The sequence below is a fragment of the Lissotriton vulgaris genome, chromosome 11 (genome assembly GCF_964263255.1).
Source record: "Lissotriton vulgaris chromosome 11, aLisVul1.2, whole genome shotgun sequence".
Lineage (NCBI taxonomy): Eukaryota > Metazoa > Chordata > Amphibia > Caudata > Salamandridae > Lissotriton > Lissotriton vulgaris.
Genome location: NC_141699.1, coordinates 573,779,662 through 573,923,840, shown reverse-complemented (window position 1 = coordinate 573,923,840; position 144,179 = coordinate 573,779,662).

Here is a 144,179-nt window from a genome sequence, read left to right as displayed (position 1 = left end):
ACCTAGAAATAGTTCTGTGTAATCTCGGCCCGTCTTTGTCTTCCATCTGGTGCTGGTGCCGTTCCTGCTGCGCTGGGCTCAGGCTGTGGACAGTCATTGTCATCGTCCTCAGAGTCAGTCAAATCGACTGCTGTCCTTTTCTTAGTTGCCAGGTTATGCAGCACAGCACATGTAGCGATGATCTTGCAGCAGATGATGGGTCAGTACTGACGGGCGCCTCTGCTTTTGTGGAGGCAGCGGAACCTGCTCTTCAACAGTCCAAACATCCACTCCACCATGTTGCATGTTGATTTGTGCGCAGCATTATATCGTCTCTCACTTGGGGTTGATGGGTTCAGGCAAGGAGTGAGGATGAATGCCTGCACGGCATATGCGCTATCACCTAGGTGAGAAAGAAAGTGCCATTAATAACAAACATCAACACATTCATCAGCAGTATACATCAGGGTGTGTCACAGTGATTTACCTAGCAGGTATCCTTCTCCAAATTCTCCCCCAGCCAGACGTGTGTATATTCCACTGTTGCAGAATATGTAGGAGTCATGGGTGCTCCCAGGAAATTTTGCCAAGATGTCGGTGATGATGCAGCTCTGTGACACACCACCTGCGGCAGCTATCACCCCCTGGTAACTTCCTGATGCTAATAGGTGGAGGCTACAGAGCACCTGGACATATGGTGGTATAGCGTGTGCTCTTGGTGTAGGATGCTCCAGGAGTGGGTGCAGGTCATGTATCAGGTCCAGGATAGTTTCGGGGTGTAGCCTGTACCTTTCATGAATTTCTGCGTCAGTGAGTTGAAATAGTGTGATGCGCTGTCTGTATATGTGCTCCTCCCTTCTCCAGATCCTCATTCTGGCTGCCTGTAGTCGTAGCCGCTTTACAATAACGTAGAGGGCCGCCATTGTGTTGAGACTGTTGCATTTTGGGGCTTTTTAAATGCTCTGCACATGATTACCACCTGCTTTGAGTTAGTGGTAAGTACCGACTCTTAAATACCGAATTTCTTGAATTTCGGTATTACCCATTTTTGGTACATCTCTTTTATCGATTCTTATTTACTGAAGCGGTATTTGGGGTTTTTGGTATCTCCGATTCGGTAATAAGGAATTGGTAACTGGTTTCCCTTATTTTACCTATTCCTTATTACCGAATCCATTTGATATTACGAAAATTGCAATTGGCTAAATACCAGTCGGTAACAGTGAAATTTACCGATTTACTGACACATTGTGCATTCTATTCAAGAAGTACGCATCATGCTTGAATGGAATTAGATTTATAAAGCGCACTAAAGCTGAAGGTGTCAAAGTGCTAGTGCATGTATGGAAACAAAGGAAAGAGGCCAAGGAATAGCACTCACAGAAGTGAAAAGAACCAGTTTTTAAGTTACGTGTAGAATATGGAGAAGGAACAGCCACCCCCACCTTCTGAGAGAGGAAGATCTGAGCAGTCTTTTAGGGGTATACCACTGAAAAACTGTACTAAAAAGTGCAGTCCTTGATGTTGCAGACCCGATAGACCATGCAAAGAGCTTTATATATCACCTGCTTTCTAACTGGCAGCCAATGGAGGGAGGGAATGCCATCCCTCACCGAGGGATGTTTAGCCACATTCAGAAAAAGGCGGGCTGCAGCATCCTGAATAACCTGCAGTTTGCTCAGCGAGGTCTTGTTGATGTTCACATATAAAGCATTGCAATAGTCTAAGTGGGATGTTATTAAGGTGGTGACAACTGCAACTCAAAGTTCAGGATCAGTAAGAGAAAAAGATTTTCTTCAAGGTGCTGATGATGAAGAAACAGGAGATGGCAATCCTATCGACCAAGAGAGTCAAAATTCAGAGAGTTTTTGAAAATAACCCCCAAGTTGTTTTGGAAGAATTAACTGGAAATGTGATGTAAAGGTGTTACCAGTTTATTGTTTTCTATATAAATCAGAATACCTAGAAAGGGGATCTTTTCGTGGCTTATATTGTACGTGAACTGTAGGGCACAATCGTTGTTCAATCTGTGACAGCATTCTTTAAATTCTCTCCCGCAACTCTTTTTTTTTCATATCATGGCATGCCATGCTCATACAGTGGTGGCTGTGTCTTTAGTTTATTGACGGACTCAAACTCGGCTGCATGTTTTTTTTTATTTATTTGCCATTTATTAACTTTTATTTAACAAACTGTCCCATACTGCACTTTCACTTTCATGGAGGCTGCTCCCTTTTCTTTAGACACAGCTTGTTTGGAGAAGCGTGGCTCAGTGGTTAGAGGCGGCAGACCCAGAAGCTGAGATCGGCCGTGGACCAGGGTTCGATTCCCCGTCTCGGCGGGTCTCGGGCTCAAAAATTCCACAGAGTTGACAATTCTCGCTCTGGTGCCTACTCGACTCATGGGGTCACACTCTGCGACTCTGGGCAATAGCTTGCTTAATCTCCACTACGGCCCCTCGCGGTGGGATGCCTGGCTTTCACCTTGTGGATACCCGGCCAGGGTATGTCACAGGGGAATACCAGGACGGGTTCCCTAAGCAAGCGCCTTGAGGCCCCTGGGTTAAAGTGCGCTATATAAATCGAAACACATTTACATTTAAGGAAAGGGGTGCGGCCAACAATAAAGTAAAAGCGATGCATAGGCGCTTTTACAGAAAAGCATTTGCAATGCAATAGGTCTCGCATTTACAAGGGCTTAGTAAATGCGAGATCTTTTGCATTGCAAATGCTTGTTCTATTTCTCCCTCTTGCAGGTTCTTTTCATAAAGGCTTTCTCCAATAATTAAATCTTTTCCAATATCATTTTCTGTCTTCTTTTTTTCCTTTACTACTTTTATCTCTCTTTCATTGGGTGAAATTTGGATTATGACAAATTAGTCTTGATCCCCAAAGTTTGAGGGTCGATTCCCACCACCTGAAACCACTGGCACAAATTAAGCACTGGAAGTGAGAACCATAGCAAAATGAAATGGAAAAGGTAGTGGAATAGGTTACGAGGCATGCAGACAAGCAACCACCACCAAACAACATCTCTATTTCTATATAATTACCAGCATTTCTATCTAAAGAATTGTATAGATCAATAATGCGTTCGTACCTAGGAAAACAAACAAATTTGGATTGTGGTATTTGGGTAAGTGGTTGTATGACTGATGATGTGCACAGCAGCAGAAGTGTCAATACAATACATATCAGACAATAAGCATCATACGTGTTACACATATTTCCATTTCTGCATTGGAGAGCAGATGGAATTGGTTGAAATTAGAACCATGGGTCGGCATAACTTGTGTATTTTCAGCATAGTGTAATCATATGGAATTATCTTTGAATTACGGGGGGTTACGTATAATTATTCAAGAAGAGGCATTCTGTATTTAGCGCTATTTCTTAGTGCAAAAATGTCCCCTCAGGTCCCAAATGGGCACAAAAATGATGATGTGCTAGTGAATAGCGCAAAATACAACAAAACGTGAAAATGAAATGTGAGCACTTGCTCGCGCTAGCTAAATGGGCTCATCGGATAGGATTGTCCCTCGATTTACTCCCAGCATTTAGCGATATTTTCTTCTTGCAAAATAGAGCCTCGCATTCAAAATGGACACAACAATGCATTTTGCTCTTACAAATAGTGCTAAATTCAGCAGAACATGAATAATAAGGTAAATGTGCCCTCACAGTACGATATTTACCCTCAAATTACTCTTAATTACGCAGTGAGGAGTAATCATATTATCGGTATTCCTGCATCAAGAGTAACATGGAATTATCAAAATTACACTGATTACTACGACAAAATTGAAATTCCTCCCAGTCCTTATCAGAGTGAGAAGCTCTATGCAAAGGATGTAAGGGACCAAGGTATTTACCAGGAGGTCACTGCAGCTTCATCTTCCACGGTCCCTGCCAGTGCTATAAAATGTCAGTACTGTTGTCCATCATACTACTACAAATGTGACAATTTGGGTTATTTCAAGTCTCATAAATCTATAAGATTATCCTGGACATTTGGGTATTATCATTCGTTTTTTAAATATATCTATTGAATATTTAATCACTCTGTGAAAGTGCTCTATTTAAAAATAAACTGTGCCGACATATAGAGGACTATCGTCAATATGAAATAAGTGCACTTACACACAGCGGTACCTGCTCCATTAGAGCGGAAGAGCGCCGTCCCCCCTACCAACACCAAAAATAAGACGATAATAAAATGGGTTTAAACCCGTTTTATTATCATTTATTTTGAATCCCCTGGACCCGCCCAGTCTTGACACTGCTGGTGGGGGAGTGGTGGGCACTCCCTTCACTGCGCATGAGGTGTTTGGCCAGCCGTCTCAGGCCGACCAAACTCCTCATGTGCAGTGAAGCTCTCTCCTGCCTGAGCTGCATTGCTGGGGCTAGAGAGAGCAGCCACAGGCTTGCAGTCTAACTGGGAGCGTAAGTGCCAGCGCTCAGGCCAATCCTGAAGCTGCTCTCATGTGAGAGTAACTTCAGGACTTACCGCAGGGCAGGCTGGGAGCCTGTGCCCCACAGCTGGAAGCAAGAATAGACGATGCACGAGAGACTGCAGCAGTATTAATGTAAGATTATTTTATTTTATATGCTTATTTTTTTTGTCCCCAAACCCTCCCCACCTCCATTCTCCCTCATCCCCACCTCCATCCTACCTCATTCCCACCTCTCTCCTCCCTCCACCTGCCCACCCTGCCCCCCCCCCACTTTGACAGAGGACGGGCCGCTACTGCTTGCACAGTCTATCAGCAGCATATATTGAGCTCTCTCTGTCAAGAGGCAGGGGACGTAAGTTGGAGAATGGACAGGATTCCTATTTTTTTCAGAGTGACCTGCTGTGATGGCTTTCAGAACACGAGGTCCGTGCAGGGATGTAAGCAGAAATGAGCTCAGATAGGCACACTTGGAAGGTGTGGTGTTTCACCACAAAAAAACGATTTTAAAAATAGCTTGTTGGCAGCAATGTTTTTGGCAGGCAGTTATTGGACCTGGTGTCTGTAAGCAGTGGCAGGTGTGTGCCTGTGGAGGCTGTTAAGAGTTTGCGTGGTGAGGTTTATGTATAGCAGCAGCCGGCACTGATCGGAGGTAAGGGGACTGGGGCGGGGAATATGGGGGGGAGCTGGTATAAAAAAATAAAAAGCACAAAGAAAATGTACCTTCATGCTGCTTCCTCTCCGTGTTTCTCCTCCACAGTACTCCCTCGATGGGCCTCAACAGGAAGCACACCCAGGCTCCCAGTCAACCAATCACAATGCTGCCTTAGCAGCGTTCTGATTGGTCTGAGCACCATGATTCAGCGCACAGACACTGACTGGGAGCCTGGGCATTTTCTCCACTCAGGCTGTAATGCAACCTGCATGGAGAACATGCAAAGTCTGCAAGACTGTTTTAGGTGGCAAAAGAGTGCCAGTCAAGCAGTCATTGCACATTAGGAGGGTGCTTCCACTCCTCCCCTGCCCCCGCCACCTCACAAAGAGCTGCCAAAGTAGGAACAAATAAAATGATAATAATGTGAGTTATTATCATTTTATTTTCCCTTTATTTCACTGCAAAAAAGCAATGGGGCGCCTTAGCGGAGGAGCCAGTACTGTTTATTCCTTTGTGAAGTGTTGGTAATGAGTACTGCACTCACTACAGCACTGTGCAGGAGATGATGGAAAACATCCGAACAATGCCTCTGGAAAGAGGCAGGCAGATATGGGTTGCAATCTCTAGTACAGGACATGACAGCATGTAGTAAATGTGAAAAGGAGGTGGAATGTGAAAAGGAGTAAGATACGTACTTCCTCTGGCCTCTCCTGGCTTCCCGATTAAGTAACATGTAACCCTGCGACCCCACTGCATGAAGGCACATGAACCAAGAGAGTGTTCCTCCAAGCACCAGGAAGCAAGTGCAGGACCTGCACCAGACATCATAGCCCCTTGGGTGCTTGCATCAGAACGGGAAGTCACTATATGAGATACAGACAAGAGAAGAGCGTGCTACATGAAGGAGAAAGAAAACTGCCACCCAGAAGACCAATTAAGGCCCTGAAGTGTTGTTTTACCATAATATAATAAACAAAATATCAAGGATAAAAATATAGCCAGGTAAGTATTATAGATTTTCTGTACCTCACTCCATGTATATGTACCTTGACGATATATCAGCGATGGCTCACCGAGGGAGTGCTGCAGGGCGGTAGGGCAGGATGGGGGAGGGGCAGGGTGGGGGGTAGTGGAATCCAAAATACGATGGACATGAGTACGGTAAGTAATTAAAGAAATAAAAGTTGGCGATGCAGTGCATAGGGTAGATTGTTTTATTTATTTAATTACTTACCTTACTCCTATCCATCGTATGTTGGTCTCCACTACCCGTCCCCCCCTGCCCCTCCCCCGCCTCACCGCCCAGCAGCACTCCCTTGGCGAGCCGCCACTGCGATATATGTATCTCCCAGGTATGCAGATCTCGGAGTTAACAATAGTAAATGTATGCTTTCCTATATGCGCTTACTTTTCTATATTTTGATCCTCTATCTTCTGGCTATGATATTAAGGCATCCTGATGTTCCCAACTCAATATTCCAGGCTAGAGCTATCCTGATTCTTTTCCTAAATACCTAATTGGCTAACCCCAGCGGTGTCCCTTCAAGGCTGTGCATGCAAAGATGTAAAGTGTCTGCAGGCACAATGGAGGGTTATCTGATCAAATGCAGATATCACATTACCTGGAATGACGCCTTTGAATATGGATTGTAAGTCCCAATCGTGGATGCAGAATGTAGTTAATGTTTGTGGTAGTGATGATGTAAGGCTTGATAAGATGATAAATGAATATGTTTCTGCTCTTTTCCGCCCGTTTGCCTTGCCAGCTACCTTCAATTTCCTGAGGCCTCCGATGTCCTCTGGCAGATGTTGAATACCTGCAGACTTAGCCTTTTCTCAGTATCTTATCCATGTACATAATAATAGGCAAACTGCGGTCCTCCATTTACTCCGAAAGTAGAGGATGGCCTACATGTGAGATGACCGGTAGCCAACATCTCAAAGCCAATACAATGTCCAAACAGGCGGGAGCTTTAAAGCAGGAGAGTTTGCCACTGTGGGCAGATTACGCCTAGAGGACACCCTGCCATCTCTAGCCACTAGGTCATAACTCAATGACTTCCACCATGCAATGTCTCCATAGCTGTAATTTAATCAACATGAAGGACCAAAAATATTTTAAAATCATGACTTTTCGGTTTTTATATCATGTCTGAAAGAAACATGGTAAACCGTGTATTGCTGAGAAAAATGTGGTGAGGGACTTATATTATCACGCCTTGATTATGGTAACTCTCTGTTTCTAGGCAGCCCTATTTCAGTGACTAATATGATTCAAATCATACAGAACACGGCAGCCTTACTGCTATTGAATGTACCTAGATTCCAGTCAGTTTGCCAGGCACTGACCACACTGCACTGGCTGCTAATAAGCAGAAGAGTACAATTCAAGGCACTATGTGAAATATGGATCTGGTCCACAGATTTGTCCTCATCTTATCAAACACTACAAGTCAAATAGAGATGTTAGGTCTAGGAGGCTAGGTCTTCTCGCCATTCCAAGAGTTAAGAGAGCCAGAAGTGGCAGCCCTTCCTTTGCCTACCTAGCTCCCATGCTGTTGAACTCTGTGGCTGTCAGTCTTAGACTGGACGGGCCCGATTCACAGAACTAACTTAAGACAAAATCCTAAACTTACTACCATGTTGGTATTCACAGAAGGCACTTACTCATTTTGGTATTCACAGAAGGCACTTACTCATTTCGGTATTCAAAAAAGTTAGGAGTCCTAACTTTAGGACTCCTAAATGCCTTCTGTAAATCCCGAAAGTCTTAAAGTTAGGATTTTTCTCAGTTTAGAAGTAGTAAAGTTAGGAGTCCTACCTTTAGGACTCCTAAATGCCTTCTGTAAATCCCGAAAGTCTTAAAGTTAGGATTTTTCTCAGTTTAGAAGTAGTAAAGTTAGGAGTCCTACCTTTAGGACTCCTAAATGCCTTCTGTGAATACCGAAAGTCTTAAAGTTAGGATTTTTCTCAGTTTAGGAGTAGTAAAGTTAGGACTCCTAACTTTAGGACTCTTAAATGCCTTCTGTGAATACCGAAAGTCTTAAAGGTAGGATTTTTTCTAAGTCTAGGAGTAGTAAAGTTAGGAACTTTACTACTCCTAAACTGAGAAAAATCCTAACTAATGGTGTTGAAGATGTTAAATGATTCTCCTCTTGATCCTGGGTTTGTAGATTTTTAGAGGAATAAAAAGATTTTTGTTTATCATCAGAAACCATATTGCTCAGATTTAAGTTTAGATTTGATCCAGATTTAATTTGAATGCATACTTCTGACCCTGTATGTAATACTGAATTGGCTATCATTTCTGTCTCCAAAATTTTCTTGTCGATTTTATCTTTAGATGTTAGGGCAGAGAAATATTCAGTGATAGCCGGAGTCTGTGTGATGCGACCTTGTTTTATTGATTTATCAGAAGTTTTCCGTACAGCGTCCTCTGTACCCATACGTTTCATGAAGATAGTCCTAGATCGTAATTTTATAAGCCCCATTCCTTTTTCCACAGTATCTGTTGTTACTAGCTAGCTTCTATTCCCTCGTGCTTGGGGAACAGAAATTGGCACGAGCTGTGAGTACAATTACAATGGGGCTTCACTTATCAGGAGCAGATGTTTAGTGGGAGCAGATGTTTAGTGATCTTTGTCACATTTTCACCACAGACCTTGCATGGTCACCAGCTTTGTCCATAGCAAGCTCGATTGCTGCCATGTGTCTGTCTGAAACCAGTGTCAATCCAGTTACTACTGTCCACGAGTTTCTGCTGAGAGCTCTGATTTTCCCCATGTAAACCCACTGCTTTGTGAATACAATTTGGGTTTTTGTACCGGTATAGTCTCATATTTAAACATGCAGTTGCAGAGGAGACTAGATGTGTTGAGTCTATATTGCGGGTACTTCTTTGTGTATTTTTGCATATCATTGAGTATTATTTTTGAGGTACAACCTATAGAAATGTTTGTTGGTCCCTGGCTTCCAGTTGTGACTGAAGGGGGTCTCTAAGAGTCAAAAGGTTAAGAACCTCTGTGAGGATTTTAATGGTTTGTTTACTGTAATGCAGTGATTTTAAGTAACTCTGCTGAAATTTGACTTGATTTAAAAAGTTATGAACCACTGCTCTACTGGCTAAATGGTAGTGCTGCCCTCTAAGGCAGTGCTGTGCACTGTGAGACTGGGGATTGACAATTGGCAATGCGTGTTGATGCTCCCAAGGACCACCTTTGTGTACAGACACCTAAAGCTGTGAGTTGATGGTTCTGGGCTTCCTGCTGGGTAGATGTAGACATTACAGAATCCTGCTTCTCGGCTCTTTGAATAGACGAGGGTTTGGAATACATTTTGAACCGGTCCTTACTTGATAACTCACATGGACAGTGATTAAATCATAAACCGTCTTTCACTTTCACTTTTAATTTTAATTCGGAAAACTCTATTAAAATACGTACTACATAATTGGATACATTAGATACAGTAGGACTGTATCCTATTTTACTTCACATTTTTCACTTTGTGCACTGCATCTTTATACCATTGTAGGAAGAGAAGGTTGTTCTTTCTTTGCCATTTTTCTTGTGAATAAACACAAGAGGATACAACAACTGTTTTTGTCTCTCCCTAAGAAAAGAAAGGGGGAGCTGGACATAGTTGTCTGGTTAAACCCAGATGATGTCACTGGGCACACATTTATGTGCAATGATGGGATACCACTAAATCCTCAAGTGGATCTGATTTACCTCTTTTTCTTCACTTCTTTCAACTATAGCCATCTACATTAGAGTGCCTTGTTTTGTACATTCTGTTTTTACTGATCTGATGAGAGCTAGACAGTGAATCCAGCTGCATACAGACCATATTTCTGATATGCATATTGTGACACCACCATTTTTTTCATTGGAATTGTGATAATTAGGAATAAGGGAACCTAAATTTGGTAGGTCTATAAATATTTTTCCCTTAAGCCCCCTTTTGGTAGTATTTGTTTTTAACTCACCATGGAGTCAGGAATTTATCACAAAGTGAAATCATTTACCTAAGATACTTTCGACTGCCCCGAAACCAATAGAAATATTGGCCTTCAAACATTGCCCAGAAATTGACACCCTGCAAAATTCTTAGAAGAGGCTTTTGAGCACTATTCCTGTCTAAATAAAAAACATTATTGAAAACTGAGATTTATATTACAGAGCATCGATAAAACCTGCTCTTATCCCTCAGTAGGATTCCTTCCTGCAGTGGAATTCATAATGAGGAGTAACACGCTGCAATGAGCCAATTCTAAGAGTCAGATGAATCACATTAAAGAACAAAGCATTTAAAAATAATCATCTAGATCGAAGTTTTATCCTTCAACATTCAATATGATGCCCTCGAGATCACCCAAAGAACGGTTACTTACTGTTTCTGAAAACAGAAAGTAGACAGGGAGTGGCGAGGAAATCATATGTATGAAAGATTGTGGAACTTCCAAGGCATTTAGGAGGGCAGTAACAATAAGTAAAGTTTAGATAATCCTTGATAACTTCACCCAAGAAAATGTACTTAACCTACATTCATAGACCAATTGTAACCCCCAGGATTAATATCATACACATGCAATAGCCCTCATCACCACCCCTCAACCCCGGTCCCAAAGAACATCACAGCCGACACTGTCTCTCCTGTGATGGTGTGGTCCATGAGTTCTTACCTGTAGGTGTGTGCTTCTGAGCAGCTCTTGATCAATTCCATTCAGGATTTATCTTCTATATTGCGCTTTCACTACTTTCGCAACTGCTACCAGGCTCAATTACAAGAGGTTAGCTTAGAACAGAGTACCAGTATATCATTTGTCATCCATACCACACCCACTTCCATCCCATATTAGAGGTGAGAGAGCCACTGAAAGCTTGAGCCTGGTTTGAGCCATTTCTACGGCTCTAGCTTAGCTCAAGGTTTTCTGGGATCCAAATGCAAGCTGAGCTGAGAACCAATAGAAAGTGCAAGGGGGGTGATGACTGGGTTTGTAGGAGAGATAGAGAGGAAGTGAGAGTGAGAAAGACTGTAGAAGAAAAGAGAAAGAGGGGAGAAATGCACAGAGGATAAGAGATTGGTAGCGACCCATTCGGAACAAGAGCAAAGGAAAGTGAGAGAGGGGGAGAAAGAAAGGGATAGACAGAAAGATGGACCTGTAGGGGGCAGGGGCTTCCTCTGCAACTCTGGGTGCAGCTACTTAATGAGACCCTGATATGTCTTCAAAGGCGCAGGGTGGTTTGGCATGAAATTTTGTGTTGGGCAGGTGCTGATAGCACTGTCTCTACTGTGAGAGCAGCTCTACTTAAAGTTTCAGCTTTCACTCATGTTGGCACTCTTACAAAAGAGGTGTCACCATTGTTGAGCTTGTTTTCCTTATTGATTTTGAGGCATGGTCCTGAAAGCAATGACCTCTCTGTATCTATCCCTGGAAGCCTCTGGAAGCTTCCAGGGGATAGTTGCATATGCAGGGGGGATCTCCCAGAGCACACTGTCACACTGCCTACGGTGTTTCCTGGACGCCATGCTGACCCGGATACACCACTACATAACCTTCCCAACCACCCAACAGGACTTAAATCAAACAAAGCTTGCCTTCTACAACATTGCGCATTTTCCCCATGTGATTGGATGCATTGACTGTACCTACATCCACATTTGGCCACCCAATGAGACAGAGTACATGTACCGGAACTGCAAGTCCTACAACTCACTGAACATCCAGATGGTCTGCAATGCAAAGACAATCATCACTGACACAGTGGCCCAATACCCGGGGAGCACGCATGATTCCGTCATCATGGAACAGGAACACCATACTCCAAAACATTACAACTAGAAGAACTTTTTCCAACGGATACGGTACCTCTCAATAGAAGAAGGGTCATCAATCTCCTTCACTATATAAAGCCATTGGAATCCTTGAACAGCAATGAGATAGATTTAGTAATCTTCCCGCAACAGAAAAACAATAAAATAGTTACAGTAACCTTCTGGTCATATGTTATTCCTGGGATCATACTCAGTGAAAAGGAGACATTACACAAACATGGATACGATGTCTACGTAAGAAGTGATCCAAAAGAAAACAGAATTCCCCCAGGGTATGATGAACAAATACGACTAATCTCTAACTCTCAATATAAAAATCCTCTGAGAGACACTGACGTGTCTAGAGCAATGAACTCAGGAACTAAACACTCAGGGAAAGACACTCTAAAAGTAAAAGTGGAAAATGGAGAAAGGTCAGTATGGCAACAAGATTTAAAGGAAAAGGAATACAGAGAAAGTATTAGGTCATGGTCATGGGTATCTGAGAACTTGAATAGCAATACATTTTCTTCATGTCTAGGACAATCTGTTTAGCAATGGTCTAAAAATAATATCATGGAATATGGCAGGAAAAACTAAGACCAAATTGACGGAAGCCATAAGTAACCATCCAGATATCTTGATGCTACAAGAAACCTGGGCAACTGAATCATTTTCTCAGAAAAGCTATTATGTTTACGACATCCTAGCCAAAGCCACCAATCGGGGCCACGCAAAAGGTGGTTTGGCTATTCTACTGAGGGAGGATTACATGTGGGCCCAGGAAGTTATCCAGACTAAATCATACTATCTGCAATGCCTAAAGGTCTTTTTAAAAACCCATAATGCCGCACTAAAAAAGTCAATCTTGCTATTTAATGTATATGCCCCTCCCGGCAAGAATCATGATATCACTTTTTTGGAGATCATGGAATCCATTACACAGATAGTAGAAGACCAATCATATATTTCATACATAATAACAGGTGATTTAAATGGCAAAATTTCCAATTTGGAAATTAGTAAATGGGTTCAACTCTATGATGAGGAATCTGTCGAACTCTCAGCCCCACAATTCCCTAAGGGTTCAAAATGTGATAAAAAAGGGAAATTAATATTATCGACATTACCTACTCTAAGTGGGGTAATTCTAAATGGTAATATAGAAGGTGACATCCCGGCATCATACACCAGACGGGGCAACGGAAGTTTATCCATCATTGACTACATCATTTGTAGCATGAATCTATCTGAGACTGCTACACACCTACAAGTACAGCCAAGCCAAGAGAGCGACCATGCACTGATGATTCTAACTACTGAATGGAGGCCTCAAACAGCAACTGACAGGCAGTTAATATTCCATAGAAGTTCTGTCCTGATAAATAGTGAACAGAGAAGAATTTTCTGGAGCTCCAAAGTATTGGACAGAATATCGTCATTGATTGAACATAATGAACTCCTAGCAAAAACAATCTCGGATGACACAATAGAAAATTTTGAACACATAACTAAAGAGCTCAAAAATTTTCTAATGGATAAATTACATCGTGCTTCTCCAGGTGCTAACAATGGGAATAATAATACCCGCAACAAAAATAATACACAAAATATCCAAAATTCTAACACGAAGAAAACATTGAACAAACTGGTACGTGCACAATACCTGAATCCTTCTATGTCAACTAAGAAAGAAATCAATAAATTAAAAAAATAAACTCAGGAGAGAAAAGCAAAGAAACAAAAAAGAAATCCAAGACCGCAATTGGGTTGACATTCAAGTAGCTGCAAAAGACTTAAATCCACGTAAATATTGGTCCCTCATAGCCAAACTAACAGGGACGAAAAAGAAACTCCAAACAATACCTGTTCCACCAAAGGATTGGGAAACTTATCTTACAGACTTATACAAAGCAAACCCGATAAGCTTTGATGGGAAAAGCTCAGAAAAAACCGAAGGAGATGTTGACTTACAAATATTTAGTGTCACAGCTATCTCAGTGGAATGGAACATCAGAAAAGCGAGAAAAACAGGTGCCTCTGGCCCAGACCAGATTCCTATAAAGATCTATCAGGCAAACCCAAGGGAATGGAGTAAGTTGTTATCGCATCTATTCAACTATATCCTTAAAACTGGACAAATTCCAAAATCCTGGCAGGGGAGTACCATCATCCCAATACATAAAAATGGTAGCAAGACAATTGCAGGAAATTACCGGCAAATTGCATTAATGGACGCTGCAGGAAAAATCTTTGCAGCAGAGGTTCTACAAAGATTAAAGGACTGGGCTTTTTCACAGGATAAAATTCCAATGTTTCAAGCTGGTTTCAGGCCAAAACATTCAGTTACGGATAATATTGCTATCATCCAAACAATATTAGATAAATATGTAACAGGAAAATCCCAGGCAGTATACGCAGTGTTTATAGATTACTCGACTGCGTTCGATCGTGTTGATCGACCTACTCTACGGCATAAACTCAGGGAACTTGGAATCCCAGAACAACTGCTCCAAACTATAGTGAATCTTCACACTAGCACTTGGTGCCAGGTACAAATTGGGGGAGAAAAGGGCTTAACAAAAAGGATAAAAACAGCCAATGGCTTAAAGCAAGGGTGTCTTTTGGCCCCACTATTATTCTCCCTATACCTCAGCGACTTACCCAAACAATTACAACAGGGCTCAAGTTTATCCCCAAAAATTGCTAAACGTAACATACAAGTACTACTCTATGCTGATGATATCGTGATGCTCGATCTCACTCCCTTCGGTCTGCAAAAATCTTTGGACATTCTTTATAATTATTCAAAAGCAAACTTTCTAATTCCGAACTTAAAATCCTAAAAAGGATAATGAAGGTCTCCGACTCCATATCTGTTCAAGCATTACGTTTGGAATTCTCGATCACAAGTTCCTACGCCACGGCGGTAGCCAATGTAATCAGGTGGAGCTATAATCTTCTCCATGCAAAGGAGGGCACATTAAGACACTTACTGAAACAAGAAATCTTCGATGGTGAAACAAAAAATCAGACTTTTTTAAAAAATATGACAACTATTTTTCAAATGGCTGAAATTAACCCGGAAATGTTAAGTGGCTGGACAGCAGCCCAAATGAAACTCTTTTTAAAATGCTTCACCCCGAAGTTAAGTTATGAATTAGACTACGAACATTGTAAAAAACTGTCAACATATAAATCCTTTGTAGACTCTTTGGAATATAAGCATAACCAACCATATATCGGGTTCTACTTGACTCATGGTGCAAGGAGGTCAATCACCATGTTAAGATTGGGCATCTTACCCGTACTAACTTATACAGCAAGATGGTTGCCAGGAGGATCTTTGTTATGCCCCCTGTGTGAAGGGGGAGACCAAAACATAGAGCACTTGCTGTTCGTGTGTCCTAATTCAAAAGTATCTATCGCACGGACAAGATTCCTTGCCCCTATCTATCGCACTTGCAGAATCACCCGATTGAGTGAACTAATAGAATTATGTAAACAGCCACCAAATGAATTTGTTTGTTACAATTTTTATAAATTTCTTAAATCTTTCTTAACATTGTTTTGATTAAAATGTGTAATTACCTCTTTTCATTTTCTGTAAAGTGTATATTTGTGGTCCTCTGTTGAGTACCTATACAAATAAAAAATTTTGACTTTGACTTTGACTTGTGACAAAGATAATGACTGCATAAAAGCTAGAGAACCTGGTGTTCATTAAGCTGCAGCACATGCTGCCTACTGGGAAGGCGTACTCTGGCTTTGGAATTATTTCAGCTTTGATGAAAAGTGCAGGCAGGCTCCCATTCCAATAAAAGTTGTTTTGGTTCTTGAAGACTGTAAGTGCCTTTCCTATAAAGCAATGAATAATAAGGGTATACAGTCATAAAATATCGAATGGGCAAAATATCGAGTAAAAAATATAGAATGGGCAAAATATCGAATGGACAGACTATAGACTACAAAAATATCTAACAGCATAGCAGTAATATCGAATCCGAAATATAGAATGGACACAATATCGAATGGACAGAATATAGACATCAAAAATATGGAATTTGAGGTAAGTTAATATCGATTTTTTAATAATATCGAATTTTTTAAAGTGTGTTTTTATGTTAGTATATGTGTGAAAAGTTTTTATTAATTTTATCATTTTTTTAAGTAATTAAGTTTATGGTATTTAATTTTTGCGTAGTATAATTCTGTAGTGGGTTGTGGGTTTATAGGAGAATAGGGTGGGAAGTAAATTAATTATAATTAATTAAATATTTTAATTTATTTATTCGTATTCATTTTGAATTCTCTTTCTTTAGCTTTATTCGATTTTAGTTTCAAATCATAAAAGCGTACAATTAAAAACAATCACGATAAAACTTACATACAAAAGCACAAAATGTCATGAAGATAAAAACATTTGTCCAAGCTGCAGGAGTAAGTTACTTGGTTTCATATGAGAATTCATATTTTTCCATACTTATGGCCAATGTGCACTGTTACGGGGTGATTGAAGGCAGAAAAGCCACGGCCACTCAATGCACAGGTGCTTCTACCCCTCGAGTAAGCTGTCTCTGCCTTTAGTTTTAGTCGAGGGATGTATGCCATGCTTGGATAAAAATCATGTAGGTCCCAGATGGACATAGGGCCGTCACCTTCTCGGGGATACAAAGTTTGCAGGTAGGGAACGATTAGACTACTTCTAAATTTTATTAGAACTAGGTCGCCGTCAATGTCTTTTTGTAGGGGACATAGCCAGCCCACCCTTCTAATAGACATGATTGTACCATCAAGATCTAGAGACAGGGGTCTATTTTTAGTTAGCCAATACGTGACTTTATTTAGTAGGTCCTGTTCCCACTCAGTTTTTCCATGTTTGAGTGCTGGGACTCCCGCAAAAACACACATGAAGGGTGCAGCCTCTGGAGATAGCTGTATATGAGTTGTATTATAAGGCTCTACTCTTGTAGCAATGTATTGTAAAGGACCAGGTTTGGAGTGGACTTTAGGGGCAGTAGGGGATGGTAGGTTAGAGACTAGAGGATGAGTTTGATTATTACTGTTTGTACCAGGTGGATTAGAACACATTGGTGTTACAGATTTTTCAATGGGAGTTAAGTTGGCCTTAATACTTTTCTCTATTCCCAGCACCCTATCCTCTAGAGTAGTAATTTTGTCAATCCGTGGAGAAATGAGGGATCTAACCAATTGTTCGATCTGGGACAACAAATTCGAATTGAAGGAAGTTACCAGTTGGTCTAATTTTTCTTCCAAATTTAGAGGGGGGTTAGTTACAGTCGCTGGGGGGCTAAAACACAATTTTTGTAGTTCGAGTTTATTCCCTGTGGGATTGACCCCATCCCACTTCCTTTTACTGGATAAGAACTGGGGAAGTACTATGTCTGGCTTCCGGGCCAACCGCAGTACCGAGACCGCCCTCATCGCAGCCACTGACGACATCCGGGCCCTGCTTGACAACGGTGAAACAGCGGCCCTCATCCTCCTGGACCTCTCTGCGGCGTTCAACACTGTCTGCCACCGCACCCTAGTGCAGCGCCTCAGCAATATCGGAATCCAAGAGAAGGCACTAGAATGGATCACCTCCTTCCTCGCCGGAAGGACACAGAGAGTCCGACTCCCCCCGTTCAGATCAGAGGCCACCGAAGTCATCTGCGGCGTTCCTCAAGTCTCCTTGCTCCGCCCCACCCTCTTCAATGTCTACATGAGCCCCGTTGCGGCCATCGCACGCCAACACAACCTCAACATCATCTCCTACGCCGACGACACCCAGCTGATCCTCTCCCTCACCAACGACCCCGCCACCGCAAGAGCCAACCTACACGAAGGGATGAAAGACTTAGCCGAGTCGATGATGAACAGCCGCCTGAAACTGAACTCAGATAAGTCCGAAGTACTCATCCTTGGATCATCGCCCTCTGCCTGGGACGACTCCTGGTGGCCCCCTGCCCTGGGCAACGCACCCAAACCAACGGTCCACGCACGCAACCTGGGCTTCATCCTGGACTCCTCCCTCTTCATGACCAGACAAGTCAACGCCGTCTCCTCGTCATGCTTCAACATCCTGCGCATGCTACGTAAGATCTTCCGGTGGATCCCCACCAAAACCAGGAAGACGGTCACCCAGGCCCTCGACACCAGCCGACTGGACTACGGCAACTCCCTCTACGCTGGAACCACCGCAAAACTCCAGAAAAGACTCCAGCGGATCCAGAACGCCTCAGCACGACTCATCCTGAACATCTCCCGACACAGCCACATCTCCGGACACCTGAGAGACCTGCACTGGCTCCCGGTCAACAAGAGAATCACGTTCCGACTCCTCACCCACGCACACAAAGCTCTACACAACCAAGGTCCAAGATACCTCAACGACCGCCTCAACTTCTACACTCCCACCCGCCAGCTTCGATCGACCAGCCACGCCCTCGCCGCCATCCCCCACATCTGAAGAGCCACCACGGGAGGAAGATCCTTCTCCTACCTGGCCGCCAAGATGTGGAACTCCCTCCCCACCCACCTCCGCCTGACCCAAGACCACCTCGCCTTCAGGAAGCAACTCAAGACCTGTTCGAGCAGTAGCGGACCCCCCCTCCTCAAGCGCCTTGAGACCCTCCGGGTGAGTAGCGCGCTATACAAATACCTTGATTGATTGATTGATTTGTGTATTTGTGTTTTCGGGTAATGGGGGGTGTTCCAGTGGGCTGACGATTGGAGTTGATATACTGGTTCGTTTGGCGGGGCAAGGCGGGGGACTTTTGATTTCATTTCTAACTTCCACTGTGGCATACCTAGTTGTGCAAAGGGAATTTCACTCATCCAGCAGCGAGAGGTTTTGCGCTATACCATTCTTTGGGTCGGGAGATTGGTTGGTGGATATGCTATCTGTTATCTTGCAAGGTTCATTCGTATTAGCGGTGGGCGGAGATGACCTACAACGATCTTGTGACCTAGAACGTAAGCCTCTCTGGCTGATAGGTTTATTGGTGACCCCCTTGCGAGTCATCATGGAGTGTGCTAATGAGTATAGCAAGGCCAAAAGACAATCTGGGGACATTTGGGAATTTTCGACTAATGTCCAGTGGGGTAATTCCTTGCCAGTATGTCGGGAGGGGTCAAAAAGTTGTTACCTTAGCGATGTGATGAAGTCAAGGGGGGTGGCCCGTCCCGTCCTCCTCTGGCCTCTGAGGGCCACAGAGGGTCCGCCCTTTGCCCGGGCTTAGCCCGGTGTCCCGCGAGGGAGGGCTGTCGGATGTTTTCAGCGCCTCCTGGCACTACAATTCGATCACGTGGTTCCCTGGGCTGCTGGGGATTGTATTTCCCTGACCTGCACTCCATGCCGGGGCCAGCACTTCCCCAGATGGAAGTGGGAGCGGGCAGCGGTAGGCAGGCAGGCAGCAACCCCAGCAAGACGAAAAGGTCAGCAGTCCTCCACCCGGGCTCCCCAGCAGCAACAGGCAAAACCCAAGGCGCTCCCCCTGCTCAGCAGGGCTGTCGGAAGTTTTATGCGCCTACTGGCACTACAATTCGGTCACGTGGTTCCCTGGGCTGCTGGGGATTGTAGTTCCCTGACTTGCACTCCACGCGTCGGCCAGCGCTTCCCCAGATGGAAGTAGGAGCGGGCAGCGGGAGGCAGGCAGGTGGCAACCCCAGCAAGACGAAAAGGTCAGCAGTCCTCCACCCGGGTTCCCCAGCGGCAACAGGCAAGTCCCAAGGCGCTCCCTATTTTGAATTAGTTGTTAATTAATTTTTAATTGGTAATTAAAATATAATTGGTAATTTATTTTTATTTATTGATTCATTGATAATTATGGTAATTTTATTAATTTATTTTCTGTAGCAGGTTGTGGGTTTATAGGAGATTAGGGTGGGAAGTAGTTTAATTGTATTTAATTAAATATTATAATTTATTTATTGGTATTTAATTTGAATTATTTGTTAAATAATTTTTATTGGTATTTAATTAAAATATATTTAGTAATTTATTTTTATTAATTTTCAATTGATAATCATGGTAATTTTATTAATTTATTTTCGGTAGAGGCTTGTGGATTCATAGGGGAATTGGGTGGGAAGTAATTTAATTGTAATTAATAAAAAAAATATTGGTATTTATTTTGAATTAATTATTAATTATTTTTCAATTGTTAAATAATTAATTGTTAATTGGTAATTAATTTGTATTAATAGGTAATTATTTTTAAGTAATTAATTTTTATTTTTATTTTTAATTGTTTAATTTTTATATTATACTTAATTGGTAATTACTTTTAATTAATTTGTAATTGGTATTTATATTTAATTGATTTTTATTTATATATGATGTTTTTACTTTCCCTACTGTTGCATTCTTTGGAGTAGGAATAGTAATTTTTACCCCTACGCTATCCAACGCTTTCCCTACTGTTGCACTCTCTGGAGTGGGAATAGTAATTATTACCCTCCCGCTATCCAACGCTTTCCCTACTGTTGCACTCTCTGGAGTGGGAATTGTAATTTTTAGCCCTACGCTATCCAACGCTTTCCCTACTGTTGCACTCTCTGGAGAGGGAATAGTATTTTTTACCCCTACGCTATCCAACGCTTTCCCTACTGCTGCACTCTCTGGCGTGGTAATAGTAATTTTAACCCTCCCACTATCCAACGCTTTCCCTACTGTTGCACTCACTGTAGTGGGAATAGTAATTTATACCCCTACGCTATCCAACGCTTTCCCTAAAGTTGCACTCTCTGGAGTGGGAATAGTATTTTTTCCCCTACGCTATCCAACGCTTTCCCTACTGTTGCACTTTTTGGATTGAGAATAGTAATTTTTACCTTCCTGCTATCCAACGCTTTCCCTACTGTTGCACTCTCTGGAGTGGGAATAGCAATTTTTACCCCTACGCTATCCAACGCTTTCCCTACTGTTGCACTCTCTGGAGTGGGAATAGTAATTGTTACCCTCCTGCTATCCAACACTTTCCCTACTGTTGCACTCTCTGGAGTGGGAATAGAAATTTTTACCCAGCCACTATCCAATGCTTTCCCTACTGTTGCACTCTCTGGAGTGGGAACAGTCATTTTTACCCCTACGCTATCCAACGCTTTCCCTACTGTTGCACTCTCTGGAATGGGAACAGAAATGTTTACCCCTACGCTACCCAATGCTTTCCCTACTGTTGCACTCCCTGGCATGGGAATAGTAATTTTAACCCACCCGCTATCCAACGCTTTCCCTGCTGTTGCACTCACTGGAGTGGGAATAGTAATTTTTACCCCTACGCTATCCAACGCTTTCCCTACTGTTGCACTCTCTGGAGTGGGAATAGTAAATTTAACACTCCCGCTATCCAACGCTTTCCCTACTGTTGCACTCTCTGGAGTGGGAATAGTAATTTTTACCCCTACGCTATTCAACGCTTTCCCTGCAGTTGCACTCTCTGGAGTGAGAATAGTAGTTTTTACCCTCCCGCTATCCAACGCTTTCCCTACTCTTCAACTCTCTGGATTGGGAATAGTAATTTTAACCCACCCGCTATCCAATGCTTTCCCTACTGTTGCACTCTCCGGAGTGGGAATAGTAATTTTTACCCCTACGCTATCCAACGCTTTCCCTACTGTTGCACTCTCTGGAGTGGGGATAGTAATTTTTACCCTCCTGCTATCCAACGCTTTCCCTACTGTTGCATTCACTTGAGTGGGAATAGTAATTTTCACCCCTACGCTATCCAACGCTTTCTCTACTGTTGCACTCACTGGAGTGGTAATAGTAAATGTTACCCTCCTGCTATCCTACGGTAAAAATATTGTATATTTTTTATTGATATTATGTTTATATATATATATATATATATATATTAAAAAATTCAATTGTATGTTTATTTATTTTTAACTTACATTAATTATTTATTAATTGTAATGTTATTTAAGTATGTTTAAATTAATTATATTTATTATTTCATTACTTTTACTTTACTTTTAAGATATTATAAACATTCAATATTTTGACTAACTATAGTTTTTTACAACGATTTTTTTGATTCAATATTTTTGTACTTACCTGTTTGGAGCTAGGAAGTCGATATTTTGGTATTCTATATTTTTTACTCGATATTTTGCTACGTCGATATTTATGTCATCGATAATATGTCAGTGATCCAATAAAAAGACATGCAGAAAGGTAGGGCTTTTTGGGCATTCAAACTTTTTTTACATGTGTAGATCACTAAGGGGCCTATTCACAAGCCCATTGTGCCACCTTTGCATCACTATTGACGCTCAGGCTGCTCAATGGGCTTCCCCACATCTACAAGGCCACGTAAAGTCACCCTGCGTGACTTTTTATAACTTGTAAATATGTTTCCCTTTCATACATATCTCTGTGTGAAAGGGGCATTCCATGTGTGTTGCTGTGGGTGTTCCCATGCAACATCCATCTAGCTTGATGCATTCCCACATTTACAAAAATTTGCAAACCTGGGAATTCGTCAGAATCCTACGCCTCCCCAGGGGAGGCATAAGGAGGTGCAACAAGAAAAAATACTTCTATTTCTCCTCTTTTTTTCTAATTTTTTTCCTGAATCTGCAGCACGCATAGAATGCCTTTAATGATTGTTTTGTGCAGGAAGGTGTCCCTTCCTGCACAAACATAATCATCCCCTCATTGCAGGCACCCTTGCAAAATGACGCAAGAGTGTTTGTGCTGGCGCATGGCTTCTATGTGTGCGCCGACACAAGGGAGAAGGCAGGTATGCACCATACCTCATAGATACAGCACATTCCTGCACATTATTTGGACGCACAGCAGTAAAGCAAGAAGGCTTGCTGCCCTGCTGTGTGTCAAAATATTGTAAATAAGGCCCTAAGTGTTTTTATAGACAATCATATGCAATTCAGAATTGCTTTTAGCCTGAAGCTGATTACATGTTCAGTTTCAACAGCGTTTTGGATGTGAACTGTGGCTTTTCGCATTCACATATGTAATGTTATTCTCTGCCCTGAACCAGCAATCATCTTCTGACTAAAAAACTGTTTTAAATGGCTTATGACCTTTTTTAAAAACATACCTTTGTTCATTGTTACTGCCTATGCCAAATACATTGGGGAGGCAATACAGTAGCCATCAAGTAAGTAGTTTTTGTAACTTGCTGAAACTATTATCCTCGTAGAAGGAAACACCTTTATAAAATGATTCAGCTCAGAGTGCTTATGCTAGAAAACATTGATTACAGCTCGTATGGGTCTGGGGACCCCTAAATAGTTGCTGCAGACCACCAGAGGCCCACGGACCACTACTTAAGAACTACTGCAATAATGTTCAATCCTAGAATCTATAGCCAATAAAGCATACCATTTTATAGTGGGCGCTAGGAAAAATACATAAGTCCTAAAGGCATGGCTATGTCATCATAACACAGTTTTGCCAGCAGGCCACATGGACAGCTTTGCACATCCCATCAATACTTGTCTGGGCTCACAGCCTAGCTTCCTACTATCTAATGTACATGGAGCAGTAACCCCATTAAGTGCCTGAAATGGCAGTCACCAGACAGCAATCGGACCTCTAGGGGATCATAGTACAGCACTGGGACGAGTGCTGTTCAGCATTTCCTTCTGCTTCAGCATAGCACAAGCTTCAGCTCGCTAAGATGGCAAACTCTGGAACCTGTCTCCAGATCACATGGTGTGGCTCACTGGTTAGAGGCGGCAGACCCAGAAGCAGAGAACGGCCCGGGACCAGGGTTCAATTCCCGACGCGGCAGGGTCGTGGACCAGGGTCAGCGGACTTGATAATTCTCGCCTCGGTGCTTACTCTAACCAGGGATCACACTCAGCAACTCTGGGCATTAGCTTGCCTCATCTCTACAATGGCCCCCCACATTCGCCAGGGATGCCTGGTTTCACCTTGGAGATACCCAGTAGGGACCATCTCACAGGGATAGCCAGGACGGGTTCCCCAGCGGTCCACAGCGCCACGACGCCTCAGGGCAGCAGTGCGCTTTATAAGACCACATACATTACATTTAAGACCACATACATTGCTTCAGCATAGCACAAGCTTCAGCTTGCTAAGATGGCAAACTCTGGAACCTGTCTCCAGATCACATGCAAGCTAGGAACCTGTGCTAACTGACCATACAGCTTACCCAGCAATGCTGCTTCAAATGGAAAATGCAAGGAGGATGGTAATTGGTCCTCTAGGGTCCCAAAATCTGAACTCCGACCTAAGGGAAGGGTCTAAACACTTCCGGTCAGAGAATGCTTGACTCTTCAGATAGACATTCGCCACACTACGTGCATTGACAAGAGATGCGATAGAGTAATACCAAATGGGGGTGCCTCTCCTCTCATTTGGTTTGGCTTTGCTGCCTCCCAATGTTGTCTTTTTGGAAGTAGCATCTGGCAGGGAATGAGGGTGGAGGGCTGGGGTGGCGAGGCGCGAACAAATTAAAAAAAATACCATTTACCTTTTCGACTGGTCGCATATCTCTTCCGCATTTCCTGCGAGTCCCAGACCAGGAAGCACCCAGGCTCCCCATAGTGAATCACAATGCTGCAATGCAGCGTTGTGATTGGTCTGAGCGTCGCGGATCGGTGTTCAGATGTGAACTGGGGGCCTGGGCATGTTCCCCACCATCCTGTGTAATGCAGCCTGGTGGGGAAAATGCAAAGTGCGCATGACTGTTTGACCGGTCCAAGATGGCCGGCCAAGCAGTCATGGGCACTTGGAATGCAAACCACTCCCCCCCTGTGCCTCCAGCCCCGCCAGTCAAGTCAAGTCAGAGAATTTATATAGCGCACTACATACCCAGAGGGTCTCAAGGCGCTTAGGGAGGGGTGGGGGATTACTTGTCAAATATCCACGTTTTAAGTTGCTTTCTGAATGCTAGGTGGTTCTGGGTAAGGCGAAGGTAAGTGGGAAGTGAGTTCCAGGTTTTAGCTGCCAGGTAGGAGAAGGATCTACCTCCCATGGTGGTTTTGTTGATGCGAGGTACAGTGGCAAGGGCTTGGTTGGAAGATCGTAGTTGGCGGGAGGGGGTGTAGAAGGACAGTCGTGTGTTGAGGCATTCTGGTCCGATTTCGTAGAGTGCTTTGTGTGCGTGGGTTAGGAGCCGGAAAGTGATCCTCTTATTGACGGGAAGCCAGTGGAGGTTTTTCAGGTGACCAGAGATGTGTTCTTTACGCGGGATGTCTAATATGATCCTGGCTGAGGCGTTTTGGATTCGTTGGAGTTTTTTCTGGAGTTTAGCGGTAGTACCGGCGTAGAGGGTGTTTCCGTAGTCCAGTCGGCTCGTGACAAGAGCGTGGGTGACCGTTTTCCTAGTTTCGGTGGGGATCCAACGAAATGTTTTTTTGAGCATGCGAAGAATGTTGAAGCAGGATGAGGAGACGGCGTTGACTTGTCTGTTCATTGAAAGTGAGGAATCCAGGATGACGCCTAGGTTCCGTGCGTGGTCTGTCGGGATGGGTGCTTTTCCAAGGGCTTCTGGCCACCAAGAGTCGTCCCATGCGGAGGGGGAGGTACCTAAGATGAGGACTTCTGTTTTATCTGAGTTCAGTTTCAGACGGCTGTGTTTCATCCATTCGGCAACTTCTTTCATTCCTTCGTGTAGGTTAGTTTTGGCGGTGCTAGGGTCATTGGTGAGTGATAGGATCAGTTGAGTGTCATCTGCGTAGGAGATGATGTTGAGGTTGTGTTGGCGGGCGATGGCCGCGAGGGGGCTCATGTATACGTTGAAAAGGGTGGGGCTGAGTGAAGATCCTTGTGGTACGCCGCAGATGACTTCAGTGGCCTCTGACTTGAATGGTGGAAGGCGGACTCTCTGTGTTCTTCCGGTGAGGAACGAGGTGATCCATTCTAGTGCTTTTCCTTGAATTCCGATGTTTCTGAGGCGCTGTAGAAGGGTGCTATGGCAGACTGTGTCGAAGGCTGCGGAGAGGTCGAGGAGGATGAGGGCGACTGTGTCTCCATTGTCCAGTAGAGTTCGAATGTCGTCTGTTGCTGCGATGAGGGCTGTCTCAGTGCTGTGTTTTGCTCGGAAGCCGGACTGTGAGGAGTCGAGGGATTTGTTGGCTTCGAGGAAGGCGGCGAGCTGGTTGTTGACAGCTTTCTTGATGACTTTGGCCGGGAATGGAAGGAGCGAGATGGGACAGTAATTTTTGAGTTCGGTGGGGTCCGCTGTGGGTTTTTTCAGAAGGGCACTGAGTTCAGCGTGTTTCCAGCTTTCCGGGAAGGTGGCGGAGTTGAAGGAGCAGTTGATGACGTCTCGGAGGTGCATTGCTATGATGGAGTCTGCTTTGTTGAAGATGTGGTGAGGGCATGGGTCTGTGGGGGATCCTGAGTGGATGGAGTTCATCAAGCGGATGGTGTCCTCAGTGGAGATTGGGTTCCAGTCATTAAGGATGTTCAAGGGGGGTGAAGGTTCAGCAGATGGTTGGGTGGGTTGGTCTCCGGGTTGGTTGTCGAAGCTGTTGTGGATGTCTGCAATTTTGTTGTGGAAGAATGAAGCTAGGGAGTCGCAGAGGGCTTGAGAGGGGGTGATGTCGTTGGAGTTGGCCGAGGGATTGGTAAATTCCTTGACGATGTTGAAAAGTTCCTTGCTGTTGTGGGCGTTGTTATCTAGTCGATCCTTGAAGGCGGTTTTCTTGGCCTTTCGGATCAGTTGGTGGTGTCTGCGGGTGGCGTTTTTGAAGGCGTCCTTGGTGCTGGTGGTTGGGTCTTTTTTCCAGGCCTTCTCAAGGGAGCGGCAGAGTTTCTTGGACTTCTTAAGATCATCGTTGAACCATGAGGCCTTCTTGCTGCCAAATTTGCTTTGTCGTTTTTTCAGTGGTGCTAGGATGTCGGCGCTGTTGGATAACCATAGGGTGAGGTTGGTGGCGGCTTGGTCGGGGTTTGAGGAGTGGGCTGGGGGGTTTAGAAGAAGCGATGAGGAGATCTGGTCGATGGTGATTTTGTTCCAGTTTCTTTGCAGAGTTGGTTGGGGGTGGTTGTTGGGTTTGGGCTTGTTGTAGGTAAAGTGAACGCAGCTGTGGTCAGTCCAGAGGAGAGCCGTAGTGTGGCTGAAGGAGACATGATTGCTGGAGGTGAAGATAGGGTCGAGAGTGTGACCTGCGATGTGGGTGGGGGAAGTGACCAGTTGTTTAAGTCCGAGGTTGGCGAGGTTGTCCAAAAGGGTGGTGGAGTTGCGGTCGTTGTTCTTTTCAAGGTGAAAATTGAGGTCTCCCAGAAGGATGTAATCTTTGGAGGGGAGCGCGTGTGGAGTGATGAAGTCCGTGATGTCCTCACTAAATTGTGCGCTGGGTCCTGGTGGCCTGTAAAGGAGGGTGCCTCTGAGTGTGGTCTTGGGGTCGATGTGGATCTGGAAGTGAAGGTGTTCGGAGTTGGCGAGATTGACGTCAGAGCTGGTTGAGATGTGGATGGATTTTTTATGGACGATAGCGATTCCTCCTCCTGTGTGGCCGGTACAGTCCTTGCGTATGATCTTATAATCTTCTGGGATGGCAATGGTGATGTCTGGGGCGGAGGAGGCGTTCATCCATGTTTCTGTTAGGAAGGCGACGTCCGGAGAGATGGTGTCTAGTAGATTCCATAGGTCAATGGCGTGCCTGTGGACCGATCGGGTGTTGAGCAAGATGAAATGTAGGTGGTTGGGGTCGGGAATCTGAGGTGTGATCGTAGCGGAGTTGGTGACGGTGCCGATGAATTTGCAGGAGTAGCATGAGAAAGGTCCATGGGTGTGTCCAGGAGCGGCTTGGACGCAGTTGGGGGAGCGGCCGGGGTTAAGGGCTAGGAGGGTGGTGGCAACGTAGGTAATGCGGGAGGGCTGGGCAATGCGAGGGCCAGGGGGTCTGGCACTGGGCGCGGTCCAGGCGCGGACGGGCGTAGACGGGCTTACCTTTGGCGCACCTTCGGCGTGGACGCTGCGCGTGGGACCATCTGTCATTAATACACTTTGAGGGGGGCAGGGGTGTGGGAGGGGCAGCAGGGAGGCGGGAGCGGTGCGAGGAGGAAGGGCTCAGGGCAACAACAACAAACAAAATGGAGGTAGAGACAAGTCGAGTGAGGCTGGGGCACAGAAAAAGGTCACAGGCGCTTTAAACATGCAGAATTGAGATTGAAGTAACCAGGTAGAGCGCAGCTCCGTTTCCGTCGCGCTAATTAAATGGCCTGAATTATGTTGCGCTGCAGAATGCCTGAAACGTGCCACACACTGAGCGGACTGAGCAGTAAATCACTAGCGCTGAAACAGATTCACAATTACAAGCGCTAATGCAGAATAACAAATCGCCAATCTCAAATCACAAGCGCTAATGCAGAAAACAAATCACAAATGTAGATGCACAGGTACACAGATGGTTTGAGGAGAGGGTAACGATACCGTCAGGAGCCAGGGAGCGTGGGAGCGACTGTATCTGACGAAGTCAGGGCGGTCACAGCTGAAAATCCTACGGGGTCTACAGTAAGGGTCAGTGGGTGGGAGGGGCAGCAGGGAGGCGGGAGCGGTGCGAGGAGGAAGGGCTCAGGGCAACAACAACAAACAAAATGGAGGTAGAGACAAGTCGAGTGAGGCTGGGGCACAGAAAAAGGTCACAGGCGCTTTAAACATGCAGAATTGAGATTGAAGTAACCAGGTAGAGCGCAGCTCCGTTTCCGTTGCGCTAATTAAATGGCCTGAATTATGTTGCGCTGCAGAATGCCTGAAACGTGCCACACACTGAGCGGACTGAGCAGTAAATCACTAGCGCTGAAACAGATTCACAATTACAAGCGCTAATGCAGAATAACAAATCGCCAATCTCAAATCACAAGCGCTAATGCAGAAAACAAATCACAAATGTAGATGCACAGGTACACAGATGGTTTGAGGAGAGGGTAACGATACCGTCAGGAGCCAGGGAGCGTGGGAGCGACCGTATCTGACGAAGTCAGGGCGGTCACAGCTGAAAATCCTACGGGGTCTACAGTAAGGGTCAGTGGGTGGGAGGGGCAGCAGGGAGGCGGGAGCGGTGCGAGGAGGAAGGGCTCAGGGCAACAACAACAAACAAAATGGAGGTAGAGACAAGTCGAGTGAGGCTGGGGCACAGAAAAAGGTCACAGGCGCTTTAAACATGCAGAATTGAGATTGAAGTAACCAGGTAGAGCGCAGCTCCGTTTCCTTCGCGCTAATTAAATGGCCTGAATTATGTTGCGCTGCAGAATGCCTGAAACGTGCCACACACTGAGCGGACTGAGCAGTAAATCACTAGCGCTGAAACAGATTCACAATTACAAGCGCTAATGCAGAATAACAAATCGCCAATCTCAAATCACAAGCGCTAATGCTGAAAACAAATCACAAATGTAGATGCACAGGTACACAGATGGTTTGAGGAGAGGGTAACGATACCGTCAGGAGCCAGGGAGCGTGGGAGCGACCGTATCTGACGAAGTCAGTCAGTCCCTAACTCATCCCCACACCTGTGAAAAATAAAATTATAATAACTATGTTACAATCATTTTATTTTTCCTGCACAAAGAGCAGTTGGGCGACGCTCCTCCGCCATAGCGGAGGAGCCGGCCATGCTTTTTTGATCGTCCGTTCTCCGTTTTGTAATGCTCAACGGTGGCCACGAGGTGGCACATTCAGTGATTCACAAAACAACTAAATAAATAAATGGCCTAGAGAGCTGTGTTTTTGACCTTAGCGCTCTTTATATCTAAATGAAATAGCGTCTTTAAATGGTTATTGTCTTCACTCACACCTATTGTCACAGCCAACCAGACTGCACTGGGACATGGTTCAGAAGACAGCTGATAAGGAGTAATCTCTCAGCTGCAAATAACCGGCAGGGAGGGCTGGCGCTCTTCTGCAACAATACAGGGGGAAGAGCCAATTAGAGCAATTACAGATTACATATTTGTTTACAGGATTCATTAGAAAGGATGTTATAGATAGGAAGCTGACAGCAGCAAGGGAGATACGGGGAACGTCATTGTCAGCAAAGACTATACCAGGGCGGGGAGAGTAATGGACTGATGATGGATGCATATTCTGGGCATACATTTATACTACAAAATTCATGAATTTAACAAACATTTGCATACTTTTTTGGCAGCAGGAGAAGGGTTTGAGCGCAGAATGTTTCAAAGGAGACACTTTCTGCTCGAACCAGACTTTTGAACATGAAGAGCAACCTCGCATGCATTTTTCAAGCAAGATGCTGGCATGTGAATTTCATGAAGTACACTATAATTTTCCATATTTTGTGCGAAATTGTATGAAAAAGAGTCGATTTCCCACAACAGTAATTGTATTTTGTGCGTTGCATTTAGCTTTGTCTTTTGTATGGTATGGCATTCAATTACTTGGCTCCTTTGCACTGTTGGCGGTCCAGTTGGCAGCTGTCATCTGCAAGTTGAGAGTCTGCTGGCATGGATTCATGAGCATTACTGATCTTTTGAACTTCTATTTGGCCCACGTTTCTGTGATGTGGGTTGTGCCAGTATAGTGTTCGAAGTCCAAAAAGAAAAGTGTAGGAGCTATGATCTTTAGTCCAGTGAGGGGTGTAGGTGTGCCCTGGTCATTGGGGCTGGGAGAAGGGTCTATGAGAAGAATGTTGTAAAAAATGCAAAATGTATTGTAACTATTTTGTTGACCTTTAGTATGCAGGTAGCAATATATACATATTTGGTTCATATAAGCACCACACCACACGTACACATGGGATGTATGACGTTACAACGCATACTTTTACCACGCATACCATTACAACGCGGTATTTACAACGCATACCGTTACAACGCATAGCGCTTAGAGGTGCTGGATAGTGGTAAGTATAATTTTATATTCCAACTCCAGTCCCCGTGGACACTAGGGAAGGTGTTGGATATAAAATTATACTTATTCCTATCCTAGAGCGCCCCCAGCGCAATGCGTTGTAATGGTATGCGTGGTAATGCCTGCGTTGTAATGGTAGTGCATGGTAAAAACTTCATTGTAACAGTTGTATACCGTACACATGTTAATTGGTTAATTGGTTTTTGACAGTTAAACACAACCAGGAGTTTTCGTAAGTTTGACATTCTTTCTCGCTGGTCACTCAATGTCCCTGGCTGTGTGTCAGCTCCTCAGGCAGGAATAAAAGGTAAGACTGTATATTTTGGTGAATGAGATGCGACTGGTGCTTTATATTGGATGAAAATGTGTTGCAGTTGTCTAGAAAAGGGGTGTTACCTAGAACCATAACTAGGAACTGCAGATTTGTGGCCTGCCTCTGGAACTAAGTCTCCTGACCTTTCTTGTCCTCTTTCTCCATCTCCTTTCCATGATGCTCCTGGTCTTGGCCCTCCTGGTGGCACTCTTTGTTGTCCTCCTGATGGCCTGGACTATTCTGGTCAGACTCTGTATGTCAAGGCAGGTTCCTCTTGCTACAAAACAGGACCCCGCTTGTCATCAGAACTGGGTTCTATTCCCAGAAGACCAGATTCTACTGGCCAAGTGGCCAAGTATCTATGGTCAACAGAACATACTCTCCTAGTAGATATAAGACTCCTCTAGACAATTACAACAACTCTCTAAAGAATATCTGAAACTCTTGTAGCCATTAGCCAAAAATGTAGGCTTCCCTCCCTAACTTTTCAGACTCCACCTACCAACTTTTCAGAGTCCTTTACACAATGATTACTCTATCCAATAGGCAAACTTCTATATCTTATAGGTTAATGTCCTGCTTGAAAATTTCAAAGAAGCAGGTAGTCAATAAATCGGATGCCTATAACTGTTAGGTCAAACTCTGGCAGTAAATATTCCAGATAGTGGTAGTCAAGATGTCAGACTCCTGTAGCCAATAAGCCAGTCTTAACTAGGTTACAGTCTAGATTCCAGGAGCCAAAAGTGCAGACACACTTAGGGGTATATGTACCAAACGTTCACACAATGCAGGGCAGCAAGCAAAGTTGCTGTGCTGCTCTGCATGAACGGAAGAGAGCTGAAAAGTGCCATGCCTACTAAGATATGGAGGCCCAGATTCTTGAAGGTTTAGCGTAGGGTTAGCGTTACTTTTTCAATGCAAACCTGACGATAAACCTGTTTTGGGATTTACAAACCAACACTAATTGGTATTAGCATTGGGTTGTGTGTAAAAGTACAGGCAAAGCAGTGTGAAATGCTGATTTGCATTACTTTGAGTCAAGGGGAGATTATATGGGTGGTACATGGGAGTTCCCACTCAACCACCCATGCTTTTGACGCTAAACCCTATTCACTAACATTGGTAGTAGCCCCAAAAATGAATGCAGCTGAAAAGCAGTCGTTAAATTCAGAAATGTATTCATTTCTCCATGCTTTTCCGACTTTGCATGCATGCTGTACTGTACAGCACACATATAAAGTAGGAATCTGTTTATTAGGCCTCTATAGTATGGCACACAGCTGAACACCTACAACCAATGGCTGGCAGCGAGATAAGGTATCTCATTCAGGTAACACAGCTGACTGCCTACAAACCTGGGGACAGCAGCGTGAATCAGGCAAAGAAAAACATAAAAAAACACAAAAATAAACAACCCACAACCAACCACCCATCCAAACTCCTCCGTGGCCATCAACGCTAAAGTATATACCTTAGGACTCAAGACCATATAAGAAGAAGAGAGGGGACATCTAAATGGGAGTCAACAATATCTAGGCGGTAGCTGGAGCCTCCTTCAGAATTAGGCAGAGGAGCCACAGATAAGATGGACATGTTACATTCCTGAACTCTGAAGTTTGAATGAAGGGGGCCTCCTGTTGGCGTATTAGGTTTGTTGGATATCTAATGCTAGGGAAAGATTCTCCATCCCTAAGATAAACCACAGTCTGTGCAGCCAGGAAGTGTGGTCAGGTATTCTCTCAGGTCCCCATCAGGCTAGGATCACTTGATGAACAGCTCCGAAGGCTAGTACCATTTGTCTACCTCAATTAGAACATAGGGGATAGGTCAAAGGATTTTGAAGTCCCAAGATGATGTATGCCAGAAACCTAGGGATTGAGGTGTTAAATGTAGTGTCAATATCAACAAGAATTTTGTCCCAGTATCTAGTATGTTTTGGGCAATGCCATTGGAGATGAAGGAGAGTCCCAGTACTTCCACACCTCGCCAGCATTCACCCCGGTTTCCATTTGTGGATTTGCACCATGTCAAGTACCGAGAAGAGATCCTTTTAAATGCAGTTTCTGTACAGGCCATATTATGTGCTGTATGGTGGGCTCTATAGAAAATATCTCCTGATTTCTTAGCAATTAATGCCTGCCCAATCTCTGCCTCCCAATGAATTTGCCCCTTGGGTTTCGCTAGCGATGTTTCCTTGGCTAGTAAAGTATTAAATTCAAATAAAAGATGTTTATCATCGGTTTTAAGCAGCATCCATTTCTCAAAAGAAGTCATAGGAGACCCTGCACCCAGTCCATGCCCAGGGGAGGCCCTGGGGAGGTCACCCAATGTCTGAGATGCAAATATTGAATGTGGTCAGCCTCGGTCAGAGAGTAGTCATCTTTTAGTTGGTCACAGTGAATAATCCTGACCTGATCAAAGAGGGAACCTATTCTCTTGCAGCCCCTCTCCTGCCACTTTCCAAACATCCCTTGAGCTTGCCCCGGGGGGAAATCAGGACTGGCCCAAATAGGAGTCATTGGAGATGGCAATGTAGTGAGACCAGATGTCACCACCACTGCATCCCATGCTGTAAGAGTCGAGCTCATTACTGAAGAGGAATATAAGCCCAACGCTTATGAAGGACCAATGCTTTTCTAAAAGTGGGCAATTCCACTCAGCCAGAAAATGAAGTTGCGCTGCTTGAAAATAGTGAAGTACCATAGGGACCGCAAGACCTCCATAACGTTTCAGGCAATAGATTAGTCATTGATTCCTGCGAGGTCTTTTACCATACCAAATAAACTTATTAATCTCTAATTGCCAGGAGTGTAGAATCTTGGGTGGAGGGGTCAGAGATAGCGCCTGGAACAAATTGGAAAATACACAGGAGTATAGTCATTTTGATTGGTGCTGTTCACCCAGTCCAAGAGAGACATAGCTGTCTCCATGTGGTCAGTGTTCTTTGTGTCTGGGAGATGAGAGTAGTTATAGTTACAAGCCAAAGTCTTGGGTAGAGCCCTGGCCAATTTGATACCTACATAGTCAATGAAACTTGAGACCTCACTGAATAGTTGGAGTACTGAGAGCAGCGCAGGGAGGGGCAACTTAGGATTGGTTCTTGACAAAATGAAATTATCAACATATACGCTAATGAGATGTTCTTCCCCCTAAAACGGACCCCATAGATAATCTAGTCATTCCAGATCCTCTATGCAAAGGGTTCCATATATATTAAATGAAAAGAAGAGGGGTTAGGGGACATTCTTGCTGTGCGCCCTTTGTTATTGGAAAAGAAGATCACTTCTTTGACATGGAAAGGTTGGTCTAAAGCGTAAGAGTCTGTGGGTGGGAGAGTAGTAAGATTGGCCTCAGTAAGATAAGGGAGTATAGTAAGCCATAAAAGGCCCGGAAATCCGGAGAGATCTCCGCATCAGAGCGAGCTTTCAAGGGGGGTCAGTGTGTGACCCCTTGATCGCCCTGTGTGGATTTTTCTACGGAGATGGTGTTTTATGTTTCAAACGGGTACCTCGATATAGGCTCAGTTAGTAACCAAACCTTTCACCTATTTTTCCCCTGCCATTACACTACATAACGGTTTTTGGTACTGACCTCATTCATTATGCATGAGTAGTTTTGGAATCCCAGCAGGACTACCATCCCCTGCATTATAACTATGTATAAGGGTCATTCTTTCCATAATTCTAGTCCAATATGACACAGCAAGGTAGATCTCCTGAGGGGACCACTTTGGTACATAAACACAAAATCGGTGCTGTAGCAGAAGAGGGGAAAAGGGATTTCCATACTGACACACTGAAGCAAGACGCTGAGGTTCCTTCCACACAGACACTCCAGCTTGCAGTGGTCTGTCATCCCTCCTGGGGCATCCTTCTTGAGACCAAGGTGGCCTCTCACAGTCTCTCACTTCAGAAATGGAGTTGGCTTTATCCTAGAGGGATTCTTAGCTCTACACCTACATACAAGTTAGGTACACTTAGGTACATCTAGTTAGGGTTGAACCGTAGGAGTACGCCTTATTACTGTAATGTATTCCTATACCTGCCTGTTTTCATTGTTTTAGCACTATGGTAGGAATCGACCATCCTTTTACTCTATTGGTGCTTATAATCATTTATATCTGTTTCTGTCTTACGGTTGTTTCAGCACACCTATTTTACACTAGAATGACGCTGGGTCAATAAATGCTTATTGAAAATGTCTCCACCATTTATTCTGTGTATCTCCCTGAGACAAAATGAGCACGAGTGACTGAGCGAAAAGTACTGCACTGTTTCCACGATGCCTGATGGGACAGAGTTGTCATGTTCGATAGTTGCCGAGAACTATTCTCTCCTTAGTAAGAAGAGTTTACAGTGGCATTATGAGCTTGCTGGTATACAGGCTAACATACCCAATGGGGGTGTCTGGAATCAGTCTGGACACCAATCCCACAGTCTATGTTGTGTAAACACCACGCCCATCCTATGTAGGTTTATAGGAACTACACAACAGGTGTGCTGGCGTCCTCCTACAAGATAGAATTTATGTTTGAGGTGCACTAGATCATATTGCGTCCTATCAAGATGAAGGCGTTTAAGGAGAAGCCTCATTTTCTCGAGCTAAAAAATGAAAGGTGCCTAATTTAAGTCGAACTGCAAGCAGTTGCCCCCTGAATTCCGTAACTGTGTCCAGCACCTCCCCCTGGAATCCCTGAGAGAAGAGGATGGCAATTCCCCCCTTCTTAGAAAGACCTGAAGAGCAAATCTGATGTGGAAACCAGCGTGATTGCATTCTGGGGGTGTCTTTTGAAAGTAGGTGTGTCTCTTGTAGCAGGCATATATGACTACCAGATTGCTCTGATAGTGACAATACTGCAGACCGATTAAAGGGATTTTTTTTAAGCTCTGACATTGAGGCTAGTGTGCCTAAAGTCCTGGAAAATGAGGTAGAGGGAAGAATAAGCTGTGTTATTTGGTGTTGTGCAATGCAAGGGCCAACCACTGAAGAGCCCTCCCTAAAAAGAAGAGTCTGAGTAACGCCTGCAAGGGGGCTTAAGAGTGGGTACGTACAGAGTAGCTAGAGAAATCTAAATTCCCCAAAAAAGACAACTGTCAAATAGAAATGTATAAAATATACTCCAAACAGTGAACAGAGTCCATCATAGGATGATTTTCGACCGACGGCGTGATCTGGATAGGGAAGGGTACAAACCTCCATGGTCACATGATCGATTAATATCCATAGTAAAGCCAATACACAAACTAATGTATGTCTTCTCCCGTCCCTGCCAACAAAATACTCCTCTACGATGAGGAGCAAAGTTGTAGAATAGACGGTTTGCTGAACTCCAGTTGGTTCAGAGTTACCAATGCCCTCAGTCAACGTCTTCAGGACTGAGTGACTTTATTGTGTTACAGTTGTAGGGTCTAGCTTCAGGGAGGCACTGGGAAATCCAGAGCTTCACCACTGGGAGCCCCTGCTCATTGGGTGATCCTGGGAGCTGAAGCTGCAATTATCTACTGGGAGATCCATAATACCAAGGACACTGCATGCTTCCATCAAGGATATGAGCTGGTATAGCTTGCTGTCATGTCAGAAAATGATACTAAAGGGATGGCCCCATGAATATGCAATGCCAGCATTGCTGAGATGAGGAGTAACGGGGCAAAAATGTTAGCATTTCTAGAGAGTTAGGGCCGCTTATACCCTAAGAACTGGAGTGGGTAGGTTTCATGTGCCTTGCGAAGAATGTTCTCTTTCAGTTGAAAGTCATGAACACACACCAGATTGTCCGGAGGAGGGGCATTGTCCAGACGCTGAAGGCCAACACTGTGGACGTGGTCCATGTTTTTAGCAATGTCATCCGATTCAACCCAGGATGTTTTCGAAAAGTGCCTCAACATATTCTCGCATGTCTGTGCCCTCTGCATGGGTGGGGACCCATTTAATGCAGATATTATTTCACCTGGAGCAATTTTCAAGTTACTCAGCATGTGCTTGGAGGTCAAGTTGTTGGTCCCTCAGGCGCATGACTTCTTGTTGAAGTAATTCTACTTCCTCATCACGTCCTGTGTTCCACTCCTTCATGGTTGACACCCTGTTCCCTACCTCCTCTAGGTCTCTCCAAACCTCAGGCAATTCACACAACAGATTCTTCTTCACTGCTTGTAAGTCATCCCAGAGCAACGGGAAGAGAGCTTCTAGGAACGACTTTGTCACCGGGCCAACGGGGTCATCCAACTCAGCATGAGACTTCATCGCAGGTGTAGGTATTTTATCACCCCCATCCTTGGCGGGCTTTGTGAGCAAATCTTTAAGGGAGCGGTCTTTCTTTATACTAGCCAAAGATAGTACAGGTATCCATCAATCTGAGGAAAAGAAAGAGGGAAAGCCCCGTCAGCAGTGACCCACTGTGGCTTTCAACAGTATGGGGCATCCCTCTACCCTACCTGGGCAGCCCAGAATTCAAAAACTCAATCTCGTAGAGTTGGCCAAAAAGAATCTTTGTGTCCCCCAGTGCTAATCTCAGAACTGGCCCGTTACCAGAGCCACCTCAGGAGTCCATAGACAACTGCAATGAATGCAGAAGGCCCCCAGGGGGGAACCACTTACTCAGGAACCTCTCCTGCTGGAACTCCAAGGTGAGGCCCGCAGAGGCCCTGAACTGAGCTGCCATGATGACAAACAGAAGCTCAGACTACACCAAAGTCCACAAGTAAGCAAAAGGCCAGGGGACCCCAATACAGTCAGTCGGCCCCAATGCATTGCTGGCACAGCTGGAGGCATGGTAGCACTACGGCCCACGATCCTCCTCAAAGAAACAGCAAATTCAGCACTATCGGGATAGAGCAGCGCCAGTCCTGGGGCTAGGAAAGGCAGCAGTGGATTTCAGCAAACCGGGCAGAGATGGGATCTTCAGCCAGCCCCAGTTTGAAGTGCTACCTAATCACTCATTGCAACACCCAGTGGGGAGCAAAGTAAATGTTACTTCCATTGCCAGCAGGTGTGGAGAGAAGTGGGGGGGGGAAGTGTGTTCAGATCCTCATCAGCCTCGGGCAGGCCCCCCTCCAAGGCCTCCCAGAGGGTCTCTGCACCAACCCCCTATAAGAATGCAGGTAGAAGTCCACAGCAGGGACAGAGCTACAGAAGTGAAGCGTCAACAGCACAGAGTCTCTCACTGCGTGGGGACCAGGAAGGTCAGTATGCTACAGGCCTCAGTTAGCAACCAACATGAGGCTATCAGATGTAGTGAATGCTGGGCACAGTAATAGTGGCAGGCCCACCCTAGCTACGCCGTTACCTCCTCCCCCAGCCACTGGGATGCACCTCAATGTACCCCACAGGTTCTACAATGGGAAGGGGAAGAGCCAGTTATTACCCCCTTCCTTTTAAACATCACACCACAAATAGGCCTCCGGGCCGTTCAGCCCCACATCGGTTTCCAACTTCCGAGTTGTCCAGCACTGTCAGCTGCACGGAATGCCCAGCTGAAAGCTCCAATCCCACCTGTCTATAGAAGTGACAAACCCCAGGCCGGAGTGCCGCCGTGGATTCAACAACCACCCCAGCAGAGCGAGTGGCTCAAAGGGGTCACCGACAGGCTGCCACACCTCTCCTCCTTCGGGCAGCCACCATCTTGCCGCCAGGTTTCCATACTTGCCCACAACCGTCGCTCCCCTAAGCACTGTGTGAGGCTTCTGTAGGAGCACACCACTGCATCCGGCTTGACCCAGGAAGTTAGGTGGCTAGGGGGAGCACATGAAATCAGGCAGAGGTTGGAGGAAGGGTGCTACACGAGGCTGAAGAAACGCTGTGGAGAAAAAGACAGTAAAATGCACCACACCCATCCGCCATCTTGGCCACGCCCCCAGGAACAGTTTTTAAACCCTTGAGTGTGCGCATCGGCCAACAGCCGTTGCGAGCTCTACCTCAGTAGTGCTACGCACGTCCGTTGGCCAATGCGGCCCCGCCCACCCAATAGAACTCGCGCACTGCAGCGGAATTTGCGCCGCATTAAAGGAGTTAAACTTGTGTAGGCATAGTATTTTGTATATGAAAAATACTCTTCCTGTACAAAACCTAAGCTAGACTCAATGCCAGCACTAGAGAGAGGGGAGGAGAGTGCCATATCTCTGTGAATATGGCGACCTCCTGCTCTCTCCTTGTCAGGCAACACAGCGCAGCATCTTTGGGTGCTGAGCTATATTTCCTGACACCTTTCAGAATCTGGTCTGGAGTTCTTTAGCTCTCACCTAGTACTATCGCAGTTGCGGCTGCCTAGCACAAACGCCTGGTGCAAAGGGGGCTGCATTAATGTTCTTGTGCATGGATAATTTCCTGCTCAAAAACAATGCAAAGATTAAGTAAGAAGGAGAAATAAACATATTCTCCTTGTTACACCTTTCTGCGGAAGGCGTACGGATTTCACACTCTTCCAGCTTTACAAACCTTAGTAAATCTGCAATTGCATGAAATCCATGGGTGAATACCCAGGAATGCAATTGCTCCATCCATGAAATGTCTACCACTAAGAAGTGTAACACAACACAGAACAGCGGGCTGGGGTACGTTACATTTCTTTACATAGCCACGCAAGGCCACACAAATCACACAAATCAGACTTACGTGATTTTTCAAATTCCAAATAAGCCTTTTGCAATGGCCTGCGCTGCATTTCGCGACACCAGAGAGATGCAGAGGCTTAGAAAATCTGGACCTCAGTGTTTTTTTTTATGCAAAGCTCCCCTCTTCTCTTCACTTTATTTGCATCCCTTGGTACTCCTTTGAACACAATTTTTCAATAAAATGAAACTTCTCAACCACTTCTCCCTCTTGACTCCAGAAAAGTCAACCAATCACTGTGCAGAGTCAGACATGAGAACCTGCATAAAAAGTCATGTACCACCTGCACAGTCGAACAGAAACATCCGCCAACAAACTACATGCTTCATAATATGGGATAATGACCGATAATTATTCATAAACTATTTAATAGCTGGGGAAAGAAATGTTTAATTATATCACAGCATAATTAATGTTAATAGCTGCTGCATAGATAATGAAGACCTAATTGCTAATGTTCCTCTGGAATGACGAGAAAGGAAAGATGGATTTCGCCGCCTTTCTTGGAAAGTGTTTTTCTCGTTCACGCCTGGTTGAAAAAAGTGCACAATCTGTTGCTGCAGACGTGTTCTCTGTGGTACGATTTTGAAAGGTAATTATTGGGTTTTGTTTATTAAGCTCTGATGAAAACTTTTGGAACCAGCAAAAGCTTATGGAGTAGAAAAGTCTCAGCAGAAAGGAGATAGCGTCTATTGTGGCGTATGGGCCTTCATCATACAAAGGCCAATATTACCCCTGGACAGGTGTGCTCTTGCCTGTTCTAGGACGCAGTCTACAGAGCATTATATACTACTGAATTATATTTAGGGCTGCCGGCTTAATGGTATTTTTTTAACATTTTCATCTGTATTTATCCATATTTATTTTGTGTTTTGAGAATAAATGAAGTTGTAAAATGGTATATTTCCACATTTATTTTACTGATAATTCTGCAATCGTACTTTTCTGCCTGTCGCGTTTTAGCAAATTAAGCAGCCGAATATAGCAAAACACTATACCCACAGGTAAATATTAATATTATAATACAAATATATGTTAATGTATGCCTGTATTTACGGGAAATTCAAACTGTTTTTTAACTTTCCATGCACTCTATCTGCTCAGCTATTGTCCTGGAATTCAGGAAGATAGCATGGAGAGTCACTCCCATGAAGCACAATTTTCTGCATTTTTCTTCTTTTAAAAATAAATTCCGACAGGAAACACATTGTTTTCTCTCTGTATTTATCTATAAAAATCAGTAAAAACAGAAAACTGGGAGCCTTAATTATATTTCAACATTTATATTGAGCTTACTTCCAACTATGTAGGCGCTGAAGTCTATAACCCTGACTCTGAGGGGCTTATTTATGGGATTTTGTTGTAGGATAGTGCAGTAAGGCATCTTGCTGCACTGCCCTATGCCAAAGTGAAAAGGCAGGAATGCACCATATTTATGCAATAAAGTGCATTAATGTCTGTTCTCCCTGAGCTAGAGCCATTACAGAAGCCTAGCCTCAACATAGGCACCCTTGCACCTCCGTTGCATGCAGGATTGCTTTTAGGGGCGCCTTCCTACACAGAAACAACTCTAAGAGGTGTTTTCCTCCTTCTAGGTGTGCTGCACAATGCAGCACACATGGAAAAAGAGGCCCATGGGACACCTCCCGGGTGCAGAGTAAGGCAATACAGCAATTTGCGCTGTGTTGCCTTACTTTTGATTTATGAAGTCATGCATGGTGGCTTTACACGACTCCATAAATCGAAATGAGAGCCCTGCGTCACACATGTGGCACTTTATATGGAGCAAAAGTGGCGCAGGGCACTCATAAATAAGCCCCCGAGTTTGTCGGCATGAACCTGATGTTTAATGCACCTGATAAATAACAATACAAGAGGGTTTGCCATTTACCAAATGCAAAAAATAAAACATATCAAGAGTTTTGGGGGAATAACATGCAGATTTAGGTGCTTACCGCACCAAAATCTGCATGGTTCATTAAATACCATGGGCGTCATTTACAAGGGCCTAGAAGCACTTTTGGGCTGCCGCAGATTCACTTTCACAACACTTGGTGGCGCAATCTGCCACAGCATATTTACAAGGCCAGCAAAGCCACTTAACGTGGCTTTTTATGGCCTTGTAAATATGTGCCCCTTTCAAGCAGAACACTGTGTAAAGGGGGCGTTCCATTGGTGTTGCAGTGGGTGTACCCACGCAACACCAATGGAATTTGAAGCATTCCCAGATTTACGAGGAATCTTAAACCTGGGAATGCGTCAGATTCCTATGCCTCCCAAGGGAGGCGTAGGAGTGGTTCAACAAGGAGAAATAACTTTATTTCTCCGAGTTCTTTCCTCTTTCTATGCATGCTGCAGCAAACATAGAAAGAGGAAAATGCCATCACTGATTGCTTTTTTGTAGGAAGGTGCCCCTTTCTGCACAACAACAATCCTCTCCACTATGCAGGCACCTTTGCAATATAATGCAAAGGTGTCTGCATAGGCGCATGGCTGCTGTTTGTGGTTCTGCACAGGGGAGAAGGACAGGAATGTACCGTAGCGGAGAAGTCAGGTTTTCTGGTTTCACATGGTGCAGTTCAGTCACTAGATAGGTATATCTTTCTCTCTCTCTTGTTTTTCAAAGGTCAATGCTTCGTCTTTAATTCTTGGTGCATGAAGTTGGTACTTAGGTGGCAGGCAGAAGCCATATAAAAGCTCTGCTCATTTTGTGCAAGAGTCAGTGGCCCTGGCTCAAGTTTTCAGTGGCTCCCCAATATTGAGATTCATAGATGGTGTCACTGTAGTGGGAAGGGAGGTGCTGTATGGGGGTTCCAGAGACTTAAGGTCCCCATCATCCATATAGTAGTTCAGTGTGAAAGACATCCCACACAGAATGGATATGTCCAATCTAGCTCACCCATAGGATAATAGCACAGAGAGATGCTCTAAACTGCTTTCTGTTCCCTCATAAGAAAACACCTGTGGCCAGAGAAGCCAAGCTGAGTATGGTCAATTGCAGTGCAATATACTCAATTTAGATGGTTGCCAACTACTGCTCAAAGTAATCAAATTGCTTGTTTGGATGAGAGATGAAACCAATCCACCAAATAATTTCCTTTTAGAAAAATGTTTCTGAAACATCTACTTTGGGGTTTGGACGGCTAACATATTATCTTCACCTTTAGATAAATTCACAGGCCCACCCCTAAGAATCAGTTTTTGTAACTTTAGATATGTAATGACTAGGACTTGAGAATAGTGGTGCAGAATAGTGGACCTTTTGAAGGACCTGGGGATATAAAGCTAGATGAATACATAAGAATAATCTGTGCTGAAAAACAATAATAATCAATCAGTTCATCACTGTATTGAAATCTGTGGCTGTACAGCATACCTTAAAACTGGGTGGGGTCCATCATCATGGCTAAATACCAGTCAATCTCTAAGTGGTCCCTACTTATCCAAACTATTAAAGAGTTCAACGCATGATCAACTACAGTGGTATGCCAAGAGCATTGTCATCCTACATTCAATGAAGACAGGTTTTCAACCTGGTTGTAGTATAGCAACTGTGGTAGGTGCCACTCTGGACAATCTGCAGCAGATACCAGAAGGATTTCTGGCAACTATCAAATGAATAGATCTTTCTGGTGCATTTGACACTGTTGACCTACTGTTGATTGCTAGGGTCCTGATTAGAAAAGTGCACATGGGGCGGAATAATCATATGCGCCCACTTTCTGCACAGTTGGTGCACTTTGGTATTACAGAAGGGCCTGTAGATACTTTGGCTGCTTCCATAATACAGGTAGTACAGGTGCACATGTAATGCTGGCGCTATACTAAGCTTTTTCTTGGGAGTATGGCCCCATGCAATTGCAAGCGCAGAGGCAAAGAGGCCATCATGAGGCGTACTGATTGTGTGCCACAAAGGGGAGCAGCACTGTCAGTGTGTCCAGTGGACCACCCAGACATCTGCATGTAGAGAGGTGCCCTCAATCACAGGAACCACTGGCATTTTACCTCTCTCTTAATAGTATGAGGACGGCCTGACCTAAGGATAGTGACTTCCAAGGAGCATGGAATGTGTGTTTGTGAAGAAAATTTGTGTATTCTGCGCATGAATGGGGAATGGAATGTGTAGGCTTGAGTGGTGGAATGTTTGGTGACCTCAGTGCTGCTGGCTCTTAATGCGGGTGCAGCTGTACCCTTGCACTTCTTACCAGACCTCTATCTTGAAGAATACATTGCCTTGATGATATATCATTAAGCTCTGCATCTTCTATTACCTCCCCTACACTGGTGACGATTATTAGCAGCTTGAGGGATACCTAGAAGCTGTTTATCAGGTGGTGCGTTGTTCCTCGCTGATCCTCATTAAGTTCTGGCAGCAGTTGTGGCGCATGCTTAAAATGATCCTGGATCAGAGTTGAGCCAATGATATCCACTCTCAAGATTGAAGTGAGTGGAAGAACCTGTGGTTATTGGAGACCATTAAATCTAAGGGCCTTGATTTTGTTGGGTCTACTCTTTACAGCATCACCTCATGTAGAATTCACCATGCGTGTGTACACTTATCAAATATTATGTCCATTGCCTGCCGTAAATGTAGAGTATCATGCAATACATCAGCAGCCATTTTGGAAAGTCAGGAACTGTGCTCCAGCCAATATCACCAAAGGAGTACTGGCTGACCTGTGCATTGATGCCAGTGCTGTCTTGTACAAAAACACTGACAGGCACACCATGCTGTTATCTCGCCTCTCATTGTCTCTAGACCGTACTCACATCATTGCAGGTCAGGCAGGACCGCCCTTTGAAGATAAAGGCTGGAATTTGGCACACCTTTGCATGTCGCCTGTCAGGAGTCAGCGTTTATGGAGATTTTGGTGACATGCACACATTTTTGACTCTGTTCAGTGGTGGAGCTAGACCATCGGGTTTGCTGCATGTAATAGCAGGGGTACTGGCTATTCCTGCATTTGATAGCCACAGGTAAGAGTGAAGCGAGGCCGCCACTCCCAAAACTCCCCCTTGCTACGCCACGGACTCTGTTACATTATCGGTGACATACACACACTTGTCATACGAACGTGATATGTTTCACCTAATAACTCAATGTTAGCCTTGCAGCCTGTTTATTCTACTTTATGCTTCTTTGTCTGTATTCTGTGATTGCCGGATCATGAATGTTCTTATTGTTTTGTTAGAAGTGCTATCTCTCTATGCTCAAGATACTGGTGTTTCGTGACTGTGTGGAGCTTATGCACTTCTTTATTTTTTATTGACTTCCAGAAAAGTAGGTAAGGTTTCCATTTATTGGTGCAATATCAAGAATAGATCCACACACCATTTCTGCATGTGCCAGGGAATCCGTCCTTGGGCTTGGATAGATGGTTAAATGTGTTACGGGCTTATATTGAGGTGCCAGAAGGGGAAAACGCATGCCCCATAGATAATTAGGTTTGTCAATGTATATTAGAACATTGGAATGTTGGGAGCTCCGTTGAAAACAATGAAGTGCTCCGGGCTTATAATGGCTGGTATAAGCCTGGAGCTCCAACATTTCCAATGTTTCTTTGTTCACAGCTCTGGCTGTGAACAAAGGCTTCAGGGAGCCTGAGGGGATTCCAATCCCCTCACGCTCCCAAAAGGCTTTGTTTTTTTTGTTAGAACATTCTGACCTCTAGTGACAGAATGTTCTAACAGCCTTATAGCCCTTCGTAGATGGGCTATACCGCTATTAAAGTCCCTCTCCCTTGTTAAAGGCCCTCGCCTTCGGCTCGGGGCCTTTAACGTTGGAGAGGGCCTTTAATAGCCGGTATAGCCCTCTAGGGCGGACTATAAGGCTATATTGTTTGTGCTGGCATGGCTTAAAGGAAGCCATTAAAGTTAGTGCATAGTATATTAAGTAAATAGAAAAAATATGTGGGAAGAAAGTCAATAAATCCATGGAAAGGCTGAAATTCTACTGTAAGCAAGATGAAAATATGGAAGATTACATTTCTGCTCTCAGATATCTAGGTGCTACATGCAATTTCAAACATGTAAATTATGAGCAAGTTCTTCTTGGCCAAACCCTCATGCGAACCATTATTCAGAAAGTCCAAGAGCACCTCTGGGTGGGTGCTGATTTAACTTTAAATGTTACAGGCCCCATTCCTAAGGGAGTTCAGAAGGCAATGGTGGTTCCTATGTAACTATTAACAAAGGAAATACGAAATCTAATGCTCTTTGTTACCACTGTGGGAGCGCTTTACTTGTGGGAAAATTTAGAGGGTGTGCTGCTGTAAATAAATTGGTATAGAGTGTAAAAAAAGAAAATTTCGGCATATATGCTAGAGTATTAAGAAAGTAAATCTTACGTTGGAACAGCGGGAAGAAGAAGAGTCCTGTTGTTCAATTTGATTATCATTCTCACAGTGTTTGACAAATTGAATAGGAGGAAAGGTTTCCACAGGGGGATTGTTAAAATTAATGGGAAGGATATTTCCTTCATGATTGATTTGTGTGTGTGTGGTCTAACGTATCAAGGAAGTCTCTGATGAACAAAGTATGGAAGGAAAGGATTTTGCATAAGTGAGATGTGTACCGCGGAGGGTAACCTGTCACAAGTTAATCTAGTGGGTCGCTTTTGGGGTGAAATGAATTTTCAAGGTAGACATACCAGAGGAAAGAATGATGTGGTGAATTGAGACAAAGTCAATTTTGGCTGGCCTTGTCAAGAACAGTTGGACATAAGATTAGACCCGAGGTCTAATCCTCCAGTGTATGTGGTCAATCCTTAATATTATGGTAATTTATTGAGTGTGTATGCCAACTCTTGTGCAAAATGGCCCAAGAGAATACTTTACAAGTCTTATTCCCACATGCTTTCAGTAACACTCTGAATAAGTAAAGCGATTAAAGAACCGCATCACCCTGTAAGAAAATGCTGTCACTTGTCAGGTACAAAGTGAGAAATGTACCCATAATTTACAAAGAGAAACTCAGAGGGATTTTGGATGGTTTGTGCAACAGAAAGATAATTGAGCCAGTGCAATTTTCTGATTGGGATTCTATGGGGCTCATTTCATTGAGAAATTCAGGGGAGTTAAGATTAATGACCTATAAAATTTGAATGACTCAAGTGTGATTGCTTCACATCTCCTGACAATTTGCAAGAGGTGGTCTCAATGTTTGGTAATGCCACAGTCTTCTCTACTCTTAGCTTGGCTAGTGTGTGCCACCAGGTTGTGCTAGTTGTGGGATACAAGAATTTAAGAGAATTTGTAACACCTGAGAGAATGTTCCAATAGTGCACTATGCTTTTTGAGCTGGCCACTTCAGCTTCATTATTTCAGCATATGATGAAGATAACCCTTAAAGAATGATCTGAGTCTGTAGAATCCCAGGACAACATCATTGCCTTTGGAAATAGTCAAGAGGAGCATGATGGCCATCTCCTAACAGCTTCGATGCTCTTGATGAGCTCAGCTCGTCATGAGGCACAGTGGAGCTGTTCTCCTGACGAGCTGAGCTCGTCATAACGGCCGTGGAACGCCCACGTGGGGGTAATTCCCCTCCTGTGTGGGGCGTTCCATTGAGTGGGCAGAGTTGTGACAAGCGGGGGAATGAGTCCCCTGGCGAAGGTTTTAAGCTTTTTAGAGGCATTGATGTCCAAGTTGATGACTATAGATTTATGTTAAACATTTTAAAGGGTAAATTCATCTTGGACAATGAACCATCAAGGATGGCATCAAACCCAAGGAAAATCTTGTCAAAGCAATCATGGATGCTTCAATGTATGTTCCAGTGCCTCAATCTATAGAAACAATGGCACTGTTTTTAGGATTAATTGACTAGTCTAGATTTGTTGATGACTATGCTATATCCTGTATAAGTGGGTCAGGGAGTAGTGTGCCTGTGCCCATAGGAACACATCTGCCTGAGATGGTGTTGTAGAAGCCCAACCAGTGAGTCCTCCTGATGAACTCTAGCAGAAACTGGGTATAGATTTCATTTGTCAATTTGCAGTTATTCATGGAAACAAACCTTTGGCACCGTCCTATCAATTACATTTTCAAGGGACAGATTTGAAGGTGGTAGGGAAGTTTACTTCTGAAGCAAATATTGAATTTTAGGAAAATATTTTCTGTCACAATGGTCCACAATTTGCAAGTGGATTTCTGCATGCATGCCTGTCTATGTGTGGTGCTAAGTAGGCTTTGACAGAGATACACTTGCGCTGGAGTAATTAGAATAATTTTGGCAATGCTTTGTTACCCTTGAGAGGAATTATTGAAAATAATGTGATCACTCCTGCTTGCATAGTTAAGAGTATTTTGGGGGGAAAAAGTCTTCCAAAAGAGCACATATAGCGAGCATAAGTGCCTGCTTACCGTGCTGTTTATGTTCTGTTGCATTTAGTGTTATTTTCTTAAGACAAAATGTTTCTTCACATCCATTGGTGCATTTTTTGCTAACAAACTAGTGCTTATTGCTGGGACTAAGTTGGAGGAAATCCTACCCTAAGTCCAAATTTAGCCCACATGCATGCCTGTTTTGCTCGCTATGCATGTTCTGATGCACTTAAAACTATTTCTTAGCACAAAATGCACCCTTGCTTCTTTTTTAAGACACAAGGGGGCATGTTCCCAGTAATAAAATAGCGCTAAACACGGAATTACTCTCCTCACGTAAATTTGAGGAATTTGGGGGTAATTCCTTGTGATCATGCAATGCGGAAATAGGCGAATTATTCCCACCACTAGTGTTAAGCACAAGAGAATTGCAGTGCCCTACCCTAAATCCATCAAACAGGGTGAAAGTTTTAATGGAGTGCTGAAGGATTCCATCCAGTTTGCAGTCAAAGGGGAATTAAATAAACAAAGTAATTCCAAAGGACACAGCCTTCCTACAGGACTTCTCCATTTAAATTATTGAAAGGAACAAACTGGGCCCTGGGTTAATTACTTGGTGTTTGAAAAAGAGAGTTTGAGTTAAATGTGCTGTCAATTTCAGAGTGATAAGAGCAGTTTTTAATGCATATAAAAGGAAGGTGGCAGATTATATGAATGAAAGAAGGGGAAAAAGAGCCAACATTCTGTTCGTGATGGTGACCTGGTTATAGTCAAATTGTCTGTTGAATTAGGAAACTGGTCATCACAATCATTTGCTCCAGTATGTGTTATTGAAAGTTTTAGAAATGCTGAAGAAGTGGAAGGTGTGGAAATTGCCTAGGATGTTAGGGTCTGATTCACAAAGGTAAACATACACTTTCGTGTAAGTTTATGACACTTTACTATTCATAAATTAATTTTATGAGTAGTATCTTTACGTCTGCAGTCTCCTCCCTGAAAAAGAGCGGACAACCCTAGCTATTTCTGTGCGGAGCCTCAGCAGTTGTAAAGACAGGACTTGTAAAATGTATTTGTGAACAACTAAAAGTCGTAAATTTACACAAAGTGTATGTTTACTTTGTGAATTAGCCCATTCGTTTTCAATGTTGTAGTTGAGTTACATGGTCAGTGTCATGATTCTGAGGTGACTGGGCTGACAACCGTTTCCTTGACGTAGAATTGATGGAGCTGGAAGCGGTTGCTCTCCTCCTTTGGGGCACCAGAGAAGCATCAGTTAGGAGTTGGCTGCGTGGACTGCTGAAGATGTCTTAGAATCAAATGGTGGTGAACTGCAGCAGGCGATAACCCATTAGGTTGAATGATTTTGTCTTTGAGTAAATGTAATATTCTGGCATTTTCTCAGTATTTTCTGAGTTTCGTTTGATTTTTTTTTTATTGCGGAAGGTCTGGTAAAGGGGTCCGTGGAATGTGTGTGTGGGTGAGCAAGTATAACCCACAATGTTGGGACCGGCTCGGTCCTCATGGCATAGGTCAACTTTGTCAGAACTAGACAAACACTATCTTTTTGAGGACTGATGCATTGTGAGGACGCGTCTCCATAGTGTGTTTAGGTACTTTTGAGCGAGTGTATCCAAAAAGTAGGAGCCCACTTAGATTTTCCTTGGTCTATTTTATAACCTACCCCACTATCCAAGGGCGTGTGCAGTTAGACTAGCAATTACACACTTCACTACTGTCAAGGGCTGGTCCTCATAATAATAGGTATGTTATGGGGTGTATATGTGTGTGTGTGTGTGTGTGTTTGTGTGTGTAGAATGTCTGTTTATTCGAAGCATGTGTGAGGGGATAGAATGTGTAGATCTCATTGATGGAATGTTTGGCAAGCCCAATTGATGCTGGCTCTTATTGTGGGTGTAGTTCGCCCTTTGCACTCTCTACTGTTTATATTAAAGGAATACATTGCTTTGAAATTATCTCATTGAGCTCTGTTTCTTCTCTTGCTGCCCCTACAGATACCAGTGTCCAATGCATATGGTGTGAACATACATCATAACCTCAGTCTGTCCCACAGCCATCACTACTGTGCATAAGATGGGAAAGAGTGTTTCTGCCAGGGTTGGACTTTTTACAATGTTTAATGGGACAGTATTTCTCTTACATTGCACCGGCTGACTGCGGCTTCTTCATCCTGACTCAATAAACTTTTATGAAGGCGAGCATCAAGGAAAAATATGTATTTCAGTTTTATCAGCATGCGAGCTGCAGAGAGGGGATTAATGGGAGGTAAGCGAGTTACTTCACATGTCTGCAACTCACACAAATTTTGCATTATGAGATTACTGCTGAGAAAGGTAGACTAGCCTATTAGTGAATCCATAGATCTGTGAACAAGGGAGTGGCTAATAAAGGCCGGCGGGGATAGGGACTGTAATAACTCTACTATCATTTCATGGGCATGTCTATCTAGAGAGTGACACCGTACTTGCCATCTGTCAGCTGTTAAGATCTGCAGTAGGGGCCCAGAATCAATAACGGCTCACGTCACTGTTGCGTCACACACAGCGACGCTTAAGTTAGATTTACCTTTACCTTGTGTTGCTCCGCGTGGCACACTAAATCTGAAGTAACGCAAAGTAGCCAAAGTCACTTCCTCGCTTTACTCTGCACTGGGAAGGCATGCAGTGGGTAGAGCATGGCTGTTACCACGCACCCACTCGTGGGTTTTGGCGCTTTCACAGATTTAGCAACACTAGTTATTCTGGGAATGTATCAAAATAACACAACGTTTCAGGTGAGGCGTAACAAGGAGAAATATGTATATATCTCCTCGTTTTTCCTCTTTGTGTGTGTGCTGAATTTTGCAGCACACATAGGAAGAGAAAAAAGCTGCAGAGGATTGTTTTTGTGCAAGAAGGTGTCCCTTTCTGCACAAAAACATTCCTGGCTGTAGTGCAGGCACACTTACATCATGGGTCAATGGTGCCTGCATTGGTGCTAGGCTGCACTCAGTGCACCAGCACATGGAAAGATCAGGAATGTGCCATATCTTAGTAGATATGGAATATTACTGCCCTCTCCCTGTCATATAATGTAGCGCAGCATGGTGTCCTGCTGGTTTGCTTTGTGAAACTTGTTAGTAAATCTGCCCCTTAGCTTTTACTGATTTGCCCCCTATACTAGCTTGGCAGAAAGTCACCATCACCCTACATCATCAACACACTTTCTGTCACAATCCGGTTGTGATTAAACTCACACAAAACTGTCAGATGTTCCTATATTTCTTCTCATATCGTGGCCACTGCACTGCACTGAACTACTAGGTATATTCATAATGAAACACTGCCAAACCAACATTTATAAAAGAATAGTTGAGGGGGTTCTCATTGGGATATGTAGTCCATAGTGATGTCACATGGCATGACGTCACCCCTCAATTTAAATGAAATGCACTGAACTTTGCACAATAAGGCACATTTGCTATGCATATATATTTGAATGGAAATATGCATATATAATATATATATATATTCCTATCTTAACCCCAGATACCTGTACATTGACTGTGAATGGAAAGTTGAGTTTTTTTTGGCAATACAGAAGCCTCTGTTTAAATAATAATGCTTTTATTTATATACATTTAATAACTGGTTGCAAAGCAAGAACGGGACCCATGTTTGGGCAGACTAATCTCACTTAGGACGACAAATTCAAAAAGAACAATTGCTTTACTATAGTCACCCTAAGAGGGATGGGTATGCCCAGACATTGGTCCTGTGCTCACCATGGGTCCGATTCACAGAACTAACTTAAGACAAAATCCTAAACGTACTACTTATGGTATTGACAGAAGTTAGGATTTTGTCTTAAGTTTGTCTTAAGACAGACTTAAAACAGACTTAAGACAGAATCCTAACTTAAGTCTGTCTTAAGTCTGTCTTAAGTCTGTCTTAGGACAGAATCCTAATTTAAGTCTGTCTTAAGTCTGTCTTAAGACAAAATCCTAACTTCTGGGAATACCAAAAGTAGTAAGTTTAGGATTTTGTCTTAAGTTAGTTCTGTGAATCGGGCCCTATATCACTGGACTCAAGCCTGGCTGATGAGGGGTGATACCCTGAAACCGGTCCCATGATGCTTGTATTCTTGTCCAGAGAGGACCTGGCCTGGCAGTTCAGGCTGGACTGGCCCCATGTGGTGGAGGGTCAAGACAAGAATGCATGCTTTAGTCGTTTCAGATATTGGAATTTCCAGAGGGAAACTCTGACTTCTAGTATTAAAGCACTGCCAACTATGGAGATCTGCTCACTCATAAGCTACACAGTAGACCATCAATTATATCTTTGCCTCAAGAGGTAAAAAATGAAGTCTGGTTAACAGGTGATTATGAGGCCTGATTTCCTCACCAGAAATTGAAAGGACAGCGTAAATGAGAACTGCTTTTATCAGTGTGAGTGAAGACCATGGGTAATCTTCCAAAATGGCTTTGCCTCTAGTAACGTGAGCAAGAACCATACTATAAATCATAATTTCAGAAATTAAAATCTTGTAGTCCTCATGGTCTGGGCTATATTGCTGGGTTTCAGGGATCAGCTGTGTGTCAAGCATTTTAATTTCATTATAATATGCTTGGAAGGATTATGACACTTCTTTAGAACAGTAACAAAGTGATGGCTGAAGCATCCTTAAATTTCTGTTTTGACTACTCTGCCAGACTGCCTTCTAAACTCCATTTCTGCCATGTAGCACGTCTTCAGGTGATGGAGTCATACAGAATTAGAACAAACTGTGGTCTTAGGAAGCCAGACCACTTTTCTGTAGCATCATTATCCATTTATTGACTCTTCATAGTCCGTACAGTTGATTTCATAGTATTCTGCTTTGTCGTTCAAGCTGCTTCTTCTATATTTGAGGTTAAAACCAATAGCAATTAGCATGTTTAGTTCTGAAACACTGGGTAAAAAGCAGTGGTGTTTCCTCCGCTACGGCGTAGGAGTGTTGGCCCACTGCTCTGCGAACAGTGTAAAAAAGAAAACTAAAATGATAATAACTAATGTTATTATCATTTTAGTTTTCCTTCCTGCTCGGGTGTGGGGCGAGTCAGGGTGGGCTGAGCTGGCCAGTGCAGGGGAGGAGTGTAAAGCACACTCTAAAGTGCGCATGACAGTTTGACTGTGCCGAGGGCTGGTTAACCGTCATTCACACTTTGCATTTTACCCACCAGGCTGCATTACACAGCCTGATGAGGAACATGCAAAGCCTTCAAGCCCCTGTCTGAGCGCCCAACCATGGCACTCAGACCAATCACAACCATGCTTGGGGAAATGTTGTGATTGGATAGGGGACTCTGGGAGGCTGGGAGCTTCCTGTTGGGGCGCAGAGGATACAGAGTTGAGGCAACAGCACCCTGCGGCACCCAGGTAAGTCTGTTTATCTTTCTTTTTTATTTCCCCCTCCACTCACCCTCCGCATCCCACCCACCACCCATGCTTAGCAGTGGCCACTAATGGTAAAAAGCAACATGTTTAATCTATAATCAGGCTAAATAGTACGGTGATATCATTGATTATTTTGGGAGCTGGAGGGAATCTGCCCATGTATCAGATCTTTTAAATGAAGCAAAAAGTATCTTTACTAGTAGACTGATTTCCAGCTGGTGATTAAAAGTGGTCCAATCCCTACAGAAAATTTCAGGTTATCAAATGTTGTACATGTGTTAAGAAATCATAAATGAACTGTATGCCAAGTTTACTCCTGCTTTGGGGTTTGAGAAACTTAATAAGAACAGATCTTTCAAATGGCCCAACCTGTGCCCATATTATAGAACAACTTGCTAATTGCCAAGGAAAATACATTAAAAAAATTAAATCTTAGTTGCAAGTTTTGTTTTGAAATATGCAGCTCAGTGGACTAACACACATTTGGGTCTTTATTTTATAAAGTGAATATTGATAACACGAGAAGAAAAGGAAATTGTTTTCAATAAATGGTTGACCTGGCTAAATCATATCTATATACGGGGTTGATGAAGTTCAATTTACCTTCATTTTAAGGTCCAAAATTCATTCTTATTTTCTTTGTGTCACTGAAGAAAGATGGATATCTCCATAGGGATAATCAGATCATTTAATGCAACTAACAACATTGATTCCAATTATGCTTTTTAAAAGATAGCCATTCATGAATTTTCATGCTGGTTCTCTCTTGAGGGAGGCAGCTCAATTTAGTGCCAGCACTAGGGAAAACACGGGGTGCACCATATGATTGTAAATACGGCGCATCCCTACGTTTTCAGAATGGCGGAGCGCAGCGTTAACAATTTTGGCTTAACGCTGTACTCCGCCATTCTCTTGTAAATATGCCTCTACATCTCACCCTCTGATAAATGATAAATGAAAACATGCCACTTTTACAAAAAGACACACACATATATACATTTAAATCTCTTCAATTATTCTGTTCGGCCTGTATTGGTTCAACCTGACCTTGTCACACCACCATCATGATGCAAGATCTACTGGAATGATGAAAAGGCAGCAGCAGTCACTGGTGTTTCAGAATCAGTCTGTCCTTCACCATGGAGCTCTGGTGAACTATGAATCAAATGATGAAAGTGAGAAGAGTCTATGGTAATAGACTTCCCAGAGACCAGGGCTTTGTGTCCTGTGGTCAACATTACTTGGAAAGTTTCTGCATAAAAGTTTGCATCAGATTTCCTTTTCCACATCTGCCCGGCAAACAGTCTGTCTTCTCTCTGGATAACGATGTTTTTTTGCATGTTGTCTTTAGTTAGCCTGTGTTTTCATTTTTTTGATTCTGACACCAGTCCCTCATAAAAATGCCATTCTTATCTCTTTTTCTCTGATTGGTCCACTGGGATATCTTTGTTGTCATTGCTCTCCCGTACATCAGTTTTGCTGAACTTTCAATGGTGGTGGAGTGAGATGTTGCAATAAAGAGTTTGCACAGTTTGTAAATTGGGCATTGCAAGTGTAGCTTTATACACCTCTTTCTTAACCATACTCATAAATCTCTCAGCCAGGTTATTGACCTGCAGCTACAAATGGGTGATGTTTTGATGCTTTATATTCAGCTATTCAGGTGCTCTTAGAAGTCTTTGAATTAACAGCTATTAAAAGACAGGCCCTTGTCAGATTTTAGTATGGTAGGAACATCCCCTGCTGCAAAGTCTATCAATAACTCCTTCTTGAGTGGTGAATGAGAGATTCTCAATTATTGGAAATAATGAGTATCCATCCACAATCACCACCAGGTGATGACTGTTGTCGAGTGGACTGAAAAAGTCAATTATTTTTCACTCCCAGGCATGCTTCTGGAATTCTGACATGTTTAGGGCACATTGAGTAACTTTTATAGATAGGCAATTGCATAGATGACAGGCCTTTAATTCCTTCTCAACTCACTTTTTGAGTTGTGGAAACCAGACCCGGTCTTGAAGAGCTTGATTTGTTGCAACAATTCCCCTATGTCATTTGTGGGCCACTTCAATCATTCTCTATTGCAGACTCTCCGGAATCAAGATTCTCGACCCTCGCAATGTAACTCCTTTTTGAGTAATGGACAGGTCATCTTCGGCATTTCTGCATTTTTGACATTCACCATCACTGGTGAGAGGGTGATTGTGCTGATTCCATGACTGATATGTAATTATATCTTTCAACTTTAGCATTTCACTAGTGTGGCTCATGGCAGTGATAATCTGGGCTAACAAAATGGCAGCTGGCATGTTACATTTTACTATGATCCGCAAACTTGGATGGAGTGCCATAACCTTGAATGGGCACTCTGGAAAATTAGTCAGCAGGGTTCTGATCATTTCCTGGAGGATGCACACTGTTATAATGGTACTCTTGTAGCCATAATCTCCAGTGTACAATGCGTGGAGACATCTTGTCCTTTGAAAAGCCAAATATTGTTAGTAAAGCTTAATGATCAGTAAGGCGTTTCATACATTAATACATGGAAGTGTTCAAAATGCCCACACCATGGCCAAACTTTCTTTCTCAGTTTGTGAGTAAGCACTTTCTGGTTGGGCCAAACTCCTACTTATATACACCGCAATATGCCTTCGAGCAATTGGGTATTGACTATGCTGTGGATAGCACCTAACTCAACTGACCTAGCATCAACAACAACCTCTGTATGAAGTTTCAGATTGAAATAAACAATTTCAGTAGCATTCTCAATGGCTTGCTTGATTTTCTTTAAAAGGGTTCTCACATTCATGTGAACACTGAAATAAAACATTCTTTTTCATCAATTCTCTCGAAGGAGAGATTACAGTGGTAAAGTCTCATATGTATCTAGAACAGTAGCTGGCCATGCCAATAAATTAACCCAGCATGGAGACATTTTGGGTGGGAGCAGCATTTACAGAGTTTGTACTTTATCAGGATCTGGTGATATACCTCCAGCAGAAAAGATATGGCCAAAGAATGTTAGCTTTGTCCTATGGAACTCACATTTCTCTGCATTTAAAGTCAAATCTGCTTCGAAAGGTAAAAGACATACTTTTGTAAGAGCTTTATCCTGTTCTTCTTGGTCAGCTTTGAAAACCAATATGTATTCTCTGTAATTGAATGCAATCATGACAGGCTGTATGATATGTCAAATTAAGTCTTAAACAGTTCTGCAGTGGATGACACACCAAAACTACATTTACAAAGCATTGCTGTGTTTTTTATTAACTATCAATAAAACTTTTTACTTGAACTTGTCTATCCAGAAAATGTACGTCAATTCAACAAAAGCTTGTGATACTCTCTAAGCTGTTTATCAGGTCTAGTGGGAAAGGGTATTTGTATACCATGGATGTCATTTGGCATTTGCTACCTTAGGAGAGTAGATTATTTCACAACCCTATTGATTACCTTCTCACAATTCAGAGATGTCTAGACCTAGAGTGAGACTTATGTGAGAGCACTTTATGCCCACAGAGCTCTCACAACAGACCTCTATCCTGCATTATGCACTTTGATCCCAGTACTAAAGCATGTATAATGGTGTGCACCTCCAGTCTTCTTTGCAGTATGCACAAGTGTTGAATTGAATATATAGAAAAAATGCTTTCTTAATTCACCTCTACCTGAGCACTGAACGCCTCAGAGGTTTCTCTATTCACACAAGTCCCACAACATCCCTCCTCAGCTAATACTCAGAGTCCTCAATTCTCCACTATGCTGATTTTCAGGTCACACTGGTTTCAAAATGATGGGATACGGGCAGAACCATAACAAGGCATCTCTAGCTGTTCTGAGTGGTCTTTCTGCAAATTACATGCTGGGCACCATAGCCCTTCACTCCCAGGTGGGTTTTTTCTTTGGTATTTCAGTTCCAAAAGTATGTGTTTATAGTCAAAAGCTTGGTTAATTCATATAGACTGCGAATGCCCTGCCCTTTTGAATTCCTGTGAAATTCTCTGCCAAGATCCAAGAGGACTCACCAAGCATCTCAATCCACATTAGACCGGAGTTTAATTTAACTCCAATATTTGGGAAAGTTGTCTTTCTTTCTTACATGATTATGCTGATTTTTTTATTTTGAGTTTTATATAGCACTAACTAGACCTGAAGGTATCAGAGAGCTTTACATGAGTGCCTGTTACATTACAGATCAACTCATTCATTTTTGTTGGGCACGGGGAAATTAAGTGATTTGCCCAGAATCACAGGATGTTGAGCGCCCCTGCCGAGACTCGTACCCAGTTCCCCAGGTACGAGGTTGACCGCTCTAGCCCTAAGGCCACAATTTCTAAACACCATACTTTGTTTGAGCTGAAAAACGTTTTGAGGCAAATGTAAACCCTAACGTGTATGTAGTACGTGCATTGCTTGAACAATGTTCACCACATGACCTACAGAAACAAGACTCTGATTGTGCAATTATGTATGATTCTGTCTGTCACATTTATTTGGCGAAAATAACTTTTGTCTCATTTGAAGAACTTTAGCATGCAAGTTCTGTTTGACCTTGACATAGAGACATACAGTGGTAACTTCCTCCAGTGCTTGAGACTTCCCTTATTTTTTATTGTCTCCATGGTTATTTTGAATTTGGATACTGGAGGGAAAACTTCACTCATTTATTGTATCTTTCGAAAAATCATGTATTTTTATGTTTTAATTTGAAGTGCTGGTGGTTGAAGGAGGAAAATGTGCCATAGGCACATGGTTCATTATATTTTCTATGGTATAAGGAGAGGGCTTCCAGGAATTTGTGGATACATTTGCAGTGAATGGAAGTTCAAAGATTGACATGATTTTCAATAGTCACTGTGTCACAGCTGTAGCAGTAAATGTTAGTCTAACGAACAACAGACATTGCACGTATTGGTCAAGGAACAGAATATACATGCAACATTCATTGGACAGTGGGTGAATTTCAAGGTGGTTACTAAGAGAGTGTCCCTTACCAATACTGCTTTTCAGGCTGTCCATCAGCATGCCAAGATTGCCCAGTTCTTCATGGAGAACGCACACACAGCTGCTAACATCCCATAAGAATGTAACATTTAAAGCTAACGTCCACACATGGACAGAACCAAGGTTTCTCAGGATTGATTTCAATGCTTCCCACAATGGCTAACATTGTCTATGTCACGTCGAATGGCAGATACTTCTGAGTGATCCATAGTCAACCTGCCAGTTTACCACTTCCTCATAAAGACAAAGATAGCCCTTGACACACTGGCTATCTGTATTTGCTTACATTTCACACATTTATTTATTTGAGGCCCAGTCACACTTAAAAGTTCTTCAGTGAACTGATGCAGTCCTCATATATGTCCTATGAAAGGAAATTCTGACCAGCTGAAACTCTACCTTCTACATCCTGTATCGACTGTTTGAGCTGTACAAGTGTGTAAGTGGCTATGTGATTAAAAGAAAAAACAGGTATCTACTAAAGCCCTGCTTGCCCCTTTTTAGGTTTTGAAACAGGTAGTCAAGTTGGATAATTTTACTATCAGCCAACCCATCACATTGCTCAGTGCAGACTGAAATGCATACGGGGAAAAAGTACATGAAGAAATCCAGGAATATGAAGTTGCGTGCTTTGTCAACAGCGTATTACTTAATCCTCGAACAAATGCTAGGCTGCAACAAGAGATTATATTCTCCAAAAGCTACTTCAGTGTAACTGTTCTAAAGCCATGGCATTGTTGTGTAATTTCCATCAAACAGTAGGAACTGCACATTTGCGGATGACATAAACTTAGGATGATGCCAGAGTGATTCCATGCCCCCTGATAACATATGTTGTCCCTTGGACCAGCTAGCTCACAATGCCACTGTTAGCACCCCTAAACCTAAACAGGAAGCAAACAGTTCTGGCAACCACTGAATATGACAAGTGTGCTCCCTCAGGAACCATGGTGGCAGACTTATTTTGATCAGTCACCCGTGCTTTCCTTTTGCTCAGAGAACTATACAAAGAATACACAAAGGGGAGTTTTCAATATTTATTGAACCAGAGTGATTCTTGTATAAAATATATGGGCTTCGATGATTAATAGACAGAAGCAGATACAAATTATAATGAGTGTCAACACAGAGAATAAAACGAAATGTTCCACTATCTTGTTAAGACAAATTATATATGCGTACATATAAAAGATTATAACAATTGATCGTACCCCTAAGATGCTAACCTTAACCTATGTGTCTAGCGTGTGAATGTATTGGGTTGCCAAGAAAACCCACTTCTGGATGATCTAACCCCTTTACCTGATGGATAAGAGTGCATAAACCCATCTTGGTCACAAACTGGACACCTCTCACAGAGATGCCAGTCAGCCGGTAGGCAAAAGCTTCAGCGTGCAGGGACCCCTTGAGATCAGCAGAAGTGTCTCCTCTGATTATGTTCGGAAATAAAAAGCTATATATAGAAAATGGCATCCGTGCCTCTGGTCGAGAGTGTAATCAGGCAACCATTGTTTGTTATCTACAGATAGCTGTGTCGCCGTAAGTATGTATTAATAAAACACATTTGAATTATGCACGTGAGAGGCCTTGCACCAAACGCCACGGCAGGTTGATAGGATTCTCACAAAGTGTTGTGCGCCAGCAAGGTCAGTGTTTCTGCGAAACCAAGCATCACAAATGGAAAAAGTGTGTCAACCGATAATGTGGCAAAGAGAAGGCAACTTTAGGCAAAATGTTATTAATTCCTACTGGGCCTAACTCAGACGCAGAACATTGCAAACATTCACAGCCTTATTGTATTTCAGTTTGATTGCATTCTCTTTCCTAGTTTAGTAGTCGGACCTTTAAGAGAGTGTCTGAACATAAAGTTAATAGACTGCAACATGTAGGATGAAGAAGAATTGAAGGGCTCTGTTCACTGACCTCTCAGGATGGCCGTAGCTCCAGCAGCATCACAGTGCTCTCACAATAGCAACCTCAATAGGGGACTTCAGCTAGCAGAAAATCATCCATGGTATATCCTGAGGGACAAAATGAACACCACCAGCATAAAAACAAACATCCTCTCATATGGGTTGGTATTTAGATGTTCCAGACCTTACCTCAAGCTAATTGTTCCAGAAAATATAACAAGATGAACTATGATATTACAGAAGATGTTGGGAGTACTTGGACGACCAAAACATTTCCAGTAAGTTGGTATATTGGTACAGGAAAATGGAACAACAGTGGTCACATCTCAGCAGGACAGTGATACAATATTCATCATGTTCTGCAGCCAGTGTATGCTCTGAGCATGTTGTGTCTGGGGCAATTTTCACTGCAATAAGGACAAGTCTGTCTCCTCAAAAAGTGGCGTGACTGTCCATGACCAGAATGACAAGAATGTAATTCCTAAATATTATAGGGCTGAACCAGAATCATCAGAGGATGAGAAGTAATTTCTTTAGGCATTGCATGTATGATCCTCCAAAGAATCCTATATTGAAGAATGAACATACATCATGCACTGATATAATGGCTGCTGTAAAAAAAAAAATTAAAAAAGCTACTTCAATTAATCTGAACTCCTTGTGTTATATTGTGTGCAAATATTTTCCCATAATAATGGACTAGTTTAATGATTAATATGAAGTGAGTGACCCAGCTAAATATCCCTCTTAAATATTTTGGTGATCAGGCATGTGCTGGATGTCTATGAGTTGTATTTGGTCGGACAGAATTGAATGCTAATCTTTGATCCACTTTCTAAACTCAATCTGTCACATATTTCATTCTTTTGAGACCGCCATCTTAACCATGATTCTGAACTGGTCTTTTACAGGAAAAAATCTAGGTGCCCATCCTAACCAACTACAACTTCAAAGGGGGCCATCTGCTCTTTGCTTACTACTGTGGAGAACCAGAGGCACTCCACCCTCGTATGGAATCAGGCGATTTGAAACACTGCCTTGCTGCAGGAGTAGTGAAAAGATTAATGTGACGTGAGGTGCTTTCCAAAGCTATCTGTCATCTGTTTAGCTCTCAAAGTCATATGTTCGCCTTGCTTTTCAAACCTCATTCCTCGCATCAAACGGGTTTTGGGAGGAAAGGTCCACCAGACCTAGATCAACTTGCAACCTACATGCTGCATTATTTTACTTGCTTTTTTTATTGCACCCACTGTGGAACTATTTAAAGCTGACCAAAGTCTTAAAAAAATGAATCGTGAAGTTGCAAATCACGTGTCTCAGCAATTTCACACACTACAAATAATGGTGGAGGTGTACTGTGAAAAAAAAATGGCAGGTCGCACACACAATAAGTTAAATAATTGCATTAATTAACGATAACAATTTTAAATCAACAAATATTATAAATGACTTGTCAAATTGTACGTCTACCTCTAGGCCGATGGGCTTCAAGAGATTCTCTGCTGTGCCAAATTAATTTGAAAAATACATCTTTTTTTTTAATAGGGGCATTCTTGATACAATACACCGTTTTAGTTCTTTCATGTTTGAATTAATGCTAGGATCTGTGTGATATCACTGTACTTGTTGATATTACTGTTGCCTATTTTAACACGCTGGTCTAAATAAAAGATGTGAAGCGTTCCCTTTAGTGTGTATGTATTATGTGCATATCAATGTGCTTCCTTGCTCATTTCTATGTAAGTATTTCAGGTTTTTTTTATAGCAGCTGAACTGTCAGGCACACAAACATCCTCATTATGTGGACAAACATGGCATGCGTGGGGGATTATATTCATCGAGGCCACTGCAGAGAAGAATTTATTAGCGGCTGACAGTATCATATGGATTCTTTCAATTTCAGTGAGAAACAGACTGTAAAATAATGTAAATGTATGTGTGCAGAGGGGGGAAGCTTATGAGTGACAATGCTAACCCACAGTGGAGGCTGGTATACTTGAACAGTGGGTGGGAGTGAATATCTGCCCCTTGCACTGAGTCAGACCGTCTCCCTTCTTGCTGGATAGTGTAGAAGGAAGACTATCTGCCTTGTGGCTCTCATACAATGTTGAAAAAAATGATGGCACATTTTGTATTTTATATCTCAATGTTCTCATAAACGTGCTATAAAGTTGAAAGATCCATGGGCAATTGCGCTAAGAAATGTGAGAAAAAATGTTAGATAAATGCTGCATTTTTCATCTACCTTTCCTTCAAACTGATTGGAAAACCAGTGGTTTCACAGATAGTTCAAAACTTTTGGGTATGTAATTTGATACGTCTTTGGTAATTTTTCAAAACATGCGTTTCATGTTATTCGTTTGCTCTTTCGATGGTTTTTTATTTGTCCACAGTGTCCATTTTGGTAGATTTGCATGCATAAGGTAACACTGAGAATCTTCAGATGCCACAAGCTCAGATGTCATTAGATTTAGGTGTCAGGTTTCAAATTGCAACAATAAAGCGGGTCATTTCCCACATGAACCGCTTTATTGTTGCACTAATAACTACCCAGGTTAAGGTTAGTAGCCCCGCCCTTTTAGATCCTCTCAGGCTTCAGTTTGCAGGGTCCTTCACATGTTGGCACGGCAAACATGTGCCTTGAGTTACACCAATCCCACAAAATCCGGCCCAGGCTTCAGGCGCCAGTGCAGAATTAATATCTTAAAAATCGATATGAATATGACCATAGAAATGCTTCCACATGAGTCAAGAAGAGACAACAGTGACAGCTGCAATCACCACCAGGCATCAGCCAAATAATAACAATAATAAGTCTGCTTAAGTGAGACAGAATTATCACTCAGGTATCCTTTGTACATTTGTCATAGAGAAACAATCATTTTATCCTGACCATTTTTCTTAACTATATTCATTTCATCCTCAAATATTAGGTTTTGTGTTTTTTCCAAAATAAACTAATACATTTTCAAGTCACCACTGTGACTTTTTAAGAAAATACAGATGTTTATTCAAGTAGCAGAGTTTGGGCCTGAATAATAGTTTCATGGACCACTATCCACACAATTTAGAGATGACCCTCGGCCCACGATTATGTTTGCACATTGAAAGGAACCGTTATCACAGTGTTGTTTTTTTAAAATCCCATTCACCAAACTTTTTCAAAGTTTTTCCTTTTCAGAAACAAACTCCCAAAGCTGAAGTTTGTTTCTGAAAAATAAAAAAAAGTATTGACCCACAACCCCTGGAAGTTTTCACCCACGGTGCGGAGGTCATTATTTATTTTTCTGTCCCTCAGACAGACACTGCAAGGAATGCCAAGGTGTCGCTACCACATGCCAGGAAAGCCCATCAGAAGCCTGCGATGGCCCTAAGTTTTCAGAGATGCTTATCTTATGCCAAGGGAGCCAACTGAAGCCAAGCATGGCCACCAGGCCCAATGGTTGGCTAACATTCTGCCATGGCAATTATTGTTGAAACAATAGGTGTCACTTGGGATGACTTGGCTACCTTTATGCCAATAATGCCCACAACATGGGTATTATTGGCATAATGGCCGCTTAGCAAAAACCTCCCTATTTAGGAAAGGTGATGCAAGGGCGTAGCGCACGCCTTCACGCGACACGTGGAGTGGATGCGCCGATGCCAGAGGCAAGCCCGTCTGCGTCAGTCCGCTCACCGATCGCGCACAGCGCCAGCCATGCTGCCAATTTTTACTCTAGGGAACAACTACTGTTTGTTGGTAAGAGGGATGCTAGGGGGATCATAAAATCATGGCTACAAATGCCAGTACACCCGCAAATGTCCAGTCCATGTGTGAATTAAAATGTGGACTGATTAACAGCAGGTCTCTAGTGAAACACCATGAAGAAGTGTCAACTATGATAGAATGGGGGTCGTGGCCGAGCCGGCGACAAAGATGGCTGCCTGCTAGTGAAGCTCCTGTGTTCGGTCGGGCCCATCAGCGATTTCCCCCTAATAATTCGCACACATCGGCGCTGAAATCGGCTTCGCAGACGTGGAAACGATCGAGGTTCCGGGCGCCAACTCCCCTCCATTTTGAAGAATCGTCGTGGCGGAGGAGGCAAGGGGTAGGCTGGCGCAATCGCGTCCGGCGTCCCAGAGGCATACTGCGAGCGTACGCCCAGCGGAGGTACGACAGCGCCACCTGCAGGCTTCAGCGACTGTCCGGGTGAGTCGGACCCATGTGGGTAGCGCTGCCCCCCTCCCTTGACACGTGGATCCGCTGTGGGCTGCCAGGCCGGCTGCTCTACCCCGCTACCCTACCGCGCTTAGATGGGCACACGTGGGGACAGGGCCCACAGGCTGCAGCTATTGGGGGCCTGGGCACTGACCTGGCGCTATGGCGGTGGCGGCGGGGTGGGTGCGCGCTCGACTGGTGCTCGACCCCACGGGTGGTGCTGTCGACCCGCAGACGTTCCCAAAGAAGACCTGGAATCCTTTAGGAAGCCGCACGCTCACCGGAGCCATTCTGCCTGAGATTACATGGTGCCGCTTTATGAACTCTACTGCACAATTAGCCACAGTTGCACAGTGCCGCCTGCCCATTCTGCGTCTGTGCACAGTCAGTGTACAACTCGCCTACACTGGTGCCCATCAGTTTGCCACAATACAACGCACATGAACTTAGGTAGAGCCGCCATTTTGTTTGCCTTGCCATCAGGTCACAGTACTTAGTTTAAACACCCGCCGTACCAGCCTGTTGCCCTGAGTGCCTTCAGCGTCTGGGGCCTGTATAAGCTGACACAAACCCACTAAAATTGTGCAATACATTTCTGCCTGCCCCCCCCCTCTGCTGCCCTGCTTTCGTGTCATGGGATGCCAGGACCCCAGACAAAGAATCCTGCCTTTCGAGAAAGTGGCTTAGGGAACAACATCACATAACTCAGTCATGGCTGAAAAGGAACTGACTACGGAGCCACCTGAGCCATTGGGTTCCTCTGTTGCCTCCCTGTTGCTGGAAATGAAGGCAGGGTTCAAGGCACTGGACTCTCGCTTCGTCTCCCTTGACCAGACCATTGCGTCCTTGGGCGCCAAAGTACAGGGCCATGTTAGGCGCCTCGACTTGGCAGAAGCTCGTGTCTCAGACCTGGAGAATTGAACAGCTCAGTCTCTGAAGCGGCTGGAACAGGCGGAACGGAACGCCTGCTCAAGGAAGTAGCCATAAAAATGAGGACTTGGAAGCGTGCGGGCACCGCAACAACGTCCGCATTATTGGGGTCCCGGAGATGACATCTACAAGCCATATGGACCTCTTCATGGAGAAGTTACTCACGGATCTGTTTGGCAGTGAGACTTTTCCACCTGGCTTTGTGGTGGAGAGAGCCCACAGATCACTGGGCCCCAGACCTAACCCAGGCCTTCCCCCTAGACCCATCATTGCGAGTCTTCGGAACTTTAGGGACCGAGACAACATGCTCTGTCTGGCAAGAGAACGCGGCAAGGTTGAGTGGCAGGGGTCCAAATTGTCATTCTATCCGGACTTTACCCAATGGTCCAGTAGGCTCGCCGCAAATTTCAAGGGATTGAGGCTACGTTGCGCAATCTTGGACTCAAATATGGCTTGCTGTACCTGGCAAGACTTAAGGTGGATGTGGGCGGCAGATCTCGTATATTTGATACCCCAACCGAGGCCCAGAAATCCTGCCCACACACAAGACACGGAGCTCACAGAATTCGACGGAGGGTGCACTCGCTTCTCCACCCCACAGCTGCTCTGATGCTAGTGCAGACTTATTTTCGAACACTGTTGCTGGATGACGGTTCTTGAATGATCTTGTGCGATCTACAGTTGCATATGGGAAATCGCATTGTTTGCTTTGACTTTTCTCCACAGATACGGCACTTGGCCGGCCCGATTCCGAGCTGCCACCCCCTTCTGATGTATCCACTTAGTTGGTTCATCTCATCTTGGGGCCCACTTATTGGACCTCGACTGCTTGCCTGGTAATCCCTATGATTCCCGGGCGGGCTCATTAGCTGGGGGTTGGCCACCTATTGGTTGGAAGGCGGCTGGGTGGGGGGAGAAGAGATTGGGGAAAGCCTACACATTGCGATTGTTGTTGTTCACACTTTAGTTTAGCATTGCTTGCCAAGTTTCCATCACTCTGCAGTCCTCACATGAGAATGCATATACAATGTTTGAATGTCACGGTTAGGTAAAGTACAGGGGCCTTCAGCCGTCACTCTAATGTCCTGGAATATCCGAGGCCCCAATAATACTTGGAAGAGGAGGCAGGTGATTCATTACCTTCCCCGACACAAGGTTGATATAGTCTATTTACAAGAAACACACCTTCCCCCCACAGATTCGGCTCGTTTTAGCGCCAGCTGGGGCACGCATAGATACTTTGCTATTTATAGCAATTACGCTAGAGGTACAGCGACACTGATACATAAGAGAGTTCACTTTACGCTTATAGATGTGACCCGAGATCCAGTGGGCAGGTATGTGATAGTCACAGGCAACCTGTATGGCCATAAAGTCACTTCGATTAATGTGTACGTCACCAATGTGGATGACTCTATGTTTTTTCACTACCTCAATGCCCGGATTGCAAAACATGACCCTCAAGTGCTGCTACTAGGAGGGGACCACAACCTATTGATAAATACCACACTGGACAGCTCGTCTACTGCACCTGATGCTAAACCACGGGCAAGGCGGGCTCTAAAGGACCTCTATACTCAGTGCACACTGATAGACATTTGGCAACAGCGTAATCTCAACCTCACCAGATGCACTCATTACTCTGGCCCGCACGGAACCTGGTCCAGGATAGACTATTGGCTGATCTCCTCCAGTGTCAGGGATTGGTTTGACTGCCATACTGCACTACCCAGCACATATTCTGACCACTCCCCAATAATCTTACAGTTGCTGAATCCACATCTGGAACGGTATGAAAGGCAATGGTGTTTCCCAAGTAAAGCCCTCCAAGATGATGTGTTCAAGTTGGAAGTGCGAGTGGCAATATAGGACTATTTCGAACTCAATACAGGCTCGGTAGACACAGTGGCAGTTCTGTGTGAAGGTTTCAAGGCAGTTATATGAAGGGTATGTATCTCCAAACAGGCTGGAGTGCTCATGGATCTTCATCAGTTTATGGCCTGTATCGAAAAAGATATTGCCAGGCTAGACTCCCAACTCACATCTCTCCCTGACCCAGGGGCTCAGCCAGAAAGACTCGCCCTCCTGGTGGAATACAGGGACACAGCAGATAGGGAGATACTATATTTCGTGAAATATCAGGCAGTATGACGATTTGGAGAGGGTGAGCGGCCTGGTAGGGTACTGGTACAAATGCTGAGACCACCTTACAGCAAATCCTACATCACTGAATTGCACTATGCTCCTCCACATAGGCCATTAGGGATGATTTTCTGGACTATTACACCACACTATACTCTTCCAGGGCAGAATCTGATGGCGCTGCCCACTATCGCTGGATAATATCGCCTGGTTATCGCGTTATTAACAACGCTAACCGCCTAGGCGATAAAAAATCCAGCGATAGCGGTATTTTGGGAGGTTATCACTGGTAATGCAGCGATAAAACTACAAGGATAGGGATATCCTTGTTGATAGCCCATGGTGGACTTAGCCATGTAATCCACCTCCCATTGGATTACATGGCTAAGTCTGAAAATTAGCAGACGTAAAACAGCAGCGTTAACCGTGGTTAGCGCTGCCTTTTTTGTCTCTAACAGGGTTAGCGTGAAGCTTGATAATAGGAGAAATGTCGCTTAGCGACATTTCTCCTATTATTTTGCTCTGGATTGCCCACTTTGCATCTCATTAGAGATGTAAAGGGAAGCGTAGTGAAAAAGGGTGCTAACATGCGATTTTGCATGTTATCACCCTGTTGTTGATAGGGCAATATTTTTATCTCCGCTTCCTTGGCTTTTAAAGCCAAAAAAGTGGAGATAAAGCCCTTGTTAATATGCCCCATAACTATAAAATCTTAGCGAAAGTGCTCGCTAATAAACTATCACAGACGATGGAGTACATCATTTCCCCGATGCAATCTTGATTCGTCCCCCGACGCTCTACATCCCTGAATCTCCGCATGCTGTTCGCTGTGTTACACAGAATACAGCCCGACGTCCCAGCGGCGGCAGTATTACTAGACGCAGAGAAAGCGTTTGATTCTTTAGAGTGGCCTTTCCTCATGGAGGTGATGCAATGCATGGGATTGCCCTATGGCTTCATTTCCTCCGTCTCCCTGCGAGACTCGGTCTGAATGGCACCCTGTCCAGGCCATTTTGGTTATATCGCAGAGCAGGCAAGGCTGCCCCTTATCCCCGCTCTTATTCATCCTAGCCATGGACCCGTTGGACAGGCATTTTCTGGAACGCCACATGCATAGAGGACTGCAGTTCAACACTAGTCCACTCTTAGCTTCTCTATACACCGACGATACCATCCTTTACGTCCGGGAACCACACCTTAATCTGTCACCTCTTATCCAGGAAATCATCCATTTTGGTAGATTCTCAGGGCTAGGTATAAACTGGCACAAATCGATGATATTCCCGCTTATGGCGTGCATAGTCCAATAGGACTGAGAATTTCCTCTAGAATGGTGACGGACTCTGTAAAGTATCTCGGCATACATATTCATCTGGACACCACCCAAATCATTCGCTTAAATTATGGACAGACTTGCCAAAAGTTGGAGGAATAGTTCGATAGATGGCTGAGGTTGCCACTGTCCCTGGCTGGCCGGGTGGCTATATTGAAGATGGTTCTCCTTCCCAAATTTTTATATCTCTTTAACAACATCCCTATCCCCCTTGCTGTCGGCTTCATCCGCACTCTGCAAAAGCTCATGACTCGACTGGTATGGGGCGGGAAGAGACCGAGTGTTTGCTGGTCTACAATGACTCTATTCAATGACATTGGTTCAATGTTCCAGACTTTCAACTGTATTATTAAGTTGCGCAATGTCATTGCGCGTTCGCTTGGTTCCACCCAGATGCACACATGCCATTTCTGCGGCCGGCAGCCGACCTGGTTCTCCCTGACAAATTGTGCGAGGTAATACGAAGGGGGTTTTCCACGTGACAGGCGCGACATACAAACAGTATCCACAATGGCGTGGGGTAAACTGAAAAAACGCACAGGCGCTACACTGCTATATTCCTCCGCCTTGCCCTTACCCAATGCCAGATGGTTCCCAATCACTGGGGAGAGACTAGTGCAGAATATGCTGCCCACACTAGATATTGTAAAAGTGGGCGATCTCTTCCCAGGAGACCACATTTTCTCGATAGACGAGGACGCCAGGTTCTCTGATTGAAACTTCATAACACGATTCCTCATGAGCTGCATAAAATCCGCACTATGTGCTGAGCACCCCACATACCCTATTGAGCCTGACTCTTTCCCACCACTCACTCTGGTGTTGGAAACCCCTGGCGGCCCACGCCTCATGTCTAAAATTTACAAATCCTGCGCTGGGATGCTGCCTGCGGACGACTCCAACCTCAGACAGGCCGGGGAGGCAGACACGGGTTGCACCATCACGGATGAGCAATGGGTAAAATGCTGTGAGGCCACCTGGACATTTCACTCAATAGCCACCATAAGTTACTGCACTTTAAATTTCTCTGATGCACTTACTTTACACCAGCCTTGGCACACAGGATAGACGCCAACAGGCCGCACACCTGTTGAAATGCACTGCTCCACACGCTGATTTTTTACATCTGGCATGGTCCTCTTCGCGCTTGCAGTCCTATTGGTCGGCGGTACATATGACACTGGGGAAGATAATCGGTCTTCCACTGGCTCCCCTCCTTGAAATAGCTCTTTTAGGGTACACAGTTCAAATTCCTGAGAAAGTCAGGAAATAGCATCATTAGGGCTACTGTTAGCTTAAAGAGAGTTTGCCATTCACTGGGGCAGAAAAAACACTCCTAAGTTACAAGGTTGGCTGGGGAGTCTGGTACACTGCAACATCAATGCTGAGATATACGTCGGTCTTATGCCACCGACATCTCGACCCAAGGATATTTGGGAACCACTGAGGGCCTATTTTGAGGCCACTAAGCGGGCCTCTACCACACAGGCAGACAATGGAATAGTACCTGAGGGAGTGTGCTGATGGGATACTTTCTGAGCCCCGGTATCCCTTTCATCACAGCATGATCTGCGTGAGCCACGTTCCATAAGCCTCTCATGGGAGGCGTTGCTGATCGCGATGTCCAACCACTGGGTATGGTATTGTGGGAGGAGGAGGGAAGTCATGCTGGGGATGGCCGGGTTACTGGGCTGGACCACCATGCAGACAGCTATAGTGCCCACCATTGTGTATGTAACTGTCAGGTACGATTTGCTATGATTGTAAAGTGATTATTTGCAATGCAATGTGACTTTTATTATTTATCAGAAAAATAAGTGTTTAATATAAAAAACTATGATAGAATGCGTCAATTTAGATGCATTGTTCCTAACTGAAACGTGGACTGACAGTGATACCACAGTAGAACTGGGGTTTGCATTCCCAGAAGGCTATAAAATTTTTCATAAACTCAGGATATCGGGAGGGGAGGGGAAGTCGGGGTGATTTTTAAAGAGATCTGGGACTTCACTCCACTACACATTGATGATGTTGAGGGCATTGAACTATTAGGATTTCCACTACAAGAGGCAAGAGGAAAAATACTAACAGGGATAATCTGCTATAGGTCCCGAGTCTTAACACTCAATACCAAGTTCTGTTTGATACCCTTACTAAGTTGACTCTAACCCACTCAAGGATGATCATATTGGCGGATTTAGAGATGACGGGAATTCAGGGTCCCATCTCGCAGATCTAATACAAATCTGCAAGAGTATTAATCTGCACAAACTTGTGCATCAGCCAACCCACCAGGGAAGAAACACCCTGGAACTCTTGTTTGCAAACCATAGGGAGATAGAGGTGATTGAGGTATTGCCTCAACACTGGACTGACCATTCTATAATTAATTTTAGGATTACACTGCCCAGCCTAGCTAATAATAGTAATCAGGCAACAACTTACCGTAAGGGTAGAGAATGGGACAAACTATTGAGAAACAGAACATACCCGACCTTCCCAGCTCAGAATCTTTTTGTCCTAACCAACTCAGTAGAGGAAAATTATCAAAACTACTGTAATTATATATATATAGTACTTTAGACCAGGTCATTCCCATAAAAAGGCTGAAGAACAGAAAGACACCCTCCGCCCCGTGGTACTGCGAGGAGCTAAGATTAATGCGGAAAAATCGCAAACAAGCAGAAAGGAAATGGAGGACGTTGTATGCAGAATCAGATAAAAGAGAACTGAAACTGCTTGAGGCCTCATATAAGGAAGCCATTTCCAAGTCCAAAACGTTATACTATGCAAAAATTATTGCGCAAGCACCTAACAGTACAAGAACACTATTTGGTATTATAAAGGATCCAGCCAATCCTGCGTGTATGGGTAATAAGATAACCGCAACACAGAAACTCTGTGACGATATCTCCGCCCACTTTGAGGATAAAATAATAAGATTGTTGGGGGCCTTACTATAAATACCAACAGTGGTCGAGAGGAGAAAAAGGAGCTATTTGAGACACCCACCGCGGAGCAACAAAGAGGGATACTGTCTGGCCGTCAGTCGACTGCCTTAGAGTGTTTCCAAACTTTGACTGAGGACACATTTAATAGCCTTGCCTATAGTGTGTCCTCGGACTCACCTCTAGACCCTCTCCCAGATGGGATATGGAAAGAGTTTCAGTTGGAACTATTTCCATGGCTTCGACAGATTTGCTGGCAAGTGGAACCGTCCCTGAAGCCTGGAAACAGGCAGTGGTTACTCCACTACTTAAGAAGCCATCTCTGGACCATGCAAGCCCTCTGAGCTTTAGACCAATATCTCTTTTACCTTACACTGTAAACATTCTGGAGAGGTCTGTCAGTAAATCCTTGTCCTTAATTCTAGAAGAAAACCATCTACTGGATTGGGACCAATTTGGATTTCGACCAGGACATGGAACCGAGACGGCTCTGGTAACTGTATTAGACAACCTGAGAATGTGTGCTGACAATGGCAATTCATCTGTACTAGTATTGCTAGACATATCGACACAGTGAACCACAAGACGCTGCTTGAGAGATTAGAGAACATAGGACTAAGCGGGCGGGCGCAGAAGTGGCTTCAAACATATTTGATGGGCAAACAAAACGCAGTGACTATCCCGCCGTTTACATCCTCCAAGACTATTGTGTACCATGGGGTGCCATAGGGCTCAACAATAAGCCCCATTCTATTCAATATCTATTTGTGGCCCCTGATTCCTATTATTAAGTCCTCTGGGATGGATACGGTCAACTATGCAGATCATACACAAATGGTGTTCTCTACAGAAGGAAATCAAGCAATGTTGTTAGAAACGCTCCAGGAGTGCATGTGACAAACTTCCAACTGGCTCAGGACAAATTCCCGACAATTTAATGGTGGTAAAACGGAGGTTGTATATTGTTCCACGGCTAAAGTGCTGCGGCCTCTGTCATTTCAGTTTAGTTTTTCCACCAACAGACGAACCATTGGTTCCAGTGAAAACAGTACGTAATTTGGGAGTTCTAATTTTCAAATGGAGTCACAAGATAACAAGAGAGTCAGCACTTGTTTTTTTTGCTAAGAGCATTGCGGCAGATCCTCCTGGTGTACTACTGGTTGAGGGATGAACTCCCCTTGACTTCTGAGTGTTGCCTGCTGCTGGCGAATGCCTGTCAAGTCTTGTCGCTTTCCCCGTGCATGTGAAATCACGTGATGAGTCTGCCAACTGAAAAATAATTCTGCTCCTTTGCAGAGTGTGGAGTTTATTGATAACTCTGCATTCTCCTTGGAATGCAGAGTTGCCAACTTCCGTAAACTCCACGTGTGAAACCGCAATTTATACCTGGGCCTAGAAAAACCAAAGGTTACAGGGATGTTATAGTTAGGCTCACACTTCACTCATACAAAATCAGCGAAATTCAAAAATTATAGTTGCCAGAGCTAACTATAACTTGCACCCCTGCAATGCACTGCTGATAATCTTATATATTACAATAACTCATCAAATTGGACAGCAGTATCTTGCAGTCCAATTTGTTTTTAATGTATAAATATGAGCACTTTAAACTGGTTTAGAATATGCATCCCAATATGAAGGGGAAGCAAGGTTCAATGGCAGAATGTTTTCCATTTCTATGGTGGATGGCGTATATGTTTTTTCTGAGGTGGTGGGCTTGCACACCTTGACAAAGGCATGTGGAAGCCAAAATCTGGCAGTGTTTGAACCCATTGAAAATAAAAGAGCTAAACATACACATGTTACCTGGTGTAACCACTGTCTTTGGTTTACCAATAGTGACTGCAAAAATATATTTACTAGGGACCAATTATTTATTTATATACATGGGATGTAGAACATTTTATAAACAACTAAGTAGAGCCATTAAAAAACTTATAGAATTGGTACATTGGCAGCAATTTTTAAATGAAAACCATTTATTTAAGGCTATGTGGGTTATTTGTAGAGTGAGAAAACACTCATATAAAAAGTCTTAAGGTGCTAAGAAATACTATGATGAGGACTGCAAAAGCTACCAACAGATACAAATCAGCCTGTAAATAGTCAGATTTTCTGAATGTATTTTTCAGAGAATAATTTGTACGGGTGCGTGATAAATTCCACTCTGCTAGTGGAGTTCGCTGAGTTTTGACCACTCCTCAATATGCTTGTAACGTTGAGTACTGGCAAAACCTCACCAACTTCAGGATGTAGAAAGAAATTTGGGTGAGGTTTTAAATCAGGATATAACAGATACAAATGCTACTACCGATCCCAAACTGAATCAGACCCTGTGCTTGGGGAAATAGAAGTAGATTTGGAAAATTTTGGAGCTTCAGGGGATACCATAAGGGCATCACATTCCTTATCGGATATCCTAATGGCAATGAAGAGGGAAATGATAATGGGCTTCAAGATTTCAGAGACAAACCAAGCTGAACTTGCGAGAAGATTCTCAGTCTCTGAAGCTAACCAAAACGGCGTTTAAATCTTCTCCTGAGGTGCTGGTCCAGAGGTTGGAGGAGGTTGTAGTTAGAACCGACAAAATTGAGGCAGAGATTCCTGTCATTAAGAAAGTATTGAGCTCTGCCGCATCAGGAATGGCAAAATTGGCAGCACAGAATAAGACATTGCAGGAGGGTTGGAAAGATTGGAAAACCATTCTAGGAAGAACAACTTGAGATTTTTAAATGTCCCGGAGACCATCGAAGGGACTGATCTGAAGGGGTTCCTAATCTTACTGTTACAGGGTACTGTATTAAACAGCTCTCCTGAAATAAATCTTTCTCAAGAGATGCAAAGGGTCCATCGAGACCCATTTAGGAGGAAGCAAGGTCATCTTAAACCCCGGAAGATTCTGGTTAACTTTCTCTCCTATACAGTTTAAGAACAAATACTGTCTGCTGGTCTTAAAGCAGGCACTATCTCCTTTTCCCTTACTGGGTAAGAATCGATTATTTTCCATATAAGATTTGACATATCTCACACCACAGCTACCAGGCAATGGGAGCTCGGGAGCACACTTGAAGAATTAAAGGGACTAGGGGTTAAGGCCCAACTGAAGTTCCCAGCTCAAATACGAGCCATGTTTAATAACAAAATGCACCAGTTTCGTACAACTGAAGAGGTTGATAACTTCATAACAGAAATAAAAGAAAGTAGATGCGGGAAGCCCGGGAACTGATAGAGGCAGTGTGCAAGAATGTGGTCATAAGATATCAGGGAAAACAGGAATTGTTCCTGATAGCGGTATTTAATGTCGTTTATCCATTTTTTTAAGCACGTTTAATTTGCTCTTTGAGGTTGAGGTGGGCGAGACTAAATAGGCTTAACCTATCTGGAAGATATGGTTCCTCAAGGCAGTCAGGGGGCACAGGTGGATGGGGGGGTGGGGTGGGGGGCACGCGGGAGGGAAGCAGGGCGAAAAATGGAAAAATACTCATCTCACTTTAGGATTTTGGCTTTTGGACCGTTGGTTTTTGGGCAAAGAATTCAGAAGATATGGCGGTAGTCGAGACCCAGGGTAGGAAGAGAAGCTTTGTCTCTTGGAATGTTAATGGAATGAGGCGCCCCAGAAAACAGCGATTGGTAATGAAGTATTTAGAACTCTCTGAGGCACAGATATGTATTCTGCAAGAGACCCATCTGACCCCTGAGGAAGCTGAAAAATTGTTTACAAACTTCTTTTGGGTTAAGAGCTTTTGTGTTTCGGGTCAAGTAACAAATACCCGAGGTGTTGCAATTTTAATAAAACGGGGGTCAGTGTGTTCAATAAAATCTTTTCAGACTGACCAATCCGGGAGGTGGGTCATCGCGCATCTGGTGTTGGAAGACATGGAGTTGGTCTGTGTGTCTTTTTACAGACCTAATGTTGATGACTCAACATATGTCTCTAAACTTTACTCCAAGTTAATTTTGGAAAATCTCCCTATAATCATAGGGGGGGGGGGGGGATTTTAATATCCTCCTTGACCCTAACAAAGATAGGTCAAATCAGTGCCACTATATTGGGGCACCCCATATATGGCGCGTGATGAAAAATCTGATCCATGATATAGGGTTGGTAGATGTCTGGAGAGAGTTGAAGGGAGAGGCTGCTGGTTTCACGTTTTACAGTAAAAGACATCATCACTTTTCAAGGATTGACTACATACTCATGAATAGTTTTTTCTTGCCTAAAAACAGGGTTATTTCTATTCTTCCTAGTCACCTCTCAGATAATGCTCCTATCATGCCCCTATCCCATTTTCATGCAAAAGATCAATTAAGGTAGATGGGTCAAGATGAACCCTCAACAGGAGAATGTCTCCTCTCGGGAGTTCTTTGAGTTTAACATCGGTTCAACATCAATAGGTGTTGTATGGGACACCTTTAAGGCTAGTATTAGAGGTAGGCTTCATGGTCTTATATCCTCTAAAAATAAAATTAAATCCTGTGAATTAATATTGAGAGAAGACAGAATTATGATGTTGGAAGCAGATCTTCTCCTGCAAGGGAGTGGTCCATCCGACAGAGTAGGTAAGATACAGGAGGACCTCGCGAAAGCCAGATCAGACTATAGAGGCAAGCTTGATGAAAAATGTAGGGCCCAATGGTTAAATAAAAACATGGAGAACTTTGAATACGGGGAGAAGGCTGGTGCTTTGCTAGCATGGAAGGCCAGAATGGAACGCACTAAAAACGATATAAGCAAGCTAGTCATCAATGATAGGGGAGATAAATCGACAGATATAGAGGACATAAAGAATTGTCTTCTCTCTCTCTTTACAGATCTGTATAAAGAGGATTTGAACCCCCCAAGAAGTCAAATTCAGACTTGGCTGAGTTATAAATCATTATCGTCTCTAACGCAGGAGGGTAGAGACCTTATGGACTCCCCGATCTCGTTGGAGGATATTAAAGTGCAAATAAAGTCATCCAAAAATAAGAAAGCATCAGGTCTGGACACCCTGCCAAATGAAATATATAAACTTCTTGCTCCAACATTGGGCTCTCTGTTTCAATCAATTTATAGTCCTTTGGGAGTTATACCAAGTTCTTGGCCAGAGGCAACCATCGTATTAATACTTAAGCCTGTAAAGGATCCTTTGAGGGCTGATTCCTATTGGCCAATCTCTCTGCTACACTCCGATTATAAAATCTTCATGGGTATTTTGGCAGGGAGATTGGCCAAACTGGCCCCGGGTTGGTTAGCTCTGATCAAAAGGGGTTCATTAGTGGGCGTTTTATCAAGGAACAGATACAACTCCTTATTGGTAATATCAATCTGGCCATAGTAAGATCTGAACCCTTGGCGTTAGTTGCTTTGGATGCCGCATAGGCGTTTGGTAGGGTCTGTTAGTCCTACCTTTGGGAAGTTTTGGAGGTTATGGGCTTCGGCCCTGTATTCGTCAACACGCTTAGACAATGTTATCAGGGAGCGTCCGCAAAAATTTTGGTAAATGGGTCGCTTACTTCCAGCTTTGAGATCCAAAGGGGAACCAGGCAGGGTTGTCCCATTTCTCCCCTCCTGTTTGACTTATATATAGAGCCGTTAGCTCAGGCTATAAAGCTAGATGATCAGATTCTGCCCTTTAGATCTCAGCAGTATGTATCTAAAATAGCATTATATGTGGACAACATTATTCTCTATACTAGTGATCCGGAGGTAACAATGCCAAGGGTGGAGGCCCTCTTGGGGGAGTTTGGGTTAATTTCTGGATATCTGGCCAACTCCTCTATGACAGAGGTAATGTGCTGGAATATAACACACTGGAAGGGGCAGACCAGAAAAGAGAATAAATACCTAGGCGTTACAATAGTAAGTGATTTGGATAGAATTGCCCCAGTGAATTTGAAAAGAGTAATTGATGAATTGGATCATCTGTTTGCAAGGTGGAAAAATCTTTCTTTGACTATTTTTGGTAAGGTGAATCTGGTCAAAATAACTGTTCTCCCCAAATTAACTTACATCTTTAACGCTGTCCCTCTGAAGTTCCCTCAGCATGACATCTCTAAAATACAGGGTAAGATAGGGAGTTTTATCTGGGGAGACAAGGGAGTGAGACTGTCCTGGAAGAGGCTGCTTAAAGGCGGGTTAGCCCTTCCAGATATTAGTTGGTACTTCAATTTAACTTCAACTTTCAATTTAAAGCCATCAGGATGCTTCTAACAAAACCTACAACTTCTTCATGGAGGGTTCTTCTTCTTAGTGAACAGGCGAGTGATACCGAAGGGGGTAGAACAGAAGGGTTTCTCTATAAATTTGGGGCACAAAAATTCTTTAAAAAGGTGCGCCTGAAGATCTTGAAGAACGCACTAGAAACTTGGTGCAAAGTAAGGACAAGGTGCATGATAGGGTACTATTCTGACCACGCCCCCATTTGGGATTCCCCTGGGACTCCGCTTTGTCTTAAAGACGGGTTGGCTGCCCCTGTTAGGGAGGCAGGAGTTTCCATCTGGTCGGATCTGGGGGACATCAACGGGGTACATCCGTGGGAAGTTTTGGAAGCTAGGAAAGGCCCTGAGTTCTCCAAATTCAAGTTTTTACAACTGAAATCTTGGTTTGAGACAGAGAGCGGGGTATAAAGGGAGATTGGGAAACTGAGCACCTCTTCATGTCAAAAAATCGCATTAAGAGAGAGGTATCAATTTGGTACAAGAAATTGGTTGAGGCAGAGGACAAGGATATTCCTTCTCAGGCCTTGGTGTGGAGACAATCTCCCTTTGAATCAATAATAGAGGAGTTACTAGAGCCCTCTTTAAATCTTTTATATAAATTTACCAAATCTGCCAGCTTAAAGAAAAACCACTTCTTTGTGACTAACTGTATCTATTATACCCCAGCTAAAATAGCAACATTTGCCCCAATCCCGGAACCAAAATGTTATAGATGCATGGCTCCAAAAGCAAATGATATCCATGGTTTTTTTTTAGTGTGCGAAGTTGGTACCATTTTGGGACGGGATTGGAGGATACCTCTGCAGGACTTTTGCTACTAACATCGTAGTTAATGAGACCCTAGTCTTTTTTGCTGATGATCGCTTATCAACAAAAGACCTTGCAGTGAGGGACAGAGGTCTGTTACTGTGTTTGATTTTACTGGTGCGTAGGGAAATCTGCCTGAAATGGAAAGACCCCAACCCCCAAAGAATAAAAGAATGGCTGAACTCTGCATTTGCAATGGCTCGCCTGGATGTGGCCAGTGTTGGCAATGCCTCAAATAGCCTCTGGTACCCTTTCATCACCATGGGTAAAGAACTGAGACTGTGCAAATAATGGAAAGCAAAGGCCCCTAGTCCTATGATTACACCTTAAGACTTCAGTACAAGAAGTTGGTCAGGGGACCTAAGCATCAGCAGTTGGCCGGAGGGAGCCCAAGCCCACAAAAACGGCTATAACACTCTGCACAATGCTTAGAGTTGAGATGAGGAAAAACAAAAACAAAAAAAACTTCACCAACCATAGTGTGACAGAGTTTTTCTTGCCATGCTAGATTGCCACCCACCAAAATGTTCTCAATGAGGATGGTTTCAAGTGATGCAGTGTTTTTCTGGGGCCCTTTGCATTTAATCTACTGCACTACCCTGCTAAAATCTTCTTCATACACAATGAGGTCGTGGTCCTCAGATGGGCCTTGCTCATCGCATTGAGGGGTGTGCAGAACAGGGTGTCGGCTATTGGCTACCCAAAGAAGCCTAGGATGTGGAAACAAACACATTTATGAACAAATTTAAATATACCACCTTCCATACCATGCTGTAAAGGTATAGGATGGTAACGGGGAATCCAAATCTCCTAAAGAAGTTTAAATGGGTCAAAATAACACAGACCAATAACTCAGCTGTTGCAATACAGAACACTAATAACGATACCTGATGTTCTGTAAATAATCTCTGACTATCTTTGCTATATATTAGAAACTCAGATATTGTATGTACAATCTCTGTAGAAAGAATATTGTTTACATTTTTGAAGACTTAGACAATTATGGTTTAATTTAGTTATTGTATTAAACAAATTTGGCATTCGAGACAATAATTAGCATTTAGAAATTTCAGTCATGAATCTCAGTATACTGTTACATATTTATAAAACTATGCATAAATAAAATACAAAGAGTTAATAGCTCTCAAGTCAATAAAAAAAGATTTAAGTAGTCAAATTTAGAAAGGGACAACCTTAACAGGACGCTTGGGAAATATTTGGTCAGGCCAAGCATTCCATGGAAAGTGTAATAGGCAAGGGGTTCCTGCCACCAGCAAGGGAAGGAAACAGTTCCCAAGAGTTTTCCCAGCATAGGCAAACAATTGGGTCAAAGTCAGGGCTAGGAAGAGTCAAGTGCCAGCAAAGCAGGAATCCCAGCAAGTCCAGACGTATGAGCTCATAGAACAGTAGAGCTCTGTTGGAAATGGCCAATCAGTGCCAATGTGCATATGCTCACAGCGTAAATTGTTATTATGATTAGGTATCCATGATTGGCATATTTTATTTACTGGTAAGTCCCTAGTACAGTGTGCTGTGTTTGCCCAGGACCTGTAGATCAAATGCTACTGGTAGGCCTGCAGCACTGATTGTGCCACCCATGTGAGTACCCCTGTAAATGTATCTCAGACCTGTCACGGCAGTGTCTGTGCACACAGTTGTACACTGCCATGTCAACTTGGCAAGTGCACCCACTTACCTACCCCAACCTTCCCTTTCGTTACATGTAAGGCACTCCTCAGGTAGGACCAAGTTAGCCCCATGGGTGGGGTGCAGTATATGTAAAAGGTGGGACATGTGCTGATGTGTTTTTCATGTCCGGATAGTGAAATACTGCCATTTTCATTTTTCACTATTGAAAGGTTATCTGTATGATAGGCTAACATGGGAGTTGCTTTGTAACACCTTACAAGTATAACTTTCCATTGGGACCAGAAAGAGAAATGGAGTTTAATCTCTCTGAACACAGAATTTAATAACACATCTTTTTAGGGAGGTGTTTTTCAAATTGTGTTTTGAAAATGTAATTTTTAGAAAGTAGAAAACAAAACGAAAAGCCAGTACTGCAAAATTTCTTCCTGAACTTATTTCTCAGCACTTGCGATTATAACAACAAGTAGAACCACCTTTGTTTGGACAGAATCAATCTGTTTTTTTATTATTCATAATTTTGTATTTCTTATTTGGTTAATTTTCACCAATTTTGTATTAAATACATTTTGTACAAAGAATCTGACATATAAATACAAAAACTCTTCACATATTATCAAAACACCCTTCATTTATACATTTTCATACCATACTTACAGTGAATACACTCATCCTACATCCAGTCACTCGCATACTCAGCAGCTTAAACAGTCTATTTACAACCAATTTTTCATTTACAGATATTCATATAATCCCATAGTCTCTTAATCAATACAATATGTTTTGGAATTTGAAGCGTTATTTAGAAATCACAATTCATATAGACTTATCGTTTAAACAAAAACAGGTCTACGCGTTTCCAACTCTGGTAGATTAAGAGGTCTTATCAGGACCAAAGCTGTGGAAACAGAAGGGAAAAACCGATCTTTAGTGTTTTATCATGCTTTTTTTATATGTGGCTCACCCACTAATGTGGTCTGCATCTTACCTCCAATAGAGGAACTTATTGAAGAACTCAGCACTAAACAATCTGAAAAAGTTGAGATGTACCAGTCAGCTTTATCTCATTCTCACCACCCTTGCCCCACAATAGTTAAACTGCAAACTTACATGATGTTTTCACGTGGGACCATTCACGGAAGGAAAGCCTGGGACCTACAACAAATGATGTTTGGGATTAACTATGGGTGGCCGCATGTTGAATTTAGCTGAGCTCTCGTCAATTTGAGGGCAGCGCTTACTTGTTAGTTAGAGGCAGACTTTGTGGAAGGCTTGAAGGCTGCTGGCATAGTACGGCAGTTTGCGAAACAATGACAGCGTGTATAATCGGGTGCTTTTAAATTTTTGAATGCATTCGGATCTTGGCAGTTTCTATGTCTAAAGCTTACCTTACATTGGTGAAATCCAACAGACACAACGGTTCTGACAGCTCGTTCTCATTTACTCGTGGTGAGACTGAGTCTGTTTGGCAAGCGGTCGATGCTCGTGAAACTGGTTCCTAAAGAATTAAGGGAATTGTAGTTGGACGTTACTATTCCAATTGCGCTGCCATGTTGGAAAGGTCTACAGATAATGTCCAAAAGTGAATTTCTCTGTATTATTTTTTATACCTTTACAAGATTAATCACAATGTCAATTTATTGACACTGCCAAAGTTTGCTTCTTACAGATAAAGTCAATTGAATGTCCACAATAGAAGGAAGAATTTGGTGATCAGTCCCTTTTGGCTTGTGAATCTATTTTAAATCCCAGTGTGCTGTTTGTTTTGAGAAATTACAGAATTACCATATGGACTGTCTCATGCATCATTGTATTGCTGGAATTTTAAATCAATATTGGTTAGTGTGGCGAAGCAGCTTCAATTATTTAAATGTATACGTCATGTAGATGCAGCTGACATATCTATTTTAGTTAAACCTGGAAGAGAAACATCAAGGTACGGAGGAGTCAAAAGTTGTGCTTTAGTTTAGTTTGTAAATCTCTGACAGTTCATTTAGGCCATTGACCACTGTATTAAATTTGACGATGAGCATAGCTTCTCTAAGGGACAGTTTGGCATCTAGGTCACCGCCTCTAATATCATGCTCTACTCTGGAAATCATTGTCCACTTCAGGTCCGTTTTAGTATGATTGTTGATGCGCCAATGGTTAACCAAAGTAGCTGTTTTCACATTTCTTTTCATTCTTGACTTATGTTGTGAAATCCTTGTGCGTACTTCTTGGTTTGTCTTTCCAATATACTACAAATTGCAAGGACATTTGATTCCGTAGACAACATATTGAGACTTGCAATTGGTAAATGTCTCGTGTTTCCAAAAGATATTGTTGTGTTTAAAGACAGACCCTTCCTCTGTAATTGCACAGCAGATGCAAGTTCCACATTTGTGATGACCGTGTATTGGTGGAAGGCCCATAAATGTTCTTAATGTCCTTTGTTCTTTTTGAGGGAGTGCTGCCCATACTAGTTGGTTAGCTATGCTTTTGTCTTTTTTGAATGTGAATAATGGAACTTTATTCAGTGAATCATGAAGGTTCTACTTGTTGTTATAATTGCAAGTGCTGAGAAATAAGTTCAGGAAGAAATGTTGCAGTACTGGCTTTTCGTTTTGTTTTCTATTTATCAGTGGCGTGGCCTTACTGTGGAGAGCCCAAACCCAGTGGCAGTTTTTCAATTTTTAGAAAGTAGGCATTTTCTTATTTAAACATTCTGTGTGCCTCTGCAAGGTTGTGTATTCACTGTCTGGTTTTGGAGTGACAGCGTTGCGGATGTGTATTCACAGTAGACAGTCAAAGGACGATTGAAGTGTGCCCTGTCTTTCCTTGGTGACTCATAGCCAGACTGAGTAGACCTTGTCTGCATTTAGAGTTGTAGGAGGAGTTTCACTAGCACCTGAATAGGTTGTGTTCCCACCTCCCATAGGGTAGCTTGGCCAGAAAGGACAGGACTGGTTTGGACTAAGCCCAGGGACCCTTGCCACAAAGAGTACAAAGAGAAAATGGGGTATAAGTATTGGACCTTACACCCCGGAGAATTAGATTACTTCTGCCTAGGAGATGAGCTGGAGAGCTGTGAGGAGGAGTACTTCCCCTTTGCTATGTGTGCTTTGTTGGGTTGGCCTGCAGTTGCTGCTTCTGCCAAGGAGAGGACAAAGGACTGGACTTTGCTATGTATCCTCTTTCTGAAGTTTCTCTGAGGGCTTGTATGTGTTTGCCTTTTGTTAAGAAGTCTCAGGTACACAAAAGACTTCCTGCAACTCTTTTGGTGCAACTGAACTCTGTCATCTGTGAGTCCGACCCTTGCCTGAGGTGCCTCCCTCCAGTTTAAGGGCCTCAGAAGTGGGTTTTACAGCGGCTCTCTACAAGAACCAGTGTGAAACATTGCAAAGCCTCTTGGAACTGACGACAGATGACGCAAAGCCTCGTGAAGTCCCGTCACACAGCTGCAAGCCTCTCGGAACTGATATTGGACAATGCAAACCCTCGTGGCTCAGCCCCCAGCACCAAGACCTTTGAAAGGCTTGTCAACCACTTTCATTGGCCCCAAATATGTAAGATTTCAGATACTCACTGAAGAACTTGTCAGACTTGCCAGGCAAGTGGAAAGAGTGGGAGGAAGCACAGGGCTCCTCTCCAGCCATTCCCTGTGGTCAGTACCCCCTTTGAGCGGGTGGGAATTGACATTGTGGGGCCACTGGACCCCAAGACAGCCATGGGCAACAGGTTCCTTCTGGTCTTGGTGGACCATGCCACCCAGTACCCGGAAGCCATACCTCTGAGGACAGTGACGGCCCCCGTGGTGGAACGAGCACTGATGGGAATTTTCTCACGAGTGGGATTCCCTTGCGAGGTAGTGTCTGACTGAGGCCCCAACTTCATTTCCAAGTATATGAAATCCCTATGGCAGGAGTGTGGTGTAACCTACCAGTTCACCACTCCTTACCACCCCCAAGAAAACGGGTTGGTTGAAAGGTTCAACCAGACCATGAAAGGCATGATGATGGGTCTTGAGGAACCCGTGATGCGTATGTGGAGGGTCCTCTTACCATGCTTACTGTTTGCATACCGTGAGGTGCCACAGAAATCTCTAGGGTTCAGTCCCTTTGAGCTTCTCTATGGACACCCAGTCAGAGGACCTCTGAGTCTGGTTAAAGAAGGCTGGGCGCAATCTCCCAGGAAACCTCCCCAGGATGTATATAGCTACATGCTGGCCTTCAGGAACCAGACAAGGCATTTCAGGCAACTCGCTGAGGCGAATCTGGAAGCCGGCTAGGAGGAGATGAAGCGCTGGTATGACCAGAATGCCACTCTGGTAGAGCTTCAACCTGGCCAGAAAGTGTGGGTCATGGCCCCAGTGGAGCCCTGCGTGCTCCAGGATAAGTGGACCGGACCACTTGAGGTTGTGGAGCGCAAGAGTCCAGTTACCTACTTGATGGACTTGCTGTCTCCTAGGAACCCCTTGAGGGTCCTGCATGTCAATCGCCTTAAGCTCCGCTTAGAGAGGTCTGTAATGTGGGCATGCTCTTGGCAACAGATGCTGAAATGGAGGAGGAGACTCAGCTTCTTCCTGACCTCCTGTCAGCCTCAGAGCAGGATGGGTCAGTTGATGGCATTAACCTCTCTTCCACCCTGACCCATGAGCAACAGAATGACTGCCGCCAGTTGCTGGGACAGTTTTCTGACATGTTCTCCCTGGTTCCCTGTGTCACAGATTGGTGCGTCCATGATGTGGACACAGGAAACAGCTTACCTGTGAAGCACAAGTCTTACATGGTGACTGACAGGGCGAGGGCTTGCATCAAAGAGGAGGTCTCAAAGATGCTTGCGCTAGGGGTGATTAAGTCATCTAGCAGTCCTTGGGCCAGCCCAGTGGTCTTGGTCATGAAGGCAGCTGCGCTGGGTGCCACACCCGAACTCGTGTTCTGTGTGGACTACAGAGGGCTCAATTCAGTCATGAAGACTGACGCGCACCCCATCCCCAGAGCTGATGAGCTTTTTAATCGGCTAAGGGCTGCATGGTACCTCAGCACGTTTGATTTAACGTCTGGGTACTGGCAGATCACCTTGACTGATAGGGCAAAGGAGAGGTCAGCATTCTCCACACCAGATGGGCATTTCCAGTTCCATGCTATGCCCTTTGGAATGAAGAATGCCCCGGTCAACCAGGTGTTGGTTGGACTGGATGAGTTCAGCGCCGCCTACCTGGATGACATCGCAGTGTTCAGTGCCAGTTGGGAGGAACATCTGCGCCACCTCTGGGAAGTGTTGATGGCGCTGCGGAAGGCAGGCCTCATGATCAAGGCGAGCAAGTGCCAGATCGGGCAGGGTTCGGTGGTATACTTGGGACACCAAGTTGGGAGCGGCCAGATGGCGCCCCTACAACCCAAGATTGAAACCATCCTGGCTTGGGAACCACCCAAAACCCAGACAGAGGTGAGAGCCTTTTTAGGTCTCACAGTGTATTACAGGAGGTTTGTCAAGGGGTATGGCAACATTGTTTCACCCTTGACAGAGCTGACTTCCAGGATGCAGCCGAAGAAGGTGATTTGGACTGACACCTGTCAGAAAGCTTTTGAGGCCCCGAAAGCTGCCATGTGCACGGCGCCCGTGCTCAGGGTACCCAACTTTTCAAGTGAGTTTATCGTTCAGACAGATGCTTCAGAGCATGGTGTGGGGGCTGCTCTGTCACAGATGTATGAGGAGGGCCTAGATCAACCTGTAGCCTTTATCAGTAGTAGGTTACTTCCACAGGAACAGAGGTGGAGTGCTATTGAGTGTGAGGCATTTGCTGTGGTCTGGGCACTGAAGAAGCTGAGACCGTACCTGTTTGGGACTCACTTCCGGGGTCAGACAGACCACAGGATCCTCAGATGGTTGATGTAGATGAGGGGTGAGAATCCAAAGCTGTTGAGGTGTTCTATTTCCCTACAGGGTATGGATTTTACGGTGGAGCACCGCCCTGGTACAGAACACGCCAACGCTGATGGTCTGTCCAGATTTTTCCGCTTTAGTGATGAGAACTCCCAGGAGTTGGGGTAGTTCTCCCCACCTTTCAGCTGGAGGGGACACGTGTTAGACCTGGCACCATTGGCGTGGGTCTCCCTTCCATTTTTGCTGTTACGTCATGTGTTTTTGCTGTGTTTTTGCTGGTGTTAGATGCTTTGGGCACTGTGCCACTGCTATCCAGTGCCACAGTGCAAGTGCTCCCTATTGTAAATTGATGTATGAATCAGTGGTTCCACATTTGGCTATTTGGTTTACTTGTCAGACCATAGTCTAGTGCACTGAGTGTGCCCAGGGCGTGTAAATTCAAATGCTGGTGGTGGGATGCAGCACTGGTTGTACCACCCACAGAAGCAGCCTTGTAAAATGTGTCTAAGGTCTGCCATTGCAGAGCCTGCTTGAAGTCTGGTACTGTCATGCAAACTGGGCAAGTACACCCACTTGCCAGTCCCTAAACATTCCCTTTTCTTCACATCAGTCACCCCTATGGTATACCCAAGGACAGGGTGCATTGTAAGTGTAAGGTATGACAAGCCCTGATGTGTGTGGCATGTCCTAATAGTGAACTACAACCATTTTAGTTTTTCACTATTGCACGCCTACCTGCTCCCCATAGGCCAGAATGGGCTGTTAGAGTTATTACATTTTATAATCATAACTGTCTCAGAGAACATGGTAGAAATTCGAGAGATTAGCGATTATCTTTAGGGACTGCTTCCAGTGTCGCAGCTCCTTCAATCTGATACCGGATTGTGAAAGTCTATCGTTTGTGATAGACTTTTCTCCCACTAATACGTTCTCCGGAATCCTCTTATATTGCCCACCTGGAACCTTAGGAGATTTTGCCAACAGCCTCCCCTCCATTATCGCCAGCCTAGCTTGCACACCAGCGAATTTTACTTTACTGTGAGATCTCAACATTCACTTTGATGACACTACCAATCATACTGCTCTACACTTACTAGCAAGCCTCTCGGCCCTGCAACTGACCCAATTAGTACTCGAACCAACCCACACAAAAGGCCATTTACTCGATCCTATTTTCAGTAACTGCACAGATCTGAAAGTAGGCACTCCCTCCCCCATCCCGTGGTCTGATCATCATTTGATCCCTTTTGTCTGAATCGCTCCTGACAGGCACCACTCGCTCGACACTATAACACTTGTGCAAAGAAACTGGACCAAACTTCCACTGGACGACTGGCTGATAGCTCTATATGACACTAGACCACGTAACAATCCAGATCCCATTTCAGCAAACAACAAATATAATAGCTGGATCTCTAAATTCTTAGACTCAGTACTTCCCTTGAAATGTGCGGAATCCAAGCATAGCTCAAAAACTGCTCCTTGGTACTCTTCTGGTTTACGGGAACTAAAATGTAAATGCAAAAGACTAGAAAGGAAGTGGAGATTGGATTTCTCCCCTGCCAGGAAAACTGCCTACAGAGAAATGCTTAGAACTTACAAAAACGAGATTAAATTAGCACAATCTGCCTTCTTTGTAGAAAAAATCAACGCAGCAGCCTCCAAACCAAAAGACATCTACTGCATTGCAAAAACCCTTCTTAAACGCCCAGAACAGCCCCCTGACCCTTCCAATACACAAGCCCGCTGCAAGAATTTTGCTGAGTTCTTCTTCCACAAAATTCAAAATATCTAAACTTCTTTCCCCCCTATCCCCACCACTGCCCAATCAGCCACCTTCCCCATCTCTGACACTCAACCCTTGGCTATCTTTGAATCCTTTCCTCCTCTCAATCTCACCACACTAGAGTCTATCCTGCCCCAGATAAAATCAGGTTCTCCCAACGGTCCGGCTCCCCCACATTCCCAGAATTTGGTAAACAACAAGATTCTTCCGACGGTACTCAATTTGCTCGACGCTTCTCTTTCCACTAGCTTAGTCCCCCCTCCTTGGAAGTGTGCCATGGTTAAGGCCCTTTTCAAAAAACCTAACCTTGACCAGAGAGATCCTAGCAACTATCGACCAATCTCCCTACTCTTCTGGTTAAATAAGATACTGGAGAAGCACACCAACACTGCGCTAGTAAAATTCCTCGAGACCAATCACATGCTCGACGTCTCTCAAACTGGATTCCGTCCCATGCATGGGACCGAAACGGTGCTACTTGCAGTGACGGAGGAGCCAAGGAAGATCTTAGACCAGGGGGGATCGGCCACTATAATCCTCCTCGACCTAAGTGCCGCCTTCGATACTGTTAATCACAGCATTTTACTTCATCGTCTCTCGAGCATAGGGATATCAGGAAAAGCCATCTCCTGGCTTGAATCCTTCCTCTCCAACCGTTCTGTTCAAGTGTTCGAGGGCAACATCACCTCGCAGAGCAAGCCTCTTGTCTGCGGTGTTCCACAGGGCTCTTCCCTGAGCCTTACGTTATTTAATGTTTACATGGGGCCCCTAGCTGAGATAGTCCGTCCGTATGGAATAGAAAGCATTACCTACACAGACGACACTCAACTAGGGGTGGCCCTCAATCAACTGGACACGACATCCAACAACCTCAGGACCTGCCTGGAAGAAGTTTTCAAATGGATGATATCGTCGTACCTCAAACTCAATGGCGAAAAAACTGAGCTTATGCTCCTAGGCAATCCCTCTCCACCCGTGATCAAGTCACTGTGGCCCACCTGCCTCGGCTCTCCCCATACCAAAGGACAAAATCAAGAGCCTAGGCATATGGTTGGATAAATCCCTCAATTTTAATGCCCAAGCTGCAAAATTATCAGCTACCTGTTTCGGCCTACTCAGGCTCATGTGGAAGATTCTCCCCTTACTGCCTTTCCAAGCTAGACAGATAATGATCCAGGGACTTGTTCTCTCCAGGCTGGACTTTGGGAATGCCCTGTATCTAGGGGCCCCCCAATCTACCTTGAACACGCTCCAGATCATACAAAACTGTGCAGCACGTACACTACTTCAAATTCCCCGACTCTCTGTAAAAACTGGTCTGAAAAGCCTTCATTGGCTTCCGGTCAAACAAAGAATTGCGTTCAAGACCCTCTGTATAACTCACAAAGCATACTGGTAAACTGGAGCTGTCATTAACCACTCATTGATTACTTCATATAGCCCTGCCAGACAGCTCATAGCATCATCCTCTCTCCTGGTGACGGTACCCAGGATCAAGAGAGCCAGATGCGGAGGTCGGTCCTTTTCGTACAACGTGTCAATGCTTTGGAACTCCCTTCCCTACCATCTGCGCACAGAGCCCAATCTCTTATCCTTCCGCAAACAACTAAAAACCCTGCTCTTCACAAAAACCACTTCATTTTGAATACTGTCCCTACAAGCACAAGTCTGCAGCACTAGGACGCCTCAGGGTAGCTATCGCGCTCTACAAATGACCTTTTCGATTCATTTCATTTCATTTCATTTTTATTTCATTTCATTTCAGTATGCCTGGACTCAGAATAATAAAATACATCTTTTAGTGAAGTTTATTTTAATATTCTGTGTTTGTAAATACCACTTTTAGAAAGTAGGTATTTGCTTGTCTAACCATTCAAACCTGCCTCTTCTCGGTTGTGTATTCCTTTGTCTGGTTTTGTGAGTGACAGGGCTGGGGGATTCCAAGAGACACGCTGAGTCACCCTGTGGTGAATAGAGAGATCTGCATCTAGATGGGAGGGAGGAGTTGCACCTGAACCTTAAATAGGGCTGGGCCTGTCTTCCACAATGCTGGCTCCACCTCCTGGGGAGTGGCTGATGTCTCTGCCCTGCACACTGAAAGAAGAGGAGTCCTGTAAACAAATTGCTCCAGGACTGTACTTGCCTTCCACAATGCTGACTCCCCCTCCTGTGGGGCGTCTGATGTGCCTGCCCTGCACTGTGAAAGTAAAGGAGAAGTCTGGTAAACAGAGTGCTTCAGAACTGGTTTGGACTGGGCAAAAGCCCCTCTCCCCTCAGAGAATAAAGGATTTTGGGGTATAAATATTGGGACCCTGATCCCACGAATTAGATCACTTTTGGACTACAAGAAGAGACCTTTACTGAGGAGAGGAACCTAAAGAAACTGAGAAGAGACCATTCCCAAGCTGAAGTGCTGATTGGGGGATTGGCCTGCAGTGGTTGCCTTACTGCCAAAGGAAGGAGAAAGGAACTTTGTGTACTTTGCTTTCAACTTGTGATGGATCTCCAAGGGCTTGGAAAAGAGCTTTCCGCCTCCTGAAGTCTCAGGGACAACAGACTTCACCCCCCAGCTCCCCAGAGTTCTTTTGGAAGTGCCTGTTGCTGTTTTGGGCCTTCTGAGGAACTGCGTGTCGCAAGGAGCTGGAAGCGCGACTCAACAAGAAGAAGCGTGTCGCCGTCGTTGGGCCTGCCGTTGCAACTCCGAGGGAGGGTGTCGCCGCTGTAATTGTCGCACTGCACTGCATTGGGAGAAGAATCTTGCAACGATGTCGTAGCGTGTCGCCGTCGCTGTGCCTGCCGTCGCAACTCTGAAGGAGGATGTTGCCGCTGGAACGGTCGCACTGCACCGCATCGAAGGAGAGCATCTCGCATCCCCGAGAAGCGCGCCACCGTCGGAGCTGCTGCCGTCGCATCTTGGATGTCGCCGCTGGAGTTGTCGCATCGAGCGGAAGCTTCACGCATCCTGCGAGAAGAGTGTCGCTGCTGGAGCTGTTGCCGTCGCATCGTCAGGGTGTTGCCGCTGCAGTCCATGCATCGAACCGAGAACTACTTGCATCCCCGAGAAGCGTGCCACATCTGGAAGATCTTCACGTCTTTATTTCTTTGCACCTGAACATTGCCGCATTCCCATCACTGCGACATTGCTTGTCGTGGAAGCGCAACGCAACCTAAGGTACATTGACTCAAAGTGTCTCATCTAAGAACTGAACTGAACTAAGCTGAATCTACCATCTTAAAGTAACCGTAGTGTGTATTTTTGTTGTTTATGGTCTTGTGGTAACTCTATATAAAGTCTACTTATTTTTTATATAAAACCTGTGTGGTGTCCATTTGTAGTGTTGTCACTGGGTTACTGTATGTGGTCACAAAGGCTTAACTTACAGCACCTTTGAAGTAAAGCCTGTCTGCTCATGCCAAGCTACCAAGGGGGTGAGCAGGGGTTATTTTAGGAGTGTAATAGGCTTTCAAGCTGCATCATGACCATTCATGGTGAGAAAGCTGACACTTGAGTAGAACATCTACTCAAGTAGCAGCACACCAGCAGCACCCTCGGGACCACCACGTGGTGCTGTTTACACTGATTTTGCAGCCCAAAACAAGCTCCCAGTGCTAAAAATCAGTGCACGCAGCCTGGCATACCAATTTCAGTTCAGAATCTCGCTGAGTTTTTATGTAACTCCACAGTATTCCAGAGAGTGAAACTCAGAGAGTTCCGCCAACCCCTAATAACTTGTTGGACCACAGTTAATATGAGAGGCGAATCTTCCAGTCCTTCTGAAAAGATAGATTCAAATTTAGTCTGCTGTGCTCAGTTTGGCTGTTTGGTTTCTTGATGTTAGAAATTTGCTATAGAAAGCTAATTGTTCTTATTGTGTTCCTTGTCCCTCTTACGGCTGTGAGTTTGTCCTGTAGGCAGGTTGGTAAGCCAGAGCAGAACACTCTGGGGCTTATTTACATGCCCCTTGTGCCACCAATACATCACTTTTTCCCATATTAAAAGTGAAGCACTGGTGGCACAAGGTGCTTGTAAATAAGCCCATTTGTGTGCTATGTAAACCTCTTTGAACTATATTCATACCTCCACGGGAGCCAGTGAAGATGTTTTAATATAGGTGTGAAGTCTTCTGATTTCATATTACCTGGAACCAACTAGTCTGCTGTGAGTAAAGTAGTTTTGAGAGTTTAAGTTGTAAAAAAGGAAGGACTGCAAAAAGTGCATTTTCCCCATTAAGAGGGAGTGAGAACCAACCTTTTCACTACTGTCCTGCAGACTGGCAGTGACATGGAGGGTTTGAGTTTTCTGGGAAGAGGAATTAGGAAGAAGCAACACTTGTCTAGTGCAATGCGTTCTGTGCGATTTAGATTTTGGTTTATGATGAAACAGTGAGATTTGGTAATGAGGACAAAGAGGAAAAAAATGCCCACAAAGGATTGCACTTATGAACTAGGATACATAATCATTAGAGTAGATAAGCAGGAATTCTATTTTTTTAGGGCTCGGTGCTATAAAGAACATGTTCATACAATTAGTTAATATTTTGAGGACTTTTTAGGCTGGTTAGTTTGGCCGGATTAGATATTCGTAGGTACATCTGAGTACCATCTGTGTACTGGTAATCTTAAACAGTTGGCTTCAGTTCAGAACCTTTCCATCTTTCACCATACTGGATGAGAGAATGTTTTATAGTGTACTGCCTAATGGTGTTGAACTTCACTGAATGCTCATGCCCTTAGGACAGGTTTTTGGCATGGGGAAAGAGACGTCTTGGTCATTAGAGCAAGCGGAATGTGGCCAATGAAAAGCCTTCCATCATCTTGAGTGAAGTACCAATGTCCTGCTCAACCGTTCTTTGTAAGAACTCGTCTGACAAAGACTGATTAACAGAGCCAGGGTCTCCCATGAGAAATAGGATGCAGAGACAGCATCCTCCCTGTGGCTGATTTGGAGATAGGTGATGGCCTGTGTGCAATCACTGTATCTGCTTCTGCATCAAAAGCAAATGGTAAAGCAGAGGGGAGATATGAAATTCCTGCTGAACTCAGATATGGCTTCTCTTGTAACCACGCCAACTGCCTAGCCCAGCGTGATATCCGTGCTCTTTACAGCTCCACTGTAACAGGGACTAGCATCAATCCAGGAATCAACAACAGGATATGGGGAGGTGATCCCAGGCTACACTCTCCAAAGGGAGCCGCCATCCCTGCCAATAGGCTATGTGGTGGTTAGCCTTCAAAAACACAGGGGGCCTCATTTATGAGAAATGACGCATCGCTGCGTGAAAGCAGCGATGCGTCACTTCTCAGTGCGCACTCCTTGCAACATTCCTGATGCGTCATATTTAATGTATGACGCATCATGTCGCAAGGAGTTACAGATACGTCAGTTTTTCTGCCGTATCTGTAAGCGCAAAAGTGACGCATTACTTGAGTGTGTCACAAAAATGATGCAACTCCAGCAATGCATCCTTTCATATGGGGCAAGCCCCATGTGAAAGGGCCTGTGTCAGTCTTACGCCTGCTGTGAGGCAGGCGCAAGATTTTGACGCAACGGCGTTCTAAAAGTGACACAGTGAAATCTCGTAGATTTCACTGCGTCACTTCTACGACCCTTCCTTGCGTCAATACGCCCCCCCTTGCATACATTATACCTGCCGCAGGTATAATGTGGTGCAGGGGTTTACAAAGTGACGCATCTAACAAGATGCGTCACTTTGTAAATATGGTGCAACAAGGCGCATTTTTTACACCATTGGTGCGTCACAAAAAGTGATGCACCGGCGGCGTAAAAGTGACGCGCAGCCTCATAAATGAGGCCAAGGGGATCTAATTTCAAGGGCAAGAGAGGTGGAGCTTGGAAAGGAGGCTGCATCGAGAAGCAAGGTATACTGGAGCAGGGACTACTCTATGAGAATGGAGACACCCATTGGCAATGCCCATTCGAGACTGACTGGAGGACAGCCACTTTGTGATCAGGACTTTCAAAAGAGCCACTTCTTTGCAACAACCCAAAACTGGGACATCTTCCTATATCTACTAGGTATAGCAATAAAAAAAACACAATTACGTGATCCTCTCCTAATGGCCATTATAGTGTGTCACATCTTTTCAGGGTGACACGAACAAAAATAGGATTTGTAAAAAAGTGAAGAGAGGAATCCTGTAGCTTAGGGCCTTATTTGCATATCCTTGTGAGGCTTTCTATAGTAGATGAAGCTCTATAGGATGGTCCTGATGAATTGCCATTGACCTCTGTGTGGGCACTAATGGCAAGAAACATGTGGGACTTTTAATGAGCTCTGAGGATCTTGGATGCCGTAGGAGTTCTCTTCTGTTCACTTTTAACAAGAGTGTCCTTGTGAATAAAGGGTTTCTGGATGTTTTTAGTTGATTTTAAACATAACTCTTCATGATCCAGTCTACTGCCACAAGTTAACCCACAATACGAAGGATGATTGCTGGTGGCATGGTTATTCATTGACCACTGGGCAGCGAAAGCATAACTGGTAGAGTGCCCTCCCAAGGGCCCATGGACATTGCAACCATGCCGGCCCTACGAGGAGAAAACCCAATGATGAATGATGATCGGATTGAGGATATGTAAGGTGATGTGGATTTGGTCCTAGTACCCAGCATTTAGATCCATGACCCACACAACAGAACTGCACATGTATTTTGTGAAGACATTCTAGCCTGGGAGGGCCTAAGCTGGACCATGCTAATTCCTCTCATCCCCCTTTCTTGCTCCTGCATTTTCTCTCAGGACCAGTTCTCTTGCTCCGCACAATTTTGCTAAGGCAACCTCAGTTGCATTCTGTGGTGTCTCCGGTCACCTGGCTGCATCAGATTCTATGGAGGACGGTAGCTCAGCTTTGGTTTCAAGATACTTTTGCCCAGAGAGTCAACATGCTTCTTTTGATTCTCCAGTTTTCTGAACATGTAATTAAGAAAGTTCTTAGATTCAATTTGCCAGGTCAGCTTTAAGATCCTCTATCAGTTTTATTTCAAGAGGTTAAGGCTTCTATTAAGACAGATTTAGTTAGCCCCATGGTATCATTCCCAGAGCCTGGACTTAATTTCTTCTACGGAACTGGAGAAGTGGGGAGTGGAACCACTAAGACCATGTTCCTGCTGGACAGATTCAGACCATACATCACGCCATTGCGAACCGTTCCTCTGGTGTTTTTGCTAGGGGTATTGGTGCTGTTGCGAATCTTTAAGTTGCAGAGTGCTGCTAAATTACATCTGCTAACCTCTGCGAACCTGGAGTTAAGGAGAAGTTACTGGTACCGATGCATCATTGGGCGCTTCAAGCAACTCTTCTTTTAACCCTTTCGATGCTGATGACGAGCTCAGCTCGTCATCACCCACGGGTGTCGTGTGCTGATGACGAGCTGAGCTCGTCATGTATAATGGCATCAATGATTTTCCAGCACAGGGGGGAAAATGGACAGCAGCCATGTGGTTAAGATAGGCAGTTCCATCTTAATTTATGGCAGCACTAAACCACTGTAATCATAAACCTGGAATATAGTAGACAGAGAGCACATCATAAGCGTGGAGCCATGCCGCGCTCTGCTTCTCTCAACCACTTTTTAAAAGTTGACTAATGGTGCAGTGCCTAAATATATATGAGTAGTGTATGGATGTATGATAGTACAACGCAATCTTTTTGATCACGGTACTTTAGATCGTAGATTTTACAACGCAAGTCGTTACAACGACTTGCGTTGGAGGGCGCAGATTGAGGATTATTATAATTTTCTATTCTAAAATCAGTCCATGTAATAGTAGGGAAGGTGTTGGAATAGAAAATTACAATATTCCTTAACCAACAGCGCCATCCAGCGCAAGTCGTAGTAACGACTTGCGTTGTAAAATCTACGATCTAAAGTACCGCGATCAAAAAGATTGGTAGCGTGGTAAAGGTTGTGTGGTGTAAACACCGCGTTGTAAAAGACGTTTCCCGTTGTGTATTCATGGGCCTGGAAATATGGCTACAACATCAGGGAAGCAGTATTTGGCATTACAGTTTGCCATTGCATTTTTCAATGTGAGTGATTGTGGTTTTCGTGCTATGTCAGTGGGTAAGAAGAATATGTTGCACATACAGTCAAGGACACCTAGGATGCTTGGGAGGTTGACTGGGGCATAGAAGACTGGTTTGCATGCATGCTGATTGGGTACCTGATATACTGTGGGATGATAAAGAGTATTTCCCTCCAATCCATTTGGCTGGAATGCAGATAGTCGTCCATATGTATAAGTTGAGGTGTACCTATTACAAGTTCCATTATTGCTTCTGGGGTTGCGAGAAGGCTGTTTTTTTTGTATTTTTTTTTTTGTTGCTTGAAAACTAGCCAAAGTGCTTACCGCTGCTTTCCCTTCATGCAATTATTCACTGTTGGTCATTGACACTACCCTGTGCAATTGAAATAAGTTGGGTTCACAGTTTTTTTAACTGCTCCTACCCCAAAAAAAACCACTCTACATTCAATAGTGATCATTTTTGTGCTATGCTCTAAAATAACTTTGCACTCTAGAGTTGATTGATTCTGCTGCTTACATAAGCTTTGATGCAAAGCGCTTCTTATATGGCTGGCACTCAATTGACTATGCAATACAATAGTGAATCTGGGCAGTTGGGGCACCAGTGCCCTCTTGTGCCTCTGGCAATCACAACAGCTCTTGGATGGAGTGCTCTCCATCAATTGAAACAGACCTGACTTGAGCTTCGTTTTGCAAATATCGAACGAAGGCCGAGCCAGCACAGCAGGCATCCAAGAGTCAACTCCGGCTAATCCATCGATAGTAGAAATGTGAAATCACTAGGCCATTGGTGTGCCCTCTCACCCCCTCTAGCCCCTCCTCCAGTTACCAATCATCAGAAGCTGGACAAAGGATTATGTGGGGGGTGGAGCATGTTTAAATGACGTTTGGCATGGAGAAGTTGGTGAAAAGGCACTCACGGCATCAAAAGGTCAAGTTGGGTGTAAAAGGGCAGTCAGTGACTGTGGTGAGCATCACTTATATCGGATCAAATCTGGGGGCCCAATAAACATCAGCCTGCCTCAAAGATTGACCTACTAACCTCACCAGAAAAATTAATCTGGAGCAAAGGTGTATATAGGAGTCACCGAGCTCATCAGTGTGGAAGCGGGGAGAAAACATTGGTCAGCATCTCAAGGCCCGATTATGAATGTGGCGGTCCAAGGACCGCTAAATTCGCGGAGGCGGTGGTGGCAGTCTAGCCACTTCCACCCTGGGGGTCTGACCGCCCCATTATGAGTTAAGAGGTCAGACCACCCTGGGAACGCTGAAGCTGCCAAGGAACCTCTGTTCCCTGGAGGTGGCATGGCAGTCAGTGGTCATAATATCGTTGGAGGGACTGCCGTGGCCCAGCCAAATATAATATGAGTTTCCTCTCCACCAGCGGTGTCATGGAGCCTCCTCCTCCATGTACAACATGGCGGAGAGGAAACAAAGTGGCCCCCTGTGCATTCACTTTGTGTGGATGCACACAGGGGGGCATAACGTATCCCCCCATGTGAATGCACACAAGTCCCTCGAAAGTCGATGCCATGCAGGGACCTTGTTGTCTGGTCCCATTACAGTGACTTTTTCAAAGGCACTGCCACCTTTGAAAGAGGCACAGCCACCCATGCCTCCCACCTGCTAGACCACTTTAAAGTCGTAATCTGGTGGTCGGGCGGTGGTGAGTTTCACTGGTGCAGGGGCGTGGTGGTGGCGCACCACCCACACCGCCGAAACTCGTAATCTGCCCCTTAGTAATAAATTCTCTGACCACAAGAATGACCAAAGATGTGTGGGTCGTCCATTACATGTGAGTCTTGGATTGACAAACGTCATGGCCACTGGGGGAGTCAAAAGGATACAGTAAATGGTTCAGACACAGAACTTGCAGTCCAAGCCCAGCAGCAACCATCTGATCAACATCTACAAAATTGAGAAGTTAAAACTGGACACCCAAAACAGTCACCTCCTAAGACTGGGTAACTTGCAAAAAGCTGCTCAATGAATGACTGTGGACAATTTGTTGATCTTCTTTCCGTATAAATCCTTGGTATCCTTGGTGGTGCTCTCCCACCACCCTGAGCTCGTGCTTAAAGAATTCACAGCTACGAATCTGGATAAGCTGACAGAACTCTTTTCACATATAAAATCAGGCTCCCCTCTAGAGCCAGTCCCCCTTATATTTTACATAAAGTTGGAAATGTGATTCTTCCTAGTATCTTGGAAATGATAAATCTTTCCTTGTCCACAGGACTTGTTCCAGGTCCATGGAGCATGCGATGGTCAAGGCCTTATTGAAAAAACCTATCCTGGACCCAGAAGATTTAGGCAATTACCCCCCAATTCCCCTATTGCCACCATTTGTGAACATTTTGTAAAAATACGTGCATTCTCTTCTTTCCAATTTCTTGGAAATCCAGGACCATCTGCATGCCACTCAGATGGGGTTTCGTCCCAATCACGAAACCGAGCCCGCCCTTTTTGCTGTGGTCGAGGACTCTAAACAAATCCTGGATCAGGGAGGAGCAGTTACCATCATCCTCCTTGATGTAAGTTCGGCCTTTGACACAGTTAACTTCTCCATCCTAGTAGAGAGACTTAGAAGGCTGGGGATCCAAGATTAGGTGATCTCCTGGGTACAATCTTACCTTGATAAAAGAACCTTTTAAGTTTTCTCAGGGGACGTCACATCTAAGAGACTGGAACTCAGCTATGGAGTCCTGCAGGGATCCTCATTGAGCCCTACACTTTTTAATGTGTATATGCGGCCACTGGCCGATATCATTTTACCTCACAGGATTAAGATTGTGATCTATGCGGATGACACACAGCTGGTTATAACTCTTAATGGGGCCTGCAACTTCCCCTAAGACTTCGAAACATGTCTAGAGAAAGTTGCCTCTTGGATGGAGCACTCCTGTCTCTGACTCAGTGGAGGTAAAACCGAACTTATGCTCCTAGGTAACCACTCTAGCATAGACCTTAGTCAGATTTGGCCTGAGTGCCTTGACCACCCCACCCAACCCACAAAACCAGAAAGAAGACTCTGGGTGTCTGGTTAGACAACTCTCTTACGTTTGACCACCAAGCAGTGAAGGTGACAGGGGCCTGTTTTGGTATTCTCAGATCACTCCACAAAGTCCTCCTGTTGCTTCTAATGGCCACAAAAAGAATCTCGATTCAGGCCCTGGTCTTATCACGCTTGGACTATGGCAACTCCCTCTACCTGGGGGCTCCCAAGGCAACACTAAGGAAACTACAAGTTGCTCAGAACTGTGCTTCCAGGATGCTACTTGAAATTCTAAAAACCCAGTCAGCCAACACAGCCTTAAAAACCCTTCACTGGCTCCAATCCTTAAAAGAATAACATTTATCGCTCATAAGAATATGTGGGAAGTGGGCCCGGCTATCAACAAACTCCTCATTATTACCTATCGCCCCATGAGGGATCTGGGATCCCTCAACCTTAATCTTGCAGTTGTCCCCAAAATCAGGAGGACAAGAAGCGGAGGAAGATCCTTTGCCTATAATGTGGCAAAGCTCTGGAACACTTTACCCTTGCACCTCCGCTCTGAAGTCCACGTTCTACAATTTCGCAAACTCTTAAAACCTCGCTATTCCAACTATTAGCTCCATAACTTTAAAGGTTGTCTGCTCAGCTGCTAGCGCTGGAATGCCCGAGGGTAGCTATGTGCTCTACAAATGTTCAATAATAATAATAATAATATAATTGCGAGTCGTGAATATTCATTGACTCTAATAAACTGTGGGCTTCCAACTCTGCTAAACGACTCTGCAGAAGCCTTAGCCTCGGGGCCAAAGCAAATTGGGGGAGGAGGTGGCAGGTGTGGTTGTCCATGGGAGGGGCTCTGAGTCCATGGAGGGGGCGAGTGGGGTGAGTGCCAGGATTCTGCTTTCTACAAGCAGTGCAACTGACTGTAACAACCAGCACAGCTCCTCCCCAGACCCCTGGCACCATTACAGAACCTGGTCTTTCTGCCACAAGATGGATTTGTTGGCGTGTGTTTTACAGCCAGTGAGAAGGGAGGAAACGGCATTAGGTTAAAATCCAGACACATCTTTCTGATCGTGCAGATTAGGTATTGGATTTTCAGACCGGCATTATGCAGTTACAGCAGCCGTGGTCTTGCCCTCCATTTCCTGGGAGCAGTCCCTGCATGTCGGAGGCGGTCAGAGGTGCTGATAAGGGAGGCCGCTCTGCCTACTGCTGTGCAATGCTATTGAGAGGCGAGGTGAATAAAAGAAAGGAATTCAAAGGTTCGTTTGCCTATGGGGCTTGTTAGTGTGAAATATATTATAGCGTTTGGGAGCTGCAATCCACCCTGACTGTCTGGCTGGGATTACACATCTTTGCCTGGTAGGCAAGGTCAGCGGAGGGTCACTGACATGGTGGGTGGGGGAGGTAGGCGAGCAGAGGAGGGTGATCCTGATAGAAGATTGAAAACTATGGTTACCTCTGCCAAATGTTTAAAACTAAAAACTTAGATAAGCCATAGACATGGAAAAGCTACTTCAAATGTAGCAGTTATTATGGATATAGAAGAAAGATTACAAACACAATATCAAAGTCCACAATCATTGAAAATCATTGGCCAGTGGAGCTCCTGGGAAAACACATGCTAGAGCTGGGCTGGAAACCATACTCCGCCCAGAAAAAAACATTTCAAACTAGCCCCACGCGGGCATCAGTCCAGGAATCAACAACAGGATATGGTGGAGGGTGATCCCAGGCTACACTCTCCAAAGGGAGCCGCCATCCCTGCCAATAGGCTGTGTGGCGGTAGACCATCAATCACACAGGGAATTTCATTTCAAAGGCAAGAGAGGTGGAGCTTGGAAAGGAAGCTGCATCGAGAAGCAAGGTATACTGGAGCAGGGACTACTCTCTGAGAATGGAGACACCCATTGTTAATGCCTATTCGAGACTGACTGGAGGACAGCCACTTTGTGATCAGGGCTTTCAAAAGAGCCACTTCTGTGCCACAGCCCAAAACTGGGACATCTTATTATATCTACTAGGTATAGCAATAAAAAAAAACACAATTACGTGATCCTATCCTAATGGCCATTATAGTGTGACACATCTGTTCAGGGTGACACGAACAAAAATAGGATTTGGAAAAAATTGAAGAGAGGAATCCTGTAGCTTAGGGCCTTATTTGCATATCCTTGTGAGGCTTTCTATAGTAGATGAAGCTCTATAGGATGGTCCTGATGAATTGCCATTGACCCCTGTGTGGGCACTAATGGCAAGAAACATGTGGGACTTTTAATGAGCTCTGAGGATCTTGGATGCCGTAGGAGTTCTCTTCTGTTCACTTTTTTTTTTTATTAAATTTATACTTTATTGCACTCCCAAGGTACATACACAGCCGACATCGCCTACAACCCGGGGGCCGGCGGCAACAAAGAAAAAAACCATTCTCCAATCCCCGGGTGCGGGTAAGTTACACAGCCATAAAGACCAACAGCCTAAGGGCCTGGCGGCGAAACTGCAGGTGTTGAACAGGTGTACAGAAGCAATCGATCGTAGCATCTACTATTGGATGACCGCAACTCATAAGCAGGATGCACACCCCACCGCACCAACAATATCAGACCCCAGGGGAGCAGGACGCGCCAGATTGGCAGGATCAAAATAGCCACCTGTGAAGAACTGCGTAGAAACCCAGAATCTAGGGGAACAGCAACAAGTATTCAGGGAATGGTGAATAAAGGGAAGGGGACCCCCCAAACAATAGCAAACCCACCCACCCCAAGAAAGAACAAGCCAGACTACCGAAACCCGTGCCCACTACCCACCACCCGCCCCGTACCTCAACCATGTGTCCCTCAGACAGACCAAGGGAGATCAGCAAGCGCCCGCTAGGGCGGGATTACGCCCTGGGAAGGGGACAGAGGTCGCCATAAACCAGAACAGCTGTCACAAGCAACTCTTAACGCAGAAACATCTCAAACAGTCAGGCACGAATCACCACACTGTCACAACTGTAAGATCTTCAGCCGGCACACTCCTCAACCACCGCTGACTCAGCCCCCTCCTCCTGCAACAAATCTGCCTCCACACTCTCAGGATCCGACTCACCATCCTCTTTCGCACTTTGAAACGCTCGAAACAAACCCCAAAAGTTTTTGGGCCTACTCTTTGGAGGTAGGAGTTCGCTATACACCTCTGATTGCGTGCAGCAGTAAAGCAAGTCTGTTTCCCACCGTTTTCTAGTCGGGACTGGTCCCCGCATCCAGCATAACGCCACCAGTCGCTTTGCCGTCAATAACGCCATGTCCGCTAGTCGCCGCATAGCCACAGGAAGTGGTTTTGAAAAACTAAGTAAGGCGAGCGCCGGGTTAGGCAAGATCGTGTCACCGAGGATAGCACTGAGGCCCGCAAAGACCTCAACCCAGTACTTATGTATGGCAGGACAGGTCCAGGCCATATGGAGAAAGTCTGCTGTGTGAAAGTGGCAACGCTCACACTCCGCTGACTCTCTAAGGCCATACCTATGCAGCCTCTCGGGCGTATAGTAGACACGCTGTAGGAATTTAAAATGCACCAGACGGTGCCTACCATTGAGCGAGATTTTCTTGGTATTAGTCGCACAATAACGCCACATGTCGTCTGAGATGGGAGATTGGAGGTCAGCCTGCCAGGCCAAACGGGCCTTGGAGGGGGGATATTTCCGTTGCCTGTCACCCAGTGAGCGAAGGGCCGTGATCAGTTTGCGAGCGGAGGGGGTCTTGATGACATAGGTGAGTTCCGGGACCTCCGGCGGCTCAGCCAGGTCCGGGCCTAAAACGGCAAGGGCCGCTCTACGAACCCTGTGATATTGAAAACTATGAAGCAGCGTTGACCCGGGGCAGGAGTGAAGGACCTGCTGCAGCGTTTTCAGAGTGCCGTTTAAGAAGAGATCACCCATGGTAAGAATGCCTAGGTCACGGAGTGCCTTCAGGACGCCCTTCTCAGTCAGCGGAGCCAGCCAGGCCGCCCATTCTACCCGGAGCAAAGGTGAATACAGCAGCTTGCAATCCCGGGAGCCAATCAGTGCATGCCAAGCATGATTCGTGGTGGCTATAGAGTCCAGATTGCCGACCCTTCTATCAGGTGGATAACACACTGTCGCCGGAAGCGGGACAGGGTCTGCAAAGAGTCTCTCCAGTTTCACATGAGGGATACCCGGGTCCCCATGAATCCAAGTATGCAGGTGTGCGCCCTGAGCAAGTCTGTAGTATCGCTCCAGATCCGGTGCCCCAAGGCCTCCCTGGTCGTACGGAAGGGTGAGTGTTTGCCACTGCACCCGCGGCTGTTTGCCCCCCCACGCCAGGCGGACGAGTGTTTGGGTGAGTTGCCGGAAGAAAGCCTTGGAGAGGACTACTGGAATATTCACAAAGAGGAAGAGGAACCTGGGGAGTACCACCATTTTCATGAGCGCAATCCTGCCCATGAGCGAAAGCGGGAGCCTAGACCACACTTCGACGTCGTCTACCAGTTTGGAGTAGGCCACACCATAGTTCTCGCGTATCAGGACTTCCGGGTCCGTATGTATGCGTATCCCCAAATAGCGGATAGCATCCGTGGTCCATTGCAAGGGGTACTCCGAGTCGAAAGGGAGCGTCACCGGCGTCAGGGGCAACGCTACTGACTTATTCCAGTTGACGCGAAGACCAGAAAGAGCCCCGAACCTAACCACCTCCCGTAGCACCGCAGAGAGATTAGTCTCCGGGTCCCGAACATATAGCAGAGTGTCGTCCGCATAAGTGGAGATACCGATCTGGTACGTCGGGAAGTTGATCCCTTCAAACCGGTGGTACTCTCGTATAGCGCAGGCGAGCGGCTCCGCTACCAAGGCATACAGCAGGGGAGAGAGGGGGCAGCCTTGACGTGTGCCCCTCCCAATATCGATGGGAGCAGTGACCAGGCTACCTATCTTTAGCCTCGCAGTAGGTTTGTAGTATAGGGCGCTCAACATTTGCAAAAACGGCTCTCCTAGGCCAAATTTACGGAGGACTCTCAGCATAAACGGCCACTCAACGGAGTCAAAGGCCTTCTCCATATCCAAGAAGATGGCCACCGCTTTGTGTTCGTGTTTGACATGCTGGATTGTGCCCAGGACCGTGCGAATATTATAAGTGAGATTGCGTGAGGGGACAAATCCCGCCTGCTCCGGGGCAACCAGATCCGGAACCAGCAACGCCAAACGAGTCGCAAGAACTTTAGCATACAGCTTCGCGTCCACATTTATCAGCGATAGCGGCCGGTAGGAGCCACACTGATTCGGGGGCTTGCCAGGTTTCGGGATGGTAATAAGCAACGCCTCTCTCATGGATTTCGACATGCTGCCCTGCTGGCAGATGTCATCGAACAAGAGCATCAAGTACGGGACCAGTTGCTCCTGGAAGGCCTTATAGAAGGACACCGTGAGACCGTCCGCACCAGGAGCGCTACCAGATTTCATGCCCTCCAGCGCTTCCGTTATCTCCTCTTTCTGAATGGGGGCCATTAGAAACTCCCTCTGCCAGTCAGCTAGGAAGGGCATTCGGATGTAGCTCAAGTAGTCGTCTATTTCGTCCTCAAGGCGTGCGTCCCTCGAGGAGTAGAGGGCAGTGTAGTAGGCATGAAATTCCGCCAAGATGTCCTGCTCCTCCGTAACCACCGCCCCAGTAGCCGTCTCCAACTCCTCGATAACCAATGGGGGCCTACTGTTGCGCATAAGTTTGGCTAGGAGTGCACCAGGCCGCTCCCGTTCCCCATACACACGCGCCGTCGCGTATTTGCCCATATGCTTAATTTCCCTGTCCGCCTCCTCCTGAAATTCATCTAGCAGGGACTTAAGCGTGACCATATTGGCTGCGTCCCCCGTGTCTACCGCCTGATTATCCAGGCTAGAGAGCTGAGTCTCGAGCACTTGCAGGCGTCGCCTGATAGCCTTGAGCACCCCAGAGTGTTTCGCCATAGTCATCCCTCTGATGAAAACTTTAAAAGCGTCCCAGAGAACTTGGACGCTGTCCACTGAGCCCACATTGGTCGCGAAATAGGTCTCTATGTCTTCGGCGAGTTCCCCTCTGAAAACCTCATCTAAGAGGGAGTACGGGGGGAACCTCCACGTGAAGGGGGGGATCCTCCTGGGAGGAGCCACCAGTTGCAAGAGCAAGGGCGAGTGATCAGACAGCGTGCGCGGGAAAACCGTGCAGGCTTTCACCATATCTAGCAAAGAGCGGGAAACAAACCAATAATCTATACGTGTGTGAATGTTGTGATAGGCCGAGTAGTGAGTGAACCCACCCCGCCCCGAGTGTCTATGTCGCCACACATCAAGCAAATCAAGTTTCACACATTCCGACAAAAGGAGGGACGCAGAAGCAGCAGGGGACCTAGGGGGGCCCGCAGATCTGTCAAGGTCCGGGTTCAGCACTAAGTTAAAGTCCCCCCCCCACAGCATTCTAGCGCCCACAAACTGCCTGCAACTGTCAGCAAGCGAAGCATAGAACTCCGGGGAGTCGTAATTTGGGCCATACACATTCACCAGCAGAAGATCATGATCCTTTCCAACACAGCGCGCAACCACAAACCTCCCTTCAGGGTCTACCGCCAGTCGGGTCAGTGACAAACGGGATTTGGGATTAGCCCATATGAGCACCCCCCTAGCGTGTGTCGTGAACCCCGCAGCGACACAAGCGGGGCCAAGGCCCCTCACCTGTAACATAGGGCTGGATAGTGGCAAATGTGTTTCCTGCAGTAACGCAAGGTCAATGTGATGTCGATGCAAATAGGCTAAGACCTTCCTGAGCTTGCGGAAATCGTTGAGCCCCCTTACATTCCAGGACAGTAATCGCAGGGAGCTCGGGGAGCACTCCGCATTCAATGATTCAACAGTCGACATGGTAGATTAGAAGGAAAATGTTGCAGAGCAGACAGCGTGGCAGACACAGTGCAGTAGTCGGCAAAAACATACCCCCCACCCGGCAAACCCTGAACCCCAAACAGCATGGCAGCAAGAATACACAAGCACAACCAACAGCCACCCACCCACAGCCGACCAACCCCAACCCGGTCAGACAGAGCTTAGCACTACCCACCCTGAACCCACCCGAAACACCCCACTACAAACCCAGGACCCCCTAGAGGGTCGAAAAGCCGAAAGCGCAGGGGCAGAGGTACTGGCCAGACAACAATATACTCCAACAAAGGCCAGAAACAGTCGGTGCTCCCAGCCCTACCCCCATAGCGTTCGGCACCCCACCCACGCCCCAGCAATAGAACAAGCAGAGTGGCGAATAATCAGTCCCTACATACCATCGGGGGCACCCTTCCGACAACCAAGGAAGAACAGCAAAAGTTCGAGCCCCATTATGTGGCACCACCCCGAACCAGGCAGATTAAGGGGCACAAACCAACATGTCGTGAAGGCAAAGGAGAGTCATATCAAAAACTGGAATCCAATACATACAGTGACAGTAAAATAGCCAAGCCAAGCCACGCAGCGTGAGACAGTTCAGCCTTGGCCCTCCGAAGATCTAGCCTCCTCATCCTCCGGACGCTGACCCCTCGGGTTGTTGCGCTGTTCTTTGGCCCATTCCTTAAGCGACTTTTTCAGATCAGCCGGGTCGGTGAAAAAATGCGAATGTCCTTGTTTATTTATCCGAAGTCTCGCCGGGTATAGCATGGCGTAGTCGAGCCCCATGTCTCGCATCTGTTTCTTGTAGGGAGCGAACCGCTTTCGCTCCTCCTGCACCCTAGCAGTGAAGTCAGGATAGAGGGAGATGTTCATTCCTTCAAACTGCAACTCCCCCTTCTCTCGCGCCAGACGGAGGGCCAGGTCGCGGTCCCTGTAATTCAAAAGTTTTGCGATGATTGGTCTCGGCGGGAGGCCAGGCTGCGGCTGGGGTCCGAGAGTGCGATGTGCCCGTTCAACAATAAACATGGGGGAGAAGACGTCCTCCCCCAGGAGCTTGTGAAGCAGCTTCTCGACAAACAGTTCCATCTTACCGGTGTTGGTGGATTCCGCAACCCCCGTGATGCGGATGTTGGAGCGCCGCGAGCGCGCTTCCAAATCCTCCGTTTTGTCTTGTATGACCTGGAGAAGACGGCCGAAGTGCTTACGGTCCCTATCCCACTCCGTTTGGGCCTCCTCTGCCTCCGTCAGCCTACGCTCCGCCATGTCCAAACGTTCCGCATGTTTGTCCACCCTTTCGGACATCCGGTCCATACGGAATGATAAGGCGTCGATTTTCGAGCCGATCGCCGACATACTGTCCTGCAGGCCTTTCTCCATGGCGCCTAGCATCTCACGAATGTCCGCACAGAGCGAGCCCTCCGCCGCCTGCGCTGATGTTTCCGGAGGAGCATTCTCCGCGCCCTTCGGCCTCCGCTGGTCGAACGTGAGCTTCGGTTGATTTCTGTCTCCTTTCACCATGGCAGAGGTCCCAGAAGATATGGCAAGCAAAGAGCAAGAGGTGGCTCGACGTAGGAGAAGAGCCAGGGGAGCAAACTCCGCGAAGCAGTCCGGAGCAAAGCAGGGGACGACGGCCAAAGATGGCGGCCGCGAGCCTCGTGGCACAGACTAGTCCAAGGGGAGAAGCCCAAACTCCAGTGTCACACTACGGTGCAGGGCACACCGCGGGGTGTCGAGAAGCGCCAGTACACACAGAAGCACACGGCCCAATACCAGTGTCTTTCCAGTCCTCGGGGCAATCCGAGTTGCGGTGGAGCCCGTCAACCGGCAGCAGTAGGGCGCTACTTCCCGCGGTCCAGCCAGTAGGTCACTTCAGGGAGCCCCAGGTCTCCACCAAGGGGTCGCAGCAAACACACACGAGGCAGAGGGGCCACAGTGAACTGGCACTGGTGATGACCGGTCCAGAAACCGCACAGGGTAGTGGGTCGTCCGGCAGGACGGGGCCACGCAGGAACCTCACGCCGCACGTCGCGTTACGCAGGGCAGGCAGCCCCCAAGGATAGTCCGCGGATTGCGGCCTGGTCCGCAACTCCAAACACCGCCGGTCCGGTGATCGATGCCACCACCGATTTCGATCAGGAAAGGTGCCCCCAGCAGCTCCAGGGGTCGTAGAAGCAAATTCCGCTCACGCTGGAGACCGCGAGGTGCCAAAAAGGATCAGTTTGATGGATATTAAAGGGGCTCAGGCGAGGAGCTCAGCACTCACACGTCTTGCATGGACGCCAGCAAGCTCCGCCCCCTCCTCTTCTGTTCACTTTTAACAAGAGTGTCCTTGTGAATAAAGGGTTTCTAGATGTTTTTAGTTGATTTTAAACATAACTCTTCATGATCCAGTCTACTGCCACAAGTTAACCCACAATACGAAGGGTGATTGCTGGTGGCATGGTTATTCAATGACCACTGGGCAGCGAAAGCATAACTGGTAGAGTGCCCTCCCAAGGGCCCATGGACATTGCAACCATGCCGGCCCTACGAGGAGAAAACCCAATGATGAATGATGATCGGATTGAGGATATGTAAGGTGATGTGGATTTGGTCCTAGTACCCAGCATTTAGATCCATGACCCACACAACAGAACTGCACACGTATTTTGTGAAGACATTCTAGCCTGGGAGGGCCTAAGCTGGACCATGCTAATTCCTCTCATCCCCCTTTCTTGCTCCTGCATTTTCTCTCAGGACCAGTTCTCTTGCTCCGCACAATTTTGCTAAGGCAACCTCAGTTGCATTCTGTGGTGTCTCCGGTCACCTGGCTGCATCAGATTCTATGGAGGACGGTAGCTCAGCTTTGGTTTCAAGCTACTTTTGCCCAGCGAGTCAACATGCTTCTTTTGATTCTCCAGTTTTCTGAACATGTAATTAAGAAAGTTCTTAGATTCAATTTGCCAGGTCAGCTTTAAGATCCTCTATCAGTTTTATTTCAAGAGGTTAAGGCTTCTATTAAGACAGATTTAGTTAGCCCCATGGTATCATTCCCAGAGCCTGGACTTAATTTCTTCTACGGAACTGGAGAAGTGGGGAGTGGAACCACTAAGACCATGTTCCTGCTGGACAGATCCAGACCATACATCACGCCATTGCGAACCGTTCCTCTGGTGTTTTTGCTAGGGGTATTGGTGCTGTTGGCAATCTTTAAGTTGCAGAGTGCTGCTAAATTACATCTGCTAACCTCTGCCAAGTTGGAGTTAAGGAGAAGTTACTGGTACCGATGCATCATTGGGCGCTTCAAGCAACTCTTCTTTTAAGATAGGCAGTTCCATCTTAATTTATAGCAGCACTAAACCACTGTAATCATAAACCTGGAATATAGTAGACAGAGAGCACATCATAAGCGTGGAGCCATGCAGCGCTCTGCTTCTCTCAACCACTTTTTAAAAGTTGACTAATGGTGCAGTGCCTAAATATATATGAGTCGTGTATGGATGTATGATAGTACAACGCAATCTTTTTGATCGCGGTACTTTAGATCGTAGATTTTACAACGCAAGTCGTTACAACGACTTGCGTTGGAGGGCACAGATTGAGGATTATTATAATTTTCTATTCTAAAATCAGTCCATGTAACAGTAGGGAAGGTGTTGGAATAGAAAATTACAATATTCCTTAACCAACAGCGCCATCCAGCGCAAGTCGTAGTAACGACTTGCGTTGTAAAATCTACGATCTAAAGTACCGCGATCAAAAAGATTGGCAGCGTGGTAAAGGTTGTGTGGTGTAAACACCGCGTTGTAAACGACGTTTCCCGTCATGTATTCATGGGCCTGGAAACATGGCTAGAACATCAGGGAAGCAGTATTTGGCATTACAGTTTGCCACTGCATTTTTCAATGTGAGTGATTGTGGTTTTCGTACTAAGTCAGTGGGTAAGAAGAATATGTTGCACATACAGTCAAGGACACCTAGGATGCTTGGGAGGTTGACTGAGCATAGAAGACTGGTTTGCATGCATGCTGATTGGGTACCTGATATACTGTGGGATGAAAAAGAGGATTTTCCTCCAATCCATTTGGCTGGAATGCAGATAGTCGTCCATATGTATAAGTTGAGGTGTACCTATTACAAGTTCAGAGTCAGAGTGAGTCAAAAATACTTTATTCGATTAATTAAAATCATAAAAGTATACTACAAACACATACACATTAAAAATAGGATAGACATACATACATTTCATTCATTTTTAAGCCAATACTGTACAACATATAGCAAGCATTTGTAAAAACGTTAAAAACAGTAAAAAAGAACATTTGTGCAAGGAAAAGTCAGGTTCTATTATTACTTTTTACTTTGTAAACAATAAATCATGTACATTAATTAAACCATCACTTATGATTCTATAGGTAATTCGTTGCCGTATTCAAATTACTTAGAAACAACAGGGAACAAAATTATACAACTCATAAGGAAATAGGTTGAGCTAAACTTTGTTGTTTACATAATTCATTCAGCGGTTGTTTACATAATTCATTCAGCGGTTGAGGTATTCAATAATCTAAGTCGTTTAGCTCTCATCGCTGCTACCAAAAAACTTGCAACCCCAAACATTACAATGGGGGTCTCCATGAGTTGTAAAAACAACATGGCGGGTTTCACTTGCATAAATCCCCTGTTCCTCAAAAGTGGTAGTATATATTTTTCTCTCCCCTCCGCAAAAAAGGGACAGAAAAATACAAAATGAGTCAGGTCTTGGTCAGTAAAAGTATCACATTTGCATGGGACATGATCCCTTGGCTTATTCCATTTCGGGTATTCCCCCAGAAGGAGGTGCATCTGGTTGAAACGGAATTTCGTGAGAAGCCACCGATGATATGGCCTATTCACTACCATCAAATAAGGCTGAATGGACATGGTTGATAAAACAGTATAGTGAGCCCTTACAGTAATTTTCTCAATTTCCTGGGCTTCACGATGCATGTTTCTAGATTTTAGAAATTGAGCTTTAATCCATGTGACATCCTCTTTACATAGCCTTTCCGGCTTACTATACAGGTCAGCACGGCCCAATTGAGTAGCAACAGATTTGATATAGTTCAGCCATTTTATATCTTTAGCTCTGTCTCTCCCCATGCAGTCACTGATAATTTGGCGATTTAGAGTCAAGCTGGGGTTCAGCCATAGTTTCACCCAAAGAAGTAGTGGGGCCAGGTTAAGGGTATCCTCAATGTATCCTTGCCCTAATTCCGTCAGGACAGAGAAAATTGGTGTAGACTGTGGTAAACCCAATATTGAGCGCATGGACCTATTCTCTTCCTTCTGTATCGGAACTAAGTCCCTGAATCCCCAAATCCCAGCCCCGTATCTAGCCAGGGCCAGGGTTTTGGCTCTATACAGGGTGAGTATGGCTTCAGTAGGTTTACCCCCCAATCTCTTTGCAAAACCCAGTATTGCTGCAAATGACCGCCGTATAGCCATTGCTTTATTTACAATCTGTGGGGTCCAAGTGCCCAAGTCATCAAAAATAACACCAAGGTATGTAAAAGTTTTAACTTTGGTCAAAATCACTCCATTACATCGTAGGGTTTTTGTGTTTTTCTTTCCTTTCCCAATAGACATAACGTGCGACTTTTCCATATTTACAACCAGGTCTAGTTTTTGCATAAAAGCCCCAAAAGAATCAAGGAGCAACTGTAAACCATTAGGGGTTCTGGCAATGAGGACTGTGTCATCGGCGTACATCAGTACAGGCAGTGGTGACCCACCCATGTTAGGTATATCTGGGGTAGCTGTTGATAAAACAGAATATAAAGAGTTGATATACAATGAAAATAACATGGGGGCCAAAATGCACCCCTGTCTAACCCCTCTTACTGATCTAAACCCAGCGGTGCATTTACCATCCGTTGTCATACGAACTGATGCAGTCAAGTCACTGTGCAGGAAGGCTAAAAAGTTTATCAAAGCAGGGTCCAGACCCAACTCCCAGAGAATCGTCCACAACTTCGACCTATTTACTAGGTCGAACGCTGTGGACAAGTCCATAAAAGCCAGGTGGACCGACCCCCTAGCAGCGACAGTATATTTACAAATGGTCCCTCAGTACCCCTCCCTGTTCTGAATCCATATTGAGTATTGCATAAAATTTCATTTTCCTTTTCCCACATGTTAATTTTGTTTAAAACGACCTTACCAAGAATCTTAAATGATGAATCGAGTAACGATATCGGTCTATAACACCTGGGATCACCCCTTTGCCCCTTCTTAAAAATTGGGATGATAACCGAGTGTGACCAAGAGATCGGTATGTCAGACGTGTTCATACATGCTAAATTAAAAACATTTGCAAGTACTATGGACCATATGTAAGGATGTGCTTTGTACATATCAGCGGGAACCCCATTATTGCTTCTGGGGTTGCGAGAAGGCTGTTTTTTTTTGTATTTTTTTTGTTGCTTGAAAACTAGCCCAAAGTGCTTACCGCTGCTTTCCCTTCATGCAATTATTCACTGTTGGTCATTGACACTACTTTGTGCAATTGAAATAAGTTGGGTTCACTGTTTTTTTAACTGCTCCTACCCCGAAAACACCCACTCTACATTCAATAGTGATCATTTTTGTGCTATGCTCTAAAATAACTTTGCACTCTAGAGCTGATTGATTCTGCTGCTTACATAAGCTTTGATGCAAAGCGCTGCTTATCTGGCTGGCACTCAATTGACTATGCAATACAATAGTGAATCTGGGCAGTTGGGGCACCAGTGCCCTCGTGTGCCTCAGGCAATCACAACAGCTCTTGGATGGAGTGCTCTCCATCAACAGAAACAGACCTGACTTGAGCTTCATTTTGCAAATATCGAACGAAGGCCGAGCCAGCACAGCAGGCATCCAAGAGTCAACGCCGGCTAACCCATCAGTAGTAGAAGTGTGAAATCACTAGGCCATTGGTGTTCCCTCTCACCCCCCTCTAGCCCCTCCTCCAGTTACCAATCATCAGAAGCTGGACAAAGGATTATGTGGGGGGTGGAGCATGTGTAAATGACATTTGGCTTGGAGAAGTTGGTGAAAAGGCACTCACGGCATCAAAAGGTCAAGTTGGGTGTAAAAGGGCAGTCAGTGACTGTGGTGAGCATCACTTATATCAGATCAAATCTGGGGGCCCAATAACCATCAGGCTGCCTCAAATATTGACCTACTAACCACACCAGAAAAATGAATCTGGAGCAAAGGTGTATATAGGAGCCACCGAGCTCATCAGTGTGGAAGCGGGGAGAAAACATTGGTCAGCATCTCAAGGCGCGATTATGAATCTGGCGGTCCAAGGACCACTAGATTCATGGAGGCGGTGGTGGCAGTCTAGCCACTTTCACCCTGGGGGTCTGACCGCCCCATTATGAGTTAAGAGGTCAGACCACCCTGGGAACGCTGAAGCTGCCAAGGAACCACTGTTCCCTGGAGGTGGCATGGCAGTCAGTGGTCATAATATCGTTGGAGGGACTGCCGTGGCCCAGCCAAACATAATATGAGTTTCCTCTCCACCAGCGGTGTCATGGAGCCTCCTCCTCCATGTACAACATGGCGGAGAGGAAACAAAGTGGCCCCCTGTGCATTCACTTTGTGTGGATGCACACAGGGGGGCATAACGTATCCCCCTATGTGAATGCACACCAGTCCCTCGAAAGTCCATGCCATGCAGGGACCTTGTTGTGTGGTCCCATTACAGTGACTTTTTCAAAGGCACTGCCACCTTTCAAAGAGGCACAGCAACCCATGCCGCCCACCTGCTAGACCACTTTAAAGTCGTAATCTGGTGGGCGGGCGGTGGTGAGTTTCTCTGGTGCAGGGGCGTGGTGGTGGCGCACCACCCACACCGCCGAAACTCGTAATCTGCCCCTTAGTAATAAATTCTCTGGCCACAAGAATGGCCAAAGATGGGTGGGTCGTCCATTACATGTGAGTCTTGGATTGACAAACGCCATGGCCACTGGGGGAGTCAAAAGGATACAGTAAATGGTTCAGACACAGAACTTGCAGTCCAAGCCCAGCAGCAACCATCTGATCAACATCTACAAAATTGAGAAGTTAAAACTGGACACCCAAAACGGTCACCTCCTAAGACTGGGTAACTTGCAAAAAACTGCTCAATGAATGACTGTGGACAATTTGTTGATCTTCTTCCCGTATAAATCCTTGGTATCCTTGGTGGTGCTCTCCCACCACCCTGAGCTCGTGCTTAAAGAATTTACAGCTACGAATCTGGATAAGCTGACAGAACTCTTTTCACAAATAAAATCAGGCTCCCCTCTAGAGCCAGCCCCCCTTATATTTTACATAAAGTTGGAAATGTGATTCTTCCTAGTATCTTGGAAATGATAAATCTTTCCTTGTCCACAGGAACTGTTCCAGGTCTATGGAGCATGCAATGGTCAAGGTCTTATTGAAAAAACCTAGCCTGGACCCAGAAGATTTAAGCACAACCGCCCAATTCCCCTATTGCCGCCAATTGTGAGCATTTTGTAAAAATACGTGCATTCTCTTCTTTCCAATTTCTTGGAAATCCACGACCATCTGCATGCAACTCAGATGGGGTTTCGTCCCAATCGCGAAACTGAGACCGCCCTTTTTGCTGTGGTCGAGGACTATAAACAAATCCTGGATCAGGGAGGAGCAGTTGCCATCATCCTCCTTGATCTAAGTTCGGCCTTTGACACAGTTAACTTCTCCATCCTAGTAGAGAGACTTAGAAGGCTGGGGATCCAAGATTAGGTGATCTCCTGGGTACAATCTTACCTTGATAAAAAAAAACTTTCAAGTTTTCTCAGGGGCGCCACATCTAAGAGACTGGAGCTCAGCTGTGGAGTCCTGCAGGGATCCTCATTGAGCCCTACACTTTTAAATGTGTATATGCAGCCACTGGCCGATATCATTTTACCTCACAGGATTAAGATTGTGATCTATGCGGATGACACACAGCTGGTCATAACTCTTAATGGGGCCTGCAACTTCCCCTAAGACTTCGAAACATGTCTAGAGAAAGTTGCCTCTTGGATGGAGCACTCCTGTCTCAGACTCAATGGAGGTAAAACCGAACTTATGCTCCTAGGTAACCACTCTAGCATAGACCTTAGTCAGATTTGGCCTGAGTGCCTTGACCACCCCACCCAACCCACAAAACCAGAATAAAGACTCTGGGTGTCTGGTTAGACAACTCTCTTACGTTTGACCACCAAGCAGTGAAGGTGAAAGGGGCCTGTTTTGGTATACTCAGATCACTCCACAAAGTCCGCCTGTTGCTCCCAATGGCCGCAAACAGAATCTTGATTCAGGTCTTATCACGCTTGGACTATGGCAACTCCCTCTACCTGGGGGCTCCCAAGGCAACACTAAGGAAACTCCAAGTTGCTCAGAACTGTGCTGCCAGGATGCTACTTGGAGTTCCAAAAACCCAATCAGCCAACACAGCCTTAAAAACCCTTCACTGGCTCCAATCCTTAAAAGAATAACATTTATCGCTCATAAGAATATGTGGGGAATGGGCCCGGCTATCAACAACCTCCTCATTATTACCTATCGCCCCATGAGGGATCTGGGATCCCTCAACCTTAATCTTGCAGTTGTCCCCAAAATCAGGAGGACAAGAAGCGGAGGAAGATCCTTTGCCTATCATGTGGCAAAGCTCTGGAACACTTTACCCTTGCACCTCCGCTCTGAAGTCCACGTTCTACAATTTCGCAAACTCTTAAAAACCTGGCTATTCCAACAATTAGCTCCACACTTTAATGGTTGTCTGCTCAGCTGCTAGCGCTGGAATGCCCGAGGGTAGTTATGTGCTCTACAAATGTTCAATAATAATAATAATAATAATATCATTGCGAGTGGTGAATATTCATTGACTCTAATAAACTGTGTCCTTCCAACACTGCTAAACAACTCTGCAGAAGCCTTAGCCTCAGGGCCAAAGCAAATTGGGGGAGGAGGTGGCAGGTGTGGTTGTCCATGGGAGGGGCTCAGAGTCCATGGAGGGGGCGAGTGGGGTGAGTGCCTGGATTCTGCTTTCTACAAGCAGTGCAACTGACTGTAACAACCAGCACAGCTCCTCCCCAGACCCCTGGCACCATTACAGAACCTGGCCCTTCTGCCACAAGATGGATTTGATGGCGTGTGTTTTACAGCCAGTGAGAAGGGAGGAAACGGCATTAGGTTAAAATCCAGACACATCTTCCTGATCGTGAAGATTAGGTATTGGATTTTCAGACCGGCATTATGCAGTTACAGCAGCCGTGGTCCTGCCCTCCATTTCCTGGGAGCAGTCCCTGCGTGTCGAAGGCGGCCAGCAGTGCTGATAAGGGAGGCCGCTCTGCCTACTGCTGTGCAATGCTATTGAGAGGCGAGGTGATTAAAAAAAAGGAATTCAAAGGTTCGATTGCCTATGGGGCTTGTTAGTGTGAAATATATTATAGTGTTTGGGAGCTGCAATCCACCCTGACTGTCTGGCTGGGATTACACATCTTTGCCTGGTGGGCAAGGTCAACGGAGGGTCACTGACATGGTGGGTAGGGGAGGAAGGCGAGCAGGGGAGGGTGATCCTGATAGAAGATTGAAAACTATGGTTACCTCTGCCAAATGTTTAAAACTAAAAACTTAGATAAGCCATAGACATGGAAAAGCGACTTCAAATGCAGCAGTTATTATGGGTATAGAAGAAAGATTACAAACTCAATATCAAAGTCCACAATCATTGAAAATCATTGGCAAGTGGAGCTCCTGGGAAAACACATGCTAGAGCTGGACTGGAAACCATAATCCACCCAGAAAAAAACATATTAAACTAGCCCCACGCTGCAGGAGGCCGCTACTACAATGAGACACTAGGGGCTTCCAGGTTTGGGTCACAGCAACCTAATCTGGTCCTAAAGTAGCCCCCTAGCTGCTAGCCCTCTGGGGAGGAGCCTGATGGACAGCATGGCTAGTCCAGAACTGCTGATTGCTTGTCAAACCATCCAAGTGCTTGTTCCAAGTGGTGAAGTTGGTCATCGCCGGCGCCTGTGTTTTGTTGGTATACAAAGCCTGGGCACACCCAGCTTCAAGGTGATAGGCCCAGCAAGTAAATTGGCGCAATGGTTTTTGCGTGTCACAGGGTGTCTACTGACAGCCTACGCTCTGATGATCTTCCATAGCCAAGACCTCCCTTCAGATAGGTAGGTAAATCAATCCAGTTTGGCCCCTTCATTTATACTATCAGACTGAAAAGACAATAAGAAGAGATGTGACAGAATCTGTTGCATATTGAATACTCCTCAGACACACTCCCCCACACTGACGCAATTCACGTATTTTGCACCATCAACCACGCTTTGCAAGCTCTCATGCATTACTACACTATTGCACTTATACCACCCATCATCACAGCATCGCACAAACATAGCACACACACACACACATTACGTCAAAACACAATCAAGAAGAAACACATACATATTCAATCAAATAGTTCACTTATTTACTTTTATTTTATTGAGGTAATAAAGCGGTAACATAGCCATCCGATCCCTACACGTTGCAACCTGATACAATGCAACTTGTCTCGTGAAGCTATAGCAACATGGAGATGCATTTACAATGTGATCTGAGAGCAATAAATGTGCAAAAACAAGGGAGACATCAGAAACAGATCATTAAAGGTGGGGGGAGGTGGGGAGTGGATATGGTGTAGGATAGAAGGGAGATTGGTGAGAGTTGGGGTTTAACACATTACCTGAAATGCATCAATGAAGGAACAAGTCTCAGGTGCGAGTCAAGGTTGTCCCAGTGTCTTGCTCCATATGCAGAAAAAGGATTTTAATATGTGCATTCCATGTGAGTACTTTTGCAGCCTGGCCATAGAGGCATTTGATACTTATGGCACTACTGGGCACATTGAGTTCACTAGCAAGATATTTAGATTCGTTAAATGTAATGCCTTATCTATCATGCAAAATACATGTAAGTGTATTGAGGCAGTGAGGAAGGGACAATGCAGTTCAAGGTAGGGAAGATGTGCTCAAACATTTTTCATCTGGTAGTTACTAGCTGAACTGCTGCATGAAGAACAACTGTGATTGGCGACAACGAGGACTCCTGAAAACCAGTGAGTAGAGCTTTGCCTCCACTGATGTATGAAAATAACCTGGACTATTGATTACAAGTAAGTAGAGAGGCAGAATGTATAGACTTTGCATAGTATTGTAGTACGGAACAATACTGTTTGTAATATTGACGCTCATGTAGCCCTACAATTGCGGGATCCATGAGAAAATCCAGGAGTTAAGTTGAGACTGCGAAAGATGCATTATTTCAAATCAGCCAGGGACAGTAGATTTGAGGTTTCCTCCATTAAGGAGGACAAGCACAGAAATGGTTGGCTTGAGGTATGAATGAATTCCAGGTAAGATGCGGGTTTAATGACGCTAATGGTTGTTAATGCATATTGTTGGGTCTGCCAGCGGACGGATGAACAGCTGTGCCGTGTCGGACGGTTTGTTGTCACATGTGCTCTATGTCCAGCTTACCCATATCGAATGGTGAACAGAGAGCTCTGTGGATTCCTGCAGTTGGCAGGAAGTGCTGATGATCTGAAACAGTTCATCAGTATCAAATGCCTTCGTCAGACCACAAGAGTACAACCATTTTAGATCAGTGTAAGTGATGCTCAATTATAGATGGGGTCATGGCAGTCTCTCTAGTTATCAGATTAGTTTGCTGCTGGGGGTTGTGGAGATCAAGGTGCCTTTGATGCTTCTGGTTAGGAGTTTTCCTTTATAGAGGAAAGCTTCTGATGGGTCGGTATTGAAAGAGCTCATCTGAGTCGAGGTTGAGGTTTTAGAGGAGTAGTCTGATTGGACCAGTTCTTAGGAAACAGCTGAAGATGCCTGTGACAAGAGAGGTGTTTGGGGTTTTTTAAGATGTAATAAGGGCTTTGGGAACTCAGATAGTCAATGAAAGATGATGAAATGAGATTAGCATAGGAAAACGTTTGCACAGTGTGTAGAAAGGTGGTCAATGGTTCTAAGGAATGTGAGTGCTAGGCAAGCAGGGAATAGGTGTGCTTTTGCGGCTTGAAGTGTGGAATTGTAAATGATAAGTTTCATTTTTGGCAACTATTGATTTATGACTATTTATTTCTGAACGAAATGGTCAGTGGGAAGAGAAGCAATAGCAGCGTTTGACCTGCTTTGAGTAATGCTTTACTGTCATTTGTAAGACTTGCAGATATTCTCTAAGTAGTAGGTTGCCATGGTTCCAGCAATGTTTAGTTTGCGGATGATGCCTGTTTTTGGAGTATGGTGAGTTCAGCTGGGAATTAGGTACTTGGCACATGTTCTTAGAATGAGAGGCTGAGGTAGTGGGAAAATCAATGACTATGTATACCCAGGTGGGCAATAGATGAGATGATATATTTTGGGGTGGTGTAGGAGAGGTTCAGACTGGCAAAAATGTGTTCAAGGGGGAAGGAGAATTAATAGAGCCTTATGATCTAGACTGAGATGCAGTGGATGATGACAAATTTACAACTGGGCAAGTGTGCATTGTATAGCTTCAAGAAAGAATTCATAAAATGGGGGAACTGATGTGAGTGTAAGTGTGAGGTATGTATTTTACTTGGAATACGCATACTGTAAACAGGAATATGCAACATGGATTCTAAAGTGTTATAAGACACTATTAGACTGAATTGGGAATGTGGCACTGCAGGATGAAAGCAAACACAAGGAGATGATGGACGGAGCGCTGAAACTCTTCAGACATTCACCCCCATTCACAGATCTGGGTTGAATCCATCATCAGTGTTCGAAAAGTTTCATCGCTCCGTTCCACATTTCCTTGTGCTTGCATTGTTCGCCCTAAGTTGGCAGGGTATGCCCAGACGTGGGTCCCTTGCTCACTTTGCCACTGGATTCAAGCTAGCCTAGCTGATGAGGGCTATTAGCCCAAAACCAGTCCCAGGACGCTTGTTTCCGGTCCAGGGAAGGCCTGGCTTGGCAGTTCTGACTGGACTGTTCCCATGGGGCACAGGGTCAAGACTGATTTACATATACCTGTGTGTGAACTGGGGTGACGAAGGGGAGCTAAAGAACGATGATGGATTCAACCTAGATCTGTGACTGTGAAAAGTTTCAGCGCTCCATCCATCATCTCCTTGTGACTGCAGGATGAGAGATATGGGCGTTAACTCTTGCAGTGCATGTTGTTACTTGTAGGACCCAATAAGATGGAATCACTGCAAAGTGTAGACTTACGGGTTTCCACACACTAAATCACAAGCTGGAGCCCTATTTACAAATATAAAGTTACTTCTAGTACTATTATCCACATAGACAGATGTTCCTTCTACCCGGGCAGAGATATCCACGCATGAAAGATAGGAGGAGCAGAGACGAAGCCTCAACATGAGGCAACATGAGTGGATATGTTAGTACTACCAAATGTACCACAAATTACGGTTTGTGAACAGGCCCCAAAGTACCTGAAGGGTTGTGACTGTATAACAGGATTTGGGGCCAGATGTAGGTAATCCCAGATTACCGATTCTTAAATACCGAATCATACCGATTCGGTATTTAAGAACAGGCAAATGGAATGTAGGTCATTTTTCCGAAAAAATTAACGAATCTATAAGTTTCGGTAATTACCGAATTGGTATTTACCGAATCGGTAATTGCCATTCATTCCTATGGGCCTGGAGGCCCATAGGAATGAATGCCAATTACTGAATCGGTAAATACCGATTTGGTAATTGGGGGAAACATTGAAGGGTGGCAGGGTGTCACTTTCATACCCTGTTGCACCCATCAATTGTGTATGGGTGCACATGTTGCAGACATACATTCCCTAAGGGCATATATGTCTGCAACATGGCACTGTTGGAAAAGCAAAAAAAATGCTTTTTCAAGGGTTTTCATTATTTACCACCAACTTCTTGTTGGTGGTAAATAACGAATCCTTAACTGAGGAATGCACTAACTTGAGTGCTTCCTACATCCTGGATTCAGTATTTTACCGAATCGGTATGTTAAGAATTCGGTATTTTAACGAATCCTTAAATTACCAATTCGGTAAAATACCGAATCCTTAAAAATTCCACCTACATCTGGAAAGCCCAATACCGATTGGTAACGGCCGAAATTCGGTAATTTCTGCCGTTACCGACCGGTATTGGGCGACCTACATCTGGCCCTAAATGCCTTATTTGACCGGTATTTCAGGCAAGAATCACATAAGTCCTATGCACTGGGAAAAAATAACTGCTTAGATGCAGTAAACAATTCAACCATGCTCATTAGGGAACAACAAGACAATCTGGAAAAACACTCCAGTGCTGAATTGCAGCAAAAATGGAATTTGTTATTATAGGTACTCTAACTCTGGGGCTGTAGCTAGAATTAATGCATCAGTTGCAGTAGTACTGGGGCACAGGTGTTTGAGTGTTCCCCTGCACCCCAGTTAGGGCTGTTATCACTACCCAAGTAGAAGTTAGGGGGCAGTTTTCCTTGCGTGCTTTTGTTCCCATGGAACCCTTGCTCGTCTGCTGCACAGTGCCCATCTGCCAGAAAACATCTCAGCACTCAGACGCGAGAGCCAATTCAGTGCTTGTTTACAGACTGTTGCCTAGTAGCTCAAAAACGACTACTCTAGTAATAACCTATTGAGGCAGCTGTTTTCATTCAGTTGCACAAGCACTCCAGTCTTTCCCTACAGAACGAAACCACTTCACCAATATAACTTTTTACCTACCTTCAGAAAGTACCACTTAGCGGATAGCTGAATGACACAGCCAAGCATTATGACAATGTGTCTGATAATAAAGAGACAACGGCTACCATCCATCAGACAATAATTTGATTTATAACAGAGAAGTAAACTACATCAAATCTTGGGTGAAGCATTCCAGTGAAATGAGTAATTCACATAAACCTTTTGTGGAACATTTCAAATGCGGAATGAATGCATCTCTTTTTTGTGAGTTTATTCTTCTAGGTGCAATTTCACGGGCTTGCAGAATGTTTGCCCTTCCCACTCCCAAGAGAACCACCAATCACCATTAATCAGGAAATGTTCACGTTTTTAGCCGAAGCAAAAAAAATGCCCAGCTTTCACTCCAGGTCCTACATGTCAAGGAAAGGGACTTTTTTTGGAGGTGGAGATGACAAAGACTGCTTTTGAATGACAGGTGACTGTAATAACAACCTAAGAAGACATTTCTGGTATTGTGGCTTGGATGGGAATGGTAAGCCTACATGAAGTCCTTAATGAAATGCATATTCTGTGGAAGATCAGTGATTGGATTCTTCTATCACATAAACAAGGCTTTGGGAGCCAGATCCAAGCGATGTGGAGGTGGGCAACGTGAAAGCATCACGTTTCACTTTGGGTTTTGAACCCTGTACACAGTGACAGGACCTTATCTATTTGAGAGAAGGGCGAGGTACTCAATGTTGTTCCTGCCTGGAAACAAAGACCGTGCCGGACAAGTAGGAGGTATAGTGTAATGTCAAAGCTAAAACTAGTGCCTAATTTGAAAGAAAATTAAAAAATAGGGCCTATTTATGATGTAAAGCAGTGCGGCACAGCAAGTCACCCTGCTGCACTGCATGACAGGGAATGGGCAGGAATGCACCGTATTTAAGGGAATAGAGCACATTCCTGCCTTTTCCTCTACACTGGTGCCTTTTTGGCAGCCTACCTAGCCAATGTGGGCATGCTTGCACTATGGTGCAAGGGTGGCTGAATTGCATGCAGGATGTTTTTTTGCAGGAAGGGACACTTTTCTCAAAACAATCCTGAGAGGTATATTCCTCTTTCTATGTGTGCTGCTGAATGCAGTACTTAATGAGGAGAAATAACGATATTTCTTCTTGTGACGCCTTTGTCTGAGAAGGCATACCTACTTGGCACATTCCAAGGTCTATGAGTTCTGGTTAATGTGGGAATGCCTGAAAAGCCATGGTTGTTGCGTGGGAACACCCATGCAATGTCCATGGAATACCTTTCCAGGGCAGAGTTAGGCAACTCAGTGATTTGCGCTGTGTCGCCTTACTCCAGATTTATGGAACTACTCAGGGCCACTCAAAGTGGCTTTACATGGCTTCATATTTCACATGTACGGTTTGCATCACTCTTGAACCAGGTTGCCAGGTGTAGGAGCGACGCAAACCGAGTCATAAATAGGCCCCTGAGTGCTGGGGCCAAAGCTTTTCTTAGGAGACTGACACTGGTGCTGCTGAATGGTGGAGTTTCAGAATGCCAAGGCTGCTGAGTATTGGTACCAGCTCCTTCTTCCACCACTCCACGTGTCCTGTCTCCTTATTTCAGTCTTGCATGTTCTTCTCTGTCACTGATTTATCTATTTCTTACCATTCTCATATCTTTCCCCTTCTTTCACCTTTTCCTGCCTTTTACTCTCTTGCACTGGGCAAAGTCTGATGACGAAAGTCCTGGACCCCAAAATTGAGTACAAATTCCTGATACCTGCAACTACTTGCACAAAGACCATGCTAAAATATTTTCAGATTAGGTAATTTAATAGAACCTGTAACTTTTATACATATTCATTTCATCCCTTATACAGACAGCTTTAGCTGTATTGTTGAAGTCCGATTATCTACAATGCAATATACAAAAAGTGGACTTTGGATAAGCCCCTGGCTCGTGGGTGGATGGCCTTATTGTCTATGATGAAAAACTCTGTGCACTCCAAAATAAATCAATGCTGCGTTACGTTGTATGTTATCACCAACAGCCTATATTCCTCTCAATTGCGAGATTTCTGGTTAATACTTTCATCTTTCGTATACTGTACCTCTAACCTCTTACTGCACTAGAAAGAAAAAGATATGGTTTGTGACATTTTATATTTGATTGGTCAATAGAAATTTTTATGGTGGCAAATTGTAGACTTAAATATACTCAACATTATTTATTGTCGTGGACATGAGAACTTAAATCAATTGTGATGACCGCTGTGTTATTTTTCACCATATTGTACTTGTTTACTACACAACAAACTCAGTAACTTTTACCAACCGGAGATAATTCCACTTTCCGATAGGGCAACCTGAGTGATCTCCTCACTCACGAATCTGTCTTTATATAAAATTCGATCAACTACAAACACTATGAAATTATTATGTTCTTTTGAGAGCCCAGATATTTGCTTATATCTTGCACATTTTATAATGAAATGTAGAGCTGCCAGGAAATCGATAATACTGTGAAACTTTGTCTTATATGGCTAATTTGCACTTTGCATATGTCACTTTATAGTAGAATGGGAACACCTATATGTATGTACTGTAAAGTTCACTGCTTATTATGCTGCTAAAACTACAATGATATACAGAGCTGCTAGATAAAAGATAGTATTGTGAAATTTTTATCTAAACTGTAACTCTGCACTAATGCATACGTCACTTTAAAGATAATTTGCACAGCCTTTCGAGTATTGTATAAGGGAATTAGATATAGCGATTGCGATTTTGCACACCTGGACTCTGGCTCATGATATTCTTAGCACATTGCATTTTAATATAAAGCGCCAGTATATGGTTTGTTTAGGTTATAATTGCATTTTGTAAAAATTGTTTATTTTTGAAGTATTTAATATTTGCATTAATGATAGTGTTTTTATTTTAGTATTAGGTTACTGTGAAGTTCGGTCCGTGAAATAATTTTTTAATAATTGCATAGGTAGAGGAGCATAATACACTTGTGTGTATGACAATTATCTGAAAGAGGAGTCATAACATTTTAACATTGTATTTTCTTTTATATTGTTCAGCTTATATGGTTGTGTAATACTAACCGAATAAAAGCTTTTTGAACTTGAACTTGAGTCTGTCTTTGAAACCCTGTCGTGGCGTACTTTGTTACCGGTATAAATTCCAAAACCAAGATGGCAGCCCCGCTGCATACCAGTGAATACCCTGTAACACTCCATGATTGACACGCAGACCGGGAGCACTCTTCCCAGGTATGGGGCTGCACTGCTTTGTTTTATTTTACTTTACTGTGCAATTTGCGAGACACTAATGGATATTGTAATGTTTCATGTACCAAGGTCGGGCACTTACATTTGTGAAGCAAGGTACACATATATCGGGAGTACCTATACCGGGTAAGGGGAAGCTCTACATGGCCTAATATATATAAATAAAAAGTACCATAAACATTTGTTAACATGTGACGAGATGTCTAAATAGATATTCCAATGCTGCATGCACCACAGTTGGGTACTTCAATTGAGCATATTGATAGCACTTGGAACAGGGACAAACACGTTGGAAGTAGTTTCCTTGAGGAGGGTCCGCACTACTTTGCCTAATTGCTTAACTGATAGAATAAACATATACAGTTAACTTTGATTCACTAATGATGTATGTGTTGTGGTTAATAATGCTGCACTTGTATAGGATGTATGTCGTTACAACGCATACTTTTACTCCGCATACCATTACAACGCGGTTTTTACAACGCATACCATTACAGCGCATAGCGCTTTGAGGTGCTGGATAGTGGTGAGTATAATTTACTATTCTAACTCCAGTCCCCGTGGACCCTAGGGAAGGTGTTGGATAGTAAATTAAACTTACCTCTTATCCTAGAGCGCCCCCCAGCGCAATGCGTTGTAATGGTATGCGTTGTAATGCCTGCGTTGTAATGGTAGTGCGGAGTAAAAGTTGCGTTGTAACGGGTGTATACCCTTGTATACTGCGTGCTTATGAACAAGGCTCGTATGATTTGGCACGTGTAACGTAGACTGTGGGGTGATGTAAATGCAAAATATTCAGGGATATAAAATCTTACTTTTCTAACATATATACATTCCATTGAAATGTCATTGAAGTAGTGACTTACACAGACGTGTTGTTTGTTGTGACTGGACATGTGATTATAGGGGAGCGCCCTTACGAATAAACAGATCTTTACTTCTGTTCACGTAATTTTCAACCTTTGACACTGTGGCCTTGGGTTACGGGCGGACCGGAATAACAGGCGGGGAGGCCGGATGTAGTGAGCTATGTCAAGGGTTTTTATTCAAAAGATGCACAAAGTCACAATGAAGGTAGGGTTGCAGTGTGGATTCCTAGGGTGGGTTGGGCTGGTTGATGTGGCTGCTGACCAGGCTCGGAGAGGTCGTTGTGGATCAAGTCCTGCTTCTCCTTGTTCCGCCAGTAGTCTCCTCGGAGGCTTGGAAAAGGAGAGAAGCGTAAGGGCTTTAGTCCGAGCAAACAGTCGGAATACTTCCACCTACACCAGGGAGTGAGGGGTTACAGAAACGGCCTGTGAGGAAGGGACGGTAAGGGAAGATGGAAAAGGCAAGGAAGAGATGGGAGGGATGAGGGTTGTCAGGTGCTGGGCAGTGCTCGGTCTTTATTACAGTGTGCGTGAAAAGAAGGTAATCTATACACTATCTCTGTGCTCGTGAACTCTAGGCTATGTACAATTCTATATACATCTATATACAGGAGGGGGCACTGAGAAAGGGTGACGTGTACTCACGTGCCCCGCCGCAACTCTCGTCTGAGTTGCGGCCGCTCTCCAGCCACCTCCTGAGGACGCCACCAGTCCTCCGTCCAGACGTCCTCTTCCTCGTCCTCGCTCCAGTCTTGCCGTGCTGCGCCGCTCTCTGTCGGGGGTTCGTCGCTCTCCGCTGCCTCCTGCCACGAGTCGGTTGCTCCGAACGACTCTCCTTCGTTCTCGGGCGTTTTTCTACCTTCCGGGTTGTTGTCTATCTGACCACTTCCGGGGTCAGAGGCGGCTGCTTCCGGGTCGTTAGGTGTCGTCCCACTTTCACTTCCGGGATCGCTGGCGAGTGTTTCCGGTCCTTCAAGCTCGGATGCCTGTACCTGCAGGGGACGAAAAAGAGAAGGAGTCCTGGGTGACCGGGACGTTAATTGACCGGGCGCGGGGGACAGGACCCCCGCGCTCGGACATCGCTGCAAGGAGGTATGTGTCGCTTCCGCTCCACAGACACTTCTTGGGTGTACTTAAGCTTCTATTCTCCAAATGGATTGCCTTATGCCACTTGTGCCTTGACCTATTTAAGCAAAATGAATAACAAGTATTACCTGTCTTGATAGCTCATGTAAATAATTCAAGCACATGTGGTGAAAGTGTCAGTGTGACCCAGGTGACAGCTCTCTGACTATATCTCATCTGGGGATTACTTCTGAGACATTTATGTTTATCACTGTAGCCCAACCAAAGGTAAAACACGTGTTGGCAGAGAATTGAAAGATTCTTTGAGAGGAATAAATGCTGTTGGTGATAATAAACAATGTAACTTAATGTTGATTTATTTTAGAGTGCTCAGAGTTCTTTATTTTGTGACTTGGACCTGATCCAACAGCAGAAGAAGTGGTGGCTCTTCTCCCTTCTTAAGCACCAGTCACTTCATGCTATTTGTTGATTAGGACATTTGGAACTGTTTTTATCCTTAAGTGTGTGTTCCCTTTCTCCTTTGCCACTTATCCCGTTACGAAGGCTTTCTTGTTTATCTAAGTTCCCTGCTCCTTAGTTGATGCCTTTCCTCCCTCCTCTGGTGTTTGTCCCACAACCCTGGAGCATTTTGTGTAATTGCTACAGATTGGATGAGTGGTATCCTACCATTGTTGATGTGTTGGAGACACATTTTTTTATTATTCTATGGCATGCCATGCTTCCTCCGGTTTCTTCCCTGCACCATCATTTGTTTGATCTTACTTTCTTTTTTTGTGAAGGCCCATCAGCTGTACGCTGCTACCAGGCTGCCATCTCACCATGGTCCCGATGCTACAATGTATTTTTCAATTAGGTAGAGCCTTGGCGGCTTGCATGCGCTGTATTCAAGACCTGTTGTATTTACTATATGGAGTGTAATCCTGCCTGCTGTTTACCATACGCTGACTTCAGCTTTGCTCTTCTTTGGTGGCTCCTCAATGGTTCATGTTCCCGATACATCACTTCCATTTGGAGCTCAGGAGCACCACACACTACACGTTAATTCTCCTTAATTAGTGGTTGTCTGCTTTAATGCAGGTACAATTTCTTCCACCCTCTCCCATTCCCTATGCTGTCTTTGCCAAGCCCCTTTATGTTGTGGTTTGGAAGAACATTTGTTTTAAATTGTTGCTTTTTCAACCCTTTGCTGCTTTTTTTGTTTTGCTTCATCTGTTGTGCTTCATCTGTGCATCTTTCCTTGCCACCAGGAGGGCCCTTGTTACTTTTCTTTAACTCACTTCAAAGTGAGAGGATATCTTTTTGCATTAATTACCCCCCTTTGGTTGTTTTTTTATTTTTATTTTACAATTTGACAGGTATTGGAGCACTTTACAATAAATGATTTAAACAGAAATACAGGATTTTGAGCCTCAGAGACTCAAACCTTGTTCGCTGACCTCACTGTTAGCTGCTCTCGCATTTACACTATATCCTCTCCCCTCGGAACCAGCATGTGGAGAGTTGGGCTGTCACCATGAAATAGCTTGTCAATCTGTAACGAATTCAGTTGAAGATTGCCACAAGTACAAGAGCATTTGTGCTCATGCACAGTTACCATCTTGCAATTTTTTGTGACATTTACCCTAAAAATTCCAGAATTACATCCTTGTGTCTGCATGCATGGACACACGCACGGATGGACATCAAGGAATTTTTTTGGTCATACATTATGTCAAATCAAACACAGGCAAACCTGTGTGTCTGCATCTGTTTGTTAAATGTTAGACCTATCAGATTTACCAATGTTAGATTTATGTGGTATTCATGCAGAGTTGCAGTGAGTCCTATTACGTCACTGAGCATGACCTGTGGGAGAAAAGGCAGGAGAATGGGAGGAATGGTCGGCCTTTACCCAGGTATGAAAGGAGAGCAGTGGAAGGTCATTGAACGGTAGTGAGATGTGAAGTCACTAAGATGTGGAGGGCTGGGTTATTTTTGGATGTGTGGGATATGCATATGTTTCAATTCCAGTTTTCACATTTGGGTTTTCAGCTGGAGGCTTGAAGTACCAATTTCAGCCTTGTTTGTTTGCTTTTTCTTTGCATTATGATTCTTGTAGTTTGCATTTGCAATGCTTAGAGCAAAAGTCCAAACGCCTCACATGTGACAATTTGATATCACTGATCTAGTGCCCAGTTGTAGTTCAAATTATATTATGCTATGCTACCAGTGGTCGAAGTGGGTGGGATTGGCAGGGCCCGGTGTGCCCATACCAGCCGCGGTCCGTGCAGTTAAGCATGGTGGGGCCAGTTGGGGGGGATTTTGACTGATGACCATGAGGGAAAATTAATAATTTATTTTATTTCCCATGTGGTTGTCAGTCGAAATCCCCCCCCCCCTCCCAGCCCCATCTCCCCACAGCTCTTACCTGCCCAGCCTCACTTTCCCACCGCTCCTACCTGCATGGTCCGTGGCTGGCCCGACTTATTTAATTCAATAGATTCAGTTCCGCTACTTTTTTACTTTAAACATGCATCCCAGGAGGGCAGAGAAGATCAGGACAGTGTCCACATCTGCTCTGCCGCTGGCACCTGCCACCCTCTCTCTTTCTTTCTCTTATTCCTTTTCTTTCTGTCTAGCTCCTCCTCACTTACTGAAAACCATAACTTCAAGAAAGGGTTCTCACCCTCTATTTCCTCCTTTCTTTTATTTGTTCCCCTGTGAAATGGATCTAAAAAAGAAAAACACTTTTGCTGAAAATGTAATCTTTTTCTGACATTTTTCTATTCCAAAGTGCAGCCTCGGGGATAAAAGATTCAAAATATGAGAAAATGAATAAATAACTAAATAAAGCAAGACAGAGTGGTCGCAAAGTGGCCATATTGATATTATTCACATCCAAACACTTTAGTGTCACTTTAAAGAGTTTGCCAAGCTTTACTTTAGTTTTCTTGTCTTCCTTTGAACAGCAATGTTTCCCCGGGTGAGGACATGCAACAATCCTGGAGGTACTGCGATGCCTGATTGATGGATAGATTCGAAAACAAAATGTGTGCAGCAGCTCAGTGTTGAGGGATGTGGTCTTTTTAAACCATACTGCTAATTTTTGTACGGATATAAGCAATGGACATTCAAAAGGGATCTTTCTTGGCCCTGTATTCATGTTCTTAACTTTTCAGGCAAAAACATTCCCTGATTTCTGAATAGTGAATGTAAAAATGTTAAGGTAACCATGTTGTTCCTGCTTACATTTCACATGCTTTACTTAATCTTGCATTCCCAATGAGTGTTTGCTTTTTCCAGGATGATGTTACTATTTTTTTAGCCAGCATATTTTTTTTATCTGGCGAGTAATTTGAATTGAATCGCATCCAGGTGTTTATAGCAGGGCACAATTGGATTGTAGTTGAAGGCAGTGTGAGTTTCTCTTAGTGGGGCAGTATGGTATTCAGTGCTGTAGAGTATGTGGCACTATGGTCAGAGCTGCCGAATTTGAACCTGGAGAACCAGGTTTAGCCTTCATGACCGTTCCCCTAGACCAGCATTCACATGCTAGTCCTTACAAGGCCCCGCAAGACCTTAGAAGCCCTGGAGTCTTAGCACCAGCAGGAGGCCCACCACAATCCATGCTGAAGTTCATCTCCAGTTTTGGAGGCAGGCCGATGAAGTAGCACACCCTGGAGCAACAGTGACTCTGTCACTGAGGTCACAGGACCCCTGAGATGGGCCATGGAGGTGTCATGTTTGCAAGTACATTATGGTCTAATAACCCTTGCTGATTTCTTTCTGGCCTCCAGAAATTTTCGGCAACAACACAAATGTCATGATAACTCTGATGATTACTGTTCTTCCTAGAGAGAGATTGTGGCTTTCTTTTGTCTAGTGGAAGTTTTGACTCACTGAGAGTTAATGTGCCAGCTGCAAAGAACATGAACCATGCAGATCACAAAGTGCACATAATGTAAATAGGTCAGTGAGTTACTGTTTTTGTCGGAGAGATCCTTTTGTTACTTGCAGTTTATAAGTTACAATCCTAACATAGAACAGTGAGCTATTAACTCTCATTTAAGAGTTGCATGCAAATTACATGGTATCAATTAGAGCATTATGGTTTTTCCTCAGTCTTTGATTATCCTAATGTTGCAAAAGGTGTTAATTTGGATAGAAATCAATTCTGAGGAGTAAAGAGAACTCCAACCATGGTATTACTTTTTTAATTCAGAGTTTGTGTTTCTCCAGACCAATCACTTTTAAACTATACTGTCTACTAGTATGGTTGTCATGTGACTCTTTCACCTTGTAGTCCTTTGTCTTATGTATCATTTTCTATACAGTGATTTACACATGTATAATTGATTGTCTCTGTGTAATGTGTGTGATGTAAAGTGCTCTGATACCCTACATTGGTATGAGTAGGGTTGCACATCAAAGTAAATGCATCTGAGAAAGAGTGTGGTTATGGAGACTTGAGGGGGACTGTTAAAGGGTGGTAGTGAGGGCATCCGTGTCAGAGGAGGGCATTGAGGCCAATCCACCATTGGTACCTCCATTGGCCTTGTTTCAGCAGTAGTAGCTGCAACTGACCAGGGATCAGCAATGCAGGATTTGCATGCACGCCAAACTAAGGGGAAGATTACGATTGCGGAAGGACCACCACCGCCAGCCATGCGATGGCGGTCCTTTCGCAATCAGACTGCGATTCCCCCCGCCACATTACGATGGCAGGGGAATTGCGTTCAGACTGCGGCGGACAAAAAGACCGTCCGCCAAAGTAAATGCATCTGAGAAAGAGTGTGGTTATGGAGACTTGAGGGGGACTGTTAAAGGGTGGTAGTGAGGGCATCCGTATCAGAGGAGGGCATTGAGGCCAATCCACCATTGGTACCTCCATTGGCCTTGTTTCAGCAGTAGTAGCTGCAACTGACCAGGGATCAGCAATGCAGGATTTGCATGCACACCAAACTAAGGGGCGGATTACGATTGCGGAAGGACTGCCACCGCCAGCCATGCAGTGGGGGTCCTTTCGCAATCAGACTGCGATTCCCCCCCGCCACATTACGATGGCAGGGGAATTGCGTTCAGACTACGGCGGACAAAAAGACCGTCCGCCATGGACCCACCACAGGCAATCGTTGCAATTGCATGGCGGAGTGGTCTGCATCCATGAAATGGTGGCAGTGCCTAGCAGGCACCGTCCGCCAAACCACAAAGCTGTCTCCAGACAGCCTTTCCATGGCTTGTAAATCGCCATTGAAAGGATGGTGGAGATTGGTTTCGGGGGCCTGTTGCGGGCCCCCCTTGTGTTGGGGGGAGGTGTGGGTGTACTGGGGGGGTACCTATGGTACCCCCCTACATTTCACTGCACCAAGTGGCAGGAACCATGTGGTGCTGCCACGTAGTGCAGTGAAATGCAAAACATGCTATTTTAACATTGTGGCGGGTGCTGCTGTCAGCAGCGCCCGCCGCAATGTTAAAATGCAAAATGCGACCGCCATGGTGGGGGTTGCATCCTTATTTGGTGTACGGAAACGCTGCATGTATTACTGACGGTCCCGGTCACCACCACGATTGCAGATGGATTCCAGTCTGCCCGCCATCGTAATTGGCCCCTAAGTTTGCAAACTTCACAGCTTCATGCACAAGCACTTTTAACATGTGCTGCCTGCTTTTGGGCCACTGGAATTATGCTGGAGGACAAAATGATGCTGCTGTGTTGACTAAATTGTACAGCAAAAAAAAAAAAGCTGCCATGTAATTCCGTATATCTTCTGATACTTATTATTGGGTCCCGAGCTCACTGTGCAACTGGATTCAAGCTATCATGGCTGAAGAGGGGTGAAACCCCTAAACCGGTGCTAGGATGCTTGTTTCCGGTCCAGGGAGGACCTGGCTTAACAGTTCGGGCTGGACTGTTCCCATGAGGCACAGGGCCAAGACTGATTTGCATATGATAAGGTCTAAACTGGGGTGGCATGGTGAGCTAAATAATTATGGATTTAACCCAGGTCTCTTGAGTGGGGGGAATGTTTTAATTGGTTCTGCCTTCCGTCCATCAATTGTGTGTCTTTTACTTATATTTTTACACATGCTAACACTCTCGGGAACGATTTTGCCTTATTAGTACCAGAGTACCAGTGTAACATACAACTGCAGCAGTGAGAAAGGTGATCAGTCAACCTTTGCAAAGGTCTGTCCACTTCGCAGCAATACAAGACACATTTTTTGTAATTTTCGATCCGTTTGAGCTACAAACAATTTATTAGTTAAAATTGTCAGATTATGCAGCATATGTTGTATTATGTGGCAATTATGGCAGAGCCATAATTATATACAAAACATTTGTAAACTAGAAAAAAAATTTATTCAAGTTTGAACTGCTCTTCTGGAAAAAGGAAGAAGTCCTGATGACAGAAACTCCATGGCTCAGAGACAAATGGCTTGTGCTTCTACTTTTAGGCGTATTTGGTACATTCTGTCATTGGAAACGAATCCCACTTTGTGAATGTGTTTAATGCCAATAACTCATGTTAAACCTTAAATAATCATGTGTATCCATTGGTTGAATTAAATAACATAAAAAGCTGTCACTGGCCAGTGAATTGCCAAACAAATACTGAAAATTGTGATGTTTTGCGCATTCTGGCCACACCCCTGACTCCATCCACTTATGAAATCCTCAGGTAATTCCCCCCCTCTGATTCTCCGCACAGATTTCCCCCACCTTTTTTCGACCAGTGTATGTTACTTTATGTTGTGTTGTGCACATTCTTTCCAGAGTACGGTTTTCTGGCACAACGAACTGTGTGGGGTGCCTTGCCACGTGTTTTGTAGATTGTGTTGTGGTCTGTCTCTAGCTAAGTAGACAATGACGTCTCTTAAATAGAGAACATGCCCATTTCACAAGGACAGTAATTAGACATTAATTAGAGTAACCCAAGGGTAGCTCTCAATGGCTATTCCTGGCTCGTCCTTTGATACTTCTGTCATTGTGCTAGCTGCACTTAGTTTAAAGGGTCATGAAAACATTACTAGGACTGGAAAATAAACAGGACTTCAACAGACCTGCTTATTTTCTGTAGTTCCCACTTCTAGCCATCATTAGCAATTAAAAAAAACTCTTGGGGTTTAAGGATGGCACAATGAGTCAGCACTGTGGTGTTATCAGGGATCAGAGAATGATGACGCCACCTCTGCCATGTTGTTGTATGCCACTTAGAGAGTAATAATGAGTCTAATGTGCTCATTTAGATCCCAGTGGACAGCTGCTGGGTTTGGTGGTGGCCTAAATATATATATGTATATATATATTTCTATATCGATATCTATGTATATCGATATATATATATATATATATATATACAATTTTCTCGCAAAACGAAAGTAAAAAGAGGGCACTCACTCGACTTGAATTCTGTGGTAGGCGGATTTACAGTTGCTGCCATGCCCTACGCGTTCCGGTCAGGTGACTCTGACCTTGTTCACGAGAAATAATATAAAATATATATATATATATATATATATATATATATTGCCTACTGGCAGTCCCCCGTAGGTAGTTATAGTTAGGACCTTGCTTCTATTCAAAAAGCTTTTTTTCTTTTCCCAATTACTTTGGCGCCGGTTGATGAATCTTTGCAAAATTTGAAAAAATAGTGGGTCACTCCGGTCTGCTCATATCTTGAAAGATTCGGGGTGATTCGCCAAGTGGGCACCGAGAAAAAAGGGGGGCCCAAAACGTGTTTTTTCCATGTTAATTCCCATGGGAAACTTTAGACATGGCTACAGCGCAAACTGCTGAACGAAATTACACCAAATTTGGCAAAAAGGTAGCCCTTGTTTTAGATAGAGCCCTTTTTGTTAAATGGTGTAAATACGTTTAGTAGTTCCTGAGAAATTGAAGAAAAAGAGGTAAAAAATTGCATTTCCCATAGCAAACTTTAGACACGGCTACAGCTCGAACTTCTGAAAGGAATTACACCAAATTTGGCATAAAGGAAGCCCCTGCCTCAGAAAGAATTCTTTATTTTTTAATCGTGTAAATGCGTTCAGTAGTTGCTGAGGAAATGAAAAAATATAAATATGGATATATAGAGGCGCGGTGGATCCGTGCACCCTGCCGAGTACGAGCTGCATTCTAATTGGCTGTCAAAACTCCAAACCAGGAAGTGTTGGCAGCCATCTTGTGCCACGGTAGAACCAGGGCACAAGAGAAGAGAAAAAGAAACATGCAAAACAAGAAAAGGGGGCAGGGTAGAAACACTCTGACCCCCTAGGCCTACTCAGGGGGTCTCACAAGAACCCCCAGGGCCAAAAAAAGCATTTATTTAAAAAAGAAAATCAGTAAAAGCCACGTAGGATCCACAGATCCAGCAGAGAAAATAAAAAGAACGAAGCGCTGATTAATATTAAGCCCCCAGGGTGGGCCAGTGAAAAAAATACGTTTGGGGGTTCCCAATCCCCCCCACACTGCCCCGGGGACCGCCACCTCCCGGGGGCAAGATAATTGAATTGCGGGGGGCACGCAGCCCCCCCATAGCCCCGGGGACTGCCACCTCCCCGGGGCACTAATTATTCAAATTTGGGGGTCCGTAATGGACCCCCGAGCTCCGGGGACCACCACCCCTAGGGGCTGTGTAGATATTGTGGGGGGGGGGCCGCGCGACCTCCCTCCTTGAGCCTGTGATGGCTCTGGGGACAACCACCCCGAGGGCCGGCTCCTGCAGTATCCCGGGGTGCCCAAGCCAAGGACACTGCTGTCTGCAATGGAAGGGCCGAAGACTTGCGGCTCCCGCCTCCCATAGCAAATTTGGTTTGGATTTTGCGACTGAGGCAGGAAACCTGCTCTCTCTTCCAAAATGCAAACCAGATTGCTTTTCCACATGCGGAGCTGCATGTCAGCAGCTCCTCGTGTTGAAAAGGAATGCCGGCTCTTGCAGGATGCCGGAAGCTGGCAGGGACTGTGGGGGAATTGGTGCTCCCCCGTGCGGTCCCCAATGGAGAGGGCCAGCCCCGGGGGATGGGGTCTCCAAGGCTAGAAGTGGCCAGGGAGGGGGGCCACACGGTCCCCCCCTCAAAAATAAATAAAAAATAAATTAATAAAGGCCAGCCCCGGAGGATGGGGTCCCCGGGGCCAATAGAGGCCTCAGCAGAGGGCCACGCAGCCCCCCTCCTTAAGAAAAATATTACATTATTGTAACAATTCCCCATGGTATTGGCTCCCCTGGGCTGGAATTGGCCACAGGAGGGGGACCTACGCAGCCACCTTCCCGGTCAATTTAAAAAAAAAAATATGGGTAAGGCCCTGGGGGATGAGGTCCCCAGGGCCCAAAAAAAGTAAAAAGAAGGGGGAAATGTAGCCCCCTTCTAAAAAAAAATGTTTTTAAATTAATATTCAGGATTGTCTCGGAGGCCTTACCCCCTCACAGCAACAGTCTGCAAACGCGCCCTGATGTCATCAGTGATGTCACTGACCATGTTGTGAATGATGTAATATGTGACATCATCAGCAGTGCATTGCGGGCGCACGAGTTATAGTTAGCAGAACTACCTCTAATGGAGGAATTTCTATGGTTTTGTACGAGTGAAATGTCCAGCTAACTATAACACCCCTGAAACCTATGGTTTTTTCAGTGAATATCTATATATCACACTTGATGGCTTGACTTTCCTCCCACTTGCAACACTGCGCTGGAAATGAAAACCACGAACTACTCTGAAGTTTAGGCGCAAGTTCTTTTAATCCACAACGGTAAGAGTCATAACGTGTTTTGGCCAATACACCAGCCTTGATCACATGTGGACTGTTTTGCCATGGTTGTGTTTATACCACCCTAAAGTGTCTCATGACCCAGAAATTACAGTTAAAAGAGACTTAAATTCTTGAGTCTTTTCTTATGCGTTTGAAACGCCTAATGACAAAAATGCATTGCTTAACTTGATTATATACATTTATGCCGGCCAGCAAAGCTTCCTAATACTAACAACAAAATCCGAGTTTATGATGCAATTTAAAATTTAAGTTAATTACAGATGATATGGCATAGAAAAGTTACAATTGTACACAACAATTTAAATAAATAAATATATCAAATTAAATATTTATATAAATATTAAATACTGTAAAAATCAGCTAAGTGCCATCATTAACAATGGAAATATTGTAACCAGTTGGTGTCCTAACTGCATGAATGCACCATTGAATGTTTTATCTTAATAACTGATTAGATCACTGTTATGACAGTATTCAATCTATTCCACAATGCCATAATAATATGTTTCTGTAGTAACAGTTGGTATATAGTTCTCAACCTATGGTCTGCGCTATTTTCTTTAGAAAGATCAGAAAATTGTTAGAAAATATGAATACTTGTTAAAATAGTTATATGTATTACAGTGCAAGCGCAAGTCAAAAGTGATTTGTGCTATACAGTACTAGTTACCTAAATGTGCAAGTTATTGGTAATTAAAACACATCTAAAAAAATCTTTTTGTAATTTTACGGGATTATATTTTTATTAAAAAACATATAAAAATGTGGTATAATCTCTAATTTTGTATGAGGCTGCACATAATTTATTTCCTGTTAGCTTATATGGTACTTGTTATCTCCTCAGAACATATGGATTGCTCGCGGTATAAGTGTACACTGTATATGTGTAATGTCATGATATACCAGTGTGAGAAAAAGTGGTGTACTTGATAATCTGATCATGGAAAATTGTGAAGGTCCTCTGTAATGTTCAACCCACTAAGGGCTTTACTATTGAATACCAAGATCATTCGTGTTTCCAGTTGCCTCAACATCCGTTCCCTATTGCCACCGTGCCTGAGGATCGGGATTAAGTCAACTACAAAGCATTTTAGGCAGTTTAAATTATTGTTGTGTACTATTTTGAAGTGGCGCGCCACCGGGAAGTTGGCATCGTTATTGGCTATGGCTTGCAGGTGCTGCAGGATACGAACATGCACCTGTAACTTGGTGCTGCCAATATATTTTAATCCGCATGTACAGGTTAACATATATACAGCAAAATCAGTGCGGCAAGTGTAATGGCCCTTTATTGTTCTCTCACTGGAAGTGAACAGTGTGCTGTAGTGAGTCGTGTTTACGCCAAATTTTCAAACACAACATAAAGAACATGTATAAAAGTCCATGTCCAGCTAATTATAACACCCCTGAAACCTATGTTTTTTTCAGTGAAAATATATATATATATATATATATATATATATATATATATATATATATATATATATATATATATATATATATATATATATATATATACTTCCACAAGTCTCTGCGAGAAGTGGGGCTCCGACACTGACAGGATGATCTCAACAACACAGGCGCAGAGTCTCTCCTGCAACACCAACTTTAGGAACAAGAAAAAGTCGAGTCCTGAGTGCGCAGGAAATGCTGCTTTTATTAGTAACACATGACAGCCCACTCATATTCGGACGCCTTTCGGCGAGTTAGTACGCCTCAATCACTGGTGAGCAACATAAATAATGGACTGCATTGAACTTGTCTTCTATTCCGTTATGTACCACATTTCCCATAATGCAATATATTTAATCAGGTAAGTTCGAAAGTTCGTAATTTTCATTATTCATCTTTTTGCAGTTTAAAATACTGAAGAAGTCCGAATAAACTGACCTTAGTGGCATTGCTCGTTGTGTTTACCATGATGGAAAAATGTACAAGTCTCAATAGCCGCCTCCCATCGCACTCCACCCGAGTACTTCAATGCTCCTCTAGCACCCCTTACTCGCCTCCATATATATAATTTCAATGGCTGTCATAAGTCCATTCCGTTGTTTTTAGTGGATTTGGTTTATAATGAGTAAACAGCACCAGCGACATTGTTGGTGTCGTGAACAGCATTCAAATTTAAAACTTTAAAAACTTTAGAGCCTTGCTCGTACTGCCGGCAGCATAGCTACCACCAGCTCTAAATCTACCACCATAATGTGTGCAAGAAATAACACCCATTCAAGCATATGCCAATTAATCATGAATGACACGGAGAGCAAAATGCATCTGTTTACAAGAGGCAGACCGGAGCGCGGGGCTAATGCATGCGGAGTTATATTGGTAATAAATGGATAATTGAAAGCCCATAAACACATCGCCACTGTACAGCAGGCAGCGGAAAGAGGGCCCGGCAGTTACCATAAGGCTCGGAATATTAACGGCCCGGCTAATTGAAATGATGGGCAGGCTCGGGCAGCAGGGTTCGGATAATGCGGCAATTAGCAGCTACACAGAGGCGCCAAAGTTGAAAGCATTTGATGTAATTATATCCCCCTTCTGTCACTTAATTATCCAGCAAATAAGTTATTGATCTCACATTATGAGAAATTGAGTTGGCAGCCAATATCTGGGCCTCGGCAAGGGCGCACCGTCGGAAAACGGAGGCGGGGGCCTCTTTGTTATGTGTTTCCTTAGGCGGCGGAGCGTCGTCAGAACTTGACTTCCGGTCCTTTGACAGAGTCAGACTGTACTGTCATGAAATATTACAAATTACTGTCAGGCACTTAGTGCGAAAGGACAGTAAGGTGTAGTGGTAAAGCAAGGACATCATGGTCCTATTTTGCAAATAATAATAAAACTGTCCCTCTGTGTCAGTCCTAACAAACAGCCACAATTGTGACGAAGCGCGTCCCTCCCATCCCTTCTCCACTGTCCCTCATTGTCACTCTATTTGTTGCACTAATGATAACTACCCTCCGATGTTTCAAAAGGCATCACAAGTTAGTGCTCCTGGGCCCCTATTAAAATAGGTTGCACTTCCCGAGTCTGCGCAGTTGTGCACCTTTAACTGGGCGTGCCACGAACAGACCAAAAACAGGGTTACCAACCGTGTTCCCCGTTCATGTCTCGTGCCTGCACTGAGAACAGCTCTTAAGAGTAAAGCAAACCTGGTGCATGAAGCCACCAGTCTGCTTTTCACTGATAATGGCAGAGCAACATTTAAATTAGGGTAGAGATAACCCTGAAGGCCTGTGCAATGAGTCACTCAAGTGCGGTCCTTGTTGAGCTCTCTGGAATGACTTTTCCCCCTTCTAAGGGGAGCCTCCTTGGGGTGCGATGGCTGTATGCCACCTCTATGTGCTGCACTTTTAGTGCACTTTGTGACAGTCCATTTTGTGTATCAATCAATCAATCAGGGGATAGTAAAGCGTGCTACTCACCCATGAGGGTCTCAAGGCGCTGGGGAGGAAGGGGGGTAAACATCTCCGTTGAAGAACCAGGTCTTGAGTGTCTTCCTAAGGATGTTCAGGGAGGGGGTGCGCCTAAGGCGGATAGGCAACTCGTTCCAGGTCTTGGCCGCGATGTCGGAGAAAGCTCTTCCACCTGTTCTGACTCTGCGGATGTGCGGGGTTTCGGCTAAAGATAGGTTGGCGGATCTAAGGTTGGTCTTGGGTACGTGGAAGGAGATTCTTTTGTTGAGTTATTGGGGTCTGGTGTTGTGGAGGCATTTGTAGGCGTGGGTGAGTATCCTGAAAGGTACTCCCTCTCAACGAGGAGCCAGTGGAGGTTCCGCAGGTGTTGAGTGATGTGTTTGTGTCAAGGGATGCAGAGGATGATTCTCGCTGTGGTGTTCTGTATAGTCTGGAGTTTGCGGAGCAGAGAGTTGTTGATCCTGGAGTAGAGGCCGTTTCCGTAGTCCAGTCTGCTGATTATGAGTGCGTGAGTGGTAGTCGTCCTTGATTCGGGGGGGTCCATTTGAAGGTCTTTCAGAGGATGTGGAGGGTGTAAAAGCAGCTGGAGGCGACGGCATTGACCTGTCGGGTCATGGAAAGGGAGGAGTCAGGTACGATGCCGAGATTTCTGGCACGGTCCGTGGGGGTGGGAGGGCTGCCAAGGGCGGGGGGCCAGCAAGTGTTGCCCCTTGCAGAGGGGGAGGGCCCTTGTACGAAGACCTCTGTCTTCTCCGAGTTGAGCTTCAGGCAGCTGTTGCTCATCCATGATGCAATGTCCTTCATTCCTACCTGGAAGTTGAGTCAGGTGGTGATGGGGACCTTGGTGAGGGAAAGGATGAGCTGGGTGTTGTCATCGTAGGATGCTATACTGAGTCTGTGCTGTCTGACGATGGCGGTGAGGACAGCCATGTAGATGTTTAGGAGCTTGGGGCTGGGCGATCCTTGGGCTACTCCGCAGTTGAATTCTGTGGGTTCAGAGAGGAAGGGTTGCTGTCTGATTCTTTGGGTTTTGCTGGTGAGGAAGGAGTGGATCCAGTCAAGGGCAGTTCCCTGTATGCCGGTGTCATGGAGTCTAGCGGTGAGTGTGCATTAGGAGACGGTGTCGAACACTGCAGAAAGGTCAAGTAGGATCAGGGCTGGGGTCTGTCCTTGGTCGAGGAGGGCACTGATGTAGTCTGTGGCGGCGAGTAGAGCGGTCTTGGTGCTGTGGTTTCTGCGGAATCTGGATTGGGAGGGGTTGAGGATGGAGTTTTCTTATATGTATTTTGTTAGTTAGGCATTGAAGGTCTTCTCAGTGGATTTGGCTGTGAAGGGGAGGAGAAATATGGGTCGGGAGTTCTTGAGGTCCGTGGGATTTGCTGAGGGCTTCTTAAGCAGGGGTCTGACTTCTGCGCATTTCCAGTCATCAGGTAAGATGACGATCTCAAAGGTGGCATTGATGGTGCGTCGTAATTCCAGAGCTATGGCGGTGGCAGCTCTGTGGAAGATGTGTGGGACGCAGGGGTCCAACGGAGCTCCTGAGTGGATGCCTTTCATGGTTATAGTAGTTTCTTCGGTGGTGACTGGGGTCCAGGAGGAGATGGTGGGCTGGCTGGCATTGCTGGAGTGGAAAGTGGATTCAGAGTCAAGTCTCAGGTCATTTAAGTTGTCGTAGAGGCCCTTGATTTTCAGATGGAAGTAGGAGCAGAGTTTGTTGCAGTGGTGGGGTGATGTCCATGGCTTCGCTGGTGGGCTTGGTAAATTCCTGGATGACGCTGAAGAGTTCTTGGAGTTGCTGGAGTTGGCGAGGATCTTGTTCTGGATGAAGGTCTTTTTGGTGGATTTGATGCGTTGGTGGTATTGCGTCATGGCGTTCTTGTAGGAGGTGCAATCTTCTGATGTTTTGCTGTTTCTCCAGTTCTTCTTCTCGAGCCATCTGCAGATGCGCCTGGATTCTTGTAGGTCGATGGTGAACCAGGTGGCCTTCCTGGGGCACCTTCTGTCGGGGTTATGTAAGGGTGCAAGCTTGTCTGCACAGTTAGAGATCCATCTGTGGAGATCTTTGGCTGCAAGGTTGGTGCAGGCCGAGGAGGTTGGGGCATCGCAGTTGAGGGTGGATTTGAGCTGCTCCTCAGTGACTTTGCTCCAGTGTCTACGTGGAAGGCGGGGTGCAGGTTTGGGAGGCGTGGGTTTGTTGACCAGAATGTGTACACAGTGGTGGTCTGTCCAGGGGGTTGCATGGTGTGGCTGAAGCGGCCGTTGTTCCCACCTGCGAAGATGGGGTCGAGGGTGTGTCCTGTCTTGTGGGTAGGCAAGGTGACAAGCAGTTTCAGTCCAATGTTGCGAGGTTGTCAAGGAGGGTAGCAGAGTTGGGGTTGCTGGTGTTGTCAAGGTGGACGTTCAGCTCTCTGATGAGTATGTAGTTCATGGAGACAATGGTGTGGGGTGCGATTAGGTCAACAATGGTAGTGGTGAACAAGGCACGAGGTCCGAGGGGACTGTAGGCGAGAGTGCCATGAAGTGTGGTTCTAGGGCAGGTCTGCACCTGGAAGCAAAGGAGTTCAGTGGTGGAGACAAGGTCACTCGTGGTGGAGGTGGTGAGTAGGAGGGAGCTCTTGTGTGCAATGGTGGGTCTTCCTCCTGGACAGTTGGGGCAGTCCTTCCTCCGGACCTTGTATCCATCAGGGATGGTGGGGGCGATGTTGGGGCGCAGGCGGCATTAGTCCAGGTTTCAGTGAAAAAGGTGACGTCTGGTGAGAGGGTGTTGAGGAGGTTCCAACTCTCTATGGCGTATTTGTGCAGGGAGCGCACATCAAGGAGGATGAATTTCAGGGCTTCGGTGGTGTTGGCATACAATGCCGATGCTGGGGTGGTGTCCATGGGGGTTTGGAGGGTGTTGAAGGTCTGGTGGCAGTGGCGGCAGGAGAACTGGCCATGGGTGGTGGTCATCGTAGACAGCTCGCAGTTGTTGTTTCTTCCGGGGTTGGGTACAAGGAGGGTGGCTGAGTCATAGCAGTGGATGTTCCTGGCGCTGGTCACGGTCGGGTTGCTGATGGGTGCAGACAGGCTTGTCTTTGTCTCACTTCGGCATGCCCACTGTACGCATCAGCTGTGCTGCCGCATAGCTGCTGCTATTAAATAGGGAGGGAAGTGCAGCTGTGAGGGTGGAGCGGGGATCGGCAGGGGCAACAGAGATTCAGTGGCTGGAAAAGAGCGGCAAAAAAATCGGACCCTGAAAACCAAACAGGTCAACAGACACCAAAAAAGAAGACAATGACAAAAGAGCACAAGTAAGTGTCAAACACGCACACTTACAGGCACACTAATGCAGGGGAAGAGTGGGAGGAGCATGCTGGCAGAAGGCGGGAGGGCCTTGAACCCCTAACAGGAGGAGGTTTGAGGGCAGCGGCAGGCAAAGAGCAACAGAGCTGCTGGGGCAGAGAGCAGGAATCTGGGCACGAGGTCAGAGGTCCTGTATATGGCAAGTGTGGAGAGGAAAATGCATCTGCAATTTCATGGGGCTGCCAGTGCTTAATTTGTAAAACATTAACTGCCGAGGCCCTTCTCAGGGGGCCACTGCAGATTTTACCAATCATTGCCCCTGCCAGCGTTGCCAATGACATAACCAACACAACCAGTAACCATCCCACACCTAAAAGTGTGGCAATTCAGACTTTTCCAGGCTGCCCAATGCAATAAGAATGATATAGGCATAAATGTATTTCTTATGTATTATGAATTACTAAGCACTGTGTTTTTTTCACATCTCAACAATAAACAAGCAGTGCCATCATGTGGTGGGCTGTCATAAGTGATTGTGTTGAGAATTAAATGCTGGTGCCGGGCACATGAATCCACCTCAAATTAAGCACTGGTGGGGCCACACCTCTATGAAAAATGAGGGAATGAATGGCTTCTTATGATCTCACCAG